Below are 113,557 nucleotides of genomic sequence, written 5' to 3' on the forward strand. Positions count from 1 at the left end.
CTCCCATCATCCCCTGCACATGCGTGCTGCAGCCCCCGCCACCCATTTTGGATCTGGCAAGCCTCCCTGAAGCCTTTCGGGACCAAAAACAGGCTGCGGGGGAGGCACGTACACCCATAATGCAGTGAAGTGCCCCCCCCAGCCCGCCACCGAGAACAAGCCAGTGCAGCTCGCTCCTTTCACCCCTTCTGCCAAGGGAGCGCGCCCACTTCCCGGCCAGCACGTCTCTTATCCTGGCGCCAGACAGACGTTCCTAGGGCACAGACTCCGCTCCTGCGGCAGTGCTGTTTGTTTTTGGTGGCTGGCAAGGGGGGAGGCAGTTCTCAGCATACCGGCGCAAGTGGCAGGTTGAGAAGTGCTGCTCAGCCCTGCCTCCCCAGGAGAGTAGCAGGGGCAGCACTGCTTGTTCTCGGTGGCCACATACCCTCTCGCCCGCCACTGAAAACAAGCAGTTCTGCCCCTAGGCTGGTGGGGCTGCGCAGAGGTTTCCACCCTGCCACTTGCGGCCAGGATTCTGGAGGAGAATCGCTGGGGTCCCGCTCACCCGCTGCTGACAAGCAGCACTGCTGCTGCTGCTCTTCTGGGGCATCCGAGTGTTGTGGTCCACCAGCAGCCTGTGGCCCAGGCAGCAGATTCAGACAGTGAGGAGGCTAGGGAGAACAATGGGCCAGTCCTGGAGTGAGAGGAAGGCCCAGATGAGGGCTCCGCGTTGGAGGCAGAGATGGGGCCAGGGCCATCTGGAAGCGATGCGTGGACTCCAGAGCCTCAAGAGGTGGACAGCAGAAAGGCAGAGGAACAGGAGGAGCCTGTTCCTAGTACAAGCATGCGAAGAGCTACCAGAAGGCAAGAGCAGCTGAAGCAAAAAGGACGCCTCAGAAGTAAAGCCGGAGGATGATTGGCCACTCCCATAAGGCTTAAAAGAGCAGCAACGAGTCATTGGGTTCTTTGTGAAAAAGCAACGTTGATTCCATTGCTTCTTGTCAGCGTCTCTTGAACTTTGTGGGGTTTTTGCCAAGAAAATCCTGCCAGGTGCTCTGGACCGCAGACAAGTGTCACCGTGGGCTGGAGGGCTGGGGCCATGGAAGAAGCCCGCTCAGGCAGGGAGGGAGGGAAACCCCAGCCCGCTGGTCCTGGCTGACAGCTCTGCTCCCCTTGGAATCAACTGTCGGGACCCCGTCTCTGTGTCTTTGGGCACATGAACTGTTCTTTGCACACAGGCATGCCAGAAACAGAAGATCAGGTGGCCAGCACGCATGCTGGAAACTGGAAGATCATCTACCCAGTGTGCACATGCGCACTGGGCGAGTACTCTTTTGGTTTGTGGTGCTTCCGTGTGCATGAAGACCAGCTGGCTGATGCGGTGGAACCTAGAAGAACAACAGGTGATGGCTCCGTGTGCCCAGAGAGATGGCTCTACATACCACTTCCAGCACGAGTGCTATAGATTCGCCATCATGGCTCTAGTGCTTTGCAAGCTACTGGCCATGTGTTTTACACTTGGTGTATCCACTCTAGTAACAAAGGGTTTTGGTTTTTTTTTCCAGAGGTAGCTCATCAATCCCAACAAAGTCCTGGCCCAAGGCTACCTTAAAGGAAGTAAACCCTGTGCTGCTATACACTGAATTATTATATGCCACCTCTGCAAACAGCAGGAGGTCATTCCAATTATCTTGTTGATCATTAATATAGCATCTGAGGTATTGTTCCAGTACTGAATTGGCTCTCTTGCACCTCCCATTCGTTTGGGGGTGATGAGGGTGATGGGAGGAGCTTAAGCCTTGGGCGGTTCCAGTGGTGAAATTCAAAACTTTTCCCTACTGGTTCTGTGGGCATGGCTTGGTGGGGGGTCCTGTGACTGAGTGGGCATGACCAACTTGATGTCACTCACAGCCACACTCAGTCACATGACCCCCCCACCAAGCCATGCCCACAGAGCCCATAGGAAACATTTTTAAATTTCTATTCTACCTACTTTCCCTTGTCACAAGATGCCTGTGGCTGCAGCCTCTTTTTTCAGTGTGCCTGGAGGCGCTTCTTGCGTCGAAAGATGCAGTGGCTGCAGGCTTCTTGCAGCAAAAATTACCGGAACCACTCCACTTCTTGAATGCACCGCCGCCATCACCACCCTGTTCCATGCGCCAGCCGTGCACACGCACACCATTGCCTGCTGCTGATGATGAATGACAAATGAATAAACGATGTGCATGTGCGCAGCCAGTGCATGGAACAGGATGGCAATGGTGGCAGTACATTCAAGAAGTGGAGCGGCTCCAGTAATTTTCACTGCAAGAAGCCTGCAACCGCTGCATCTTTTGTCGCAAGCAGCACCTCCAGGCGCACCAGGAAAAAAAATCTGCAGCTCTAGGCATCTTGCAACATGGGGTGGCGAGACGCAGGCTGGTGGGGAACCCAGCGGTGGGAGGAAGGTAAGGACATGTCATGTGGCAAAGGGAAAGCAGGTAGCGGGTGGCAAGCAGGCGGCAATTCCGGGAAAAGGCCGGAGCCAGGGAATGGCATATTCCCCAACCTGGTTGAGGCTGGCAGCAAGCGGGCAGCTGCTCCGGGGCCTCGTGGAATTGCATGTCCCTGGGCCCCAGCCCCTGACCCAAGGCAAACATATATAGGGCAGAGATGGGTGGGCGGGGCGAGTGGCCGGAAGGGGTGAGCGGTGACCAGGCAGGCATTTGTGGGGCCAATCAGGGGTGATTTTTACTGGTTCAGCAAACCAATTCAAATCATCCCTACCAGTTTGCCCGATCCGGTTGAATTTCACCCCTGGGTGGTTCCAATCAGTTTCAAAAATTTGTGCCACAACTGCAAAGTGAATTGTACCTCCCGGTCTGAGATGATACAATCAGGGATGGCATGAAGCCTATAAACATGCTGCACAAACATTTGGCCAGGATGCAAGCTACAGGATCTTTGGATAAAGAATGAAGTGGACTTGTTTTGAGAATAAGTCTGTAACCACCCAAATCACGGCACTGTTGTGTCTTGCCCGCTCTCACCGCAGCCGGGGTCTGCTTATCTGCTTCCGAACGCTGAAAAATGTCCTCCCGGCCCCAGGCCTGGCTCCATGCCCAGACAAGCTGAGGAGGGGGCATCTCCTGGCCCCAGCCCTGGCTCCATGCCCAAGCAGGCTGCAGAAGAGGGAGCACCCCCTGGCCCCAGCCCTGGCTCCATGCCCAGGCAAACGGAGCAGCTAGACCCCTCCCCCTCCTCCACAGCATGTGAGCCTGAGGAAAGTTTATTTCCAACAGCTGCTGATTGGAGTGACCCTCGCATCAGAAGACTGGATAGGCGGAGGCAACAGAAGGGAGGGGCAGGCCTTAATGAGTGCTGAGTCATGGAGCCACACCCCATGGCCTATATAAAGGATCTGCTTTCTGGCAGTCTCTGAGTCAGGCAAAGTCGAACTTATCTTGCTGAAGTCACTTTCTGGTCTCCTGCCTGCTCTGAGGACTTTGCTGGGACTTTGGGCAGAGCTGCAGAGGCACGCCTGATTCGGATTTCCCTGACCCGGCCGTCAGCGGAGGAGTGGGACACGACAGGCACTCTCAGTTCTACTATAAAGTCCATAGAGATTTCCTTCCAAGGTGCATGGGGGTTCACACTGGTTGTAGTATCCCGTGGACTTCCCTGGCTGTCTTTTTCCCAAGGCACATATTGGGCAGCTGACCACATAGCTCTCAATGTCTTTTTTGAAGGGTGGCCATCAAAATTGCCTCACAGCTTTTGAATCATGGCAAGTTTGTAAAACCATGGTTCGCAGAGGGGCAGGTACATATAATTTTGTCCCTACCCAGGCTAGCCTGGATGCACTGGTCTTTGTGAGCTTTTAACCATTCATCATCTTTTAAGGCAGTTCTCAGTTTGTCTAGCATTTCACAGGAAATGTTTGGCTCGGTTTCCCCCCCGAGAGCTAGTAGTTACTGCTGCCGCCAATTGGTTTGACAGAATAACTGATTGTACTATTTGGGGTCTGGTGCTGTTGCATTGTAGTAGTCTGGACAAGGAATCTGCTAAAAGGTTTTCCCCTACAGCAGTAATGGGTAACCTTTTTGCCGTCCTGTGCCAAAAGTGGGGGAAGCACGAGGGGGTCGTGTGCACACATGCCCACACCCATAATTCAATGCTCCCCGCCCCCCCATGCATACATACGTGATCTTTCCCCCCGCACTCCCCCCACTTTTGACATGTGATGGCATGGTGGGACCAGAAGGCCCCTTTTTCGCCCTCCCCAGGCTCCAGAGGCTTTCTAGGAGCCTAGGGAGGGTGAAAATGGCTTTCTCCAGCCCCACCCCCCTGGAGGCTGGAAACAGCCTGTTTCCTGACTTCCTGTGAGATTGGAAGGCCCAAAAATCAGCTGGCTGGCGTGCGCATGTGCGCTGGAGTGGAGTTAGGACAAAGCTCATGTGCCCACCAATATGACTCTGTGTGCCACCTGTGGCATGCATGCCATAGGTTCGCCATCACACCCCTACAGGATATAGCGCAGGGTAAAATTGAACTGATTGAAATACTGTGCACAGCAGGCTTGCTTAGGAGATAGTTTCTGTGGGGTTTTTAAAGCTTCCAGGTTCTTGTGGTCTGACCACACTTCAAATGGATGTTTAGACCCCTCTAGGAAGTGCTGCCAAGTTAGCAATGCACATATGCAAACTGCATAAGCCTCCTTTTCCTACACTTCCCACGTTCATTCTTTGTCAGTTAGTTTTTTGGAGGTGTGGGCGCAAGGTTGAAAGATTTTCTGGGCATTTTCTTGCAGCAATACAGCCCCCACAGCCACATCTCTAGCGTCTGCTTAAATGACAAAGGGGCCATCCGGATTTGGGTGTCACCATGTCACTTCCATCTCCTGGCTCCCCTGGGTATATGTTACACCGAGAGTTTTCTCCTCTACTTCTTCATCTACTTCATTGAGCGACCACTGGGGTTTCAGGGCTTCATATTCCTCAGCCATCTGAGCTCCTCTTAGAGTGATGCGGTTTGGCAGGGGGTCCTCCGCCAACTCCGGCTTCCTACAAGCCACTTTTGTGACATCATTTTTTGCTCAGTCCCCTCGGGAGACATCGGTCTCCCGGTTGACTGGTACAGCAGAGCTTGCCTACCGTCAGACTGGCTCCAGCTTGTTCCCTAAGAAACAACGACCCTCGACTCCACAGATGTTAGAGAAAAGGTCCTTTTATTAGTTGCTGAATGCAGTGTGAGAGAGTCAAGCACTGAAGAAAAACCACATGAAAATCATATATTGAAAGCAATCCCCAATGTCCAAAACCATCCCCGCCCTGTGACAGTAGTCCAATCAGGTCTTGTTCTGATGTTTTGGGAAAGTGGTGCCTCAGATGCTGTGGTAAATTCATTCTCCAGGGCTGATGTCCTTGAAGGCAGGAAAACAGTTCGGTTTGGTTCCTGTCAGTGTCCATATTCCCCAATTTTCCACAGCATTCTTTCACACCTCCAGCACTCTTCCCCTCCCAAATGTCCCCTCACCCCTGGTTATGGCAGTTCTTAGGTCTGTCATCTGCACCTCTAGAACTGTCTGGTTCGGTTCTGCAACCCAACAAGACAGACACAGACTTCAGAGGATCATTAGAACTGCAGAAAAAACAATTACTACCAACCTGCCTTCCATTGAGGACCTGTATACTGCACGAATCAAAAAGAGGGCTATGAAAATATTTACAGATCCCTCACATCCTGGACATAAACTGTTTCAACTCCTATCCTCAAAATGACGCTACAGAGCACTGCACACCAGAATAACTAGACACAACTAGAGTTTCTTCTTGAACGCCATCACTCTGCTAAACAAATAATTCCCTCAACACTGCCAAACTATTCACTAAGGCTGCATTACTAGTACTATTAGTCTTCTCATTGTTCCTATCGCCCATCTCCTTCCACTTATGACTACATGATTGTAATTTTGTTGCTTGTATCCTTATGATTTATGTGGATACTGATTGTTTCCTGACTTCTTATTTGTACCCTATGATTATCATTGTGTTGTACCTTATGATTCTTGATGAATGTATCTTGTCTTTTTATGTACACTGAGAGCATTTGCACCAAGACAAATTCCTTTTGTGTCCAATCACACTTGGCCAATAAAGAATTATATTCTCTTCTCTTCGGCTTCAAAGCAAGCAAAGATAGGCAGCTGACTCTGTTTGTATCCGATTTTTTTGCCAGTTTTTATGTTATTTTAGAAAATATTTTGGTGTGCAATGCCCTATAGCATTGTCTTGAAGGAAAAAGTTGAAAAAGTTTATGTCCAGGATGTGAGAGGTTTGTAGCTGTTTTCTGTCCTCTTTCTGGCTCCTGCAGTATTCAGGTCCTCAATGGAAGGCAGGCTGGTTGCAATTATTATTATTTATTTATTTATTTATTTATTGTTTGAATTTATATACCGCCCTATCTCCCAAAGGACTCAGGGCGGTTCACAGGCATATAAAAACATCAATATACAAATTAAAACAATCATTAAAAAACTTATTCTACTGCCCAATTAATTAAAAGTAAAAATATAGATATTAAAATCAATTTAAAAACCCCTCTAAATTTAAAATCTAAAAAACTAAGCCAGTCCTGCACAGATGAATAAATGTGTCTTGAGCTCGCGACGGAAGGTTCGAAGGTCCGGAAGTTGACGGAGTCCTGGGGGGAGTTCGTTCCAGAGGGCGGGAGCCCCCACAGAGAAGGCCCTTCCTCTGGGCGCCGCCAGACGACACTGCCTAGCTGACGGCACCCTGAGGAGTCCCTCTCTGTGAGAGCGCACGGGTCGGTGAGAGTTTAGTATTAGTATTGCAGTCCTAACCATCTATACCTTTCCTGTTTGGTTGCTGTGCCATATCAGACAGTTATATATGTCAGCAAATGACAGATTCAATAATTCCTTTGTAGAACTGAATCAGCAGCTCCTTGAGCAGTCTGAGCTTTCAGAGTTGGCAGAGGAAGAATATTCTTTGTTGTGCTTTTTTGAGGATGTTTTTGAAGTTGGGTGTCCATTTTAAGTCCTGAAACATTATAGAATCTATGGAAACTTGAAGGTCTCTACAGTTGATACTGTGCTGTCTAGAATTGTAAGAGTAGTAGAATAACAATGCTTCTCCTAAAATCTACTATCATCTCTACAGTTTTGAAGGCTGATGTCTACAAAAAGGACCCTTGCATAGGTTTTGGAGATTCAAGATGTTGTAAGATGTAATGCAGAGCCATACTGACAGCATCGTCTACTGATCTATTTGCTTGGTAGGCAAATTGCAAGGGGTCTAACAGCAGATCCATGATGATTTTCAGATGGGCCAGCCCTAACCTTTCAAAGGTTTTCATAACTACAGATGTCAGAGCAACTGGTCTGTAATCATTCAGCTCCTTGATGGAGGATTTCTTAGGCACTGGGATGATACAGTGTTTCCCTGAAAATACAATCTACCCAGAAAACAAGCCCTAGCCTCATTTTCACGTCTACGCCTAATATAAGCCCTACCCCAAAACATAAGCCTGTTAAGTCCCAACCCCCATCCAGCTGTACGAGGTGGGATGAGGCACATGCATAAAAATAAAGCTAGGAATAATCCTTTGGGGAGCACCATGAAAGCGATAAATGTGCACCAGAAACATTTTAACCAGCACTTTTGATGTTGGGATTTTCTTGCAGGGTATAAAATGGACCTGCTTGGAGAAAAGGTCCATAACAACCCAAATAACTGTGTTTCCTGCACTTTCTGGCAGTTCCACCATGAAATCCATGGAGATCTCGCTCCAGGGTGCTGAAGGCTCAGCTACAGTCTTTAAGAGTCCCAGGGATTTTCCCTGGCGTCTCTTGGCAGCTGCACAGACAGGGCAACTGGCTATGTAGCTTTCAATGTCTTTCAATGTCTTTCAATGTCTTAAAGTTGCCTTTAAGTAAGCAATTATTTTTGTGGGCTTGGAACCAGTCATCCTTAAGGAGTGTCTCCTTAAATCTCTGAGTTGTCGCATTATCGGTGCGCGGTTCTGCTTTTGCCTGTGCCTGGGTGATTACTTTTGTGGCTAGCTGGGATGTTTGGAGCATAGGTTTAATGATTTCAATCTTCATACTGTTGTATTGGGGTTTTCTGGATAGGGCATTGGCAAAGACATTCCCCACCCCCCAGGAAACATTTAAGTGTAAAGTCAAACCATTTAAAATATTGTGCCCAGCGTACTTGCTTGGGGAAAATTTTGTGGGGTTTTAAGGGCTTCTAGGTTTTTGTGATCAATCCAGACTTTGAATGGGGTTGTATTTCCTTCCAGGAAATGTCTCCAGATGAGGAGCACCCATCATACGCCTCTTTCTCCCAGACAGCCCACCTTTGCTCAGTCTCAGTTAATTTTTTGGAAGTGTATGCACACTGTTGTAACTGGTCGTGTTCATTCTTTTGGAGTAGGACAGCCACTGCTATGTCACTGGCATCCGCTAGGATGACAAAAGGTTCCTCTGGGTCTGGGTGTTTTAGAATTGCCTTGACTGAGAACAACTGTTTGATCTTTTCGAATGCCCTTGGCATTCCACTGTCCAGTTAAGTGATTGTCTTGGTTTTGGTTTGTCCCCCTCTTTCATTTTTAACAGGTTTGTGATGGGAAGGGCAATCTTGGTAAAAGCTGGGATGAATTGGAGGTAAAAATTCGCAAACCCCAAGAAACTTTATAGTTGTTTGCGTGTGCAGGGTGGCTCCCAATTGATAACAGCTTGCACTTTTTGTGAAAATTTCTATCCCCTCATGATATATTCTGTACCCAAGGTAGTCTAACTTCTTTTGGTGGAATTCGCATTTAGACAGTTTTGCGTAGAGTTTGGTGGCTCAGAATTTATTTAGGGCTGCTCAGACTAATTTTATGTGTTCAGCTTTTGTTTCAGTGTAGATTAAAATATCGTTCAAGTAAACCAAGGCCCCTTTGTATAAGTGTTCATGGAGCACTTTGTTAATTAATTGCATAAACACAGTCGGGGCTCCCTGTAGTCCAAAAGGGAGCACTTTAAATTGGTAACACCCCAGTGGGGTGTTAAAAGCAGTTTTCCACTCATCTCCTTCCCTTATTCTAATGCGGTAGTAGGCCTCTCACAAGTCCAGTTTCGAGAAGATTTTTCCCTTAGAGATGTGTGCCAGCATGTCTTTCATAATGGGGAGTGGGTATACATTTTCTACACTGACCATATTTAAATTTCTATAGTCCACACAGAGGCGCAAAGTGCCATCTTTCTTTTCTGGTAATAGTACCAGAGCTGCTATTTTGGTCGGATAGGCTCGATGAATCCCCTCGCTAGGTTCTTGTCAATGAATGCTCTCAGCTCAGCTAGTTCTCGGGAGACATGCAATACATTTTTGGTTTTGGGAGTTTAGTGCCTGGCAAGATTTCAATGGCGCAGTCAGTGGCACAATGGGGCAGGAGTTCATCAGATGCCTCTTCGCTAAATACCTCGGACAAATCCTGGTACTCCTTTGGGATGTCTTGGGTTTTGGCAGGCCAACTGGTCATGGCCGTGTCTATGCCCCCTTTTCCTCCGTATCTTTCCTCCGGGTCATTTGCAAATGTGATGGTTGGAATTTTATGGTTCCTTGTTTCCAATTTATTTTGGAGTTCCACTTCCATAACCACATGAGTCCTAGGACCTGTGGCCACTCCATCCCTGGTGCTACTATAGATGTGAGGGTTTCATCATGGCTCCCTATGTTTACTTGCAAGGGTTTTGTGGCAAAAACTGCAGGCTCCTCCCCCAACACTGTCCCATTCAGTTGGCAGAAAGTGATGGGGTTTTTCATTTTTCTCAGGTGAATTCCCAATTTCCCCACCAGGGTTGCGCTGATTAGGCATTTGGTGCATGCCAAGTCCAGCAAGGCTGATATTTCCTCCCCTTTCCCTCGCTGGAGATAAAAATCTTAGGGGTAGAGTAAGTGGTTCGATCGGGTCGCTTACCAGCGGGTCGTCTTCTGGATCACTTTCAGACTGGCTTAGGTCATCTACTTGGGGTGCCAGAATTCCTTCCCCTGGGGTTGAAGGGGAACGGAACTCCACAACCTCCTGGCTTCTTTCCCCTTTGGGGTGGTTTTTGCAGACTTTCCTCTAGACGGGCAGTCCGACTTTCTGGTGGGAGTTTTCGAATGGCACTCCACTGTGTGGTGCCCCTCTTTTCCGCACTTAAAACAGCTCGATGGTCTCGGCACAAGAGCGGTTTGTGGCTTGAATGGCTCCCTTTTCCCCTGGGGTGGGTATCTTCTCCAGACTCTGCCAGTGCAGTACTGATTGCAGGTCATGTTGATTTCGGCCTCCTCTGCCATTAGGTACCATTCATGCAGGCAGTTAGGGGCCCCGTGGGCCAGCCAGGCAATGTATAGATCATCATTTAGTCCATCTTTGAACCAGCTCACCAATATATCTTCTGGCCAATCCACTCCGCAGGCTAGGTCACGGAATTCCTCAATGTATTCAGCCACCAGCCGGCAGCCTTGCTTTACAACTCTAATGTGATCGCGGGCTTTGTGGTCAGCGAGGGGGTCTTTAAATTGGTGTCTTGGTGCCATCATGAAGCGACTGAAGTTTCATAACTCTGGAGCATCGGCGTTTTGGAGCGTTACCATCCACCTGGCAGCTGCTCTTTCCAAGGCTAGGCTGATAACTTGAACTCATGCCCCCTGGGTTGGGAAGTTTCACCCGTACACCTGCATGTATGTGAGGACTTGGGCTAAGAAGAAACCCAACTTCTGGGCGTCTCCATCAAGTTTCACCCTTGGGGGGGGGGGTTTCCTTTCCAGCTGGGGCCCTCTGGGTTGGCCGGGGATAATCGCCTGTGCAGGGGCAGTGGGTGGTTGGATCCCCAGCGTGGCTACTGCTCTGCCGCCAGTGCCAGCTTGGTCGGCTACAGCTGGGTCCAGGGTGACAGCTGGGGTGCCCTCTGCAGCTGGTGGTTCACCCGCTCTCCTCCATTAGTGGCCTGGCTCGCCTTGGACGTTGAGATTCTCCAAAGCCTCCATCACGAGCCTGTTGATGTGCCATTTCAATCGGTCGTTCCCCAGTGGTTCCTCAATCAGCCCTTCCTGATCGGACAGGGCCTCCAGTTCCATCTTCCACCCCGGTTTTTGGCTATTGTGGGTGAGGGTAACTCCCCTGGTTCTTCCATCCCAGCTGTCCTTTTTCCCCATGCCGATCAACCATTGGGGCTTCGTGGAGCTCTCTAGGACAGCCTCAATGTCCTCAATGGGACATATGGAGCCTGTGTCAGGCTGGGTAGTTGTGGAAGTTTCTTCCCAGCACTCGGCCTCCCCTTGCTCGCTGCTGTGTTCGGACATGGTTTGCAGGGTCCCCTCAGTAGAGTAGAAAGTAAAGAGAAAACTTTTCCTCTCTGGGTTGACCATGTTTGCAGAGCCTGCTTTATGTAAGGCCCAGCCTCTCCCTCTTATTCAAGAAAATAAAGACTCTTGAAACTTGGCATTTCAAAAGGAACCTTTTGTTGAAAAGGGGTGATAGCAAGGCAGATTCAAAGCAGGCTCTGAGGTCCCTCAGGCAATACAACTAGAATAAAAGAGAGACCCTTCTCAACAGTCCGATGTGGATTTAGCCAACCCACAGGTGTGAAGATGTTATTGTACTGGGCGCTCTGAGAAAGAGATAAGAGAACTTTCTCAGGACCATCTTCCAGCGATGCAGCCAACATGGCCTACCCTCCCCTTACATTCCCCAGGAGGTGAGAAACTGCCAGGCAGCTACGGCACCAGGCAACAGTTATAAATCAGGTTAAAGGTCATCCAAGAATGCAGAGCAGGATATGGGATACATATAAAGGAAAAGAAAGTAAATGTACCAAGTATAAAATCCCCCCCCTTCCTCAGAAGAATGGCAGATACACGGATCTGACATAGGGGGTGAGGGGTGAAGCTGCCCACATGACCCACCTGCTTACTTTAGGACCACCGCAGCCAGGCCTCCCACACCCTGACACTTGTCATGTCGCGCTGGACTTCTTATGCAGCGGCTTGCCGCCACTCGCAGCCAGACACCATGTGGTGCATTATGCCTATGCCGCCACCCACACGTGCAATGGCACAACACAACACACAGCCTCCTGCCATGAGCGGCACCGGTGCGATGAGCTACATGGCGTCTGGCCACAGGAATTAGGCGGAGCACAACAGGTATCGTGGCATGGGAGGTCTCGCTACAGCGGTCCTAAGTTAAGCGGGTAAGACATCCCCTCAAAATAAACCTGGTGCTTATTTTGGGTCCCAAAAGAAAATAAGGCCAGGTCTTGTTTTCGGGGAAACTCAGTAGTAGACCATTTGAAGCAAGAAGGAACATAACACATCTCTTGTGATTTATTAAAGATGCGGGTGAAGATGGGGGCCATTTGGTCAGCACAAGCTTTCAAGCAAGAAGGATAAGTTACCTTCTCTGGGCCTGGTGCTTTTCCAGGTTTTTGTCTGTGAAATAGGTCTTGGGGAGAGGAAGGGGCTTGGTGGAACGAAAGGAGGTCCACGCTTAAATTTATCCCATCACAACCAGCCTTTCCTGCCTGGTCACCTGGCAGAACATCTGTAGATTTATTTATTTTTTTGAAAAGGTTATTTAGAAAGTCTGCTTGGACTATCATCATCCTGACAGTATTTATGCGGATCAAAATAAGCTGGGTGATAAAAGGGTCAGTGGAATTAAATTCCAATTGTTCCATATTCTGGGTTTTAACGATGACTACAAAACTACAGGTAGTCCTTGATTTGTTACCATAACTGAGCCTGAAATTTCCATGGCTAAGCAAGAGAGTGAAGAGAGTTTTGTCCCATGTTTGATCATTCATGTAACAATCATTTGAAGTTATAAATCCACTGAAAAAAGTGACCTACAGCCTGTCCTTACACTTATGACCACCGCAGCATCCTTGCAGTCACATGATCAAAACTTGGGCGTTGGCTACGGTCATGTATTTGTGATGGTCGCAGCCTCCCAGGGTCAGATGGTCACCATCTGCAACCTTCCCTGGAACTCAATGGGGGAAGCTGGATTTGCATAATGACCAACTGATTTGCTTTGACAGCAGCGATTCATTTAACAACTGTGCCATTAAACCAGGTATGACTCACAATGACCACATCATTTAGCAACAGACATTCTGGTCCCCATTCTGATTGTAATTCAAGGTCTATAGGAAAGCATCTGTTTATGGAAAAGGCAGCGGGGCAGCCATTCAGGAACCCCTCTGCTCTTGGCTTCCAGGTGCAATTCAAAGTGCTGGCGGTTACCTTGAAAGGCCTTCAAGGGGCCGTGATAGCTCAGGCTGTTAAGAAGCCTGTTATTAAAACACAGCTGCCTGTGTTTTACTGCAGGTTCAAGCCCGGCCCAAGGTTGACTCAACCTTCCATCCTTTATAAGGTAGGTAAAATGAAGACCCAGATTGTTGGGGGGGCAATAAGTTGACTTTGTAAATATACAAATAGAATGAGACTATTGCCTTACACACTGTAAGCGGCCCTGAGTCTTCGGAGAAGGGCGGGGTATAAATGTAAACAAAACCAAAAAAAAGGCTCGGGACCGAAAGGGGCAGATCTGGCAGGAGAGGCAGCGCCAGGGGCCACCTGTAAAAGAGGCCACCTGGCCGGACCCGGGGGGGGGGGGCTTTTCTGCTGTGGCCTCCCTCAGCCTTTGGAACAGCCCCCCCTCCCTCCTCAACCAGCCTTGCCCCAACCCTGCTGGCCTCCGCACCGCATAAAGTGGCTCTTCTGGATTCGGTTGCTGGAGAGGGGTGACTGTTCTCCATGTTGGCTTCTTTTTCGTGGCGGTTTTTTACTCTCTTTTTAGCGTTTAATCGGCAGCCGCCCACGATGCAGCGCCACCGGCCCTTCCCGGGAGCCGATCCTCGCTTCCGACGTCGGGCGATCCGCGGCCAGCCATCCCGGGCGGACCAAGCGGCTCGCGCCACCGGGAATAGCGCCGAATCCTCGGCGGATCGCGCGGGACCCGCCCGGAGAGCCTCGCGGGATCCGGCGAAGGAGCCTCTTTTGCCCGGCGGGGAAGGGCGTCGTCCCCCCCCCCGGGCCGCAGCGTCTCTCGGCGGGACCCTTCGCACTCCCACTCGGCCTCCCGCCTTCGGCCACCCGGGCCTCCCTGGCGCGAGGGAAGGGCGGTCAGGCAAGACAAGCCTCCCCCGGAGTCATCGGGGTGGCGGCCCGCTCCGTTCCCGCCGGACTCTTCTCCCCGCAGGGAGGCGGGGGGCGCTCGGGGGGAAGGCGGCCGCTGGCCGGGCGGGCTGGGCGGGAGGGGAGATGCCGGGGAGCCCCGCCGGGGGGAGTTGCAGGGACCTCCTCCCCCTCCCCTCCCCTCCCCTCCCCTCCCCGCCTTGGCCCGAGCCCCTCCTTCTCGCCCCCGCCCAGCAGCCCGGGCAGGCAGCGCGTGCCGCTCCGGCTCCAGCGGTTGTAAGGAGGCGGCGGCGGAAGATGCGGCAGGAATCGCTGGCGCTCGCTTAGCAGCCGTCGCGATCGTCGGGATATCCCAGCCTTGGTCAGGTAGATCGCGCGGGGCGGCGCAGGCGGCGCTCTCTGGGCTCGGCACAGCGGCCGGGAGGCGTCGCAGTTGGCGGGTGGGCGCATTTCCCCGGGGATGGCCCTGCCGGAGCGCGCGAAAGAGGCAGCGTGCTACAGGATCCGGACTCCAGCCCCCCCCCCCCACCGGGCCTCGGTTGGGGAGCGCGGCTCTCTAGGAGGAGAGGAAACAGCGCAGAGAAGCGGGGCCGCCCTTTGTGGAGGGACGGGAGACCCCCTGACTCCGGCCGAAGGGGCGGGGGCGGCGCCTCGCCAGGTGCCCTTGCCCGAGAGGAAGGGGGGCTCGCTGTCCCCCGGGGACTGCGGGGTGGGGGTGACTTTGCAGAGATCCTTGGGGTGGAAGAAGGCTTGGGGAGATCTGCCGCCCTTCCGCGGGGACTGGGCTACGGCTGCCTGTCCTGGGGGTGGATGGAAAGTTGAACTGGGCGCCGGGAGGAGCAGCGATTCTGCACTGCACACAAAGAGATGCGTGCTAATCTCCCCCACCACCACCAGCAGCGGCGACTCCAGCTGTAATTGGGCTGCCCCCTCCCTGCCCCTGTGCAGCAAAGCCCTGGGAGAGCAGGTGAGGGAGAGTCTCATCGGCTGTGGGCTCCCTGGTGGCTGATGGGGAGAACCCTGGGGGGGGGCATCCACATCTCCCCCCCTGCCGGTGGAATTGGCCAAAGAAGGGGAGTGAGATCCCCCATAGATGCTGCTCTTGCCTGGCCAGGATCAGCAACCACAGCTGGAGCTGGACAGAGATCCTCACCCCACCCCCCTCCCCGCAGGGAGAATGGGGGGGCTGCTGGTGGTACCGGCTCCTGAATGCTCCTGAATCCATCCTTTGCTCCCCACCCTACCCCCAGCATTTCACCCCAGTCCTCTGGAGCTTCAGTTGCTATTTTTATTATAATATCCTCTGCCATTTGTGCCTGGGACATTTTGCAGGGGTGAAAAAGGTAAAACTGGGTTCCTTGCATTTCATGGACAGCTCAAGCAGTTTTCTTGGTAGCTTCAGGGAAACCTTCTTCTGGGATACCCTTTCTGATTTCCTAGCCTGGCCTTCAGCTGCCTCCCCCTCCCCATTTCCTTCTGAGACTAGCCAGGTCTCACCCTTCTCACATCAGCTGTGTCAGCCCCAATTGATTAAATTGACAGCAGGGTCCCCTGCTACAAAAGGCTTACAATCTCTCCTGTTGGCTTTGTTAGTGGTATACCTGATATTTATTTATCAGCTTAATGTGTTCACTATGCAAGAGGTGGAGGGAGACTTCAGCTTGGGTGGACTGGAAAAGAAGTATATACCTTTGTAATTCCTTTATTACATTTGTCTTATTTTTGCCATGGGATTCCCATCCAGTCTATTCTCCCCTGCAAACAGTTCCAGAGGCAGTAATTGTCCTGACAATGACCATGCCACTAAGACATAATGGCCAGGTCCCTCACCCTGAATGACCACTGGCCCAGTTATCTTCAGAGGACCCAGTTGGGTTCTGCAATTGCTGGAATGCAGGCAACCTTTGAGGCTCCTTGGAGAAAGGAGAGAAATGAAATTACCAGTGTGATTGTATCTTGTATATGTCCATTGTGAAAGCACACTGGGATATATGTTGTCCTTGCCTCACACTGGAAAAGGTGTGCAGGAAAAGCCCTCTGGAGCCATTTGCATCTGAGGAAAAAAATGACCCATTTTGGACTTAAGAAAAAGAAAGTTCGGGGTTGGGGGAGGCATTCTAGAGTTTCGCCATGAAATTGACTGGCAGGGAAAATCCAGAACTGACAAAGGATCTCCTTCGCATCATTGGTTTTATTCATGTGCTGCCCCAGGATAGATGGATCAGTCTTTTGTTGGGTGGTTGCAAAATGGATGGCAACCGTTAGCCCCATAGCTGCAGGTACATCCACCCACCCACCCTCCACGGTCATCATCAGCCCTAGGAGTCTACGATCATACAATATTGCATCCTTGGAAAAGACCGGTAGATGGCCACTTCCTCCGTTATTGGCTTTCAACCAGGCTGTGCAACATCTGCTGACTTTGGCTGATCTTGAAGTAGATCCATGGGTGAGAAGGAACTGAAGGCCTTCGATTTCATGCGTGATCTTTTCATGCAGATAAAGCTTCTGGAATGGCATGACCAAAGAATGTTCTTCTGTTCTTCCTTCTGCCTTGGACTTCCTGAAAGGGGGAAAAAAGACATTAGGGAGCAGCTCTTATTTGCATGTTTCATTTGGAGTGAATTCTGCCTGAAATCAACTTCCTTGAATAGGAATGGCTACATGTCGGCGGGTAAAGATTTTGGGAGCAATTTCAAATGGGCTTCAGGGAAAGGACCAGCATCTTGAAGTAACTATTCCCTCAGGTCTTTTCTCCACTCCCAGAGGGTCTGTATTTCTGAAGGAGCAAAGGCTGCCTCCCCATTTCCACCTTTCCAGAAAGGAAAGAACTGCAGTCCAACTTTACTCTAACAGAGGCCCTTTTGCGTTAAGTATGCTTACTCAGGTAAGACAGTGAGACCATTAAAATTTCTTATTTAAAGGATATTCATCCTCATCTTTCTGTCTTCAGTTGGAGAGATGCAGAATTAGGGAAGAAAATAGCTGCACACAGCTGGATCTTTATTTTGGATCCTTTCAGCTCCATTCTAGTGCTGAAGGATGCTTTGGGTGGCCAGAGTTTCTGTTAATCAAGGAGCTGCCTCTGTTTTTCCATAAATTATTACTTTCCATGTCTTGGTTCCAGAAAAGAGTAGAAACACTGCCAGGGATTCGAGGATCTTCAGCTTGTTTATGCTTTCAAGTGCCATAAATATTCATGCCCACTTTCTTAGATGAAGGAGAAATTAAGTCACCACTAAAATTTTAAAAGTCACTCAATGTAGAATCTAGCTATTCTTTCCCCTAGAAATTAAAGTCAGCTTTTCTCCCCAATTTAACCTCAGAGAGTTGGAGAAAAGCAGAACGCAAATTGTTATTGAGAAATTGAGAGAAAGAGCATAAATAATCTGGATACCATTTTCTTAGAAGAACTGAACAAGTTATGAAAGGAAGTTTCTGCAAATTTGAGAGACATACTGTATAAACTAACCTCAGTTTTCCCGTTGCAGTTAAGGAAAGGAGTTGTTTAGAATGTAATAGCTCCAGTTTTGTTGGACTACAACTCCAATCAGCCCCTGCCTGCTTGAAAAAAGTATTGATGTGCACCAGGATCAGTTTTCTGAGTAGGTGTTTCATAAATGTTTCAGACCCAGAAACATTTTAATGGATTTATTTAAACTGCATGAATAAAACATCAGAGATTTGTTTAAAAGAATACAAGAAAGAAAGCGAACAAAAACTAAACAGAAGCTTTAAAAAATCCCTCCATACACCATAATTTCGGAATAAATAAATTACACCTGTACCCCTAAGGCGAGAGGACATTTTATACATGCATGATCAATATTTTGATTCAGAGGAACTATTGTATAGTGGAAATAATCTTTTAGAAATTACTTTGGTGAGGTAACTAAAAAGCCAAGGAGAAGGAGAACATTTTACTGATGTGTACATTTCTGATCGCTATTTTCCACACCCTGGCAAAGAAAAGTGTATTTTAATTGTCCTTTGTTGTGCCAACAGCTAGGGGGCCATTTTGAGTGGGTAGCGTGCCACTGCTCATCCTCGGGAAGGAGAGGAGGTTGTGAGGATGGGCCCAGGCCTGATCCAAGGACTTCCAATTTGTGACTTCCGTCAAAAACCTTCCTGCTCTTGGGGCATCTCCCCTCTTTCACCCTGGGAAAACTCTCAGCATCTGGTAGCACTTTTTTTTTGGCCTGATTTTTGGCTTATTCCCATCCTAAGTGGAGGATGTGCACTTGATGAGGAGGGAAGATATGAGGGGAGCAGATATGGCATATTGCCGCAGTTTCCGGCCACTTGGCATCAGTTCTCACTTTTTGGTGCCCAGATTGCTTCCCTCTAGTTTCTCTTCTGTGGGCGAAGGCTGGAAGAGAGCCAAGTAGGCTGCATCCTAAGGAGGGAGCAACGTGTGTCTTGAACACTGAGGAGGATCAGCTGTGCAGACCCTCCAGGATCAGAGCGGCCGCTTCTGCCTCGCCCTGCCTCCTCTTTGGGGCAGCCGCAATTGGAAATCCAACCCTGCGAAGGGACATAGAGACACGCCCGGAAGGGATGATGTGTTCTGTGAAGACGTGGGCCAGGAGGAGAAGCATCACTGGAACGTTTTAACTAAGGATAAAAGGAAAAGAGCCAAAGAAGCCTTTGCATCAGTCTGCTCCCCCTGGGCTAGGTAGGAGATGTGGGTCTTTGACCAGTGGGGACCAAAGGGGACCATTCTGGATGCGAGGGGTTGGTGCTGAGGCAAGCAAGCAGACACCCCCTCGGACATTCATGGCGCAGCTGGGGAACCGAACTCTGCCTATCTGCCTGGTGAGGGAAACTCCTCTGCCAATATTGGATTCTAGAGCAAAAAGAGTAAACCTTTTGCTAAAAGAGGGAGTCAGGCACCAGGCATGGTGGATGGTTGGGGGAGAGCTGGGATGCCAGGGAATCTGGAACGCCAGGCTGTTCAGAATCACAGCATCCTTCGTTGCACTTTGGATTAACTCCTTGGTCATTTGGACTGCAATTAGAGACAGGCTGCAGAGAGGGGAAGTAAAATATTAATGAAGTAGCAACGCTTCCCCACCCTCCCTCTCTCTACAGCCTTGCCTTTCTTCTGCTGCAAAAACCTTTCTCAAAAGGGAGTTGACCCATTTAACACAAGAACTCCAAACACAAACTGATCATTCTCAGTGCTTTCTTTGAGGGTGAGGCCAATCTGGGCTTCCCCCAAGGACCATTCACCTGCCCTCACGATATAACCCAAACTCCCCCCTTCAAAATGGGTTTAGAAAGCCCAGAATGCGGTCAGCCCAGACTTCTACGGGGTCAGTGGCCTTGGAGAGCCTTCTCCCTTCCAGGGCAACTTTTGGGATGACGGGGGGGGGGGGCTGCTGATTTTCAGAGAGAAGGACTTCCTTTACTTGAGCTGAAAAGCCTCTTGTCAAATTCTGTCACTGAGGTCGCAAAGGTGCTTTTCTCAAGAGGCAGCTGGACTTTCTGGTTTTTCTTTGAAGACGCTTCGCTTCTCATCCAAGGAGCTTTTTCAGCTCTCAGAAGCGAAACATTTTCAAAGAAAAACCAGAAAGTCCAGCTGCCTCTTGAGAAAGGCATCTTTGGGACAACCATGACCTGGATGACTGGGACTCTCCGTAGACCTCTGTCACTGAAGGTTCAGTATCCCATTCTTTTTTCTTCTGACGGTTGGCTCTCTCGCAGTCTCTGGTCAGAGTCTCCAAAGCCAGAAGTCTGACTCTGAACATACCTCATGGTCGCTTAAACTCCAGCCTCACCTGGCTCAGCCTCTGGTCTCCAATGGTGGCCAGTCCTGTGCCTACAGAGGTTCATGGCCAGTGGTTACAGCTGGAGCATCCTTGGGTTTGAGCTTTCAGAAAAATGCCAGCTTGGAGAAGGGAAAGGCCCTTTTGCAACCAGCTGCTGTTGCCTTGCACTTTCTCGGAGTGAAAGAGATGCGTCTTTGGGAAAGTGGTTCCTTCAGGTTCCTTCAGTCTTGGAAATTCTCTGGCTGAAAAAGAGCAGGGAGCAGCTGACAGGAAAGCTGCCTGTTGCCTAGAATGGGGGTCCAGCCACCAGGTCTTCCCCTGGCTGCACCCAGAAATGGGCCTCCTGCAACTGCCTCGGAGGGCCCCAGTTGAGCGTTTGGTGCTGGGCGGTTTCCCCTGTTCAGGGGAGGGAATTCCTATTCTGGGGATCCGTTGTGCTGCTTGTAAACTGAATAGTAGCTGCAGTTGAAATGGGCTCCCAGTGGTTCAGGAGAAGCATCTTTGTGTGGACCGGCCCGAACCCCACAGTCACCCCTTCCCTTTTGCAATTCCTATGTCCAGAATTCCTACGCAGGGATCTTGGGAAGAGTCAAAAAGTCATGGTGGTGGTTGCAGCTTTGTTTTAATGTCCAGCTACCCTCTATGCCTTCTGGTTGGAGCCCACCGTTTCCACCCCCTCAGAAGCCCCCCCCCTCGGGCTTTGCGCAGGTGTCTCCAGTTGCACTCCAAAAGCAGGTCGATCCAGGGGCCCTTATGGGAGGGGGCTTTATAGGGTGAAATGGATGAGTCCCATGAAGCATCCTTCTGATCCTCTCGCTTCTTCTTCACAGCTCCAAAATGCACAGGCTCCCAAAGGTTGCCCCCACCCATTCCCGGGTGCCAAAGGGAGAGGGGCATGCCCTTTGGCCCCCTGCCTTCGGTTGACATTTCAGGTGAAAGTTCCGCCTGTCTTGTTCTCTTCGCTGCTATTTTCAGTCCTTGGCCATCAGGGAGCCCATCTGCTGCCTGGGCGAGGAGGGAGCCGTGCTGCCACCCTTCCCTAAAGCAGGATTTTGCAACAGGGGACGGTCTGGAGGGAGATGCTGCGGAAAGTCTTCCCAAGGAACAGGCCAGAGAAGCCAGAGCTATTTGGGCTTTGCCTCCGATAAGAAATATTGCCTGAGCTCCCAGCCGCTGAACTTTAAAACAGCTTCCAGAATGGGGGGCTTTTGCCACCTCCCCTCAATTGGGCGCCTTCCGTCACTCTCCATTTCCATCTCTTCCGTGGCTCGCATCCAGGATTATCTGCAAGGGATGGTTTTTAAAAAAGCAACATGGTGGATACAATACTGCGATGCAGGCTAAGCTCATTGTTTGTTTGTTTTTTATGTGTGCTGCATGTCTCTTCTGACCATACCTGTGGACGTCCCTGCTAAAATCCCTCGGAGGGGCTCTTGCAACAGAACAAGCAGCAAAGGGCAGCTCCCAGGAATAGATCCTTTATGTGGGACACACTTTATAGCTCCCTCACAAATGAGTTGGGCTGGCAGATGTTACACTGGAATGAGGATACCAATTATTTGGGATGATAAGAGCAACAGCAACAACAAAGAAAGCACCAAATGTTGTAACGGTTATAAAACAGGTCAATCATCCAACTGACCTGATCTTACGTCCTTTTTTGCAGTGAATGCCAGCGCTGTAAAGCAAATGCAGCGGTCGTTAAGCAAGCTAAGGCTTCACTGTAGGGATGGTTTTCTGCTGGTTTTCAGCAAAACTTATAAAATGTGGTCACAGGACAGTGGGACAGTGCAGACGGCCCTAAATGCAGTTGTGTTGCTAAGTGCTCGAAGTCGGACGTGTGATGGTGGAGAGGGCTCTAAATGCCCTTTCTCAGGTTAGTCATAACTTCAGTTGCTAAGCAACTGGTCATAAGTTGTGGATTACCTGTAAACTAGGCAAATAGTTTACAAACTATCAAATGCAGATGATTGTGAGGAAGGGTCAGACAAAAGAAAATGCTGGCAGCTGTATCGTTTGCTTTTCAAAACGGATAACCGGAAGGCAGTGCTCATCCACAGGGTGTGGTCAGAAGGATCCAGATGGTCACTCCCAAGAAAGAAGGAGAGCATTGGCTGCACACCATGGCGACTCTCTTGGCTTTGTTGTGGACACGCCTGCAGAAGAGGGACCTCTGGGAGCCCAGGAGGATAACGCAGGTTTAAAAGCTCGCCCTGGTCAGCATGGAGCATAAAACACAGAACCATAGAGCTGGAAGGGACCTCGGAGGTCTTCTAGGCCAACTCCCTACTCAAGGGGGAGATTTTATACCATCCCAGTTAGATGGCTGTCCAGTCTATTTTGGAAAGCCTCCAGGGATGGAGCACCTACAATCCCAGGAGGGAAGCTGCTCCGTTGATTAATTGTTCTCGCTGTCAGAAAATTTGGTCTTCTAGGTTGGATCTCTCTTTAATAAGCTTCCACTCATTACTTCTTGTCCTGCCCTCAGGTGCTTTGAAGAATAAGTCAATCCGTTCTTCTCTGAGACAGTCCCACAAGGACTGGAAGACAGTTATCATGCCCTCCCCAATCCTTCTCTTTGATAGGCTAGACATAAGTAGCTGCCTCAACTGTTCGTCATAGGACTTAGCCTCCAGCCTTTGTCATCTTTGTTGCTCTTCCTGCAGTCTTTAGAGTTGTATCATGGTGACCAGAACTGTATATAATATTCAGGTATGGCCTCTCCAGTGCAGGGTAAAGTAGGGCTATCACTCGATTCTATCCTTCTGTTGATGCAGCCCAGGATGGCATTGGCTTTTTTGGCAGCTGCAGCACATGACTGGCTCATATTTAAGTGGTTGTCTTCTAGGACTCCTACATTGTGTGTGTGTGAGAGAGAGAGAGGGAGGGAGGGAGTGAACAACCTCACCATTTGCCTGCTGATAAATAAGGTAAAGGTTCCCCTCGCACATATGTGCTAGTCGTTCCTAACTCTAGGAGGCAGTGCTCATTTCCGTTTCAAAGCCGAAGAGCCAGCGCTGTCCAAAGACGTCTCCATGGTCATGAGGCCAGCATGACTAAATGCCAAAGTCACACGGAACACTGTTTGTTACCTTCCCACCAAAGGTGGTCCCTATTTTTCTACTTGCATTTTTTACGTGCTTTCGAACGGCTAGGTTGGCAGAAGCTGGGACAAGTCACAGGAGCTCACTCAGTTACATGGCACTAGGGATTCGAACCGCTGAACTGCCGATCTTTCGATCAACAAGCTCAGTGTCTGATGAAAAAAAAAATCCTCTGATGATCATGCGGCTCAGCTGGGATCATCAGAACCCTTTAAAAGCATTTTTTCTACAACTTCTTCAGCTGAAGAGGTTGTAAAAAATGCTTTTAAAAGCCTCTGATGATCAGGCAACTCAGCTGGGATCATCAGAGGAGCCTTTTAAAAGAATTTTTTCTACAACCTCTTCGGCCAAAGAAGTTGTAGAAAAAATGCTTTTAAAGAGTTCTGATGATCCCAGCTGAGCCGCACGATCATCAGAGGGGGTTGTTGTTGTTGTTTTGTACTTTTAAAAGCATTTTTTTCTCTGAAGAAAAAAATGCTTTTAAAAGTATATTAAAAAAAACCCTCTGATGATTGCGCGGCTCAGCTGGGCATGCGGGGGGGTGGGCAAGAATTTTTCATATCGGTTCTCCAAACCACCACCCACCATCGCTACTGGATCAGGCGATCCGGTCCGAACCGGGAGCATTTCACCCTGCACTGAGCCACTGCGATATATAGATATAGATAAATAGGTATCTATAATTGTCTTGACAGCCATTTTGTGAAAATGTCCACCAGCCATGTGAACAGGCCCTGCTTCCTCCCACCACTGGGCAGAATTGTTCCAGTAATCAGCCGTGGTTTTCACCGTTACACAGATATGATCCAAGCATGGAGGGAGGGGCCCATTTTCTCAGAGGGGAAAAGGCATTAGAGGCCAGGCTAGGATCATCAATGGGGCTTCAAGCCAACTTTTCTTGCTGAGATGAAGTTAACCCTGCCAGGGTGGGAAACCGTTGCCCAGACCGCCTTTGGCCCAAGGTTTCCGTTGTTCAGTGCTTTGCCTCACTTTGGTGGCTAAATTAGGGTCTACCAATGCGCAGCAGGCTTGGATGGTGCCATCTCGGTTCCATTTTCATTTCCTCTTGCCCACATCGACTCTCTGGTGTTTAGCTTTGCTAGAACTATGAAGCTGCAAACTTTTAAAAAAGAAACAAAAGCTAGAAAATGGATTTGACCTAGGATTTCACATAAATTTCTGGTATTCTTTCAGCAACTTTGTTTCCAGATTTATTTCCCTTTGTTCTTCCCTTCTGGTTTGAAGGTAATAAACATACGTGTGGAGGGAATATCAGTTCAAAGGACAGCAGCTGAGTTGGCAGATATCCTGGCACTGGGCTTGGAGTGGAGGCTGTGGGCTTATGAGGAAGAGCCAGTCTGGTCTCTAGTAGTTAAGATTTGTTTATTCATGTCAGAAGCCTCACAATTAAAATAAGGAATACCAGGTGACATAAAATTTAAAATATAAAATACAAGATTAAATTATGTACAGATTAAACAGATCTTGCCCTCATTAGTTAAGTGGTTTAAGATGATGGCCTAGAAACCAGGAGACGGTGAGTTCTAGCCCTGCCATGAGAGTCAAATGGGTGACTTTGGGCCAGGCTCTCAACCCACCTTACACGGTTGTTGGGAGGAGAATAGGAGGAGGAAGGACGATTAGGTAACTGCCTTGAGTTATTTATAAAGTAATAGAGCTGGAGTCAAAATCTAATAAATAAATAACCAGGAATAAATGTAAATAATGTTAAGCATTTTTGCTGCCTCGAGCTATCTCTAGAAAGAATAAAAACGGGATAAAAATAAATAAATAAATTAAATAATCTGGTACACATCTAACATTAATGGTACGGTGTAATCATGTTTCTAAATGCTTTGCACTCTGTGGTCAGAAAGCCAGAAGCTGGGAGAGTGGCACAAAATGTCCTCTGGCTTCTTATCTCCACGGACAGGAGGCTAATTTTTGAAATACCACAAATCCAGAGCAGATTTCCAATCAGTCCGTGACCTCCTTTCAGAAAGCTGAGCCACCAGCAGCAAAATGTTCTCTCCAGTCAGTTCTGCTCTGAGCCTCGCTGGAGGCAAGCAGGAGTTGAGCATTGTGGACACATCCTGCACACATATTTCCCAGAATCCCCTGCTCTAGCGAGTGCTCTAAAGCAGGGCTCTCCAACCTTGGCAACTTTAAGCCTGGTGGACTTCAACTCCCAGAATTCCCCAACCAGCAAAGCGGCCCATTTCCCATTTCTGTTCTGGATGGGTAGCCCCACCACCACCCCACCCCTTCGCATAATCAAAGGCAAATGTTGCCTTTAAAAAGCCCTTTTGTTGAGATCAACATTTGGGGATCAGCATGTGGAGCTAGTTGTGCCGGGCTAGCGCAGCTGAGCTTTTATGAAATACAGTGCAACAGCTGCTAAGAGAAATTGATGGAGAGGAAGTGAATGAGCTGGGAAAGGCTGCGTTTTCTCCCTTCCCAAAAGAATAAAAAATCTGGTCAGCTCAGGAGAAGCAAAGCTTTCCTTCTCTCTCTCTCCCACCCCTATCCTTGGTCTTATGCAACGATTTTGCTGATGAGACAACAACCTGCAAGGACATGGCCGCTTCTCCATTCGGGAATGTGATACGGATTAAGGCAACGAAAGAGCCCTGGCTAACCAAAAACAAGTGACCAGCAGGCTTTTATGTGTGTATGGTGGGGCTCTTCTCCCCCAAATCTGTGCAAAGAGGGGGGTAGAAGGCTCTTGCAGGGACATCCCTTAAGGACCGGCAACCAAATTTGCCAACACCGGAAGGGCAAAATCAGAGAATAGGATCTTGTGTTATCAAGAGTCAGCCTATAGCTTAAAAAATTGAGCGTAGCTACGATAGATGTAGGAAGACATAATAGCTACTTTTGTACTGTGTGGAGATAGAAAAATTGTTTTTTTCCTTTTCCTTTATTCTTTATGCGGTACCACATCATATTTCTGGTTTTATCAGTATTTTATTTCACGTATTTATGAAATTTACAGGCCACCCATCTTACCTCAAGATAACTTTATGGTTGTTTGCTAGTTTCTTATTCATAGATTATATATAATTTTGGTTCAAGTTTTATATTTTTTATTTACAGTACTTATATTAAAAATAATATATTTTTCTTCAAAACAAGCATTTTGTTGGTCTTCTTGCAATCCAGCTCCCAATAAGGTGGATGGGATTTTTTTTAGCGCTTCACTTTCCTGAAGTATGTATATTGTTGAATAGTAATGAATGGATACCAAGACCAGAGAGGAAGTTTAGGAAATTCAAATGTTTCCTGTGTGATTTTCCCCAGCAGATTTGTCAGTGATCCCAACTTGCAAAGTTCTGGTGCAAATTACTCCATGACAAAAAGTACAGCTTGCATAAGGTATTTTTTTTGCAGAAAAAAAATCCACAATATGAAAAAAGATGTTGAGACTCTGGAAAAGAGTGCAAAGAAGAGCAACAAAGAGGATTAGGAGCCTAGAGGCTATAACGTATGAAGAACAATTGCAGAAAGTGGGTATGTCTAGTTTAATGTCTAGTTTAATGAAAAGAAGGAGTCCTGGCAATAGGATAGCAGTGTTCCAATATTTGAGGGGCTGCCATAAAGAAGTGGGAGGGGGGTCAACCTATTTTCCATAACTCCAGAAGGCAGGACAAGAAGCAATAGATGGAAACTAATCAAGGAGAGAACCAGTCTAGAACTAAGGAGAAATTTCCTGACAGCGAGAACAATAAACCAACTTTTGCCTTCAGAAGTTGTGGGTAGTCCATCATTGGAGGCTTTCAAGAAGGGACTGGACAGCCATTTGTTCAGAACGGTCTTGGGTCTCTTGCCTGAGCAGAGGGTTGAACTAGATGGCCTCCGAGGCACCTTCCTATTCTGTAATTCTATGTTCTATGTCCATTCCACCAACCCTTTTAATTAGCTATTGCAAATTGTTTTTCAAGGCAGCGGAGCAGCCTCTGCTATAAATCGGTCCCCTTCCTTGGGAAGAAAGTGTTGTGTCTCGTCCGCTTTCCCCACAGCCGGGGCCTTCTTATCTGCTTCCGAACGCTGAGGAATGCCCTAGTATGCCTCCCAGCCCCAGCCCTGGCTCCATGCCCAGACAGGCCGAGGAGGAAGAAGTACCTCCAGCCCCCAGCTCTGGCTCCATGCCCAGGCAAACGGAACAACTAGACCCCTCCCCCTCCCCCACAGCATGTGAGCCTGAGGGAGGTCAATTACCAACAGCTGGAGCCTGGAGTGACCCTCGCTTCAGAAGAATTGATAGGCGGCGGGCGACAGAAGGAAGGGAGGGGCAGGCCTGGATAAGTGCTGAGTCATGGAGCCACACCCCATGGCCTATATAAAGGATCTGCTTTCTGGCATTCTCTGAGTCAGGCAAAGTCTAACATATCTTGCTGAAGTCACTTTCTGGTCTCCTGCCTGCCTTGAGAACTTTGCTAGGACTTTGGCAGAGCTGCAGAGGCACGCCTGATTCGGATTTCCCTGACCCGGCCGTCAGCGGAGGAGTGGGACACGACAGGAAGAGCTTCTGCCCCTAAAAGAGAGAAAGCTAGCTTCACCCCATCAGAACTTTGCCTGCCTGGCTTAGAGGGAAGAAATTAGGGGACCCTTACCTAAACAATTTGTTAACACCTAATTGGACAGTCAGTGATAACTCTGTGTGTTTGTCTATGTGTTGGCCAGGAACAAGGGAAAGTTGACTATCCCTTATAACCCCTTGCGCGCGAAAAAATCAGATCCATTTTTGCTTCTTCTGTAACCACTTTGGCTTTAGTAAAGTATACTTTTGATTAATCATGGACAGAATGGTTTTAAGTCAAGGGCTACCTGAAAATAAATAATATAATGAGCAATATAGAGAAGTTAAAAGAAATTAAACAACACTGTTGTTCCAAAATAACCTGGCTGTCTATGGAGATTCTCAGTCATCCAGGTCATGGTTGTCCCAAAGGTGCTTTTTCAAGAGGCAACTGGACTTTCTAGTTTTTCTTTGAAGAGCTGAAGAAGCTTCTTGGATGAGAAGCAAAACATCTTCAAAGAAAAACAAGCAAGACCAGTTGCCTCTTGAAAAAGCACCTTTAAGAAATCTGGTTCTTTTCCAAAACTGGGAATAATATTACTTTTCCAGTTTTTTAAAGCAATGTTCTTGGCACTAACCTCTGCCTGATAAAACTGTAATTCGATACAGTCACATTTCAAAGTTTGGGGATATAATTTAGCATAACATTAACATTTCTAATGTTCAGATCTTTATAATAGTTATAGGCCAGTTTAAAGAAGGTGAAGTACAGTAAAAATAAAAATATAAAAAAACCCTATAAAATGCTAGAAGGCATAAAATATACATGAATTAAAAGCTGAAAGTATACAAGAAGTGAGAAGGGATCGGATGACCATGTAAAAAAGGAAATGGCTTCCGTGTCATGTCTGATTCGAGGGAAGGGACGGTGCTTATCTCTGTTTCTTAACCAAGGGAGCCAATGTTGTCCGAAGACATGTGGCCACCATGACTGTATGCCAGAGATGCACGGAATGCTATTGCATTCACACCAAAGTGGTACCTATTTATCTACTCATACTTGCATGCTTTCGAACTGCTAGGTTGGCAGGATCTGGAGCAAGGAATGGGAGCTCACCCCATCACACGGTCTCAAACCTGGGCTGCCCGCTTTTCAACTGACAAGTTCACCTTCTTTAACTGCTGAGCCATTGCAGCTCCCTTGGATTTAGGGGAGCATAAATGGCTGCTATGTGGAAAGCTATCAAGTTACAATGTATTGTAACATGGTGAACTAGGGGCCCATTAAATCCAGTTAATAACACAAATCACCACGCAATCAATTTTGAGCAATGCTGCACAGTACTTGGCAATGTCGTCTGTTATACAGCTAGTCAGGATAGTCATAATGTGGGTCACCCAGATGACCAAGCCAATTTTACGACCTTTTTAGCAGCAGGCATTAAGTGTAAGCAGCGGTCGTAATGTGAAGCCATTGTTCACTATGAGGCATTTTTATCGAGAACCCAAAGTAAATATCAGTTTTTGTCAAAATCGTCAAATTGTGGTCATGTTACTACTGGATGCTGCAAGTGACCATAAATGACGGCCAGTTGTTGAGCTCCCAAAATGCAGTCCCATGACCATGGGGGAGGGGCAATCGTTGGAACTAAGTGGTGAGTAGCCCTGCAGAAGTCCCTCATAACTTTGAACAGTCGCTAACCAAGTGGTCATAAGTCAAGGACCACCTGTAGCAGGGTTAATGACTGAAAAAATGTTAAAATATTTGTCTATAAATGTATATACAGTATATTTCAAAAAGGCGTCAGACTCTCATAAGACCAAATCGGATGAGTCAATGAGTCCCCAAATATCCTGCATCACCAACAAAAAAAATCTGGCATTTCTCTTGCATAAGTTTTAAATTTTAAAAAGAATATAAAACCTATGGATAAAGAAAGAGAGAGAGAAGGAAGGAAGGAAGGAAGGAAGGAAGGAAGGAAGGAAGGAAGGAAGGAAGGAAGGAAGGAAGGAAATGTTCAGAAAGAAGGAATTAAAAAGAAATAGAAGCTTTCAATTTCCTTTGCAGCAAATATAAATACAATTACAAAATTTTCTCTTATTCTATGATTACAAAAAAAAGCTCACTTTTTTCCTATTATCCAGTGTTTTCTTCTAATCAAAACCACAAATCATTAATACATTTTTTCTGTTTCATGCAAAAGGACTCTAAGGGGTTTCCAGTCAGCCATCAACATAGACATCAATGTGTTTTCTCTGATCAAGGTCAACTTAATTATCTCTGGAAGTTCCTCCATCTTCACCAACCATTCCTCCACCATGAGGAGGACTGGACCTTTCCTTTATCATACTTTATGTCACTGCCTTTATCATACATAAAAACAAAGTTCTCTGACTCAACTGAACTTTAAAATCTTCTGAATTAATATATGTATTTGTATCCTTTTTTTTTTTTTGGCATATGACATCTGTCCTTCCAAATGGGTGTTTTGCAAACTCAGCAATTTTAAGAGGTGTGACTTCTGGGAGTTGAAGTTGACGTATCTTAAAACTGCTGAGGCTGAGAAACATGGTTGTAAAGGAATTCTTTGGATCATTCAGCAAACTTGAAATAAAATCTAATATATCCATTTTAGCCATTAAGACTAAATTCCATACAGGATGGATTCACATAGCTGTGGGTGCAGTGGGGAAGCCCAGCCCTCCCCCCAAAACCTGTGGTTGGATCCCCAGGAATCAACAACTTTGAAGGGTTTGGGGCCGGTCCAGGATGTGGTGTTTCTGGTCTACTGCCTCCCGGGGCAGGAAGTGGCCAGGATTGTCAGTTTTGTGGGAGCCGAGCAATCCTGGCCAGGTCAGGCTGCTGGCAAGTATGAATGGGTTCTCTCGAGTATGAAACCAAGACGTCTTTATTATGTAAGCCTGCGATGTGCCTTGCATAAAATATTTCTATTAATTGTGCTGCTTCTGCTTCTGATGCCATGGTGAGAGCTTCCTTCTGGCCATGTCTATTGGACTATATTTTGTTAATCCACACAGATTTCTTTTGCATTCCCAAGTCATGAATCACCTTGAACGCAACGGTGAAAATTCTGAGTAAAACAAACGCAATTCCTTGCAAGAGGGAGAGCTGGGGTGTATTTCGTGGAGGATGCCTTTCTTCTCCAGAATGGGGGAGGAGGTAGAGGTATTTCCTCTGGAGGAAGATGCTGTGTGTTTTTCCTCCAAAGGACCAAAAAGCGACTGAGGAGACTTAGTGGTTTTAGCCTTTCAAAGAGTCGTGAGGTCCCTTTGATAATCTAACAGAAATAGGAACACTCATATTTTGTGGCCTGTCTCTGTTCTGTGTCCTATGACTTCATAGAGCACAGAGCTGAGTTGCTGAACATCCAAATTACATTTTAAAACCCAGAAGCAAGTTTCTAGCACTCAGTGTTGCACACAGAAGTCCGTATAAACAAGCACGCAACGTGCATGAGGTTGCCCCTGGAGAGGCGGCCAGAGAAATGGCCAGGTTTGTGGGCCTAGTCGATGCCAAGGTTCTCTTTGCGCCTTGTGTTTCAGCTCGCAACCTGCTTCAGTCATGGGAAAGCAGAACAGCAAGCTGCGTCCAGAAATGCTCCAAGACCTGCGGGAGAACACCGAATTCTCTGACCTGGAGCTCCAGGAGTGGTACAAGGGCTTCCTGAAAGACTGCCCCACGGGCATCCTCAACGTGGAGGAGTTCAAGAAAATCTACGCCAACTTCTTCCCTTATGGGGACGCCTCCAAGTTCGCCGAGCATGTCTTCCGCACTTTTGACACCAATGGCGACGGCACCATCGACTTCCGAGAGTTCATCATCGCGCTGAGCGTCACCTCCCGGGGGAAACTGGAGCAGAAGCTGATGTGGGCTTTCAGCATGTACGACCTGGATGGCAACGGCTACATCAGCAGGGAAGAGATGCTGGAGATTGTCCAGGTGAGCCACCACCCCTCCCTCCCCCACCCAGCAAAGTCCTGACGCCTCCCAAGAGAAGCCTTTGCTGATCTCCTTTGGCAACCCTGAATAGCGGAGTCTTCATGGGTTGCTAGAGCTGAACTCAGAGGCCCGGACCCATAAGCCGCCCAAGGGAGGCGTCTTTCGACAGCTTTTAGCATAAGGCTCATGGCAAGACACAAACACCCATAGCATGCCAGCCCCCAGAGGATTGCAAACCTGAAATACAGGATTGGGGGGGTGGGTTGCTAGTTTTTAAAAGAGGCATCGTAAAATTTAACATGATATGTGAACTCAACACAGGGCATGAAGGTTTGGTGAACTGGCAGTCATGAAATCATAAATTACATTGTAGGGCTCACCCATTCCCTCTCTCCCTTCCTTCCTTCCTTCCTTCCCCTAACAGCAGTCTCTTCTGCAGTCAGAGGAAAGGATGAACGGTGACAAGAACTGAGGAATTCATAGCCCCTTTTGGCCTAATTTTCGAGTCTTGTCCTTTTGAAACAGCATCTTCCTGACTTCCAGGAACCCCAATATTCTAAATATCTAAATGTCCTTAATTCAACTAAGAAGTCAAAGTAGCTAAAACAGTTCATAAGTGAATGGGCCCTGAAGTTGGCCATCCTGGTTCTTAAAATTTCGTCCCCCCCCATCCCCCCCCCCCAGATCTTCTCCTCCACAATTAATCAACTAAAGCCATGGGTTAATATGCTGAGTGAAGTGATTAAAGCAGGGGACCCTAATTACTGAGTGGGAAAATCCAGTCTGCAAAGGGTAACTAATCTTAAGTGTGCTGTTAATCTAGCAATTAAACTGATTAAAGCTTTTAGCTTTCAGACTGAGCCAGAGCTGGTCAGAAGAGGGCTTGGAGCTGCAGAGGGAGAACTGGGTTTTCCACCAATTTTCCTCTGCCTTTGTTCTCCCTGTCAGCTGTTTTGCATCTGGCTGCTTTCACTGCAGAGGTCCCAGCACTATCCGCTGAGGGGGATGCGGCTCTTCTGCCTTTCCTTCCTTCATGACTTCTGGGGAATGAAAGAAAAGCAGAAGCTGCGTGGGAGAACAGGATGCTCAGCGTGGGAGGCGGCAGAGCCATCTAGAAATTCCCTGGAAAAAAGGTCTTTGGATACCCCTGAGACGGTCTTCATTGGCTCAGAACGAAAGCCCCGCCTCCTTGGCAGGTTGCATTGGGCGGGGTGGGCGAAGGCAGAGCGAAGGGCAGAGGGGAGCAGATTAGAGTAAGGAAATTGAGAGAGAGTAAAGGTTACTTGTGTTCTCGTTCCCCTACCTCAAATGTGTCTTTGCAGACATTAGAGATTCGTTTTATGCACATGCAGAATGGATTAGACTCGCAAAGGGTCCAAGGTTATATTTCTGGGTATTGGCAGCTTCCAGAACTGATTCCCAGGTAGGAACAGAGATGATAGAAACATCACGTTAAGCCGTAATTTGTTTAGGTCTGATTTATTGAATAAAGCACCTTTAGGATCACAGTGTAAACGGTGCCAAAAAATGCAGCTTAATACATTCTGTGAACAACATTGCATCAATGAACCTTCACTTGGTGATATTTTCCAGAAGAAAAACATGTTTTGTTGTTTTCTAAAAACAGTATCTTCTGTGAATATTCCCCCACCTGCCCAGAAGATGAGCAGAGATGCTTTAAAAGTCAAATTCAATTTGTGGATTCTTTTTTTATTCTGCACTGAGATACAGTTTGTTAATTTTGATCACATCTAAGTTAAGGCCGCTACTGGCATTCTGGGGAATGCCAGAAAAAATTCAGATTGCTGAATCTTTTGGACTGTGGGTTGTAACTGAATTTTAATAGTAATAAGATCTCTGAGGAAGAAAAAAAAAGAGCATTGCTGAGAGGGTGCCTTCTTAGTGCATGGAGATGGAAACGGAAGAGCCTTCTGTATCAGATTCTTGTTTTAGAGGTCAAAAGCATTTGAAGGGATGGACACTGCAAAACACACCAAGATGTGGTGTGGAGACCTCTGGGTACTCCAGCCCCTCCTGGGACTGGCACCTCTTTACATCCATATGAAGTCAAAAATGGGGAGGTTTTTTGTGGGGGGAAGTTTGCAGCGTTGGTGTGGGAACCTTGGAAACCTGTAGTTGGGGGTGGCTTGTCCTTCCCATAATGGCTGCCCAAACTGTTTGCAAAGCGTGGATTTGATAGGTCTGCCCTTTCTGATTGCTACCATCTCTGCTTCCCTTTGCCCTTTATCTGGGCACAGTTCCAGAGAATAATAATAATAATAATAATAATAATAATAATAATAATAATAATAATAATAATAATAATAATAATAATACCCATCCTTGCCCATCCTTCCAATTTTCTAAGAAATCTCATGAGGCTCTGTGGGGCATTCCTGGACATGGAGGTCTCCTGGAAGAGACTGGGCACTCGTGGTTTTGCTGATGGCTTCCCAATTCAGACAAGTCCCAAGTTTGGATTATAAGTTTGGGTCAGCCAAGGAAGGACACTGAATGACCAAGAGAATCGTTCAGTGGCCGCATTAATCTGGGAGTTCAATTTAACTGGTCTGAATTTCCACAATCCATCAAACAATAAGCAAATCAAACATGCTGGATTCATACCACACTGAAGTTATCTCTAGCATGCTGGGGGAATGCCTCTGCTGGATCTCTGCCTGGCTAAATATATTTGCGAGTGTCATTAATAAATTTGCCCAGTTCACAATCAGGGCATTGAATTTATTGCCACGGAGTAACCCAGATGCACCTGGCCATTAAAAAGCAGCTGGCAGATAAACTTGCTGCTTTCCTTTCAGCATCCAGCATAGAAGTTCTGGGTTGAGTTCCAGAAGACCAGCCAGGAGGGATGGGTAGGTGGAGATCTTGGTTCTCAATTTCCATCTTACTTTCTTAGTCCTGCCCGTATCTGTAGTGCCCTCTGCTGGAAATTGATCGACATTGCAAGTCCATAACGCAGGCTATCCTCAATGTTGCTGTTTTGGTTCTCACCAGGGATGATTGCAGGATACTGTCCAAAAAGGGCGTTGCACATAAAATGCATTGCATATAAAAATAGGTGCAACTGCAGTCACAGTCACCATCTTAATTTGGCCATTACCCTCTAGAAACTTGTGTTTCTGAAGTGTTCCATTTGGGTTCATTTGAACAAAAGGTTTATTTTTTGCTGACCAGTCTTGTCCTCAGGCTCCTCTGCGGACCGTTGCTTTTCCCAAAGGATCAGCCTGCTTGAGCTGCCATTATGGCTGACTCCCCTTCTATTGTTAACAGCCCAGCTATCAAGTTGTGCATGCGAATTGTCAACGTATTCTGTCACGGTCTGCTGGGAAATAACAGACTGGCTGAATATTACAGGAAAAAAGTGCTTCTGCTCTGCCAGATCTGTCCTGAGCTGCCTGGGGGCCCAGAGACTCAGACTGGCTGGAAAAATGCCTCTTTCTCAACCCCCAGAGCAGAAAAGGAGGGGAGGAAACCCTCTCGGGGCAGGGATAGAGACGAGCGCCAACAGGCTGAGAGCTCCTTTCCTCCTTTGGTCTCCAGAGCTGGGATGACCACATCCCCATAGAATAACAACAACCATGCTGGCTGGGGATGATGGAAAGTCTAGTCATAAGTGTCTTCAAATGAGTCAGTCTGGGGCAGGCTGGTTTAGAAAAGGCCATATAGGGAGGTCTTGACTTATGACTTGTAGCTGTAGCAACCATTCACATTTTGATGGACCTGAGTGGGGCTTACAACCCAGATTCAAAGCTCAGACAGTCAGCCTGTGGTCACATGACTGGACATCGGGTGCTCAGCAATAGGATCACATTTACAGACATTTGCAGGGTCTCCTAATCACGTGACTTTGTTTTACGAAGGTTTTGATGAAAACTGGCAGTTACTTCCGGGTTTTGGCAAAATCGCGCCTAAGGCGAACTATTGGTTCACAACAACCGTGCAGTTTGGTTAACAACTACTACAAAAAGGGTCCTAAAATCAGGTCAATCACATGACCAACCTGCTTTGCAACCATCATGAGTTACAATTGTGATCCCATTACAGTCATAACTCAAGGATTATCATCTATTTGCAGCAGGAATAGCCAAGACCCTAGAGGATAGGCTGAAGAGCCAGATGGATCTTGACAGACTTGAAAATTGGGCCCTATGTAACAAAATGAAATTCAACGTAGAGAAAAGTAAAGTCTTACACTTAGGCAAGAAAAACCAAAAGTACACATATAGACTGGGTGAAACCAGGCTTAATAGCAGTGACTATGAGAGGAATCTTGGAGTCTTAGTGGACAACCAGCTAAATATGAGCCAGCAGTGTGCGGTGGCAGCCAAAAAAGCCAATGCAATCCTAAATTGCATTAACGGAGGGATACAATCAAGATCACGTGAGGTACTAATACCACTCTATAAAGCCTTAGTAAGGCCACACCTACAGTATTGTATCCAGTTTTGGTCACCACACTATAAAAAAAGATGTTGAGACTCTAGAAAAGTGCAAAGAAGAGCGGGCAGGATGATGAGGGGACTGGAGGCTAAAACATACGAAGAACGGTTGCAGGAACTGGGCATGGCTAGTCTAGTGAAGAGAAGGACCAGGGGAGACACGATAGCTGTCTTCCAATGTTTGAGGGGCTGCCACAGAGAGGAGGGGGGTCAAAACTATTTTCGAAGGCATCTGAAGGCCCATAAGGAATAATGGATGGAAACTGACCAAGGAGAGATTCAACCTGGAAATAAGGAGAAATTTTCTGACAGCGAGAACAATTAACCGATGGAACAGAAGTTGCCTTCGGAAGTTGTGGGAGCTTCATCACTGGAGGCTTTCAAGAAGAGATTCGACTGCCATCTGTCAGAAATGGTGGAGGGCAGGGATATCAGAATAGATTTCTTTGAGGGCCTGATCAGCATTGTAGTTCTCCTCTGCAGGGTGGCAGGGAGGGGGTGGGGCGGAGACGGGACGGACACCTCCTGCAGCACCCTGGTGGCCAAAACAGGGCACGTGGATGCCCTCCCCGGCCTCCAGCAGCACTCGGCCAGCCAAAAACGGGTCGTGCAGCCTCTTTTGGCTGGCAGAGGCACCACGGGCCTCTCCTTTGATATTTCCAGGCCAGCTGGATTTAAGCACCCCGAGGGCCGGATCCAGCCCGTGGACCTTGAGTTCGACACCCCTGGTGTAGAATCTCCTGCTTGGGTGGGAGGTTGGACTCTGTCCAACTCTGTTAATCTGTTAATGTGCCAGGCACGATAGGACTGTAACATTCCTACTGAACATTTTATTTTCCAAATTGCACATAGACAATTGAACAGCAACAACTGCAAGAAAAATGTATTTCTGATGCAGGTAGTCTTCAACTTATCATTTAGTGACTGTTCAGAGTTACAACAGCATTGAAAAAAGTGGCTTACAACGGTTTTTCCCATGACCGCTGCAGCATCTCCATGGTCACAGGATTTACATTCGGGTGCTTGACAGCTAACTCATATTTATGACGGTCACAGTGTCCAGGTGTCACGTGCTCACTTACAAGCAAAGTCCATTGGGAAGCCAGATTCACTGTGTTACTTACTTAATAACTGAAGCGATTCACTCAACTGTGACAAAAAAGGTCGTAAAACGGGGCAAAACTCAACTGTCTAACATAAATTTTGGGCTCAATTATGTTCGTAAGTGGAGGATTACCTGTAATACTGAAGAACATTGAACTTTTCTCTTGTTTCCAGTTTCCATACTGGGATAAGCGGTGGCAGTTGCAAACCAATTTGTTGGAAAGGAGAAGCCTGTTGAGTTGGGTTGGTGGGATTAGAGGAGTCTCGATTGCCCATGTCAAGAGCAGAGGCAGACGTTGTAGATCCAAAGTGGGGCTGCCAACTGTCGAGTGGTCACCCCAATAGTCCAGGCTTACCTGTGGGGGTGCAGCAAGGATGCCCCCCTCCAGCCCAGCTGTGCCGGCCTCGTTCAGTGCAAGCCCTGTTTCACATCAGGGGGGCGGGGGGGGTCCTTGGCAGAATCCAAAGCCTCTACAGACTTTGCTCCTGCTCCTCTTCCTTTTCTCCAGGCTATCTACAAAATGGTCTCATCAGTGATGAAGATGCCAGATGATGAATCAACCCCCGAGAAACGGACGGAAAAAATCTTTCGACAGATGGATACCAATAATGATGGTAAATGAGGAGACAGAGAGATTAAGACACAAGCTCATCAGTAATTCCAGAGCTTTTAAGCAAGAAGGCAGGAAAGCTGATTAAATACAGTGACAAGGGGCTGTGGTGGGGAAGGAGGTTGCCCCACAGCTCTGCCAGGCTGGACAAGAGGGAGGCACTGCCGGCCAGTAATTTCTAGTATTTTGCCTTAATGTAGGCCTCCTCCCTCCCTCCTTCCCTTCCTTCCAGCACAAGCATATTACATTTGATGAAGAATAAGAAAAATAAGGTGGTCAGATGCTGCCCTTAAAAAAAGATCTTGCAGGTCATTTTTGCATGACTGCACAGCATATGTTAGGCTTCTTCCAGGAAAACGCTGGTGTGCTCAGAGCAGGGAACTGCTCTGCCCATTAGAGGAAGCCAGCGGGAGAACAGGGCCGCTCAGCGGGCGTTCAGAGTATAAATCCCCCCTTTCTGCAAAAGCAGAAGCGGGGAAGGCTAGCAGAGAATGGCTTTGGGCCTCAGGGCCTCTTTTTCCACCCCATCTTCCAGGCTCAGGGATGGCTGGCCCTCCTGGTTGTGGGCTCTGCCGCTGCCATCATGCTTCAGAAGTCAACATGTCTGCACCTAGGACAGGAAATCCTCGACTCGCATCCATTCATTTAGCAACAGTTCAAAGTTACAACGGTGCTGAAAAAAGTGACACATCCACCGGTCCTCACACAACTGCCTCAGTGTCTCCACGGTCACATGATCACAGTTTGGGTGCCTGGCAACCCAAATGTATTTATGACTGCTGCAGCATCCTGGGCGTGCATTGTTGCCATTTGCAAGCTTCGAACAGACAAAGTCGATGGGAAAGCTAGCGGGAGGGTTACAAGTTGCAGTCACACAATGCTTTGCTTAAAAACCTCTGCAAAAAAGGCCACAAAATAAGGTGGTCGTGCGATGCCTTGCTTAACAACTGCACCACTTAATGATGAATTTTACGTCCTTTTTTGTGGTTGTAAGTCAAGGATACCTGCATAAGAGTTCGGTTTGCTGCACTGTCTCATTCCGTGTAGAGCTCAAAAGGCAGCCATGGGCCCAACAAGTTGTGCCCGCTTGAAAGCAGCAGTGGCATTCCAGCATTAGGAACTTGCCCTCCAGTCCAGCCAGGGAGCTTCTCCACCTAAGGAGTCCTTTGTACCTCCCTGAGAGCTTTGGGGTGAAGTGGCAAGAAATTGGCTGGGCTGAAAGGTTTTTCTGTCAGATTTCCCAATTTTGGAAGAGGCCAAAGATTATAGTTGGGATCTTAAGGTTGCACTGACAAGGCACTCATTTTGCCTAGGAGGCAGTCACAAAAGCCAGGATGGTGGCCCAAACCTGCAATCCAAGCCCCGCCCGTTTTTATGTGAATAGCAAGAGGGTGAAAATAGATTGGAGATTGGATTTTCTTAAGGAGTGCCAAAGATGCTTTTCGGCAGGGGTCCCAAACCTCAGGGCTGCAGCCCACTACTGGGCCACGCCCTATACGAAACTGGGCCGCAGGAGAGACGGGCAAGAGCGTGTGAAGCTCTACTTCTGCAAGCGGCAGGCTTTTGCGTGGGTGGAGGGCACTAGCCCTTGCGTGGGCTCCACTCACATGAGTGGAGGGCACACACACCTGCAACCCACACACCTCCCCCCCCTCACCCTCACGCTGGGCTGGGTTGCCAAGCCGGAAAGGTTGGGGACCGCTGCTTTAGGGCAGTGCAAATCTGGCCCAGCCCTCCTGAACACCCCCTGACCCTGCAAGGAAATCCACGGGGGAGAAGGATCAAAAAGCTCGAGTTGCTACTACCAATGGAAGGGGGCTACAATCTTGATTTTTTTGAGGCATCCCACTCCTCCCTTGTGGACGGCCTTCCGTGGCTAGGACCAGCAGGCCCCCAGCTCTGCCTCCGCAGCTGCTCAAGAGAAACGGATGGACGTTTCAGCCAGCTGAATCTGTTCTGAGATGACTACTCCCCCTCTGCCCGCTGCCCCATTAAAGAGAGACCTAAATGATGGGTGTGACATAGACCAAAAGCAGCTCGCCCCTTCCGCAGGTCAAAAGAATGGCCTCTAAGCAGAAACAGGCCTAAAATAACTGATGGGTAAAAGAAAGCAATTGATTTCACCTCACAACCATTCGTTTAGCGGCCATTCAAGGTTACAGCGGCACTAGAAAAAAGTGACTTACAAGTGCTCCTCCTCACCCTTATGACTGTCTCAGCATCCCCAGGGTCACATGATTGAAACTGACGCACGGCAATGGGCATGCGCCTACGGGGGCCGCAAGATGCTGTGATTGCCAGGCGCCACCTTCTCAGCCAACTTCCGACAAGCAAGGCCAATGGGAGAAGCCAGGTTTGCTTAACAACCATATGATTCACTTAACACTGGCAGTGATTCATTTAACAACCATACCAAGAAAGGGTGTAAAACCAGGCACAACGCACTTAGTGACAGCCTTGCTTAGCAGTGGGAATTCTGGTCCCAATTGGGATTATAAAGCGAGAACTATGGGGACTATTTCTCAACCTTGGCAGATTGAAATGAGTGGACTTCAACTCCCAGAATTCCCTAGCTAGGGGAGGCTGTTCTTGAGCAACACAAAACCTCTGAACTCTACTCGTGGCTGCTAAATATGTTGGAGCAGCAGTTCCCCAACCTTTCCAGCTTGGCAGCCCAGCCTGGGGCAGAGGCGTGTGAATGGCAGGTGCATGTCCACACACAGAGCTCCATTTGTGTGAGTGGTGGGCACGCACGCCCTCCACTTATGCAAACAGAGCTTTGTGCGCAAGCAGAGGCTGCTTGTGTTCACGCACGAAGCTCCACTCGGCAGGGACTTGCACTTGTGTGCGAAGCTCTACTTGTGTGAGCAGAGTGCGCTTGTGCTCATGTCCAAAGCTCTGCACGAGGGAAACTGCCCGTGAGCGCAAATGCCTGCCGCTTGTGTGAGTGGCGCTTCATGCCCTCCACTCACGCGCAGGCTTACCCATCTCTCCCGCAGCCCGGTTTCAAACAGGCTGTGGCTTGGTAGTGGGCTGCAGCCCAGGGGTTGGGGACCCCTGTGTTGAAGTCATTCCCACCAAACGTCCCATCGGTTGAAATTAAGGGGCAGCTTTTCTGGGGTGCAAATCTGCTCCACTCTCTGCCACCAAAGTTTGTGCAACTTAATCAGCCCTTTTCACCTTTTGGATATTTATTCAAAGCATTGATTCTCCTTCAGAGGGACTGAGCTTCACTTCTGGTTTTAGCTAATAGCAGGTTTCATCCAATGAAGCTCCTTCCTTTTCGCAAAGAAATTTCATCCCAGGTGACATGTTGACAGCTTTCCAATGCCAGAGCAGCTGCCCCCCCTGCCCAGGATGCTCACCCACCCTTGGCCAGAAAGTCATGCCGTTAGGGGCCACCAGTAGGGCAAAGGAGTCACAGCAATGGAACTCAATCATCAAAGTCACTCATGTTCAAGTCACCATGGCTGAGAAACACTGGTACGGCAGCTAGTCCTTGACGAATGACCGGTTGCTTAGCAACCATTCAAAGTTGCAACGGACACCCCACTCCCCAACGGTTCTTATGACCTGGTTCCAAAGTTCTGACAGCCAGGCCCCTTCCCTGTCTTGACTTCCCCTTGAACAGCCTTCTCTGTACCTGGAGAGCTCCCTAAGTAAGCACCCATGTTCACCAGAAGCCAAGGTTGCTCCCTCACACACACAAAAACTTCCTGTGTGTCCGGAAGAGCCAAGGCCAGTCTTAAAGGATTAGACCAGTAACTGAAAAACAAGACATCAATATAGTTAGTTTGACATGAAAACCTCACTTGACACATGAGAAGAGGGAAAAGAAATCCTTTGGGGTCCAGGTTAGCTCTGCTGAAGTTTTTCTAAAACCATGATATACCTTTGCAGGAATCCTTTATCAAGAAACAAGGTGGGGCGCAGGTAGATTAACTTGGCACAAGGAGGCCTGGGAACGTCAGATGAGGATGGAGGGCCTGGACGGGGCATTGGGCAGTAGAAAGCTCTCAGGGAAGAAGGAAGCAACCAGGGGTTCCTTCTGGGAATTCTGCTCCATCTGGGACCGGCATTCCCACTTCTTTTGTTGTGCTTGACCCCCCCCCCCCCCGTTTCTCCTTTCCAGGCAAACTGTCCCTGGAGGAGTTCATCAAAGGCGCCAAGAGCGACCCCTCCATCGTGAGGCTGCTGCAGTGCGATCCCAGCAGTGCCTCCCAGTTCTGAGCACCTCCCCACTGCCCAGGAGGCTCTGGAGGAGCCCACCTCCCCAAACAGCACCCAACTTCACCGGGCGTCTCCGAGGAAGTCACCAGCCTCCTCCCGTTCCTGCTTGGACATCAGAGCAAGGAGCACCGGCCAGTCTACTGAATTTTTTTCTGACTCACAGATATTTTTCCTTTCCCTCCTCCCTGAACACTGTAGCTTGGTGTGAATGTGACACGACATGGGATGCAGCTGAGGGGGTGGGTGGCAAAGCTGGAGCCTGAGGACCAGCCGGTCTTCTGTCAGCCCTCCAGGTTAGGGTCAGCCAAAGGGGCCGCTCGTCTGCAGCTGCCTGCTGCCGGCTCATGGCCCGCTCGTATTCCCACTGCAGGGCTCCAAGCGCGAGAGCAGCTTTTGCTGGCGAAAGCGAGGTCTGTAGCCTGAGGCACCGGCTGCAAATGCCAACGAAGCCGAAAGGCCACTGAGAGGAACCCCAGTATATGCCCGGACAACTCCCAGTCGGGCAGCATATAAATTTAATAGATTAGCATAATAAATTATTAAAATGACACTAGGTCAGATCAGTTATGTACAAGAAGTAGAAGTCTCTGCTTTGCATTGTTTAGGAGCAGCCCTGCTGTTTCCAACCAGGGTCTGTGTAATGCTGAGGATCATTTGGATAATAAGCACCCTTAGGGCTATGCACCTGTCAAAAGTGCTTTGGGGGCCCTGTGTTTCTGCACCTCCCTGCTCTCCCTCCCTCCTTTCCTTCCTTCCTTCCCAGGAGCAGAGAAGCACTGGAGGTTCAAAGCATTTCGTTCCTGCCCAGCTTTGATCTACATTCAGTGCCATTTAATGTAAACTACCTTAGCTCCTATGCCGCAGACCCCCTTCAAAGAGTCATGGCCACACACACACACCTTCTGCCCCACCCTCATCGCACCCCCTTGCCATGCGACACAGCACCCCAAAAGGCAGCCGCCCACAGCTTTGGGAGCAGAGGAGAGAGAGAGACCAGCATCCAGAAGCTGCTTGGTGTGAAAAATGTATATGTAGAATTATTTGTTGATTGTCTTACCTGCTTTTCATTATAAAACGATCCCAACGCAGCCACGAAAGAATCACAGCTTGCAGATTTCTTTTGTGCTCAGATGTCCACTCAGTTACTTTCTTCCCAAATTACAGAGCCAAATTCTCTGATTTGTTGCAACTTGCTTTGGGAGTGACCAAAGAAGCCAGGACGTTGCTGGGTGATAACTTCTTGCCCCCCATCCCACGATTAAATGGTTTTGCCCGCCTCCCACCTACTTCTTAGGGAAAGGGGCTGGGTGTGCAGGTGTGAGCTTCCTGCGGTGGTTCTACACATTCATGCAGAGTTTTAGCTTGGCCAGAGCTCTCAATCTGCCTCGTCTCTTGGTTGCAACCTCCCTGCAGGGTGGGCCAAGACTTGAATCAAGGCTGAGGGGTAGCACTTCCGAGAGGAACATCCAGAACCAGGACTAGGGGAGCAGTGGTCCCTCATTCATACTCCAGTCTTCCTGCAGAGACCTCCCATGAGGCAGGGAGGTCAAAAAGTCAAGATGATGACCGCAGCCATGCAGTCAAAGCCTCGCCTCTTTTTACCTGCCCCCCCCCCCAGGCTCAGGTACCCCTGATGGCTACCCAGGAAGCTCTGCTCCTGATGAGAAAAGACCACAGTCCCCTCACAGCACTTGAGGGTGGGGGGGGGACGTAGGGATGGTGCAGAAAGCCAGTGACCCTGCCCAGTTTCCCACCAGCAGCCAAGGCCCCCTGCCCTCCCCTCCCCTTTCAGCCACTGAGCTCCTCCCCATTTCCTGAAGGCAAGGGGGGCAGGCAGAGGACCCAGGACCAAAGCCCAGGGTGGGAGGAGGCCCTGCTCTCTGGATGCTGGCAGGCTCTCTTGCTCCCAAGGGCCCTCCACAGCCATGCATTACCCCACCCCCACCCCCCACCTTGATTGTTGGACTACCAGCGTCATGCTACGGCTGAGAGGATGGGATTTGTAATAGGGAGGGCCACAGTTTGAAGAGAAACAGATTACAGCAATTTATGAAGCCATCTAGAGACGATGTCCCTCTGTGTCCAATGGGAGCCTTGATGAGGAAAGGCGCCTATGGAAGACTAAAACAGCTTCTCCAGGATGCTGGAATTCTAGGCGCTGCAATCCCAGAGGCTGCTCTGCATTTGGGTCCCGGCTCTTCAGGCAGCAGCGTGTAGGACGGTCTGGTTCCCTGTGAATGAACCCCTAGAAGCTAAAATGAGGCAACGGCCTGCAAGCTGCAGAAAGTGTGAAGCTGAGAAGGAACTCGCAAGCCAGCAGGGAAGGAAGAGCCAAGTCTCTGCCAGTTCTTTTAATTGATTTGTTAAGATTTTTTATTCCATCTTTGGTCCAGGAGTTTAAGGCTGAAAACAGTACTCCCATCCTCCTGGCATTCCACACAACAACCCTGTGAGGTAGGTTGGCTGAGAGTATACAGCTGGACCAAGGTCTCCCCAATCTGCCTCCTTTGCAGCTGATTGATCCATTGCCCCCCCACCATCCATTATTTCAGTAGATTTGCATATTTACAGATATAAGCAAAGGGAGGGTGGATTTGCAGTTTTGTCAACAAACCCATCTTCTAAAGGCCATTTTCCATCGTTATCAATGGAAACTATAGTTTTCAGTCCCTGCTTAAGCTGCGATAGCAGAATAGAAACTTCCTGAAAGCAACATGTCAGAGAAAACTCCAGTTGGCCCTTTGTGGTCCCTTCTCTCCCCCGAGTGGTCCTGCTAGAGCCTCTTCCCTGGTCATCAGGCTCCCGTCACACTGGGTGACTTTGCTCCTGAGAACGACCCAGAGCATCATTGGCCCCCCCTGAAGAGAACATCGGGTCCAGATGTTCGAGTCGCCACCTCCGGCCTGCCCATCCTAGAAGAGTCCCACACGAGGGGGGTATGCGCACGTGTGTATCGGAATAAAAAAGGAAGAGCTCACAGTCTCGTTTGAGAAGTCAAAGCTAGAAACATCATCCAGAGCAAGAGTCTCCAACCTTGGCAACTTTAAGCCTTGGCGGACTTCAACTCCCAGAATTCTGTCTGCCAAGGCTTAAAGTTGCCAAGGTTGGAGACCCCTGATCCAGAGGATGAGCAGGAGAAATGCACAAACGCGAGACTATTCATTGCTTGGGAGAAGTCTCAGCCATTTCTCCTGGCAGGCTCCAGCCCTCCCAGCGGTCAGTGAAGTCGGATGGTGACACTGACCAGGGACCGTCGGAAAGGTGCCACAGAAGAGTCTTTGAGGGTTTTGCCTGCGACCCGTTTGGCCTCTACAGCTGCGCAACGTCCAAGCGTTCCATCCTCAGCAGATCCCGTCCTTCGCAGGAGTCTCTGCTCTCGGCGGTGGCGGTGACGAATGAGATCTTTAAAGCAAGGCAGTGCCATCAGTCAAAAGGGAGGCCAACCTCCCCCCTGCCCTTCCCCCTATTGCAGGGCACAAGCATCTAGGGTGGGCTCTGGGGATTGGCTCCGGCCAAGGTACTAGCTCGGACTTGGAGATGACCTGCAGCTGTGCCTCTGCTACCCATTAAATACTCTCGCAGGGCTTGTGAACGGCATCCAGGAGCTGAAATGACAAGAGGATCCAGGGCCCCCCTCTTGCAAATGTTGACATACAAGCACTCCCCAATTTACAATCATTCGCTTGGCGGCTGAAGTTACACCACCATCGAAAAAAGTGACTTACAACCAGCCCTTGCAACTCAACAACTATTGCAGCACCCATACAGCCACGTGATCAGAATTCGGCTACATGGCAACTGGCCTGCATTTCCGATGATCACATGATCACCATTCACGACCTTCCCGATAGGCTCAGCCAATGGGGAGGATGGACTCACTTAAAGACAATGCGATTCACTTAACAACTGCAGCAATTTGCTTAACCGCCATGGCAGAAAGATTGTACAGTCTCGCATGACCCACCTAACATCCACCTTGCTTAGCCACCGAAACTCTGGTGCCAATTGTGGTCATAAGTCAAGGACTACTTGTACCCCTCCCCCACCCCACCCCCATAGACCTCCTTGTATCAAGCCAGCCTCTCCTCATTCGCGTCTTGGTGTTTCAGCTGATGCGTAATTTTAGAAGCCTTTGCTTTCCCTCCTAATCATGAAGGGCCACTCCAGTGCGGACTGGCCCAAGGCCCCGGCCCTTCCTCTGCTGGCCTGCCCAGGCTGCGCTCTTCTAAAGGCAAGTGAGGAGCAGTGGAGCTGCTGCCCTATTTGTTGCAAAAGGTATTTTTGGTAAGACCAGATTTAATGAGATGCAAATTGATGAGTAAGTTACAAACAACCAAATATTTAAATCTGGCCTGATTACTAAGACATGATTCAAAAGCCTCAAAGGCTCAAATCTAAACCAGAATGCCAGATAAATGGATCATCAGATCCTGCAGATTCACAGTCCAGGAGAAACCCAGCATCAGACCTGCCTCCTTCTGGATCACAACGGGAAGTCCCAATCTTTGGCCATAAAAAGAAAGGGGCAATCTGGCCACGTGGTGCGGAGGGGAAGAAGTTGGTGGAACGGGTGAAATGCTCCCAGTTCAGACCGGATCGGCCGATCTGGTAGTGATGGTGGCGGGTGCTTTGGAGATCCGGTAGCAAAAATCCCTGCCTCCCCCACCCATGCCCACCCAATCGCCTGGTCACCCACTTCCCATTTCTTTTAAAAAATACTTTTAAAAGGTTTTTTAAAAAGGCTCAGACAATCACAGCTGAGCCACACAATCATCAGAGCCTTTTTTTTTTTTTACTTTTAAAAGCATTTTTTTACAACCTCTTTGGCCAAATAGGTTGTAAAAAAAATGCTTTTAAAAGTAAAAAAAAAAAAGATTGCGCGCCACAGCTGCTCACCCTCCCCCAAGCACTGTTCTACTTACCCCATGCCTCCTTTTGGCATGCAGTGCACCTTGCATTTGGGGCGTGGTGCGCACTGCGCATGCGTGCACAGCCAGCGAACTGCTAGTAAACTGGTTCCGATTTCACCACTGGGATGGAAGCGTATAATAGGCCTTCCTCCAAAGCACGGAGAAGGACCTGGGCCAGATCCGGTAGGCCCTACGAAGACCTCTCTTCTCTTTCCCCAACTGCCCTCCTCCAACTCTGCAGGGAACAGGGAGAGAGGAAGATTTACCTTTTTCTTGCGCTTCCCCCTGCGACAAAGCTTCAAGTTCAGGATCGTCAGAGTGATAAGAAAGCAACGGATGCTGAAGATGATCTCCACGGAGTCCAAGAGAAAGGAGAGCCCCCAGAGGACCAGGGCAGAACTCTGAGGAGAGAGAAGGGAAGGGAAGGTCAGAAATAGGTCCACCAACTTTCAGAGGTACAAACCACGGCTCAATGGATGGAGCCACCGACCCATGCCAACTTCCAGCCACCAAGGAGGAGCAGTCCTGTCCAGGATGCTGAGCAACCCAATTGCAGTGCAAAAATGACACCCCCAACGTATTGCTGAGCCTTTTCTCCTGGGAGATGAAGCCCCGGGTTCTAGAGAAACCCCTTCCCCACCACAGGCACCTTCTGGTAGCAGGAGTTTCAGGTCCTTTTGGGCCGACTTACATAGATGCGTGTGGGATCGAAGGGGCACTCGTGGGCGATCTGAATGACCTCCATGTCAGCAAAGGTGCACAGGGAGAGAAGGGCATGGCCCTTGTTGGCAAAGGTCAGGCCAATGGCCAGCGCCAGCCCCACCAGGCAGAAGAGCGAGAGGAGGCTGCTGCTGATGCTGAGGGAGAAAACGGCCCATCCCTGTAAAGAGAGAGAACTGGGAAGCTCTGGTGCCAATACTCATTTGGCTAGCAAGACCAAGCACTAAAGTATTATGTTTATTTATTTTATTCTTTACATTGATTTTATAAGCTCCCCGGTCTTCCAGATGTAACTCTGGGAAGTCATCATCCCATTAAAACAACCACAGGAAAAGTATATCACCAGACAAACACATAAACACTCCACAATAACAATCTCATAGGGCATCTAACCTCCAGCCTTTCAGAGGGCAGGGGCTGCCACAAAAGATAGAGGGAGCAGGAGGGTTCAGAAAAGAGGATAAGCCACAGAGCATGGCTTACAAAACACAATGGATGAGGTTCACTCATGGTACAAAAACCTTGATCCTTTCTGGTTCAGTGTTACAATTATTAGCTCAGCCACTTCACAAAATTAATGCAACTTTCCAAATTCATACAACCCACAACATACTACCGGTATGTTAAAATATGGCTTGTTTATTTCAGGTTCAGTTTGTGAAGTGAACATAGAGTGATTCCTAGGTGAAACTGGCAAAATGGCTTTCTATAGACAGAGGTCAAACTCAGAATAATTCAGAAGTCACTTGAACTTTGGGGAAGAGAAGTCAAGTCCACATCATGTGTGAACCCAGCTGAACTGGAATCAAGCAATATTATGAATGCCATTTGAGAATTTCAAAAGATGTTACATGTGATACCACCCAAATTGGGTTCTTGGGTTCTGATTCCAACAGTCCTAGGACTGTAAATGCCAGGAACTGGAGTCCAACACAGATGGAGGGAACGAGACCTGGGAACTGGTATCTAAACCATTTAAAGCAGAGGTCTCCAACCTTGGTCCCTTTAAGACTTATGGACTTCAAATCCCAAAGTTCCTCAGCCAGCTTTGCTGGCTGAAGGACTCTGGGAGTTGAAGTCCACAAGTCTTAAAGGGACCAAGGTTGGAGACCCCTGATTTAAAGCAAAGGTGTTTTTTTTTAATCTTACCCAATTTTTGAGATGTCCCCCATGTTGGCTGAGAAACCCTGATCCAAAGGGCTTCGTGTTCACAGAGTGGAGAAATTCTTCCCCAGCAAACTAAAGTTTTGGGAGCAAGCAGCTATAATACATGTAATTAATCAATCAAGCAATCATCCTGCCAGAAATGGATAATGAAGCCTTTCAGGATGATTTTTGTGCTTCCTGGATTTTGATCTGCATTTTGGATAGTCTAATTAGTGCATTTTTATATAAGTGACACAATTCTGCGCAAAATTTTCCACTACAGCAGCATTTAGAATTTGCATGTTAGGGAAATAATTTGCATAGATGGATGTTAGATAATTGCACATCTTCCATATGACTTCTCTATATTTTAGTTTGTTTTTCTTATTCCATTTGTAGAGGCATTTATATTAAACAGTTTTGTAGTCTGCCTAAAAAACTCTCCTTACTGGATGATTCAAAATAAACTAAGCAGAGCTACATGCAGAGGCCTGCTTATAGTTCCTTCCCAATACACATTGAGAAGGGAACTACTAAAACTTGCCCTCTGTAGCCTGGAAAGCTGTTTACTTAAAGCTCCGTTTTATGGAGTTACAACATGTTCTTGGGTGGGAGTGAAGAAGAGCCTGATGACCTTGAAGATAAGCAGATTATGGGTGTGGTGAAGGAGAAAAAATGAGGCTCAAGGTTAATCCATTCTTTCCTAAGGGAGTGAGCAAGAGCTTCTGCAAACAGTTGGGGGTGTAGCCTATTATGGAATTCTTATCCAGAAACCTAGCTCATTTTCTGACTGGAAGCATGTCTGCTCCAAACTGCCACAGGGACAAGACTGCTTACCAATGGTTTTTGGGATAGGTATCTGGAAAGCACAATGGCTGCTATTCCACAGGATATTGTCTGTAAAGGAAAAACCAGGAAATTACCCCATGCAGAGCAACAGCAGATTACAGTACGGTGATGCAATTCCTCCCTCCAGATGTTGTCTTCAAGATAAAATTCCAGCAAATTGAGAACAGCTGATGGCTTTGCAGGAATTAATTTTGATGATTCCAAGATCTAAAGTGATTGTTCTATTATTCAAAGGAATTTGAAATCTCTGGCAAGGTAATAGCTTTAGAATTATGCTTGCCTTTTGCTACTGCAGAATCATTCCAACTTCAGTCACAACACCACATTTGGCACAATTCCCAACTTTATCATTAAGAGAGAAAGAAGATCAATTATTTTGTGGGTGCCCATCAGAACCAGTAACTGATTTTTACTCTGTTTCTGACTTTAAAATCACGTACGGCAGTTAAAGTGATAATTATTTGCATTCGACTTTTTTGATTGGGGGCTAACTTATCCAGGGGATCCTTCACCATTTGGGCGGAAGAATGAGCTTGCCTTTGGTATGCCCTGCGGGCCAAGCCTGCTTCTGCAAGGCAGCAGAACAGGGAGATGGATTGGTTGGTCTTTCCACCAATTCCCTCCGTATCATATAAACCAGGCTACCTACCAAGATGGCTGAGATGGCTGAAACGATGTTAGAAATGGCATACTGCAACGAAATGGTATCTTGAGGGTTGGCAATGTGGCGCAAGACCGTCCCATTGACCAGGGCTCCCGAAATGAAGTTCAGGTGACCAATGACAATCAGGATGAGTCCTGTTTTCATCAAGAGTTTCTGGGAGCTGCTGGTGTCAATCATATCTGAGAAAGAAACACATTTGTTCCAGTGCACAGTTTTGCATCACAGGAAAGGAGGAGAGAACTAGACATGCCGCACAATGTGAAGTTTTACGTAGCAAACGTTGCCTCTGGGGAAGAGCAGGCCTGCTGAGTCAGGTTCAAGACGCTGATCTCTGATCCTAATGCAAGGACCAATCTTATCCCCCTGGGAAGCATCTTCCCCTGGTGCTCTTCATCACATAATTCTCAAAGCTTTGCTGACTCTCTTCCTTCCTTCCTTCCTTCCTTCCTTCCTTCCTTCCTTCCTTCCTTCCTTCCTTCCTTCCTTCCTTCCTTCCTTCCTCCCTCCCTCCCTCCCTCCCTCCCTCCCTCCCTAACTCTTTTCTGAAGCAACCTCAGAAATCATCTGATGAACATAGTTTACTTGGACTTTGGGACTCCTCTAAGGCTCCTCTATGAATTAACCTTCCTAACAAACAGGAAGCAGCAGGTGAAGCTAAGCAGAATCACATCAGATATCTGTACAATTAGCACAGGGGCCCCCCAAGGCTGTGTGCTCTCCCCACTTCTCTTTGTATACCAATGACTGAATCTCTAACGATCCATCTGTTAAACGACTGAAGTTTGCAGATGACACGTGATTGGTCTCATTTGAGACAATGATGAATCTGCATACAGACAGGAGGTTGAACAACTAGCCTTGTGGTGCAACTGGAACAATCTGGAACTGAACACACTCAAAACCGTAGAAATGGTGGTAGACTTTAGGAGAAACCTTTCCATCCATCTACCTTTCACAATACTAGACAACACAGTATCAACAGTAGAAACCTTCAAATTTCTTTTTTTTTTTCATAAAAAAGTTTTATTTTTACAATCATATCAAACAGCTCATCCAATGTACAGTTATATACAATTAGTCGGGCTTGCCCAGTCACCCCCCCACTTTTTAACACTCTTCCCTCTTCTACCTTCTTCTACTTTCCAGACCTTCCTTTCCTTCTCTTATCTACATCCTCTCCTCCCTCCACCCTACACCTTCCTTCTCTTATCTACATCCTCTCCTCCCTCCACCCTCCACTCCTTCTCCCTCTTCTACCCCTCTTCCTTCCTCTTCTCCTCTTTCCTACCTCCTCTCTCTCCTCTTTTCTCCCTCCCCACCGTTCTAAAATGGTAACTGGGCAGACCCGACCCTACATTAATTATATTTATACATCTTCAATAATCCCTGTACATTAACCATCACTCTATCCTCTACCCTCAACCCCCAATTCCCTCCCCTTACCCCCCACCCCCCACCTTGACTTCCCAGAACAAAATGCAGGGTATCAAAACTAACAATCATAATCCAAAATAATTCCTAAATTATAATCTCTAGTCACCCCACACATAATCACACTCTCAATTCCCTCTCCTTCAGAAATATATCTAATACAAAATTTCTAGGTTCTACCATATCGCTAAATCTAAAATGGACAGCTAACCTCAAAAACGTCATCAAAAAAGCACAACAAAGAATGTTCTTTCTGCGCCAACTCAGAAACTGCCCAAAGAGCTGCTGATCCAGTTCTACAGAGGAATTATTGAGTCTGTCATCTGCATCTCTATAACTGTTTAGTTGGGTTCTGCAACCCAACAAGACAGACACAGACTTCAGAGGATAATTAGAATTGCAGAAAAAACAATGGCTACCAACCTGCCTTCCATTGAGGACCTGTATACTGCACGAGTCAAAAAGAGGGCTGCGAAAATATTTACAGACCCCTCACATCCTGGACATAAACTGTTTCAACTCCTACCCTCAAAACAGCGCCATAGAGCACTGCACACCAGAACAACTAGACACAAGAACAGTTTCTTCCCGAACGCCATCACTCTGCTAAACAAATATTTCCCTCAACACTGTCAAACTATTACTAAATCTGCACTACTATAAATCTCATTGTTCCCATGACCCATTTCCTTCCACTTATGATTGTATGACTGTAATTTTGTTGCTTCTATCCTTATGATTTATATTGATATTGTTTCCTGATTGCTTATTTGTACCCTATGACTATCATTAAGTGTTGCATCATTAAGTGTTAAATTTGTACCCTATGACTATCATTAAGTGTTGTAAGTGTTGTACCTTGTTGAAGGTATCTTTTCTTTTATGTACACTGAGAGCATATGCCCCAAGACAAATTCCTTGTGTGCCCAATCACACTTGGCTGATAAATAAATAAATAAATAAATAAATAAATAAATAAATAAATAAATAAATAAATAAATTCTATTCTATTCCTTTCTTAAGCCAGTCTGGGATATGTGAGGGGGCTTCTGATAAGTCAATAAAGGTGCCGAGAATAGTAATAGTGGGGCACATCTTATAATGGAGTCTGTTCAGATGTTTTTTCCCTAACAATTTATACTAGGACTGCTCTTCTCAGCTTATTTACAAATGATTTGGCCAAATTTCAGGGAACATCAAATGTTTTAGACTGATTAAAGCCAAAAAAAATGCAATTTAAGGTAAGCTTTAAAAAGCAAGCTATGGTAAATGTTCCGATGCAGCCAGATGTGCAGAGAAAAGAAGCTGTTCCCTGACAGAAATATGCAAGAAGCATTATCTAGGGCTAGGCAAAGAAACAATAAAGAATTAAAGAAGTCCTGGGAAGCAAGATAATAGTCAAAAGGTAAATGCCTTCCTGATTTACTGGGTATAAGGAGGAGGGGAGGAGAAGCAGAGTCAAATCTGCAAAAATCTGTTGTGACGATTTACATTACCTTGATCTAGCTTTCCTGTGGAGATAGTTTCTGGTCTGGTCTACCTAGTGCAGGGGTCTCCAACCTTGGTCCCTTTAAGACTTGTGGACTTCAACTCCCACAATTCTTAAACGGACCAAGAGACCCCTGACCTAGTGGGTCTGACACTAGAAACTTGGAATCTAAGCTGCTTCAAACATCCTGATGGAGAAACAATTGCAAGCCCAACCAGGACCAGCACCTCAAGAGGGTGGCCAAGAACTTTTGGACAGCCGTTGCTCAGGTAGGTAAGGTCTGACCCTGTAGAAGCAGCTGACCTGCCGTTCCCATCACCCTGGTCAGTTGGCCAACAGGCAGATATGGAGAGAGATGACATTTAGAACATCCGACGGCAACCGGTTCTCCCACTCCTACACCAGATCAACCCTTCCGTTGAGTCCCTTCCCATGAACCTACCTATCTCTTTATCTTGGTTTACAGTTTTTAATTAACTTCTGTGAGTTTTCACCTGGCTGTTCTTCTCTGGAGAAGGAAGACAGAACTTGGGGGAGGAAGGGGTCTGTGATGCTCTTCTATATGCAGTCCTGGCTGTGTCTCAAGGCAGATACCATGCAGGATCTCTGTCACGACAATACTGGGGATGTAGTGCCATGGGCTCAGCAGGGATGGGCAGTTGCTCCCCCAGCCAATTTATCTCCCACAGGTTGAGCCAGGAGCCATAAGGAAGTCTATAATGTAGTGTTTCCTATGGGAAAGAACCAGGGCCTTCCTTTAAAGATTAACCATTGCTTAAACAGCAGAGTGAATGAGGCCAGAGCTACAAAGTGTGAAGTGGGGGGGGGGAATGGAGGGGGAGAGCAAGAGAGGCTGTTTGGAATGCAACTGACCCTCTTGGGCCATCCTGAGGGGACCCTGCTTCTCCAAAATCTGGTTGGGCAGCTAAATTCCCATCTCTTTTGTTCACCTGACTTTAAATTCCTCCAGGCAAAAATAACTTTATGTGTGTGTGTGAGAGAGAGAGAGAGAGAGAGAGAAGGAAAAAAGGAAAGAAAGAAAGAATAGAAACAACAGATTCAGGACTTTTAGACTACCAAGACAATCTCCATGCAGCGCTGTTTTAGTTTTTGCATGACAGGCATTTCGAAAGCCTCATTAAGGCATATTTTGTACAACATTTGGTACTTTTCATCAGCTTTTAAAATCTTCTAATTATGGAAAGTTTGTCTAGATCATTTTTAGATAATCACATTACTTTTCCATATTTAGTTCAATTTATGTTCTTCCTATGTCTTCAGAGATTCATTTACATTAATGGTTTTGTAGTCTGGCTCCAGAACTCTCATTTTGGATTGAAAAGAATTATACTAAATAAATCAAGCATAGAGCTGCCTGCAAATTCCTTTAAGGGAGAGGTTGTTTGTATCAGAATTGCTCCCAGTAAAGTGTTAAACAAGATAACTACAACAAAAAAAACCATATTTGAAAAAGGCTGTTTGCATTTTTTGCTGTTAACCAAAACAGTAAATAAAGATAATTTTGTTTTGAAAGAGCAAACATTTCCATTTAACGTTAGCTAACCACTTTCTCCCAAAACTCTCCTGGGATTTAACGCATAAGAAAACTACTTTTCATATTAATTGCAACGCTTACATTTGTCCCCCTGCTCTGCATGATCTCCCAATTAAAAATGTAAGACCAGCTAAATGTATCCTGGAAATGCTCAAACTCCTAATGTGCTAAAAGGCAGACGCGCCATGCCCGTTTGTGTACCTTTCGTTGCGTGAATAAACCTAAATCTGATCTCTAATTTCAGCACCCCGGACTTCCGATCCCCCTGAAGCTGAACCCTGGAAGAAGCCCCTCGACTTGGAGCGTGGGTGGCACCCAAAGCCCGGTTGCTATGCAGCCAGCGGGGGGGGGGAGAGAGAAAAGAGGGGTCCGCCCAAGTTTCAACCCCTTTTCTCCCCCACCGGAATGGCTGAGCGCCCGCTTTTTCCGAAGAGCCCGGGGGCCGGGCGGACCCCGCAGGAAAAACCTCTGGAAGGCCGATCGAGGCCATCAAGAACGGCCGCCCACCTCCCGCACCCACCCACCCCGCCTCCCCGGAGCCCCTCGGGGCCGCCACTCACCCAGGCGACACATGGGGGCCGTGCGGAACTCAGCCCATCCCAGCTGGGACGGGCGCCGGCTCAACTCCCGCCTGGCGTGGCAGAAGCACCGAGAGCGGTGCGCCTCTACCGGCCACCTGTCTCGGCTCCGCGGCGCTCCGGTACCTGCTCCTCCCGCTTCCGCCCTTCGTCCGGGCCCCGAACAAAAGGCGCGGCTCCACCTTCGGCCTCCGCGAGCGGGAGACGTGACTCACCTGCCAGCCCCACCCGGCCGAGCCGCTCCCTCCTGCCGCCGCGCTGAGCGCCCCGCGGGCCAGGTGGGCAGGCAACTGCGGGAGGCAGAGGAGGCCGGGCCGGGCGCGGGTTTGGGGTCCAGGCGGGGGAAGCAGCAGCTTTCGGGAAGGAGCCCCGGCAGCTGCCTTCAAAGCAGCCCCTTAGCCGTGGTTGTGTAACCTTGGTTTGCCTCTGGCTGGTTTGGGCTTGGTTTTTGGTCCAATGGGCTGCGGGAACCCAGGCAGCCTCAGCCAGTGTTGCTCAACCGGGGCAACTCTGAAGCTCCCTAGATTGGAGCCTTGCTGCTCTGGGGAATTCTGGGGTTTGACGGCCCCACATCTTAAAGTTGCCACTGGGTTAGATAGGCGGTGTGAAAAAGTCCAGTTTCCTTTCTGCTGATTCTCCACTGCAGCTTTTGGGCCTTTCTGGAACTTGGCTCCTGGTCTTGGACTGACCTGGTGGTATCCCATCCAAATTCTTTCAAGGCCTCACCACGCAGAGCTTTCAGAAGTTAGCCAAGCTTGGTTGATGCCATTTCACCCAAGGAGCCAAAGGCTGGAGAAATCCAGACAGACGCCTCAGCTGTTTGCCAGAAGCCCTTTTCCAGATGCCCCAGCAGCCCCAGGGTCTGTGGAGGGAGGCCCCCTTTGACCTCTAAACAGCCCATTAAGATTGGTTTCAGAACATCTGTTGGCATTTTATGCTGTAGTTACTTCTGTTACTGCTAGTTATTGCTGTTCCTGGTTTTTCTTTCCTATGCCATTGTTTAGGCCTTTTTTTCCAGTGCTGTATGTACTTTTTAATAGATTTTATCAGTATTTATCAGATTTTTTTCATCTATAAAACATATTTTATAATAAAAAAATAAAAAAAAACTCTCTGGTACTTTTAAAAGTAAAATCTCCTTTGAGCTTCAGGGTCATCCCCATGTAATTTTTTTATGTCAACAGCATGCAAGTGGTTTGTTCTCTTCCTCCATTTTTTTTTTTTAATTTAATTTTACAGTGCTGGGATTTCCCAGTAGTGTCTTGTCCAGAAGCAACTGATCTATTTTGAGCCAAAAGGCAAAGGCAGATCTTCCCCCTGAAAGGAAGACGGGGGAAGATATTTAATTACCGTATCCCAGCATCTCTTGGGAGACAAACTTTTTCCAGTTCCTTTGGGGAAATCCATAGCTTCTCTCCCTGAACGCTTTCTTCCTCAGGGCCAGGGAGAAGCAATGGGATGGCATTGGAGGGCTCAATTTGAAGGGACTGTAAAGCCAAGGGCGATCGAACATTCCCCTTGGGGTTCAAGAGCATGGAGCAGTGATGATCTGTCGGCTCCCCTTCCCTGGAGGAGTCCAGATGTTGGGTTCCTGTTCTGAGCAAGGGGTCCACAGCCTTGGGGTCTTCAGGTTCAGAACCAATGACTTGGGATGTGATGGGAGTGAGGGTCCTTGGTGCTCTCTAAGCTTCATTAGTACTGAAGTTACCTAATTTGGGAAATGAAACATCTGCAAGAAAACCACCAAGCTCAGAGTATAAAGGACCTCACAGTTCAAACCAGAGCTATTAATATTCTCCTGTATTGAGATGGGAGTATTAGGTTTTGAAATACCCACCACTACAAACTCCCTGCAGACAGATGCTAGCATACAATTCTTCTTCTTTATAGACAGGAGATTTCCAACATTCAAACTTTGTAATATATGCAAACCTTTCCTTCTGAAAGAATGAACTGCACCGCTTGGTTCCCTTCAACATCTGCGCTTGCCCTTCACAACATCCAAGTGTTCTTGGCCCTCCACATGAAGAAGTGTGGACGAGCAACAATGCCCTCTTATTCCAGGATAAAGAAAAGGGAAGAGAATGGGACCTCAAACAGAGCTTGCTAAAGTGTTGCACCAGCGCTTCATTCTTTGCTCTTTCTAACAAACATTTATTTTATGCTATATGCAGTACCTGGGGGTTAAAAAGCAAAGGGCCTAGTTCTTGCTCCACATTCCTACCCTTTTGGATGGAGCAAAAAGTATTTAAAAAGAAGTGGAAACTCAAAGCAGGTGCTCATTATATGAATCTTCTCCCTTCTTGCATTTCATGTAACATTCCTTTCTGCAGCTGAAAATCAGACACACATGTATTTTAAATATTCATATTACTTATAGCTGAATTCATATAGCTTACGAGGGTGAAATGACGTTAAAACATTTGCAGTTTAGCTTACTGAAAATCCAGCTTTTGTCTTAGAATGTTGTGTGCCTCCCTTTGTGTGCCATCTAAGGTGTTACTGGTTTGGGCGAACACAGGAACAGTTTCAGGGTTAACCTGTTAGGCAATTCCAGTCCCCAAATCTGAAAACAGGGAATCACAGGCAACAGGAATAGGCAATCTGTTGCCCTCTAAGTCCTCCAAACCCTCTAGAGCAGGGGTGTCATCCGGCCCGCCGGTCTGGTCCACATGGCTGCCCTGGAAACAGCAAAGGACCAGCCCGTGGTGCCTCTGCCAGTGAAAACAGAGCTCAGGAGGGCTATGGGCGGCCCTCTTGAGCTCCATTTTCACTGGCAGAGGGTTGAAGGAAGCTGTTGCAGCCAAAAACAGAACTCGGGAGCCTGTTTTTCCAGGCAGAGCGCTTGGGCCACCACAGGCGCCCCTGACATGCCCCCCCCCCAGGTCAAACACAACTCTGATGCATCCATCAATGAAATCGAGGTTGACACCCCTGCTCTGGAGGCCCCAAGGTCACCTGCTCCAACCCAGCCTCAGGAACCTGTTGGATTCCTGTCCAAAGAAGGCATCTGACCACAGGGAGCAAAGTCCTCTAGGGGGCAGCAAATATACGTGCTTTGACTCCAAGGCTTACCGCAGGGTTGTCTGCCTGCCTGGTCAGACTCCCCAGCAGCAGTGCTGGCCAGAGGGCCACCCTGCCTGAGAGGTGGGGTGTGGGGGGTTTCAAGGAATGAGTTTCAGGAGCAGAGAAGTGCCAATCGGAAAATCCAGACAGATTCACTGGGCAAACAGGATCCAATGAGAATGGAACAGGAATATTTTATTAAAGGCATTCTTTAGGTGTGTGTTTGGCAAACATACGATATACACGCACACATTTATGTACACTCTTACAGAACTCACTGAGCATCACCAAGCGCTTAAATCAATAAATAAAAAAAGAAAACAGAGGTTTTATCCTCATGTAAGAAAAGCCATGTACCCAGAGTCCGGATTAGGGCAGTCACCCGGGGAACCAGGAGCAAAAGCCGAGGGGGGGGGCAGGGGGGCTTCACCCTCGGGCCTCAAGGCACTCCAGTGTTCTCTCCTCTGGCCGGTGTCCGTCTGCTTGGGCACAGTGGCCAATGCGGGCACTTGGGCTCCCAGCCCCTCTGGCACTGGGGGGGTGGAGGCAGGCAGCAGTCTGGGGGAAGGGGGAGTCACATTCATCCAGGGTGATGTCCGGCACATCGTCGGATTGGCTGTCTGAGCTCTCCAGGTCACTGCGGATGCTCTCCGGCTGCGCCAGAGTGATGTCCCAGGTTTTGCTGGCCACGCAGTCCTTCTGCTCACAGCTTTGGTGGTTGCATATTTGCTCCTCCTCCTCCTCCTCTTCCTCTTCCTCCTCCTCCTCCTCGTTTTCTGCCATTTGGGTCGGGACATGGAGGGAATCCTCGGTGCTGCTTCCACTAACAAGCTGATAATGGCTGGGTTTGGTCTCTATGTCCACCTGGATTTCCATGTTGTTGCACTCTCTGTGGGAAAAGTGCACCGTGTGAAGCTTTAGGTTACCAACAAGGTTGATAAATTGTAAGATGAACTTGTCTTATCCTGGGACACAGATGCTAATGTGAAGAGAGGAAGGAAGTGGGCAGGACTGAGTGTAGCCCCCCCCCCAAAAAAAGTGTTACGGGAGCAGTGCACATTAACTGCCTCCCTCTAACAAAGCCTCCCATGGAAAGGGCATGGAAAGCTAATTTAGCAGGAACACGTATGGTGGTTTCCCATTCGCCCTGGATATGCACATTTTTCAAGGAAAAGAATTGGGAATACAAAAGGGCCCTTAGTGATGCCCTGCCAAGAACTGCCGAAGCACCCTTTTATCTGCTATCCACAAACACCAGCAAATCCCTCCCTTTCTTACCAGGCTGGATGTTGTGACTCCGGCCCTCGAGCCTGTTCCCATGGAGAAGAGTGACTCGGAAAATGACGGAGAGGAGCCAGCAAGGCCTCCCTCGCCAGGACCTTCCTCGCTGGCACCACCCCAAGTTCCAGCTGCAGGCCAGGAGGAGGAGCTGACAAGGCCTCCCTCTCCCGCACCCTCCTCCTCCTCCCTGGCAACGCCTCAAGTCCCAGCTGCTGACAATCAATCCTGGGTGGATCCGAGGCAGCGACGTAAGGATAAGCGTGCGCAGCAGAGGAAAAGGTGTGGCAGGCCCAGAGATTGCCGAGTCACTGAGCCACACCCCACAGGATATAAAAGTGGGTGGAGCTGCCATGTGGCCCTTGTGACTGACAAAAAAGCTACCAAAGGTGCACTGCAGCTTGGTTGTTGGAGAATTAATAGACTTTTGTCAGTGAGTTTTGGCAACGGATCCTGGATACGAGATAAACAGACTCAGAACTTGGCAGGCCTTTGCATGGTCACTGCCAAATATTTCCTCAATTGAAAAAAATCAGGTCTGTAGCAAATAAAAAGACTGGGAGACACGCATCTTTGCGTTTGCTCCGTGAAGTGGGGAGGGGGACATAACACTGGAGTTATTGGCTGCACTGCATATTCCACCCTTTCAGGCATGGCCACCACACAATGGGGAGGGAGAAAAACCACATGCAGAGTTCACTTCTCCTCTATGCACAGCCTTCCTACTACAAGAAGTCTTGCAGCTGAATGGCTCATTCAAATTAAGCTATTCCTCGTAAGATTTTGCACAAAGGACAGAATAATGAAATATATACCAGAATGTGAACCATCACATACTTTTCGGGAACTTTCTCCCATTTTAACTGACTTGCAGAATTTAGGAATCTTCAAAACACACACCTTAGAATCTGCATTTGTTTTCTAGCCAAACATAGCAAAACCCAGAATGCCTTTTCGACAAAACCAAGTCGTATAAAAGGTCTCTCTAAAGACGACAGATTTTTATTTCCCTAGATTGGCTCACCTGTCCTGGGGATTGTAGGAACTGATGATGGAGCCTGCCATGGCTCGCGTGCTCGCATTGTCACTGATGGCTCCGAGGCTGACCGAATCCTTCGGAAAGATCTCTTTCTGCACATCAGCCTGCACTTCAAGCCTGACCAAGAGAAAGAAAGTGGCGTAAGGATGTTTCCCCAAACCCACCTAACTGAGGTAGAATGTGGTTCCGATCACTTGAAACCCATGAGTGGAGACCTGAATGTCACATGGGTCAGTTTTAAGATTCTTCTGTTCACATTATCCATTTGGATGAACTTTGGCTTTGCTTCTTTCATCCTAAGAAGCACCATCCACTCCCTCTCTCCCCAGCATGCAGCACCACACTTTTCTCAACACTCTATAGGCAATTTCTCCACTGCTCAGTTTTCAGGAGGAGAGTTTGCATTTTACTTGGGGAGCAAAGAAAAAATGGTCATAAACATTTGGCTCAGGACCAGCTCTCTCATCCCTCAACCAATTTAATGGTAAACTGCAAAAGCCTTCTAGTTCTGAGAAAAGTAGCCAATTCAGTGCTATTCATGGCTATTATATCATGGTCTAGTTAAATTGGGTTGTGTACAACAGAATCAAAGTCATATTTGCCACCTATATGTGGTCCCATGTTCCTGCAACACATACATGCCCCCCACCCCCACCCCCTTCGGCAAGCATGAATATTTACCGGCTGTATTTTCCTTTCCCTCCTAAAAGGACTCCACCACTTAGAGTGCCTCCGGAGAGCGCAGCAAAGCTGGCTGTTTCACTGTAGTTGCCCTGCATGACGCTGAGCCCATCGGTGGGGCTTCCACTGGTGCTCAAAACACTCGTCAGCCCTTCAATGCTGCTCTCGCCAATGCTGGGGTTCTTGAGGGCCCTCCAGGCATCTGCCACTAAACAAGAAGATGGTGGTGAAGCAGCACAAAACGGAAGGCAGTTAGGCAGAATCCCCCTTATAGTAAAAGAGGAACCAGCTGGAATTACGCCCCAAGAAGTAAAATACTGGCTTTGTGCTTGAGGCTGGGGCCCAGGGTGGGGGTTAGAGCCTGTTTCCTGGCTCTGTGGATGATGGATTAGATTGGGCCCAGCTGCTGGGTGTTTTTATTTGGGTGTTGTTTTCTTTGTTTTATTGTAAAGCCACCTAGTGTCACATAAAAGCGATTACATAAATCAAGTAAATAAATAAGTACTGGAAAGCTATAATTGGGGAATTTAGAAATATTTAGAAAATGTGGAAGATGCTTTACCTGCATGGTAGGAACTCTCTACTTGTCTTTATAAATTTATTGTGGAAGAATGACCTCACCCATCCACAGCTGCCCATAGAACTCTCCAGTACTGCCCTCCTTGTTCCGAAGTGCCCTCCCCCCAAGATTATGACCGGAGTGGGCTACTTCTTTACCTGTAATTGGCCCATCGTCTTCATCAAACTCAATTTTAACCCCTTTTCCATTGGCTGTGCTGACACCGCAACCTCCTCCTCGGCACAAAGAAATGGGGACTACTCCATACACGTAAGCCAACATGATAGGGACACCAATACCTAGGAACAAAGGCTGCATATCAATAAACAGCAAGAATCCTACAGGAAAGAAAAGGCTTTTCAGTCCAAAGTAGCGCACCTCAGCAGTTGTTACCAATTGTCCACAGAAGGTATTCAGGTAGACTGCAGACTGCAGTTCAGTGTGTAATGTTACAAATGGTTTGCCCTGACGGTGCAAGTACTATATCTTATATGGGAGGGAGGTTTTTGGCTGGTCAATGTGTGTCCGTGTCTGCTTTCCCGCAGAGAGTATCGCCAGACTGTCCTACAGGCTTAAGGTCCTTGAGCTTTTTGCCAGTAGAGATGTGAGCGTAACTGGACTATGAATACCAACGGTGGGAAAGGGGTGGGGTGGAACACCTGCACTGATGGATACTTGACAAACAGCAATAATGTGTCAGTCCCCTGTTCTTTTCACTTGTTTCCTGTCTAAATGGGGTACTCCAACTGGCTGATTAGTAGTGGTAGACTTGGAATACGAGGCTTCTTGCATCACCAAAGCCTTAGAAGTGGCGTCCCCAACCTGTGGGCTGAGGCCTATTCTCAGTCGGGCTGTGTGAGTGACAGGCTGGCACGGGTACACGCGCAGCCCCATTCATGCAAGGGGTGGGTGCGCGTGCCTCCTGCCCCTCGCACAAAACCATCCCCTCTTCCCCCATTTCCACCGCCAGCCCCCCCAAAGCCGGGCTGCCAATCTGGAAAGGTTGGGGAACGCTGCCTTAGAAGACCAACAGAAACAAGAAAGCCTCAAATAGGACACTCCTCAGTATTTACGTATGGAGACCAGATTGTCTTGGAAGTAAGAAGCATGATAGATGTTACTATCCTTGAGAAAAAAAGAACATTGGCTGTTTGCAGACAGAAGGTAAAATCTCAATTTATAAAAAACTGAATTTCACAAAACGCACTCGGTTATGTGATAATGACAGGAGAGTATACTTTTTAAAAAATCCTGGTTAAGGAGAATGCAGGAAACAACCTTAAAGTATAACCTTGTTTATCATAGGCTAGTTTTGAACAACAGCAATAAAAAAGTATGTTAAGTGGTATCACAGATCTTGGCTGTCCAAAGCACATGAAACAAATGATATGGATCAGATTTCAGAGCCTAAAGACCAATGCTTCGTGTGTCTAAGAACACCAAGGCCTCCGTGCAGTGTAGCCTCGCTTACTAAGAAGCATGACTCCAATGAGAAAAAAAATCAGAGCCTACAAATAAATGCAGGACATACGTTTCAAACACTGGATCAAAACTGGGTCCCTTTTGCAGCATAAGACCTCCGTATTTTCTCTACACTCAAAAAACCCTATCGCTTATAACAGGTTTATTTATGGAGCCTCCTGCATTTGGACAGCAAGCTAGCCGCTCAACCCACAAATGACGGCTATGTGCTAGGCATGTAGTCAGGACGGAGCCAGGCAGCTCCACACCACCATTAGCTCAGTTACACAAGAAGTGTGCATTGGTCCCATCAAGAATCATCCAAGTGCCAATAGCATGACTTCATAAATTATATTTATTCTTAATGAAATTATTACTAGAAGAAATCTAGTTACAATTTTAAGGTAGGCAGAATCTGCCACTTTTAAAACAAAAACTGCATTTTAATTCTGAAACTATTAATCGTTACCCACCGTTTGGAAAGAATATTTGGTTAAATAACTTTTATTCTCATATTGTTTTTAAATAATCACAAAAACAACTAAAAATATCCAAAATAAAAACTAAAACAAAATTTACTTTAAAATCAGACGTGCCAACTAACCAGAACCCTGGGCTGCGTCATAAATGCCAGGGGGAATGGGTCTCCATTGGCTCCTGCAAGAAGAGAGCACATTCTCTCGTCTGGAATTGGTTGTGGGGAAGCCTCGAGCTCCCAGCCACAGAAACGGCACCCACTGTTGGTTAGTTTTCATGGCTTTGCAGACCTGCCTGGTGGGGGTGAGGGGTGTGTGTGTGTTACATGGCAAAAATAAAAAGGCTCTGCCACTTAACTGCCTTCCAAGCAGCAATGACTCTGCTGCTTCCTATCGCTGGTACCAACTTCAGACTTCTGATTGGTTCTGGCAACTAGACTTCCTCTTTTGATCATAGCTGCGCCAAGATTTTTTTTTTTCACTTTTGTATTAAGTTTTTAGACTGAATCAACGAGGTTCAAAAGCTGCCACCTCTTCCAGTTCCTACAGTTCCTTCCCTTTTGAATCAGTGAGGCTGGTTTAATTCTACCCACTTCTTTGTTCACAGAAAGGATGACCATGCTATCAAATTGAAAGAGAAACTGAGCTTTAAAATATAACTTTATATCTTATGAAAACAGAAAATAATTATAAATTGCCTCTTTGAAAACTACCTTGGTCGTACAGAAAACAACTGATTATATCAAGACAAAATAATGATGTAGAAAGAAAATCTGCAATGAGTTTTGAGTAGAAGGCTATTGGCAAAGGATGAACATTGCAAAATTCCTCCTTGTCCTATTTCTCAAGGTTGCTCTTCAGGTTTGCCTAGATAAGGAGTGGTGGCCAACCCCAGGCCATGAAGCGCACGCAGTCCCGGAACCTGCTTTTGTTGTTCAAGAAATTACACCGTCAGGCAAAGCCACTGAACAACACACACACACACACACACACACACACACGCACACTTGTCCATTTCTTGGCAGTTCTTTCAAATAAGCTAGGCCTCTTTTTAGACTTAATACGCATCCTCCAGCCATTAGTTTACAATACCCAGTTCTGCCCATTCAGAGAGGTCACCGCTTTGCCCACTGTGGCTCCCTAATATAGTACCTCCCTGGCTGTGGAGAGGTTGCCTGCTCTGTTCTAGACACTGAACCTGCTCAGGACAGCACAGCAGAGCAGTGAGACGCCCAAAGGGCAGGCATGAAAAGCAGCACCGGAAACAGAAAACACTCTCAGCAGGCCCAAAGAAAGGTATCAAAAAAGGGTGAAGCAGAATCAGGAGATGGTGCAGTCGGGGGAAGAGGCCAAAGGGGTCCTGGTTGAATTCCTACTGAAACCTTACAAAAGAGAAGGTGAGTGCTCTCCAAGGCAAAAAGTATGATTTACTAAAATAACTGACAATAGGGGAACCCTTGAGCCCATACTGGTTCCTTTCCTCAAGCAAATACAGTAGCAATTGCACTCATCCTGTACAAAAGAATGGTTAGAAACTAAACAAAAACTAACCTGGAATTAAGAAGAAACTCCCTAACAGTAAGGACAATTAACAGTGGAACAGCTGGCCTTCAACTTCTTGCGGGTACTTCATCACTGGAGATTTTTAAGAAGAGACTGGACACGGTGGACAGTCACCTGTCTGAAATGGTATAGGCTCTCCTGCTTGAGCAGGGGGCTGGAATAGAAGACCTCCAAGGTTCCTTCCAGCTCTATTCTAGTCTAAAACTATTTGGTAGCACTTTAAACATATTCCCTACCAACCAGTGTAATCCCACTATAACTTCTGCCAATTAGACTGAACAGAAGCTATCTGAATTATCAAAAAATGGGGAAAGCTCAACAGGAATGCTCCTCTGACTTGGCTAATGAAATTGTCAGTGAAACAGCCAGATGCCCTGACTAGGAAAGTAGGCACAAACAGGGTAATTATTCCACCAGAAAAATAAGAAAAACCCCTTTAAGCTGTATGAAGTCCCGCAATTGCTCTGCAGAACTTCATCTGAATTTTAAATAGGCTTGTCTGTAATTCAGATCCGGAACTTCTACGCTGGCTCAAGGATCAGCTCCTCTGAAAACAGCTGCCAGAGCAAAGCCCAAGCACCCTAGCACATACTAGAGAAGAGAAATTTATCTTACCAACGCTGACCGCAGCAATGACAGGGGATGCAATCACAGACAAGGTTACTCCACCCGTGATAGCTAAATTCCTCTTATGTTTGGAAGTCTTCTTTCCCTCATATCTGCTGTGAATCTGGTGCATAAATAATCAATAAGAAATAAGAATTAAACTTGGAAAAGATTATCAGTACCGAAATACACTCCTGAAGAACTGACGACACATGCACTGTATCTCTGGAAAAAGGAAAAAGGTTGAAGTACCCAGAAGAGATAAAGATGTCATTATATCCACAGCAGCTCAGTGTAGCAAACCATAGTATCACAAAAACCTGCAGCAATGTTTCCTTTTTAATCATTAATTAAATATGTTAATCAGAAAGGTCGGCAGTTCGGCAGTTCGAATCCCTAGTATAGGTCTCCTGGACTAGTTGGACTACATGACCTCCAAGGTCCCTTCTTCCAATTCTGTTACTGTTATTATTTTTATGTGTATGGAATTAACAGACAGCTCATTCCTGCCCCAGATGTCGAGTTTACATATGGCACATTTTTCTTGAATATCAAGCCTTCTCTATATCTTCGAGGCAAAAGCTGACCTTTTCATTAGATACCCTCCGCAGGGCTTATAAAATGCCCCCTTGGAACTCTGCTCATGCTTACCTTCCTCCCAACGTAAACAGGGATTCCAATGACCATGGCTGGAATAGCAATGCCAGCAATCAGAGAAATCCCTACGGGGGCACCAATCAACGTTCCCAGTTGCCACAGAATCTTCTTCTTACGGCTCCATGGCTTTTTGCCCCAGAAGGTACAACCAGAAGGACTGCAAGAGATTTCACAGAGAATTCAGGTATTCAGAGTCACACATCTGCTACAAGTGTTCAATCAAATCTATTTTCCCAAAGGGCTGAAAGAGTGTTCAGAGGAACCAAGTAGCTCCTCAGTTGGAATTGCTCCCCATTCCAGCATTGTTGTCTCCCAAAGTTTTAATTTCTGGATCAAAGAATACAACCGTTGGGATCCCTTTGCAGTATATAGAACAATGCCAATGGTATGATTTCACAACTGCGGGTTTTGGGGAAACAAAAAGGCATAGGCAAATATTAGCTACCAAAACAAAACAAGAGGGCCCCCCCCCCAACCAAATTACCTGAGGTAATGCAAATCAGAAATTTCCTTCATACACAGCCAACAGAATTCGCAGCCACATACAGCGCAAGTCATATGATTACAGCTGCCATCGTTCATTTTGATAATGTAGGCACTGCAGCGGGGACATGGCTTGATGTCATCGGCTGCGAAAGTGAAAAGAAAACCAGTCAACTTCTTAACTCTGCACATTCAGGAGATTCCAGTAAGGAACCAAAACTTAATCAGCTGTCTTATTTTAAGAAAGAAGAAGTACCTTTTCTTTTTCTGAGCCCCGCCCCCCTCTGAACAGGGAAGTCGAGCTTACATCATCTGAAAGCCCAAAACACTGAACTTAACCGTACTGAGGATCAAGCCTTACTTGTTCAAAGACTATCCTGTGTCTAACAAATTATTCCTCCAGGATGGTTCTGATATATTTGACAAGGCTCAGCAGCCATCCACTTGGGCTCATTAAAAAAGATCAGAGACATCCACCTCTGTGGAAAAACTGTCATAAAAGTCGCCACGTGGAAAACAGAGCATTTGGCCCTCCTCTAAAGCGGCTTCTGCATTTTAAACACCATGAGAACACAAAACTATACTTGACATACATGTTCAATATATTAAGTCTTATTGGAAATCCCCATCTTTTTAAAGATTCAGACCAAGAATAGTTGGAAATACAGGTAGTCCTCAATTTACAACAGTTCATTTAATGACCGTTCAAAGTTACAACGGCACTGAAAAAAGTGACTCATATTTACGACGGTTGCAGTGTCCCTGGGTCATGTGATTCCCTTTTGCGACCTTCTGATGAGCAAAGTCAATGGGGAAGCCACGTTCACCTAACCGTATTACTAACTTAATAATTGCAGTGATTCACTTAACAACTGTGGCAAGAAAATGGGGCAAAATTCACTTAACAAATGTTTCACTTAGCAACAGAAATTTTTGGCTCAATTATCTTCGTAAGTCGAGGACTATCTGTAATATGCTGTTGTAGATTTCCCCTCCTTTGTAGCTCCATCCAGTGAATCGAATATATTATGGAGAAGTACATACTCTATATTATGGAGGAAATCTCCATCCACCCATACAATTATATTGCTGCTATTTATTTATATTGAGGTCAGGACCAGGTAGGTTGGAAACACGCGGAAGAGTCCTTCATCTTGCAGTGGACAGGGCAATGGCTAACATGATGATGAATGATGAAATGGTCACCCAACTCACCAATGTGATCCTGAGATTAATAGAATTTAAAATAGAATATAAACGGAAGGTATATTAAAGATGTATCTACTCCCAGCTAACAAACACAAACATCGCTTTCTAACAGCTTGCAGTTGGTTATTCTCCTGGAACGATGAGAAGAGCCAGGTCTTCAAAGCTTTCCAAAAGGTGAGCAGAGTCGGGGCCAATCAAACCCTGGACAGTAGAGTTTTCCAGAGGGCAGACACAGCAGAAAGGGCTCAGTTCCTGAGTCCAACACCTAACAGATGGATCAAGAGCAGGCTCCTCCTGCCCAATTTAGTGGAACAGGTGGAAACTAGTAATAATTAAAAGATCTGGATTTTTAGAACATCTTTACTGCCCAGATTCATCCTAATGTGCTCCTCAAAAACGCTGGCAAGAGGCATTCGAGGTAGATAGAAACACTTTAGCAAGGGAGCTTCAATCCAGTATTTATTAAAATGTACCTAAAAATAACTTTCTTCCATGGAATTCAGGATAGCATGTTTGATGCCATTCATCAAGAAAAATAATATGTATTAATGCTTCACAAAAGGTTTTGTTTTCACTCTCATTATATCCTGGGAATCCCCTTCAGAAATCTGACTCCGCCCCTGCTCGTAACTGTCAACCAGGAGAACAAAAGAGTGGAAATAAAAACTCAGGAACAGCTAAGCATATGAAAGATCTTGCCTGGAAGATTACACAGCACATGTACATCCTGCCCACTAGTGTTGCTGGAGATGTCTGACTACATCAGGATCTCAGGATCAACTCTCTCATGATCTTCATAGTGACCATACCTGGACCAGACTCCTGTCCGTAACTGAGGCCTGAGGTGTGCTTTGTCCTTACTCGCAGGGTCTGCGCTCTCTGCTGGCGGGCCATGTCGCAGGTTTGGTTGGGGTGCCATATCTGCTTGCAATGATAGCAAAACTCAGTCTGGCAGCCTTCTCTCTCACAAGTCAGTTTAGGGCAGCTGGCACATCCATAGGCAATAACAGCGTAACTAAGAAGCAAGAAGAGTGCAGGTCAGTTAAGAACGAGCAGAATCTTGTGGCGAAGTCATACTGCAATATAGGACAAATATATACAATACAATCCATTTCTCAATTCAACAGTAAGATAGTCTAGTCCACAGTAAGATAGTCTAGTCCAGTAAGATAACAGTAAGATAGTCTAGTCCACCCCACGTTTTGTTTAAGCAAAAGTGCCACACAACTAATTTCCTTAATGACTTAATTATTTATTTCTTACATTTTTATGCTGTCCCTCGCCCCTATAAGGTGACTCTGGCCAGCTTACAAGTTACAAAATAAGTAGAAAAATAATTAAAATATCAAAACTACACAGATTAACATTTTAAAAACTATGCTGAAACCAGATTTAAGAGACAGACGGGATGTGGATAAGGTCGAATACAACGAATACAATTCTGCTAACCTTCCCACCTTATAGAAAAAAAGCCTTGGTTCTTGAGTCTTACTGCAAGTTCAAATGTAAAACATATTTTTACCAGAAATATGCTAATCTTTTGAAAGAGGTGCTATGGAACCTGTAGGACGACAGGAGAAATCACTTCTTTGTGAAGTCCTGAGGGACAGCAGTTGCCAGGCACCCACTAGGACAGTGATGACGAACCTATGGCACACATGCCAGAGGTGGTACGCGGAGCCGTATCTGTGGGTACATGAGCATTGCCCTAGCTCAGCTCCAGCACACATGCACATGCCAGCCAACTGATCTTTAGCCTTCCAGGCCCACCGGAAATGGGCCATTTCCAGCCTTTGGAGGGCCTCCAGGGGGATGGGGAAAGCAGTTTTTGCCCTCCCCAGGTTCCTAGAAAGCCTCTGAAGCCTGGGGAGGGCGAAAAACGGGCTTTCTGGTCCCACCAAAAGTCGGGAAACGGATCGTTTCCGGCCTCTGGAGAACCTCCGGGAGTGGGGGAGGCTGTTTTCACCATCCCCAGGCTCCAAGAAAGCCTCTGGAGCCTGGGTAGCATGAAAAACAGGCCTACCAGGCCCACTGGGCCATCGCATGCCAAAAGCGGGGGGAGCGCGGGGGAGTTGTGCGTGTATGCACAAGGGGGCATTGAATTATGGGTGTGGGCATGCATGTGTGCGATGCACCCCACCCTTATGGCACGTGATGGCAAAAAGGTTAGCCATCACTGGTGTATATGTTCTTAGTGTACAGAATAAAATACATTCATCAAGAATAAAAAGATGCAACACTTAGTGATAGTCAAGGTTACTAATAAGCTATCAAATTGTACTAGGAAACAAATAAAAACAATATAAATTGAAAGATACAAGAAACATGGTTACAGTAATAAGTGGAAAGAGATATGAGACTAGTAAGGAAGAGAATAACAGTAATATAGTCTTAGTAAATTATTTGACAGAGTTGTGGGAATTAATTGTTAAGCAGAGTGATGGCATTCGGGGAAAAACTGTCCTTGTACCCAGTGGTTTTGATGTGCAGTGCCCTATAGTGAGGTTTTGAGGGTAGTTGAAACAATTCATGTCCAGGATGTGAGGGGTCTGTAAATATTTTCATAGCCCTCTTTTTGACTCGTGCACTATACAGGTCCTCAACGGAAGGCAGATTGGTGTCAATTGTTTCTTCTGCAGTTCTAATTCTCCTCTGAAGTCTGTGTCTGTCTTGTTGGGTTGCAGAACCAAACCAGACAGTTATAGAGGTGCAGATGACACTCAATAATTCGTCTGTAGAACTGGATCAGCAGCATTTTAAGAGTCCACTGGCCACATCTGACCCATGGCAGTTGCAACAGGAGGTGGGGCATCAATGTCAAGGATCCGGGCAATGTCATAGTGAGGATAGGGCATCAGCATCAAAGGGCAGAGTGTGGGGCAACATTGGGGTGGGGTGGGGGCAACATGCCACAACTGGGACACCCCAAGTGAAGAGGAATTGTCTCAGACTGCATATAAAATATGCATCATCCTCATCTTAGCTATTGTCTATCCACTGCAGGATGAAGACCCCTTCTGCCTGTTTCCAACCAATGCAGTCCTGAGCTCTCAATACTTGCTGATATTGTATATCCATCTTGTTTTAGGTCCCCATCTTCTTGTGGACACTTTTGATCAAGTGGGATCCATTCTATGATTGCCTTGATCCATCTACCATCCGTTCTTCTTGCTAGGTGACCAGCCCATTTCAATTCTTTGACTCTCTTGATATTGTATATAGTATATTTTTGCCTATAAGACACCCCCATGTTTCATGTAGAGTAAGTAAGCACACTACAAGCCACCACTGTGCAGAAGCCATCTTATTAGAGAGTAGTACAGGAGCAGGAAATGCATCACAGGAACAATAGAGATAAAACCTAGAGTGGCAATGTGATACAGGAAACAACTATAATAGAGAAGAATGATAGAGCTGCATATAAGGTTGAGGTTCGCCCGGCAGATGGGGACAGGGATAGGCCATGCCATGCCTTCCTCTCTCGGCCTGGGTAGAAGACGCACCTCCAATGGTGGGATTCAAATTTTTTTACTACCGGTTCTGTGGGTGTGGCTAGGTGGTCATGTGACTTGTGGGCATGGCTAGGTGACCATGTGACTGGGTGGGCATGGCTAGGTGATCACGATCCCAGTTTCCCCTACGAGGTTCCTGCAAAGGGTCAAAGGAAACCAGATTCCATACAGTTCTGAACCCTTAAGGCAAACCAAATACAAGTGGTCCGTGCTTAATGGCCGGTTGCTTAGCAAGTGTTCTAATTTCCAACTGACCTACTCAGAGCTACTTGACCTGTTCTTGGAGTGTTGACAGCCATGGACACACACACACACTTATGACCAGTTGTAACATCCCAGTCATCCCAGACCTCTAACACAGGTCTGCAACCTTAAACACTCAAAGAGCCATTTTTCTATTTGCTTTTAAACAGGTCTCTCTCTCTCTCTTTTCTCCCTCTCATCTCTTTCTCCCTATTTCTTTCTCATCTCACTCATCTCTCTCTCATTTCTCTGTGTCTCTCGTGTCTCTCTCTTTCCCTCTCTCCCTGCCTCCCTCTCTCTGTGTCCGTCCCGGGGGGGGGGAACCTCTGAACTGGTGCTGGATCTCCATGCTGTGCCGGATTGGCGAGGACACCTTTCCATTAAAGCAGGCCTGGCCAGTCGCTGACCTCCCCCTTCCCGCTGGGCATGCGAGCGCTTCTGGTGAGGAGGAAGAGAAGTGCGGTGGGAGGAGGCTTGGTGGGTGTCAGAGGGGCAGCGAGTGCTTCGTGGCTCCTAAGGGGGGTTTCAAAACTGCCCGCTCACAACATCTTCGCCTGAGGGAATCGCTGGCAGATGCTTCCTGTGATTCAGGAGGTCCGCACTCTTCCCATTGCTCAGCCTCCTCAATATGCGGAGGTAAGAGGAAGAGGTCACGACACTGGTTTCATTCGCTGCCTGCGAGTTCTGGGCGGTGAGAGCACACAGCACCCCAGCACGCTGCCCGCCCACCCAACCCCACCTCGCTAGTCTGGCTGATGATCTCCCGTGCGCTTCCCTTGCAGGCAGGCCAGCTTGGGGAAACACATGGAAAGGGCTCCGGTGCCATGATCTTCCACACGCTTCCCTCCCTCCCCGTGCGCATCGGTTCGCACACCCCTGCCAGTATTACCCCTCCGCCAGCTCACCTGCTGGCCTGATCCCTTCGGCCTTACCTTTGTGAGCAGCAGTGAGAAGTAGTACGCAATAGCTAGATTCTGCAAGGCGGGGAGGGGTGGGTGGGGTGGGCGTGGCCTGCCAGAATTTCTACTACCAGTTTACCCGAACCAGCCAGGACCAGCTGAATCCCACCACTGTGCCCCTCCATTTTCAAGTAAATATTTTAAAGAAAAAGTAGTGTCTTATACATGGAAAAATACGATACTTTGGTTTGTTTTCTAATCCATGTGCCGGTCTTTCTATCTTGTCTTGTGATGCTGAGCATGTATCTTTCCATGGCTCTTTGCACCACTCGTAGCTTTTGTATCGACTGCGAGGTTAGTGTCCATGTTTCATTGGCAAGTTAGAGCAGGTAGCACACACTGATCAAAAACGTTTCTCTTCAGGCATAGGGGGAGGTTGTTCTTGAAAATTACACTTAGTTGGCCGAATACTCACCAACCACATTTAACATGCAGTTTAATTTTCTTTATTGTATCACCTTCCTTTCAGATCCATAGTCCAAGGTATATGTAGTGGTCTACTATGACTACTTCTTCTCCAGATATAAACATTTTTCTTTCTTTGGTGAATTTATTAAACATAATCTGGCTCTTTTTCAGGTTAATTTTTAAGCCAAATGGTTCTCCTGCTTTGAGCAGTTCTTGTGTCTTTGTAGTTCTTCTTGGTCTTGTGAGAAGAGGACATCATCATCTGCAAATCTTAAGTGATCATCTGCAATAAGTGTCATTGATTTTTATTCCATCTTTTGCTCAGTCTAGTTTGTAAAATACTTCTTCAAGGCAGGCTGAGAAAAGGATAGGTGATACTGGATTGCCTTATCATACACCTTGTTCTATGCTGATTTCCACTTTAAGATCATTAAGGCAAATTGCTATCATATATTATATATAAAATATATAATATAGTTAATGTATATACCCTATTTTTCAGTGTATAAGACGCACCTTTTTACCCCCAAATAGAGGGTGAAAATCTGGGTGTGGGTTGGGCTACTCAATGTAGCCCAACCCACCTGCCACCCCCCACCCTTCGGAGGTTGTCAGTCTCTGTGTGTTGCCCAGCCGCGCGTTTTCATGAAAATGGTCTTGCATCTGCTGCGGCACTTCAAAGGGCTGCACTACAGCTGATCAACACTGTAGGCGGCTAGTAGACCGATGCCTCTATTTTTAAAGAAGGCAGACCGGTGCGCTCCCAAAAAAAGGCAATTGGCAGACTGGTGCCTCTGTTTTTAAAGAAGGTAGACCATTGCACTCCCCAAAAAGGCAAGTAAACTGGGTATGGCTCTGCTAGACCGAGGCAAGCCTGGTAGACCGGTATGTTTCCTGATTAGAAAAAAGAAATTTTTTGGTCAAAAGACTCACAGTGACTCTGAAAGAATCGAACAGAAATGGGCTGGAAGCCAGATCTGCTAGAGATGTTTCTCTCAGGTCGACTGAGTCAAAACTGGGCCCAAAAAGAAGGAGGAAGGGGCGTGGTCAAAAAACTATGACTCAATCTCTAGGCAGATCCAGTTGTAGCAACCTATGTCTGACCGATGGCTCAGCTTCACTGGAGAATTGATGGCTTGCTGGGTGCTGCAAAGGAGGTGTAAGGCAAGGCGCTGCCACCCGAAAACTGTTGCCGCAATCTCTGCTGCCTGGAACTGCCCAAAAACGTGATGCTCTTTCTTTGCCTCTGCACACCCCATTTTTGGAACTGGGGAGGCAGCAGAGATCTCCAGGCGGCGGAGATCGCGGCAACAGTGTTTTTGGGTGGCAGCGCCATGCCTTTTGCCCTCTGCACAGCACCTGCTTCGCCAAGCAAGTCCAGACTCCGTGCTTCCCCAGGCCACTCTCTTTATCAAAATCCAAATTGAAGTGAGGACGCTGCTGATCCTGATGCTGGTAGGCAGAGGCAGAATTCTTGTTTTCTTGTTTTCCTCCCCCAAAATTAAGGTGCGTCTTATACTCCGGTGCGACTTATACACCGAAAAATAATGTAAATAACAAACTTCGTTTTAAAAATATTTATTTAAAATATTTAAATATTTTATTGTGAGGCCACATTACTAGCTACCCAAGACTGCATGTGGTCCATGGGCCAAGGATTGGACACACCTGGTCTAGAAGTTAGGGCACTAGGCTAGAAAGTGGGAGACCGTGAGTTCTAGTCCCACCTTAGCCATGAAAGTCAGCTGGGCAATTTTGAGCCAGTCACTCTCCCTCAACCCAACTCTCCTCAGAAGGTTGTTATTACATGGAAAATAGGAAGAGAAGGATTACTATTTTGAGTTATTTTGTAAAATTAATAAAGGCAGGATATGTTAATTGGAATTAGGCACCACAAGCATATTGTATTATACCTGTCCTATAGGCCCCATGCTGGTTACCAATACATTTTATTCCATTTAAAGTAATACTGATTTTAACCTATAAAGTTTTATATTACTTGAATCAATAAGAGAATCTTTAACAAAATTATTTGTAATTCCCCATTACCAAGAAGTTAGGAAAACTGAGGCTAGATTTTTTTCAGTAATTGCTTCTATAATATGGAACAATAATGGCCTTCTCTAAGAAACAAAATTAGCTCTGATGTTATTGCCTATTTAGAAGTAAATTAAACAGAGCCCTTCTACAGAGCTTTTAAAATTTAATTTATTGAGGGAATGCCATATAATTTTGCCTTTAATTCAACCAATCTTATTACCACATTCATCAAACACAGATGCTGGTTTTCCGAAATATCAATTTAGCACATTTTTATGCTAAAATGTTTATGTATTTTATGGCTTGACTTCATTGTTTACATTTCTATCAAAATATTTATAAAAGTTGGATGCATTTGTGAATGTATTGCATTTCCAACTGAGGGATCTATAGAAGCTGATAAACTGGTTAGTTTTAGAAGCTGCCATGAGACTACAGTACCATGGACTTTATTCCCAATAAGATGTACTATGAAATTATAAAAACTAGTAAAACCAAATTTGGTTTTAACAAAATGAGGCAGAAAAAGTATCTCAGCCATTTCAAGAATTAAGGAATGTATCCTAATTAAACATTGCTACTTCTTCAATGTATCTTTCAATAGTGAACATGTGTTGCATTCTGATAGCAGGAGGCATCATGAATTCTACTTATTCGGTTGAAATAAAAAGTACTGTATCCGTCCAGACTCAGAGAAAACATGAAATGCCAGGAAAACCTATTGACACTTCTGAACTTTGGTGTTGGAGAAGACTTCTGAGAATACCATGGACAGCCAAAAGAACAGACAGATCTTTAAGCAAATAACCCAGAGTTCTCACTCAAGGCACAAATGACCCGGCTTATCTTACTCTGGACACACTTGCAAGGCCCAGCTCACTGGTAAAGGCTCTAATGCTGGGAAAGTGGAAGAAAAGAGGAGAACCACCAGCCACAAGTTGAATTATGACTCAGTTATTGTGGCAATGGTGCACCATTGGAAGACCTGAAGGACCAAATCTACTTATGTGATTGCTAAGAACTAACACTGATTTGATCGCACATAATCAATCAGTCTTCTAGAGCAGGGGTCCCCAGCCCCCGGGCGGCAGGCCAATACCAGTCCGTGGCCTGTTTGGAACCGGGCCATGCAAGCGGAGGGTGAGTGACTGAAGCTTCATCTGCACACGCGCTGGATCTAGTTGCATACGAAACCCTCCCCTCCTCCGGTCTATGGGAAAATTGTCTTCTATGAGAAACTGGTCCCTGGTGCCAGAAAGGTTGGGGACCGCTATTCTTGAGGCATTAATCTTCAACTGACACCCTTTAAATGGGACTGCTTGTCACAGGAAAGAAAAAAAACAGCTAAGACCATCCTTTATCGGTTTAAGGTGCTCGGCTATCTAGCGAAAGCATATTGTACTCAGCCTCCCCACATCCCAGTTTAACAATTTCTCTCTATCACACAATATCTGTTACATGTGACTAACACTGAAAAGTAATCAAAAATCTAAACCCATGCAGAATTACTCAGTTATGGAAACATACTACGCAGACTTCGTAAACCTCCACTGGTTATTAATACACTTCTGAATCTAAATCAAGCTGCTGATTAAAATGCTGTGTGCCTTATTTGAAGAACTGCTAATACATGTATAACTGTATCCGTGCGAGAAAACCCAAGACCTCACAGGTGGCACCTTCTTCATTCTTCCGATTGTTAACACTCATGTAATTCCGGTCATACTATGGTTTCTCAGACAAAAGAATACAGACATTTCAAGGGTTCATATGACTCCTATCTTGTTCAAGCAACTGAAACTGCCCCATAGAATCATTAAAGCTAAGCACCAGATATTGACTGTCAAGATGCAAGGCAGATTGGCAAAAAGGCAGAAATGAAGGGCGGCTTAGAATTTCTAATGTGCAAGGAAGCTTAGCACTAATAAAGCATGAGGGCAAAAAGCAAGTTATTAAATGGAATGCCTTCTGATCTTAAGGAACATTCCCAACTCATGTCTGGATATTGCATCCAGGGAGTTCACATCCTAGGTAAGCCATTAGGAGAGAACTAAAGAATTATAAAAGTATGTCAGAAAAACACATTCTGTCCTGGAAAAGATTCTCCAAATTGCGTCAGTAGTAAAGACTGCCAATGATACTTACTTGGTCTTCACCATAAAACGCTTTTCTCCTACCTGAGTCAAAAGGGAAATCCTTGAAACCGCACTAGGAATACAGGGAAACTATTGGCAGTGTGTCTTTTACACATCTTGTTTAAATTCAGGATTCTGGTTTTTTAATTTATCTATCCCATTCCTCAATGAAATAATGTTTTAAAAAAGCTGAATTGTGTAAGCAGTTGTTTGGAATCCAGACTGGCTTCTGTACTGCCTTTCCACAAGTCTCACTACTCTCCCAACAGATACAAACAGACATTTTGATTATCCAGCAGCACAAATACTCCAAACCTTATCACCAGAATCCCTGTTACAGAATTAATTCTCTTCTAGTCATCTCAGACCATTAAGGTATGAAGGACAATGGCTACCTCACAAGTCTTGCATTTCAGAGTTCAATGGACTGCGTGTACTGTCTTGGCAGGGTATTATACAAACAACATACTTTTTAGTTTTTCAGGAATAAAAAACGAATTCTTTAACTGCTCATACCTTGCCTGTGATCAGACGACCCATATTATCATAAGATTTCAACAGCTAAACACATACATAGCCTACATTATACATTTCAGTTGCGCCCCTATCACATCTGTTTCAGATCCATATTGCAGACCTCAATATGGTTTTTTTCTTTTTTATGAACTGCAGGTTTTAGAACAGAATGCACAATTGGGACACAAAATACAGTAATACAAAAAAAGTCTTGTTTAAGAATAGCTAAATAATGAATAAGAAGAGAGTACAAATAAGGTGAGGAGGCACAAATCATTTAGCTCTCAGCAGCACTGAAAGACAACCAGCTTGCTAGCTTAAAGCAATATAAGAGCAATTCTGTATGTTAACAGGGAACTCTTTTTCTGACTGATGTGTAACCAAAATCACATTTGCTCATATTAGAGAGAAATCAGAAGGCATAAAAGAATTTCAAATTTTGCAAAGAAACATATATTCAGAAGACCCCACCCCATCCATATGTGCGTTCCAGTCTCCCATCTAATGTCTATTCTCTCACTCTCCCTAGCAGCTAGCATTCCAGATTGATAAAGGAAACTCAATTCTGCATATTGCCATTCTGGATCCCTGCACATACTGGGAGTGAAGGTTGTTTTCTGAATTTGTGTTCCTTCACAAAGTCTTACGTTTTTTTCAAGCTTTCTGAATAATCTATGCCTCACCACATTCTGCTCTTCTTGTTTAACTGCAATAATGCAGATGTTATTCTGGTGCCCTGAACATTGTCCATATTTCTGGCAGGGAAAACCCAATAAATACTAGGCTGTAACACAAGCTGACCACAAAGAAAAACCTACTTCCAGATTTGTATGCAGATCTCACTGTGCAGCAGAAGACAGCATTGCCATGGAAACACACTCTTGCCATTAGATCTGCAATTTACCTTCCCAGGCAGAATAGCTAAGTCTGCCAATTTATGAAAATGCTTATAGCAAAGATGGAATGCAGAAGCCAACAGTTCGCCCCATACTGTATTTCCTGGGATACGTTTACACTGTAATTCAGGGACAAACTGGTTTCTGAAACGTGGGAACAAAGATTTTGTATAAAATATATAAGCAGAGAAGAAAACCAGATACATTTTCTAAAACCCAGCAAGAACACAAACAGACCTTGAGACTTAAAAGAGCAGAGATCCTGACAATGTACTGTTATCTTCACACATAGGTTACTCTTCAAACTGTACAAATATATGCACACACAACACCAGGCTAACCAGCAGATACTGTTCATGGAACTGGCATGCTATTATATTAGGATTGCTGCCATACATTATTCCAAATCTCTGACTTAAATATGAAAAGTAATGTCTCCATGTATTTTGGACTGCATAAGTATAGGTATGCTTTGGGACTGACATTCTCTTTCAGCCCCAACTATTTCCCAAGGTGATGGCTGTGGAGAAAAGAGGAGGTAGGGGACTTACGTATATACGCTACCTTGAGCTGACCAAAAATGAAGGCAAGATGAACATCTGAATAAAGGAACAAGTGTCATTTCTTCAGAGTACATCTCTGCAACTAGGAGCAGTATTTTTTTACAGTAGCATAGCATGAAATCTATTACCACTATTAAGTAAGAATTTAGTAAAATCCCTCAAATTTTCTATAAAGGAAACAGTGTTCGCGGATATTTCAACATCAATTTCAGGAACACAGAATACAATGATTATTAAATTCCACAGAATTTAACAAGGAAAAACTTCAATACTTTAGAATTATTTAGATATCAAAATTTTTCCAAAAGCAATGTAAATTTTGGGTAATGAACCATAATGCTCACAAAACATGAGTACATTTGAATGTGAATTAATAATTTATATTTAGCAATGTAATTTATTATTTATTACAATAATAACTCCTCATCCTTTCTATTAAGTTGCATAGTTTAAAGGAAACCCCTGAAGAAACCGCAGCTCAAAGAACTTCCTCAATTCTGCATCAGAGAAACTCTAAGGAGGCTGATTTAAAAGAAAACAGAAGTGAAAGCAAAAGTCTCCTTGTTGATTTCATTCTGACAATTTGCCAAGAGTAGGCCATTTCTCACTCTCCAGCTGTGTGACTGACCAAATCACAATGATTCACATTCTGGTCTGCTAGCAGCTTCGCAGCATTTGTTCTATTATGGCTCTATTTATTTAATTGCACTTTTTCACTTTTGACTGCGCATCATGTACTCTTTCGCTTCTAAATCATCAACTTCATACCTTTCTTCACCAGAATTCAAACAAAATCCTCATAAAACCCATTTTTACAGTCAAACTACCCTGTTTCCCCCAAAATAAGACATCCCCTGATAATAAGCCCAATCGGGCTTTTGAGCACATGGCAATAAGGCCAAGCGCTTATTTCAGGGTTCAAAAAAATATAAGACAGGGCCTTATTTGGGGAAACACGGTAATTTGAGCAAGAGCTTGCTGAAAACTAATTCTATACAAGGAAGCACTAAGTTTTACATGAGGGATGGGTGATACTTGGAACCAGAGTCCACAGCCCCCCCTTTTCAGATCCCTTCCTTCTACAGTAATAGGTGCAAATCAATGGCTTCTATCCAGCCATTTTGAAGACGGGCACACCAAATCCATAAATTAAAACAAACTAAGCATAATTTTAAAAGCAAAGCAGGGGAAAAAACATCAACCTTGCCCCAAACAGGACATGCTGACAACCATTTGGCATCTTTACCCTATCCACTGAAATGCTCACATATCTCCCCCTCCCCAAAAAAGGCCGCCCATTCTTATCCACCCCACATAGCATTCATACCCCCTTGAAGACCTAGTCTATCAATTCCTCTAAAATAGGCTTTGCTGTCCAAGATTAAATCATAGAAATATTTGGGACAATGATTAGACAGTATCCCCTGGCACTAGCTACCCCCAGTTCTCCAACCTTTCTCTTAAAACATTATTCCACACCACCTAGTCTGTTAATGGAATCTGTATGTACAGTCTCAGTACTACCATGTAGTCCCCTCAACAACTTAAATCATAGGCGCTGGGATGAAGTAAAATGAGATCTCTTAGGGATTTATCTTACTTAGCAGGAACTATCATCTAGCCAACCTAGGTTGATCTCAGCAACTCTGAAGAGACACTTGATATACTTACCTCTCCTCCAATTAAACACCACCCAAAGGGGCAAACCAGCTTTATATATAAAGCACTACATTTCATGTACATTTCATGAGAAATGTACATTTCACTACATTTCATGTACATTTCATGTACATTTCATGTACATTTCACATTTCATGAGAAAACTTTCAAGTAAACAGAACCCTTTCAAAATTGTAACTATTTTAACTAGGCCGCATTAAAGAGCCTAGAGAATTAGTGACGGATACTGGGGAAAGCCACCCAGAACGAATACACTGACACGTCAATGCTGGACACGATGACGGTCTACAGTACACGCCTCAACAGTAATTCTGTCCTGCAAAAGAAGTAGCAGCAATATCAACACAAATACCGTTTGGCCCAGCCCTTTAAAGAGCTAGAAAGAAAAGCCTGGGATGCCTAAAGAGACACAATAACTGTGTTTAATTGTGTATCCCAGGGGTCTCCAACCTTAGCAACTTTAAGCCTGGAGGACTTCAACTCCCAGAATCCCCCAGCCAGCAAAGCTGGCTGGGGAATTCTGGGAGTTGGAGTCCTCCAGGCTTAAAGTTGCTAAGGTTGGAGACCCCCTGCCTTAAAGAGGAGCTACCACTTTTTTGCACGGAGAGAAAAGAACCACAGTCGCCGTCATAAACCCAATTTTCAGTTCAACTTCTAGGCTGGGAAAGCAGCCGATGCCCCAGAGCAGAGCGTTCAAGAGCAGGAGACGAAGCGGGGCGAGACTACCAGGCAGCTGCTGCTGCTGCTGGTGCAGGCGACCCGTCCCCAGCTTCCCCGGCCCGGCGGCAGCCTCACCCGCAGTCCGGGGCCGGGCACCAGCGGCAGTCCGGGTCGGCGGCCAGGCAGCGGCGGAGCATGAACTCCTCGTACTTGGCCACCAGCTGCGGGGAGTCGCGGAGCAGCAGGCGGATGTCGGCCGGGTTGAGCCGCTCGCTGCACTCGGGGCAGCTGATGTTGACGCGCGACTCGGTGATCTCGATGCGCAGGTACTGCCGGAGGCACGAGCGGCACGAGCGGTGCGGGCAGGAGAGCAGGCGGGGCGCGTTGCCCGCCGGCTGCCGCACCAGGCACAGCGGGCACTCCAGCTCCGACGGCGGCGCCCCCACCGCCTCCTCCTCGGGCCCCGCCGCCCCGGGGTCGCCCTCGCTCTCCGCCGGCGAGGAGGCGGCGGCGGCGGCGGCGGGGCCGGTGGGCGAGGCCGGCGGCGGCGGCGGGGCTGGCGGCGGGAGGCCTTCCTCGGACGCCGACGCCGCCTCGCGCTCCTCCAGCCCCGTCTCGGGCGGAGGCTCCGGCTTGGCTTTGGCGCGGCGGCGGCGGCGGACCCCAGCGCCGGAGGACGAGGCGGCCGAGGCGGCGGCCGAGAAGGCGCTCTGGGAGCTCAGGGGGCGGCGGCGGCGGCGGCCACGGCTGCCTCCGGGCCCCGGGCCGCCCCCGCCGCCGCCCCTGCCGCCCTTCGGGCACTTAGCCGGCGGCGCGGCGGCGTGGAGGGAGGCCGGGCGCGGAGACTCCGAGTCCTTCTCCGAGCCCATCGCGGCGGCGGCGGCTCTCCTGCCCTGAGCGGCGCCGCCTCTGAGGTAAAGGCGAGCCGGGGCGGCGCCTGCGCGGAGGGGCCCTCTCCGGAGCTGCCCGAAGCCCGCTGCGCCTGCGCACCCGGCGCGGCACCGCCCTCCTCCTCCTCCTCCTCCCCCGCCGAGCAGGCTGCTCTTCTCGCCCTGGAGGGGGACACGGGGAGGTTGACCCGCGGGGCGGTTTGCGCATGCGTGTGACGTCGGCCGAAGCCTTCGGTATCTGTCGGTGTCTCTGGGCGGCTTGTGCAGCCGGGAAAGGAAAGGGGGCGTGTCCAGCGCTCGCTGTTGGTTTCGGATGTTTATTTATTTTATTTTATTTATTTGTCACAACAGTATATATAAGCATAAGCCTAAAAATAACTATATAATATATAAGCATATATATGAGCATAAGTATGTGATAACTATATTAATTGGATATAATGGTGCCTACCGTTCCTGTCCTATTGTTTTTTTCTTTTCTTCTTCCTATATATATATTGATGCTTATACTCCTAATATTTACTCATATATATGTTTATATACTATATAATCCTTTTGATATGATGTTGTGACAAAATAAATAAATAAAATAAATAAATAAACAATAGGACAGGAACGGTAGGCACGTTTTGTGCTCTTATGCACGCCCCTTATAGTCCTTTTAGGAACAGGGTGAGGTTAGTAGTAGTTTTTGGTTGAAGCTTTGGGGATTTTGGGAAGAGACCACAGAGTCAGGTAGTGCATTCCAGGCATTAATAACTCTGTTACTGAAGTCATATTTTCTGCAATCAAGATTGGAGTGGTTAATATTAAGCTTAAATCTATCGTTTGCTTTTGTATTGTTGTGATTGAAGCTGAAGTAGTCTTCAACAGGAAGGACGTTGCAATAGATGATTCTATGAGTTAAACTCAGGTCCTGTCGAAGGCAGCGGAATTCTAAGTTTTCTATGCCTAGGATTTCAAGTCTGGTGGGATAGGGTATTTTGTTGTAATCAGAGGAGTGGAGAACTCTTCTTGTAAAATATTTCTGGACACCCTCAATTGTATTGATGTCCGAAATGTGATATGGGTTCCAGACAGACATGTTTTATAAGCTCTGGTTAGCAGTGTAGTGTTTCTGGAGAAGAAGCTTCGTAAGATTAGGTTTACAACTCTTAAAGCCTTTTTTGCGATGTAGTTGCAGTGGGCTTTGGCACTTAGATCATTGGATATGAAAACTCCAAGGTCTTTGACAGGGTGGGGTTCATCTGTAATGTAATGTCCATCGAGTTTGTATTTAGTGTTTAGATTCTTTTTTCCAATGTGTAAGACAGAGCATTTGCTGGTTGAGATTTGGAGTTGCCAAGTTTTTGACCATTCTGACACAAAGTCAAGGTATTTTTGAAGGGTAGCTGTATTGTTGGTAGTGTTAAATAGTTTGACATCATCAGCGAAGAGAACACAATTACTTTTAATATGGTCACAGAGATCATTAATGTATAATATGAAGAGTGTTGGTCCAAGAACACTGCCTGGGGGAATGAATTCCTATTGACAGGAACTGTCGTGTCCCACTCCTCCGCTGACGGCTGGGTCAGGGAAATCCGAATCAGGCTTGCCTCTGCAGCTCTGCCCAAAGTCCTAGCAAAGTCCTCAGAGCAGGCAGGAGACCAGTAAGTGACTTCAGCAAGATAAGTTCGACTTTGCCTGACTCAGAGACTGCCAGAAAGCAGATCCTTTATATAGGCCATGGGGTGTGGCTCCATGACTCAGCACTCATTAAGGCCTGCCCCTCCTTTCCTTCTGTTGCCTCCGCCTATCCAGCCTTCTGATGCGAGGGTCACTCCAATCAGCAGCTGTTGGAAATAAACTTTCCTCAGGCTCACATGCTGTGGAGGAGGGGGAGGGGTCTAGCTGCTCCGTTTGCCTGGGCATGGAGTCAGGGCTGGGGCCGGGAGATGCTCCTTCTTCTGCAGTTTGTGTGGGCATGGAGCCAGGACTTGGGCCGGGAGGCATACATTCCTCTGTGTTCGGGAGCAGGTAAGAAGGCCCCGGCTGCTCTGAGGGCGGGCAAGACACAACAGGAACAGGCTTTGATAGGGCACTGCCTATTTTGACCACTTGTTGTCTGTTTGACAGGAACACTGTTATCCAATTGTGGAGGGGTCCGGAGATGCCGTAGGATTTTAGTTTCCCTGGAACAGGGGTCTCCAACCTTGGTCCCTTTAAGACTTGTGGACTTCAACTCCCAGACTTCAACTCTGGGAGTTGAAGTCCACAAGTCTTAAAGGGACCAAGGTTGGAGACCCCTGCCCTGGAATACCTCTTTTAGGTTCTCCCCAGACAGAGCGTTCCCCTGGCCCCTAATAGGCACAACTCTGCCTCCTTTTGCACTGTACTCAGCGCACTGAACGACAGTGTATGTTTTAGTATAGGATGTTGTGCAAACTCAACTCGTGATTTCTTGAGAATTCGGTGTGTGTGTTCTAATCATCAGACCCAAATGGTTAGATTAGACCTGGGTGAGCTTGCTGTGCAAACATGGCCTTTATCTAAATAGGGCAGCCTAGTCAAATATCTGAAAGAGCAAGATAGTGAAGTTTGCCCACACACACCCTCACACCCCTTCCGTACCATTGGAGAAGAGAGAGGGATTCAGAGGTGTGTGGTTTCCACCCTTCGGACAGAGGTCTTTCCCCTCGCAGCCCTTGTTGATCGTTTTGTCTTGATAGTCATGTTTGCTTTTTAATTATTGTAAGCGCCACAGTCTTTTTTTAGAGCTGGGTGGCTTTAAATTCCAGTACTGTGTGTTATCCACCTATCAAGTCTTTCCCTAGTAACTCTGATGAGCAGATGTTTGATGGTCTTTGTGGGATGTTCCAAGCTGTTCCAGTAAAACTGCCTCTTGCAACTGACGGAGGGGAATTTTGTCAATGCCGAAGGTGTCCAAGCACTGCTCCAGATGTTTCACCAGTCCACCCAAGAGACCCACTACTGTTGCTATCTTTGCTTTCTTATCGTTTGTTGCACAGTCAGCCAGGTGTTTAGTCTGGATTATTAGTAATAATTGCAGAAATAACATCCAGGGCCCTGGTAGAAATGTGTGCAGTTGTTCTCCTAACTGGCTGCAACCAGAGACTGTGAAAGAGGCTGGTTCAGGCAGAATGCCAGTGTGCCCCTAGAAACCACCACCTGCATTCTCTACTCAACTCTCTGGCAGAGGCTACCCTCTGAAAGTTTATCACTCATGTTCCAATGTCTCCTCCTTATTCTATCATTGATTTATTTATATTTCATATTTCTTAACTGTCACAGACACACACCCCTCAAGGTGTTAGACCACCTCTGTTGGTGCAGTGATGCTTCATTCTTGGGCCACGTAGAGAAGAATTTTGAAAACAAAACATTGTAAAATAATTTAAACCATTTGTTTGGCTTAGGGCTCTCTGGCAGTGCATGTGAGGGAATATGCGTGTTTGTTGTTGATAGCTGTTGCATTCATACGTCTGAAAATTCCGACGTTCTGGCTGGAGGGCATTCGAACAGCAAAGCACAGAACAGGAAGTGAGATCGACCAATCGGCACGTAGGATGCGCATCTCCACACAACTCACAGTTGGGATTTGGATTTGTGTTGGCCCATCTGCAGCCATCTGCAATCTACACTTGCCCATCAACCCATTCACAGCATAGATATATGGCAACACCTATGTGCAATTGTGGGCACCTCTAAATCAGCCTTTACACAAGAGTATTCATAAGGAGTCCCATCTCTTCTCTAGGCGATTACTATATACCAATGTTTCTCAAGCTTGACAGGTTTAAGCTGTGTGGACTTCAACTCCCAGGATTCCCCAGCCAGCCATGACAGCTGCCAAGGTTGAGAATAGAATAGAATAGAATAGAATAGAATAGAATAGAATAGAATAGAATAGAATAGAATAGAATAGAATAGAATAGAATAGAATTTTTATTGGCCAAGTGTGATTGGACACACAAGGAATTTGTCTTGGTGCATATGCTCTCAGTGTACATAAAAGAAAAGATACGTTCATCAAGGTACAACATTTACAACACAATTGATGGTCAATATATCAATATAAATCATAAGGATTGCCAGCAACAAAGTTACAATCATACAGTCATAAGTGGGCCTCTGGTAGCTCAACAGCTTAATGCAGCCTGTTATTAACAGCAAGTGCCTGCAATATTGCAGGTTCAAGTCCCACCAAGCCCAAGGTTGACTCAGCCTTCCATCCTTTATAATGAGGACCCAGATTGTTGGGGGGCAATAAGTTGACTTTGTATATAGTATACAAATGGATGAAGACTATTGCCTGACATAGTGTAAGCCGCCCTGAGTCTTCGGAGAAGGGCGGGATATAAATGCCAAAAAAAAAAAAAGATGGGTGATGGGAACTATGAGAAGATTAATAGTAGTGCAGATTTCGTAAATAGTTTGACAGTGTTGAGGGAATTATTTGTTTAGCAGAGTGATGGCGTTCGGGAAAAAGCTGTTCTTGTGTCTAGTTGTTCTGGTGTGCAGTGCTCTATAGCGTCGTTTTGAGGGTAGGAGTTGAAACAGTTTATGTCCAGGATGTGAGGGGTCTGTAAATATCTGTAAAAAGTAAAAAGAAAAAAGATCTGTAAAAAGAAACACTGCTGTGTACATATTTCCACTTCTTTCAATTTCATTTGAGAAGAGAAGTTTTCCAGAAGACTAAACATCTGTCTTCTCTTCCCTTCCAACTTGTCTGCACCCTTCTTGGACCCAACAACTTTCTCTATGAATTCATATTCACGCATAATAAAGTAGAACTATAATTTCTTAGAACGTGAACATTATGATTCCAGTAATACATGCTAAAACTGCAAAATTGCACTGCCTTTTCCCCCCATTCACATCACTTTGCTGATTCCAAGGCCTGAAAAGGCTCATAATAGCTTTTTAAAACTTAGCTGATTTAAAGATAGTATCAGATGTTTAGTTCATGACTCATGTTCAGCTGCTGTCCCAAGCTAAGCATTTCCAAGTGTATAACCTTGAATATTGAATTCTGACTTTTAAAAAGAAATATGCAACCATGCATTGATCTTGGCTAAATTTAAGATTCAGGATGAGTTTTCCATCCTATCACAGTCATTTTGATTTTGATGTCTTTGCTGTCTTCTAAGATATTAGCTGAACCCCTTTGCGAGGTTTTAAATTAGTCAGGTCACCTTGTCCGTGCAAGCATTCAGCGTGCAACTGAGCTGGCTAAAGTCTGGGAGAGAGGGGCCTTTATTCTCTTTCCCGCCATTCATCCCAGTAGGCAACACCTGCAAACTGTACAGATCGTCCTCGACTTACAAATACAGTTGGAACCATAATTTCCATTGCTAAGCAAACAGTTGTTAAGCGAATCACACCTGATTCTACAACCTCTTCAGCATGGTTGTTAAGCAAATCACTGCAGTTGTTAAGTGAATCACTTGGTTTCAATAAATCCAGCTTCCCCCATTGACTTTGCTTGTCCAAAGCCAGCTGAGAAGGTCATAAATGGTGCTAACATGATCCTGAGATGCTTCAAGTATCATAAATACATGCCAGTTGACAAATGCTTGAATTTTAATCACATGACTATGGGAATGCCACAGTGGACATAAGATTCTTCTTCTGCGCATGCGCACGTTATGGCGGCGTTCTGAGTTCTGCGGAGACGGCGGCTGGAAGTCCTTGGGCCGCAATGCCGTTCTGCCAGTCGCCTAGCTGCTTGCTCTCTGGCTCCGGTTTTGCGATCTTCCCGGCCACCGAGAGCGAGGTCTTTGGGCCTCATTGAGCTCTCGGCTGCCGAGTACGGAGCCGGAGTTTGTTTACAAGCAGCGGATGGCGGCGGCCATGTTGGGGGGGGGCACGAGGAGACTCAGCTGTTTTTTCGGCCGTTTTTGGCCGTGGATGTCAACAAAAGCTGAGGAGCGTCCTAAACACCAACGGAGGACATCGATAGTGGTATGGACACCGGGTGTTTGGGTCCCAGTTAACTTTGGTTGCTGGGTTGGGATCTGCACGGGCATGAACATCGCCCCCTCCCCTCCCTTCATGGACTGGAACATCGTTCTCTCCCCACAGCTGACTTTTGCCATGGCCTGCCTAAATACCGCAATTACCATCAGCGGCTTACCTCTCTTTGAGTTGCTCTTTCCATCAGCGACTGAGAGGTGGCTTGGCCTAGACAATTTCAACAGTGGCACAGCGGCACGCTGGGGCCATATTGGGCCCAGAGGTATAATCTGGCGGCTTAGTGGTGGTGGCATGGACGGCGTTGATGGCACTGGCGATGTCGTATCAATTATCGTACTGCACGGGTTTTTGTCCCGTGATGGTGCGCTGCCGGGAATCAGAGGGAGACCTTTTTATCCTTGTGGTCCCACGGACTCCTACGGACTAGGACCCATACGGCTGACTATCTAAGTTTGGGTCTTGGCGATCTACTGATACGATCTCCGACGGCTAAGGATGGACATTCTCTTGCGGTTATAAGGACCATTTCTCCATGAGATACTCGTCTGCCGAACTATTACGACTGCGAGGTTCCCCCGCCTCGCAGAAATGGCCCTCCAAGTTATCGAGGGCTTACCTTAACGAAGGGTCTTGGGACCCAGAGAGGTGGCATGCGGCCAAGAAGAATTTGTGGGGTTTTTCAAATAGATTTTTAAATAAGGATTTTTTAAGGGGGGAGAGGGATTTGACGGGTGGGGGTGAGAACCCGTCGGGGAGGGATCCAGCCCCTGTGCTTGTTCGCGGCACTCCATCTGGTCTGAAGGCAGGGGGGGAGGGCATTGTTCCAGGACTAGAGGGTGGTTCGATCTGTACGGTGAGTGGGAGAGGCAGATATGGCGGGGGGGGGGCGTATCGAGAGTTGGGAGCACGTGTTCGATGTCTGAAAGCGATCACGTGCTCCGGCCCCCCAGTCCCTACCCGTTCCTCGGGCGGCCATGATCCTCAGAGCTTGGATCTTCGGCTGATGTTATGTAATGCCCGGTCCATGTTTAATAAAGCTCCCCTGATTTGCGATCTTATTCAGGGGGAGTCCGCGGACCTTATGGGCATTACGGAGACCTGGTTGGGCCCAGAGGGGGGGGTTCGCCTTGTTGAGCTGTGCCCTCCAGGTTTCCGAGCATTTCATCAGCCGAGGGCCCAAGGTAGGGGTGGGGGGGTGGCGGTTGTCATTAAGGAAGATCTAGAGCCGAGGGAGGCCACTGTTCCTCAGATTGCCGGCTGTGAATCCCTCTATGTGCGGTGGGGCCATAGGAATCAGTTGGGCTTGTTGATCGCGTACCTGGCTCCTTGCTGCGTGACCACAGCCCTGCCTGAGCTGTTGGAGGTACTTGCCGCTGTGGCGGTTGAGACCCCCAGACTTATAGTCATGGGGGATTTCAACCTGCCATCAGCTGGCTTGTTATCGACGGCAGCTCGGGAGTTCCAGGCCTCCATGATGGCCTTGGACTTGATTCGAGTAAATGATGGCCCTACGCACATGGGGGGAGGCACGCTGGATCTGATTTATATCTCTGGACAGTGGTTAAATGATCTGGAATTAGATGATTTAGTAACAGAAGCAATGTCATGGTCCGATCATTTTCTCCTTCGCCTAGACTTCCGTACCACCACTCACCATCGCAGGGAGACGGAACCTATACGTTGGTTCCGTCCCAGGCGCCTGATGGACCCGGAGAGGTTCCTGACGGAGCTTGGGCCATTCCCTGAGGATCTGGCCCACGGCACGACTGAGGAACTAGTCATGGCCTGGGAACAGGCCGCAGCTGGGGCCTTGGACCGTGTCGCGCCTTTGCGGCCTCTGACCTGGCGCAGATCTCGTCCGGCCCCTTGGTTCTCCGAGGGGCTGAGGGAGATGAAACGCCGGAGAAGACGCCTAGAGAGCACCTGGAGGTCCAGTCGCTCCGAAGTTGATCGGACACTAGTTAGGTCCTATTCTAGGACCTACCTAGTGGCAATGAGGGAGGCGAGGCGTTCTTACGCCTCCACCCTCATTGCGTCGGCAGATAACCGCCCGGCCGCCCTGTTTCGGGTGACCCGCTCCCTCCTTCATCAGGAGGTGCGGGATGACCCTTTGCAGGGACGAGCCGAGGAGTTTAGTGGTTATCTATACGATAAAATCGCTCAGCTCCGGGATGGTCTGGACCGAAATTGGGATGATCCAAGCGAGGGAGAGGAGGCACGTCTTGTCGAGTCTGTTTGGGATGAGTTTGACCCTGTGGCTCCCGAGGACGTGGACAGGTTGTTGGGGAGGCTTCACGCCACGACATGTTTACTGGACCCGTGCCCTTCCTGGCTGGTACTGGCCACTCAGGAGGTGACACGAGGCTGGCTCCAGAGGATTATCAACGCTTCTTTGTTGGAAGGGGTTTTCCCTGCCGCCTTGAAAGAGGCGGTGGTGAGACCCCTCCTCAAGAAGCCCTCCCTGGACCCAGCTATTTTGGGTAATTATCGTCCAGTCTCCAACCTTCGCCTTGTTGCGAAGGTTGTAGAGAGTGCTGTGGCGCGACAGCTACCCCAATACCTGGATGAAGATGTCTATCTAGACCCGTTCCAGTCCGGCTTCCGACCCGGATACAGCACGGAGACAGCTTTGGTCGCATTGGTGGATGATCTCTGGAGGGCCAGGGACAGGGGTTATTCCTCTGCCCTGTTTCTGTTAGACCTCTCAGCGGCTTTTGATACCATCGACCATGGTATCTTGCTGCGCCGGTTGGGGGGAGTGGGAGGCACCGTATATCGGTGGTTCTCCTCCTATCTCTCCGACCGGTCGCAGACGGTGTTGACAGGGGGGCAGAGGCCGACCGCGAGGTGCCTCACTTGTGGGGTGCCGCAGGGGTCGATTCTCTCGCCCCTTCTGTTCAACATCTACATGAAGCCGTTGGGTGAGATCATCAGTGGCTTCGGGGTGAGATACCAGCAGTACGCAGATGACACCCAGCTGTACTTTTCCACCCCGGGCCACCCCAATGAAGTTGTTGAAGTGCTGTCCCGGTGTTTGGAAGCCGTACGGGTCTGGATGGGGAGAAACAGGCTCAAGCTTAATCCCTCCAAGACGGAGTGGCTGTGGATGCTGGCATCCCGATTCAGTCAGCTGCAGCCGCAGCTGACTGTTGGAGGCGAGTTACTGGCCCCAAAGGATAGGGTGCGCAACTTAGGTGTCCTCCTGGATGAATGGCTGTCGTTTGAAGATCATTTGACGGCCGTCTCCAGGAGGGCCTTCCACCAGGTTCGCCTGGTCCGGCAGTTGCGCCCCTTCCTTGATCGGGATGCCTTGTGCACAGTCACTCATGCGCTCGTTACCTCTCGCTTGGATTATTGTAATGCTCTCTACATGGGGCTCCCCTTGAAGTGCACTCGGAGGCTTCAGTTAGTCCAGAATGCAGCTGCGCGGGTGATAGAGGGAGCTACTCGTAGCTCCCACGTAACACCGCTCCTGCGCAGACTGCACTGGCTACCTGTGGCCTTTCGAGTGCACTTTAAGTTTTTGGTTACGACCTTTAAAGCACTCCATGGCTTAGGGCCTGGGTACTTACGGGACTGCCTGCTGTTACCACATGCCTCCCACCGACCCGTACGCTCTCATAGAGAGGGACTTCTCAGGGTGCCGTCCGCCAAACAATGTCGGCTTGCGGCCCCCAGGGGAAGGGCCTTCTCTGTGGGGGCTCCCACACTCTGGAACGAGCTTCCCCCGGGTTTACGCCAAATACCTGACCTTCGGACATTCCATCGCGAACTGAAGACACATCTTTTCATTCGCGCGGGGCTGGCTTGAATTGAATTTTATCAATTTTAAATTTCTCTATTAATTAATTTTAAATGGGGTTTTAGTTTTTATATATTTTAACTTTTCAGGCTAGTTTTAAAATAAGTTTTTTAATTTGCATTTTAAATTGTACATTGTATTACCTGTTTTACTTTTGCCTGTACACCGCCCTGAGTCCTTCGGGAGAAGGGCGGTATAAAAATCAAATAAATAAATTAAATAAATAAATAAATAAGTACGAGGACTACCTGTGTCACTTTTTTCAGTGCTGTTGTAACTTCAAACAGTTGCTAAAGTGTTAAGTCGAGGACTACCTGTACTATGACATTTCAACAGAAGCCATTTCAGAACTGCACCGAACCTGAATTGGATGTGCATGTTTCAGCAGCCCTTCCTTCCTAATGTTCTTTTTTTTTTAATCATTTGATAAGGAGCATTTTAATAATCAGAGATCCCTGACTACTCAATGGGAGGGGAAGGCATTCTGTTCATGTTCTGGGACCTTGTCCTTCTACCAAAGACTGGCATTACAACAAGCAGTTAAATGTGCATGGTTAATTTAATATAATTTATTATATTTTTATTTAATCCTACTTATCTGTCTTTCCCCTAGAAGGTTTACAGTGCTCTCAAAAGTTGAACTGCAAACATGACTGTGAATTCACACATTACAGCAAGCCATAGTTGGATGGTTTTTGGTTTAGCCCAGTCTGTTACTGCAGTCACTATGGTCTATCCTATTCTGTGTCACTTAGGACTTAACAAGTAGTGAACCAAATCATTGCCCCTTCATCAAAAAAACCTCTGGTCTTAATTCAGGAAAAATATCAGAACTCAAACAGTGGGTCAAAGCCAGCTGTTTTCCAAGGTTATCCAGTGGTAAGGTGAAAATATACTTTTCAGTCCAATTTCCTATGGTAAAGTCCTCACCTTGATGTCATTATCTTAGCCAAGAAGACCACCTACTTTGTTTAGTAACAGTTTTAATTAACAGGATCTTTTTTTTTATTTTAAAGCTGATTGTTGCACCACTTTGATGCCAGTTATGATCAGAACAATTTAGTGGCGACTTTTGAAAGAACTGTGGAGCTGACTTCTGGCAGTGACGTCATCATGAAAAGGGTGAGGGAACGGGGCACCGTAACCAGAACCCGAAAATTCTCTATCAGGAGCTTTTTTACGCCATTCTCAATCCCGTAGAGATCGGGAAACAAAAGTGGAAGATCTGAAGCCCCCCCGACAACACGCAATCAATCGGGATTGAAATCCCTTTAAATCCAGTGGAGAAATGTCTGCCTGTAAGGCTGACCAGAAGCGATGGCAGCCGTATAGTGTGGAAGCAAAGAGTGGTAACAACAGTTTCGAGTGGCGGATGGAGTGGGCCCATAAGAAGGAGATGAGATGAAAAACAGAGAGGAGGCGTGAAATGATAGAGACGCAGAGGGAACAGACAACACAAGTCCAATAAAGCGATGACAAAATTGATCAGGAGCACGGTGCGAGATAGATGGAAAAGAAGTTTAGTGCGAAAGGTGGAGGATCACAGAGAGTGGAATAACAGACAAAAGGAAGATCTGTGGTGGAGGGAGGACCTCTGGGACAGAGATAAATGGAGAGTGAGACTAAGAAGAAACCTAGAAATCTAAATTTGAAAATACCTAAATTGTGACTGGTGATTGTAAAAACTGAGATATAAAAATTAAAAAAAAAGATGAGAAATGGATAGATTGACTTGAGGGTGGAGCGAAAGATCTGAAAGAGACTGATGCAATAGTACGGCAGAAAACTATAGCCAGAAACTTAACGTGAGAAGAAAAAAGATTGACGAAGAAGTATAAAATAAAAATAAAACATATATCGAGATATAAACATATATATATATAAGCAGATAAGTAAGGAAAATGTATTAAATTTATTACTATATTGTTATTCTAGATTGAAAGATTGAAAGAGTGGAAAGGTATAGAGTATAAAGGATTATTGAATGAATGAATAAGACACTGTGAACTACAGTAATATATAAAGAACAAATAGAAATAGAAGAAAAGTAACTAAATAAATTGCATTGTTTGAATATATTGCAAATTAATAGTTAAAAATACTGTATGAAATTAATTAAGTTGATATACAATTGTTGGTGAATAAGTAAGAATTATAGAAATACGTGTATTTTAAAAAAGGGGAATTAACGATTACTAATTATATGATAGTGTGGCAAAATTTTACACGAGTTTAACAACTATAGCCAAAACAGGGAAAAAACCAACTACAAACCTGATACCTACAGTGGCATCACCATTACATCAGAGAACAATAGACAATATGATAGGAAAAGAAAAGGAAAAAGCAGAAGCAACTGTAAATAGTCTGCAAAACATGTTCCAGATGACTCAAGAGAAAATTGCGGATAATCACGAAGAAATGAAAATATTCCATACAGAAATTAAAAAGGAAATTGGAGAAGAGAGAACATTAAAAATATGAATGATAAAATTGGGGACATCCAGCAAGCAATAACAGAAAATGAACAAAAAATTTAAAAAATGGAAATGAAAGTAGATCAAGTAGAGACAAAGATGGAAACAATGGAGCAGAAATCTTTCCAATTAAATAAAGAATTATCAGACTCCATAGCAATGTTGGAAATTGAGAAAGCCTTGTATTTCTTGCGCTTCCAAAACATAGTAGAAGAGAAAAATGAAGATCTGGGAGAAAAGATGGTAGAAATACTGTCAGAATAGGACAGAAATACTGTCAGAGATAGGACAGAAATAAGAGGACAAATAGACGAAATTTACCGTGTACAAACTAATTATATCAGAAGACATCGATTGGCAAGGGAAGTACATATTAGATTTGCAAAACGGACAATTAGAGACGAAGTATATAAAAAATCACGGGAAGAAACACCTATATGTGTAAAGAAATTATAATTTTAAAACAAATACCACGAAGGATTAGGAACCAATGCCAACAATATCAATTTCTGACGGCTCAACTAATCAGATACAAAGTGATGTTTAGATGGCTGGCACCAGACGGGATTTTGATAACTTGGCAAGGCAAAAAAATACAAAGTAGATTCAATAGAGAAAGCAAGAGAATTTTATAATCTGCATTTTACACAGGAAGAGGAACAGGAAAGTAAAGAAGAAACGGAAAGCAAAAGCCAGGAAGAAGATCAAATAGAAGTAAATGAACGAGAAAGAGAAATAAGAAAGAGTCAGGAAAAAGAACAAGATGAAAGAGAAGAGACGAAAGTAAGAACACGGATGGAGACAAGGAATACAAAAATACAACAACAGTAGACAATGGAAGAGGCAATTAAACTTTCTCAGTAAATATAAATGGACTAAATGCACCAAAGAAGAGAACACAAACATTCACAAAATTACAAAAATTAGAAGCAGACGTGATATGTCTTCAAGAGGTACATATCAAAAGAGGATATCAAAAACCATTAGAGAATCCAAAATTAGGAAAATTATACACACCATTGATACAAAAAAAGAAAGGAGGAGTAGCGGTCTATGTAAAAGAAAGGATAGAATCAAAGCTGATTTATGCAGACGAGGAGGACAGAACTGTAATGGTAGAATTAGAAATGGAAAGAAAAAAATTATTATTAATAGTAATATATGCCCCCAACAAAAAACAACATGAATTCTTTAAAAAAACACATAGCAAAATAATAAGATTTAGAATATGAAAATATTTGTCTAATTGGAGAATATAATGCTATAGTAGACGTTAAAAAAGACTACAAGAGCAACAAGAAAAATAAAAAAGAAATACTACCAAAAGAATTTTTCAAAATGACATCGGAATTAAAATTGAGAGATGTATGGAGGGAAACACATGAAGGAGAAAATCAATATACATTCTACTCATACCCACACCAATTTTGGACCAGAATTGATATGGCTTGGATGACTGCAGAGATTCGGACAGGTTTAGAATCAATAGAGATAGAAGTAAATGAATGGGCAGATCACAACCCAATAATCATAAAATGGAGGGGATAAAAAACATTTAGAAGATGGTCAATGAACCGAAACATATGCAGAGAAAAAGAGTACAAAAATGCTAGAAAAGGAACTGGAATCATTCTTTACAATAAACAAAAAAGAAGACACCTGTCTATAAAATATTTGGGACACGACAAAAGCATATATATGCGGATTGACTATTGCGTATATAGGGAGAAAAAACAAGGAAAGGAGACAGCAGCAAGGAAAACTATATATGAGGAACTAAAGAAAGCAGAATATAAATTACAGGAAGACCCCAAAAACAGAAAAGTAAGAGAGGAATGGAACATAACTAAACATAAAATAAACCTGATAATTCAAAAGGAAGTAGCCCAGAGAATAAAAATGGCAAAACAAAATTATTTTGACTTTGCGAACAAAACCGGTAGATGGCTGGCATACAAACTGAAAAAAGAAAAAGATAAAAGAATGATTTACCAACTCAAAGATGAGAATGGGGTAATGCAGTACAGAAGAGAATCTAAAAAGAAAATTATTCAAGCATTCTTTTCAAACCTATACCACCAGGAAGAAATAGAGGAAGAAAAAATTAAACAATATATAGAAAGATCAGAAATGAATAAAATTACAGAAGAACAAAAAGAAATACTAAATAGATCAATTACTAAACTTGAGTTTGAATTGGCATTGAAAAAACAAAAATAATAAAACGCCTGGTCCAGATGGAATACCGGTGGAAATATATAAAAACTCACAGGAATTATTGGGAAACATCATGCTAAAATTATATAATGATGCCCTGGAAAATGCAAAAATTCTGATAACCTGGACAGAGGTAATAATTACCATTATCCCCAAAGAAGATACGGATCATCATCTAATACAAAATTACAGACCAATTTCTTTACTAAATACCGACTATAAGATATTTGCAGCAATTCTAGCGGAAAGGATCAAAAAAATTCTGGATAACTACATACATCCAGATCAAAATGGATTCTTGCCAGGCCGACAAATCAAAAATAATACAAGAATAATAATAAATATATTAGAATTTTATGAATCACATCCGGAAAAACAAGCCTCACTGGTTTTCCTTGATGCCCAAAAGGCATTTGATAATTTGTATTGGAACTTTCTAAAGGAGCAATTAAAATTTAGGCAATTTGGGATGAAATTTGAAAAAATGATAGGGGAAATTTATACAAAACAAATGGCAAGAGTAATCATGAACAAAGATATTCCAAAAATTTGGAATAACAAAAGAGGTACGACAGGGATGCCCAAACTCTCCACTATTGTATATATTAACGTTGGAGATGCTCTTGAAGAATGTCAGAGAGGAACAGGAAATAATGGGTCTAAGAATTAAGAATGAGGAATACAAGTTTCAGGCCTTTACCCATGACTTGGTGTTTATAGTGTAGGATCCGCTAGAATCGGGACCAAAATTAATCAAGAAATTAGAAGAAGTTGGAGAAGTTGCGGGACTCAAGATTAATAAAAATAAATCAAAATTAATAACCAAAAATCTTACAAAGAAACAGGAAAAAGAATTGGATATCAATACACAAATCCAAGTAACTAAGAAAATAAAATACCTAGGAATCTGGCTAATGGCAAGAAGCTCCTCAATTAAAGAAGATAATTATGACAAAATAGTAAAACAGATTACAAAAGATTTGGATAATTGGAGAAATTTACAGATATAATTATTAGGTAGGATCTCCACCATTAAAATGAATATTTTGCCAAAATTGTTATTTCTATTTCAGATTATACCAATAAAATTTGGGGGGGGGGAATCTTTGAAACACTAAATAAAATAACAGCCAAATTTATTTGGCAGGGGGAATGACCAAGACTAAGACTTAAATTCTTACAGGACACAAAGGATGAGGGATAGCACTTCCAGAATGGGAATTATATTATCAAGCTGCTGGCATAACTTGGCTAAAAGAATGGATAGAACTAAGGGATAAAAGAATATTAGCAATAGAAGGGCATGATTTACAAATGGGGTGGCACACATTTCTTTGGGATGGAAAATATAAAACACAGTTATTTTAAAAGACATATAATAAGAAATGCGCTACTACAAATTTGGTTGAAAATTAAAAAACAGCACTGTATGAAAAATCCAATTTGGCTTTCACCGATAGAAGTATTAAAACATCCAAACTTAACAGAATTAAATAAAATAATAAGATACAGTGACTTAATAGAACAAGGGAAACTGAAATCAAAACAAGAATTGGAATTGGATCTGAACAGAGACATAGACTGGTGGACATAGATACAAATGCAATCGAAATATAAAGAAGATACAAAACAGAACAACACGAATTAGACAAAATTATACTTGGGACAGATGAGAAGCTAATTAGTAAGGTATATAAATTTCTACTGCATTATAAAATGGAAGAGATAGTGAAAGACACAATGATAAATGGGCACAGAAGTTTAATTATACAATAGATTTGGAGAGATGGGAAATAATGTGGCAAGTAAATTCAAAACTAACATTATCCGCGGCATACAAGGAAAACCAGTTGAAGATGTTTTACAGATGGCACCTTCCACCTACAAGACTTGCAAAATGTTCCCAAATAACACCTCAACATGTTAGAAGTGCAAGAAGACTCATGGGACATATTACCATCTATGGTGGATATGTCCGACAGAAAAACATTTTTGGGCAAATATAAAGAAATGGTTAGAAAAAATAACAGATCAAACGATTGAAAGAAAGCCGGAAACATTTTTATTAAGAATATTTACAAAAACATATACCAAAGAAATAAAATATCTGATGCTACATATTATAACAGCTGTGCAAATAACATACGCACAAATTTGGAAACAGGAAAGGACACCAGCAGATGAAGAAGTGATAGGAAAAGTTCTAGAATGTGCCAAGATGGACAAATTAACAAAAGAAATTAAAGAAAAGAGACAGATCATTATATAATTTGGAACAGATGGTATGAATAGCTTGAGATTAGGAATAAAGAACAAAATACGAAGGGGAAAAATGAGAAATGTAAAATGTGTATATAACAAATATATAGAATTGTACAGAAGTAAAGCTATTCGTGTTAGAAAATACAAGGTAAATAAAGAAAAAGGGACAATGAAGAAAAAACAGTAAACGGATACGGGGGAAAGGTATAAAAAGGAAAGAAGACCACTAAGAAACGTTGTTTAAAAAATAGGATATATTTACATCTTGTATGTTGTTTGTCAGATTGTGTGTCATAATAAAATAATAATAATTTTTTTTAAAAAAAGAAAGAACTGTGGAGCTGAGCCAAGAGGTGATAACAGTTGCCAAAAAACTGAATTCCATGTTAAGCTAATAGTTTCCAAATCACAGACAGTAAATGTTCTGCTTTCATTGGCCACACCTGGAATATCACAGCCAGTTGGAGCAGCAAATTTTAAGAAGGTTTCAGGGAAATTGGCAAAGGTCAGAGTAGAGGGATAAGGGAATTTAGGAGCTTCAGATGACAGAATGGGGACTCTCTAATCTTTAAAAAAGATGAATGAGACAGGAAGAGTTTCAAATATTGAAATAGATTTGAATAGTGATTCCCTTTCACTATGATGATACTATGAACTCACAATCACTGGCCCTATCAACAGCACCAATCAATGTAATTCCTTTTACTTGCTTTTTTTCTGGGTCTGGGTCCATCCTAACCCATAGATTTAAAAACAAAACAAAACTATGAGCGTATTAAAGCATAAACCACGATTTATGAACCAAGAGGGTTGAGTTCATGCAACCAACAAAACCAACCCAACCAAACGATGGCTTAATGCAGTGTAGATGTTCACTGCAGGGTAACATTGAGACTATAAACCCACTTAAAAGAATCTTCAATTCCTAGATCAGTGCTTCTCAAAGTGTTCTGTTCCCCCCCCCCACCTCAGTCCGGGAGGCATGAGCGATGACTTAATTAGCCGGCAATTCAGTCCACGGCAGCTATCAGCTCTGGCAGCAAACTAGCGAGCGTCTGCCAAGTTTCTCTGTTGTCTTTTCTTGATGCCGGCGAGTAAACCAGGAACAAACAGTACTTCAGCTCAGGTTCTCTCTAAGCAGTTGATTTGTTCACCACGGAGTAGTATAGCAGCCCCTGCTGCTTTTATACCCTGTGGGGTGTGGCTCCATGACTCAGCACTTCCTAGGCCTGCTCCACCCCTGTTTCTGTTGTTCCCGCCTCTCCTGTCTACGAAACCTAGGGTCCAACCAGGATTGATTGTCCTCAGCTGGATCTGGGAGCATTGGGGGGGGGATACAGGAGACAGAGGCCTCGTTATTTCTTCCACCTGGCCTGCCTCTGCCTCCTGGAGCTGAGCCAGGGAAGCCGGCCCTGCAGAAGGGAGTCCTGACGGCCCTTCCCCCTCACTCTCTGAGTCACTCTCTGGCAGGGGGCAGGCCGGGGATGGGGGACTGGAGCCACAACACAAAGTGTGGACTCGGTCAAAAAAATAAATATTTTTAAATTTCTCATTTTTGATTTCTAATAGAGTAAATAATGATAGACATAATTGACATAAACCAAAGCTCTTTGGGGCCTTCAATCTTTTTTAAGAACGTAAAGGGTTCCTGGTGGTTAAAGCACCAAGCCAGGAATCAGGAGACCAAAAGTTCTAGTTCCACCTTAGACCAAAGCCAGTAGGGATCCTATGCCAGTCACTCTCTATCAGTCCTAGAAAACAGACAACGGCAAATTAGTTCCGAAATCTTGCCAAGAAAACTGCTGGGACTTGTTCAGGCAGTCGCCAGGGGTCACCGGCAACTTGAAGGCACCAAGACAAAAGGGGGAGGAGGGATTGTTTTCAGACAAACATGTTTGAGAAATACCACCCTAGATCAGGGGTCTGCAAGCTTGACTCTTTTAAGACTTGTGGACTTTAACTCCCAGAGTTCCTCAGCCAGCTTTGCTCTGGGAGTTGAAGTCCACAAGTCTTAAAAGAGCCAAGTTTGCAAACCCCTGCCCTAGATAATCTTCCCTTAATTTCTTGTCCTATGGCTTCCCTCATTCACCAAGCTGCCTAAAGGAGGAAGATTAAAGGAGGAAAATTGGAAGCCATTGCCTCCTAGCTGGATTGCGGCAATGCAGGTCCTCTCTGGGGTCCCAGGAATGGCTTTCCCCACTAGCATCCCTGTGCCATTGTCAACCTTTCTGCCTTGACAGGTGTTCACCTTAGTCTGCAATCTAGCAAATGGATCGTGGGTCATCTATTTCCTCCATGGCAACCAACATGGTGGCCCGAAAAGAAGTGGGGCTGCATATGATAGACCAAAACTCTGTTCTTCATCTCCGCAAGGAAAACACTCCTCATCCTTTGCGCCAGGGGTGAAATGTAAAATTTGTTACTACCGGTTCTGTGGGTGTGGCTTGGTGGCGGGGGTGGTGGTGGTAATGTGACTGGGTGGGCTTGGCCAACTTTTTTTTTTTACTTTTAAAAGCATTTTTTCTACAACCTCTTCAGCGAAGAGGTTGTAGAAAAAATGCTTTTAAAAGCCTGTGATGATCAGGCAACTCAGCTGGGATCGCCAGAGGGAAAAAAGGTTTTAAACGGTTCTGACATCCCAGCTGAACCGCGCAATCCTCAGAGGCTTTTTTTTTTTTTTTACTTTTAAAAGCATTTTTTCGGCCGAAGAAAAAATGCTTTTAAAAGTTAAAAAAAACAACCTGATCACGCGGCTCAGCTGGGGTGGGGGTGGGGTCAGGGATTTTTGCTACCAGTTCTCCGAACCACCCGCTGCCATCGCTACCAGATCGGGTGATCCGGTCCGATCCAGGAGCATTTCACCCCTGCTTTGCGCTTCCCGGAAAAATATAAGGCTCTTTCTAGTGAGGTGTGCAGTATTTGCCAAATGCAAGCAGCAACTTGCAGGAGCAAAGAGGGGGGGTCACATTGAATCCTAAGGCCCTCTTTCCCTCCTTGTTTCCTGCCAGAAGGCAGAGGTTGTGGGCCAGAACCTGCCTGGGTATTCAGGGCTCCTTCATGACCCCTTTGTCTTTCCTCCTCGTAGGACAGAAGACAACAAGCTTGCCTGGTGATACATCCCATGTTAAAAATTCAAGGGAGAAGGGCGGTATAAAAATCTAATAAAATAAATTTAAATTTCTGATTGCTCCCTTTGTATGCATAGCAAAGCAATTTCCTCTTTCATCAAGAATGATTTGCAATTAACAGTCTTTCTGTGGGAAGAGCCACATAGCCTTTTGGGTTGCTATGGGCAACTGCAGAATTTTCACTTGAAGCGAGCAAGAGTTGCGAATGTACTTGGGAAAGTAGAGGTTCTAGTCGATTGCAGCCATTCCTTGGAAGTGGGATTGTGCAATATCATGGCCCCATCTTTAACATTAAACGTCTAAAGTATAGATTTTTAGTCCAGGAAAAACGCTGCTGAGACAAAGATGGTTGTTGTACTTCCTAAAATTCCACAGACAGGATCCATTCAAAGCTCTTTTTTGGAGCAGGGAAAACATGGATGAATAGGCAGGACCCGCCCTCTTTCCTTAGAAGTCTTAGATTTAGGTGAGAAGATTGCTTCAAATGACAGTTTTACAGGTTTCATATACCCAAAGCCAATGCTTTGCTTGTGAGATTGTCCTGCTACCAGTTATCTAGAAGCACTACTTAAACAGAGAAGGGCTTATTTCTGTCTAGGGACAAGAGATATCCTAAAGCTGTCAGCAGAAAGCTCTTGTGTGCTGGTATTTGCTAGGATTGTTATGGCCTTCAGGCATCTGTCGTAAAAGAGTATGTAGCAAGTCTCAAAATAAATTTTAATTTTGCCCCCAAAATTGCTCCACATAGTCAAAATTCCAGAAACTGCATGACTCATTTAGCCTCAGAGCCAAACACATAAAATGGACTTTTCAAAATTGAAGTAGGTGGGCAGGAAGCCATATAGATATATATTATGCTAAGCCATGATGTGGTTTGGTTTTGATTTAGGTTTTAGGATGATATGCGAACCTCGTAATTTGATTTGTTAATCATGGTCTGTGCTTAGAGTATTGTGCAAGGCCAGCCAATTATAGTTTTCTCAACACATTCTAAATTAACAAGCCACGATTTAGCATAATGCAAAACCAAACACATCTGGTCAGAGTGTAACTGTCCAGCTTGATTCCTTTTGTAGGCTTCTTCGTTCAAGACAGGTCAGTGCAACTTCTTTAAACTTTACTCACCTACTTGCCAAGCCTGGATGCATTTGGCCTCATCATCAGTTGCAGGATCAAAAGTGGACAATTACTGTAACTGCCAAAGAGTCAGAAATCCTTCAGCTTTGGACATTTTAGGGAAGAGGTTCTATTTACTTATTTTTCTGATGATAATGTGGCAGGAAACTGATGACCTCCTTCGCTTTTGTGTGATTAAAAGCGTAAGAGCAGCTTTGCAGGGTGAAATTAAATCTACTGCAGGTCAGGATTTTGCTGCAGCTGAGAGGAGGTTCTGACAGGCCTGCAAACGCTCCTGCTTGCTTCTCATAAGGCAGAAAGCTGGATGGAGAGAATTGTATAACTAGTTCTGGGCTTGAATAAACGACATTGCAGTGTATTATTAACCCTGCAGGTCAAAGAAGAAGATAAACCGGAGTGGGATTCTTCTTGTACCCCCTCACAAGGCACCTGCCGCTCCTTTCCTTCCTGGCTCGACTCACAGGAGCTTCACATGCACTTGCGGTGGGTCTCAACCTCAGAAATAAATTTTGCACAAGAGAGCCTACAGTAAAATAATGTGCAAAACATAAAGGTCAGGAACATGAAGAAGGGGCTCCTGTAGGTTGTGGCTGCACGAACAAAAGGATCATTTCCCAGCAGCCTTCCAGTTGGATCAGGTAACCTCAGAAGCAGGGACACGAAACTTTAAGAGAGGTTCTGGCATCCTAGAACAGCAGGGCTCAAAACTACTGTAAATCCTACAAAGGGAGTTCAGAGGATAGAGTTCAATTTGAAAAGAGTAAACTGAGGGAGGGCAAAAGCCATTTAATATTAAACAGAAGATCCAGACTTTTATTGTCCCGAAGATCAGGATGCAGAATCATGGATTTAAGACTACAGGCAGAGATGTTCTGGCTGAACATTAAGAATCCCTGATGGCTTGAGCATTTTGGCATTTCATGACCCTGAAATGCAGGAGCTCTTCTTCACTGGATGATGCACTCAATAGAGGTCGGACCGAGGAGGTTCAAAAGAGCCTTCTTGCATTGAGCAGGAAATTGGGCTTGAAGGTCTCTCTCTGGGCCCCTCCAGTTCTGAGCATTTCTGGTTCAAGCCAGTTAACACACACCTGCACCGTGTGCCTGGAGGCATCCCAATCAGGCCTGCGGAGTTGGGGGAAAGTGAATGATTAGCAAGATTGCCTGGAAATTCAGCAGGAACCGGCTACTCATTTGAAGCCAACAGAAGCCGATTAATCTCTTGCATTCAAGGTCAGATTCTTGGATCTCAGCCCTCAATACAGGGACGAGATGGAGCGTGAGCAGAAAATGTCCCTGTGAGAGCATACGGGTTCACAACCACAGAGCCAGGACTCTTTGGCAAGGGCAAACAAGGCGAACTGGGGAAGGTTCCCACTCAAGTAGCTAGATACAGCTGCAGGCAGGCACCTGGCATTGCTAAAAGCCTCCCTCTACCCCAGATTGGCTTAAACCAAGATTGGCTTGGCAGAAGCCTGCTTTAGGCTCTGAATTTAAGAAAATGCAGTGATTTTGCAGGGTTTGGCGAAGAATGCATTCTTCCAATGCAGTTTCTGATAGAATTCTCTTTTGAAACATGACGATTGGTTTTGTTCAGAGAGGTCTCCAAGAGGTGATCAAAGTGACTTATTGCTGCTGAGCCATGACTCCCCCATCAGCAGAACCATCATGACAGAACCAAGCCCTGGAAGGCCGTCATCCCCACCCCAAGACCAAGGAGGCCCCTGGGAGCCAGAAGGCCATTTCTTCTGCATCTCATCTGTAGCTGAGGGAGAGGCTAAACAATGCATGTTTTTGCAAGAGAAGCCAGTATGGGGCCCATAAGCTCTACAGCAGGGGTCTCCAACCTTGGTCCCTTTAAGACTTGTGGACTTCAACTCCCAACTCTGGGAGTTGAAGTCCACAAGTCTTAAAGGAACCAAGGTTGGAGACCCCTGCTCTACAGTACCTCTGGATTTTTCCCTAAGGGCCTGTGTTGAGTTTGGCATGTTTCCCTAACGACAAATGATGCGACACTCCTGATTGGCTGGTTCACGGCGCGGGAGTTTTCCTGGTCTCCCATTGGCTGAGCTGTTCTGACAGCCAATATAAAAGGGCTGTCACCTGTTTTTCGGCTCCGCTTTTTCATTCCAGGGTTGCCTTGTTAGTTGCGGTTATGAATAAAGCATATTGTTAGAAGCCTGGTCGCCTCAGTTATTAACCCCTTCTATCAAAGACAGAACAGCCTGTCTATTCCACCCCATTTAAAAATTAATTAAAACAATATTAAAAAGAAAATGCTGCTTCAGACTTATTCACAGGAAGAGCTTCTAGATTTAATTTGCCTTCTGAGCATCAAGTGTTTATGGCCTGAGGCGGCAGCCATTTTGTAAATGAATCCTACCTGTGCTTTCTCAAGTCCAGATGTGTTCTCCTCCCAAAAAACAAGCTGCCTATTCAATTTTCAACATAGACAAACAAACAAACAACCTCCTCTCCCCTCCTGGCATCAGGGAGAAAGAAAACTAGGAGATTCTTCAGCAAAGGGACCGAGAGGAGCTTTTCTTGACTAAGTCGTCTTGCTAAACAGGCTCTCGGAGAATCACGATTGGAAAACAAAATACTTTCTGATTGAGGGAAATGCTGAACGGACTGGCAGCACCTGTAGTAGGTACCATCTTCCTACGGCTGCCCAGACACCAACACCTGAAGGTAGAGTTGGAGCGCTTTTAGCCATGCCTAATCACAGAATCCTAATCCTTGCTCATTGGACAAACTCAAATTAAAATATTTCTGACAGTTAGTGGACAAGTCTAGAGACAAGTCTAGTGACACTGAGAGCATATGCACCAAGACAAATTCCTTGTTTGTCCAATCACACTTGGCCAATAAAAATTCTATTCTATTCTATTCTATTCTATTCTATTCTATTCTATTCTATTCTATTCTATTCTATTCTATTCTATTCTATTCTATTATCTATTCCACCGGCCCTCCTGTAGGATGTTCTTCAGGCCATTCATAGGCTTCTGCCTCCCTATGAATTAAGACCATTACAGGTAATCCTCCTTTAGCAACTGCCTTGTTTGGCAACCATTTGCAGGTATGGCAGTGCTGAAAAAATAACTTAGAAACAATCCTCGCATTTCTGCAAAGCAAAGGAAAGCTGAAGTCAGATTGTAAGGATTATTGTGGTTTCATTTACCAACTACTTTGATTAACAACCAAGTTTCCAGTCCCAACCGATAAACAGATAAACAAGGACTACTTGTATTTGGTGTCACACTCTACAGCAGATCTTGCCCTTCTGCAGATTCTTTCAGGATTTAAGAGATGACTCTCGCATTCTCCCTCCGCCTTCTCCTTGCTTTGAAAGGACTCAGATTCTGGAGCCTGATTTGTCCTGATGGCCAGTACAGATAGAAGTGATGTCCCACGATTTCAAAATTATACCGTACTTCTGTTGATGTAGCCTAAAAATGTGCTTGCAGCCACTTGATATACTTGACTCATATTCTCTGGAAAGATTACACAGAAACTTTTTTCAAACAAGACTACAGTAAGAAGTCAGCATTTTCTGTCTTTGAAGACAGAAAATATATTCAGAAACCAATTCAGCTTGGAAGCAAAAGTATAATAAGCAATAGGCTACAAACAGGAAAGCACCAGGCACAGGTGATTTCCTCCCAAAAAATACCCACCAATGGTGAAGTTGCACAAACGCATCAGTTAAGGTGCAAACAATTCGGGGTCAACAAATATGAGACTACATTATGTAGCCTAGAGACTGGAAGAAAAGGTTCTGCTTAATGCTATAAAAAGGCAGTTATAAAAGAATGTGTGTGTCAGGCCTGGAAACCATATTAGACTTTAGGTTTCCAGACGCTGCCACATTTTTCCCCTCTGGTGGGAACCTTGACAGTGTGACTTACAGAAATATTGTAGTATTTTTTTTACACAAATAATTTTTGGTCAAGATCCTACAAAGGGTTGATGAATACGTGGAAAGCAATGTTACAAATGAACAGATAGGCTTCAGAAAAGACAGGAGGCTCTGAGATTAGATAGTTATGACAGGTACAATGGATAATGGAAAGAGGAAAATGGAGAATGTGTGGCAGTTTATTTTGCATCATTAACTAGAGCAAGGCCATTGGATGAACCTTGCCAGAATGCAGAACGCAAAGGATTGATATGCAGGCAACAGCACTTCGTTAGCCAAGAATTAGGACAACTTAGAAGAGTTTATTATGAAAGTGAAAATGGAAAATGGAAATCTAGATTAATGTTAACCACTAAGAAATCAACCATTATGCTTTATGAAATACGGGTATAACAGCAAGTTAATGAACATGGTTGTTATGTTCGGGAAGTAACGAGGCTGGAGACCAGGGTAGTGACAACAGCTCTTTAATATATGGTGAACCCAGCAACCAGGCTGGGGAAAAACCTCTCCTTATATACAGTTCAACCGGCGGCTTTAACCAATCAGCAACGTGCTTGTTTCCCGCCAAAACCATTTAAAGATACATTACACTCCTTCCCTCCCAGAAAACACTTTACCCATATTTACATGATATTTACATATTATTTTTCAACGTAATCACGCAAATAGACTGGGCGTCTCCTGACTCTTTCGGACCTGCGCAGTACATTCCCTGGGAGTGGGTCGAGCTGACCGGAGGGGCTGTTTGCTCCTCTCAGCTCCTTCTCTAGGCCATCCGGCCCTGGATTATTAGCAGAGTCGTCCCTGCTGTTTTCTACTGGAACCTGTGGGCGTCGCTGGACCTCCGGAAACTCAGATAAGTCCTGTGGTCTTTCCGGGTTTGAGTCAGCTGTGGAATCAAACATTGTATAGTCAGGGCCCGTTTCGACTAATTCGGCTTGTTCGGCTATGCGTTTTCGTATTTGGTCTATGTGGCGCCTCCATACTCGGCCGTCCTTTAACTCCACCAAGTATGATTTTGGACCTGTTCTGTTTAGAATTTGTCCTGCTATCCAGGTTGGGCCTTCACCATAGTTGTGTGCCCACACTCGGTCTCCTATGTCCATTTCTCTTGTTTTTCCGATTTCCCCCTTGTAACCCTCCGGCGTATAGTTTGGATTTAAACGGTCTAGGGGGCACCTGAGCTTCGCCCATTAATAATTGCTGGGCTTCTGCGGTTGTGACACAGGGGTTCTGTGTTGACGCCAGGAAAACATCGATTTTTGTTTGCCAGTCGCCTGGCTTAAGTCTGGACAATGCCTCTTTTGCGCTCCGGACGGAACGCCTGCAAGGCCATTCGTTGCAGGGTGGAAAGGCGAGAGGGCATGTCGGATGCCCTCTTCTGCCAAGTACTCCTCAAATTGGGTTGCCGTGAATTGCGGGCCGTTATCGGAAACTAGCGTGTCGGGCAACCCATGGGTTACAAATAGGTGCCGTAGGACTGAGATCACGGCCTCGGCTGTCATGGATCTCATGAGAATGATTTCCAGCCATTTGGAGTAGGCATCTACTACTACGAGGAAGGTTTGGCCGTGGAAGGGGCCGGCAAAATCAATGTGTATTCTAGACCAGGGCCCCTGGGGTCTCTCCCATTCCCGAACCGGGGCCGTTGGGGGTAGCGGTCTGGACTCCTGGCAGGCCTGACATTTCCCTACCCTTTCAGCAATTTCTGAGTCCATTAAGGGCCACCACACATAGCTTCTCGCTAAGCCCTTCATCCTTACGATCCCTGGGTGCCCCTCGTGGAGGAGATCCAACACCCTTTTTCTCAATTTCTCTGGGATCACCACTCGATCCCCCCATAGCAGGCACCCCCCTTGAGCCGACAGTTCCCCACGTTTCTTTACAAACTCTTTAAAACGCTCGCCCGGCGCAGCGGGCCACCCTCTTTGTACCCAACCAAGTACAGTTCTCAAAATAATGTCTCGGTATGATGCCCGAGCCACCTCCTTAGACGTGACTGGGCCAGAGTCCAGAGAGTCAATCAACAGTATGGGCGTCCCCGGAGTGGGGTCCTCGATCGCCCCTGGTAGTGGGCATCTGCTTAATGCGTCCGCATGCCCCAACTCTTTTCCCGGTCGATGCCACAGTTTGTAGGAGTAGGCGGCTAAAAAGATGGTCCATCAGGTCAATCGGGGCGAAAGTGCCACGGGCGTTGGGCGGTCCCCCGCCAGTAACCCTAACAGTGGTCTATGGTCTGTAACAATTTCAAAGTCTCTACCAAAAACGTATTCGTGAAACTTTTTTACCCCTGACACTATAGCTAGAGCTTCCTTATCCAACTGACTGTAGTTCCTCTCTGTCGAGGACATCGTTCTGGAATAGAAGGCTATTGGGGCTTCTGTGCCATTTGGAAGCCTGTGGCTGACCACAGCCCCCACCCCGTAAGGGGAAGCATCGCAAACTAATACCAATGGCATTGTGCTATGATACTGTATGAGTAAACTATCGCTTGATAGTAGATGTTTTACTGCTTCGAAAGCCCTAGCTTCTGTCTTTCCCCAAGACCAAGCAGTATTCTTTCCCAGTAACTTATGTAGCGGCTCGGCAACGGTTGCCTTATTTTTCAAAAAGACCGCGTAAAAGTTCACTAGACCCAGGAATGCCTGTAGCTCTGCTTTGTTTTTAGGCGCTGGAGCCTTTCTTATTGCCTTGACCTCGCTTTCAGTGGGGTGGATTCCTTCCTTGTCTATTCTGTAGCCTAAGAACTCTACAGATTCTACCCCTATTTGGCATTTATTCACTTTAACCTTTAGACCGGCTGACCGGAAAATGCCCAGAACTTTTCTCAAACGTTCCCCCAATTCTTCTAAATTTTCGGCTGATACTAATACATCATCGAAATAGGGGACTACCCCCGGGAGCCCTTGCAGAAGTCGCTCCATTAAATTTTGAAATAGACCAGGAGCCACACTCACCCCAAACTGTAACCGGGTACACTTGAAAGCACCTCTGTGAGTCACAATTGTCTGGGCTTCAGCACCCAGCGAGTGCAGCAAGTGTTGCACCACGGGGACCGGGTAAGCGCTTTTTTGCAAGGCTTTGTTTAACGTCGCCTTGTAGTCAGCGCAGATTCTAACTGACCCATCTGGTTTCACTGGGGTGACAATTGGCGTTTCCCACTTTGCGTGATCGACTGGCACCAGAATCCCCTGACTGATGAGCTTGTCTATCTCCTTGTCAATCTTGGGTTTAAGGGCAAAAGGGACTCTCCTTGCCTTTAACCGAATGGGGGCTACCTGGGGGTCTAAATTGAAGGAAATAGGGGTCCCCTTGTACTTGCCCAGGCAGTCCTTGAAGACATCTTCGAACTCGTTCATGAGCGTGTCTTTTAGGTTACAGTCACTTCTGTAGATGCCAGTCACTCCCATGCCCAATGCACGGAACCAGTCTAGTCCCAACAAACTTGGCAGGGTCCCTTCGACTATCGTGATGGGCAGGGTCTTCTTGTGTGGTCCGTACTCGACGCGGACGGAGGTGGTCCCTCGAACAGGGATGCGATTCCCTTGGTAGTCGTGAACTCGTAGCCGCTGTGTTTGCAGTTTGCGTTTGGCGATTCTCGGCAAAGCTCTCGCAAAAGTGTCCCAGGACATGATTGTGATCGCTGACCCGGTGTCCACTTCTAGTCGGCACGGCACTCCTTCGATTTTCTGTTTAGTGAAGATTTTCTTCTCGACGCAGGTTGCTGCACGGCCTATGATCACGGTCGTTCGATTTGAATTCGCGCCCTTTTTGTTTTGACCAATCGCGGGTCGCCTTGCCGATCCCGTGCTCTGATTGGTTGGTTTGAATTTTCGGCGGGAAGGTTGGGGTGCTCGACAGACTTGAGCCAGGTGCCCCTTCTTCTCGCACCGCCGACATGTAGCGTCCTTGAACTTGCAGCGTTGACGCTGGTGTTGCCCTCCGCAACTTCCGCATTCATCCCGGTCTTCTTTGCCCCTTCTCTCGGTGAGGCAAACTCCTTCCTCATCCTCGCCGTCTGATTCGGTCTGGATTTCTTCGTTGTGGACCGGGGTTGATTTGGTGCTCACTGTTGGCGTGAGTGGCTTTTGTAGGGTTTCCGCCGCTTGGGTGGACATCTCATGAGCTCTGGCTTCGTCCAGGCGTTTGCCAGCGTTAGATTGCTTTTTGATAGCAGCCGCCTCCATAACGAATGTCTCTGACCCCACGGATGAGTTGCTCTAACAGCTCCTCATCCAAGTCTCGGTACCCACAATCCTTGGAGGCTTTTCTCAGGGCGGCCATGTAATCGCTGATGGATTCGCCCTCTTGCTGCCTGCGCTCTCCAAATTCAAAACGCCGTACGTATTTAGACGGTGTTGGCGCGAAATGGTTCTTCAATAGATTTTGCAGAGTTTGCCACGATACCGATTGTACCGGCGTTGGCTCTGCCAGGGCTTCCGCGATGTCGATGACCTCGGGACCGCAGTGGCTCAGGAAATATGCCCTTTTGCGGTTGTCTGGAACTCCTTGCAGTTCGTTAGCCTCGAGGAAACTCTCGAAACGGGTCATGTACGTTCCCCATTTCTCCCTGGATGGGTCAAACGGCGCGGGCGGAGTGTAGCTGGCCATCTCTGCGTTTCTGCCCTGAGTTTGCTGGGTTCGGTTCTTCCGTGCGTTCAGCTCTTGCCTGGTGCTCTTTAGCCTCGAGATCCCACCTTCGTCGCCAGTGTTATGTTCGGGAAGTAACGAGGCTGAAGACCAGGGTAGTGACAACAGCTCTTTAATATATGGTGAACCCAGCAACCAGGCTGGGGAAAAACCTCTCCTTATATACAGTTCAACCGGCGGCTTTAACCAATCAGCAACATGCTTGTTTCCCGCCAAAACCATTTAAAGATACATTACAATGGTAGGTTGTTTTCTATCTTGGGCTTAAGAATACATAAGAGGGATAGCTAGTTGAAAAAGAGGAAGAAGGCAGTGACAGACAAGAACACAAATAAGGACATTTCAATAACAAAGATCAGAAGAGCTGAAGCAATGCTTTTCCAATGGTAAAGTATGGTTGGAAAAACTAAGCATTTAGACAACAAGCAAAATAAGTTTTTAGATTTATGATTATTAATGATAACTAATAGCAACTGCAGATAGACAGAATTGATTTGAAATAAAGGCTGACCAAGTTCTTGAGGTGAAGATCAGCAAGCAGAAACTCACAAACTCTGGGCATGTGACGTGAAATGAATATGCTTGGCAAGGTTGAGAAGTATAACTGCCAACACAAAAACACAACTGATGTTGATGAATGGGATCAAAGACATTATTAGAATCACCTTGGAAGAGCTATCAATTATAACTGAGGTCATGATTGTAAGCATTCTTCCATGCCCAACTCTGTAGCACTGGGATTTTTTTCAGAAGTATTGACAAGCCATATATCTCCGATCCTGTATTTTGCATTTGTTTCTTGAATAAAGCACTTTAGTTTGCTTCCACTAAGTTTCAATGTTATTTCAGTTATTTCTGTATCTTATCTAGATGATTTTGAATTTTGTTTCCTAGTCTATTACCTGTCCCACCCAGTTTTGTGCCAGATGCATACAGAATTTAAAAAAATATTTTTTTCACCACTGAACCTAGTGGCATACAACACAATACAATTCTTTATTGGCCAAGTGTGATTGGACACATAAGGAATTCGTCTTTGGTGCATATGCTCTCAATATACATAAAAAGAAATAATACATTCGTTAAGAATCATAAGGTACAACACTTAATGATAGTCATAGGGAACAAATAAGCAATCAAATCATACTA

The 113,557-nt window shown here is 46.2% G+C and overlaps 3 protein-coding genes across 4 annotated transcripts; 1 reads left to right on the forward strand and 2 right to left on the reverse strand.

The window, feature by feature from the left end:
* The first annotated feature begins 14,423 nt into the window (after positions 1-14,423).
* Positions 14,424-42,989, forward strand: HPCA (hippocalcin). The gene is made up of 4 exons (XM_058195151.1): positions 14,424-14,516; positions 31,109-31,505; positions 37,579-37,684; positions 41,813-42,989. The coding sequence occupies exons 2-4, from the start codon at positions 31,128-31,130 to the stop codon at positions 41,908-41,910; spliced, it is 582 nt and encodes a 193-aa protein (XP_058051134.1). The 5' UTR covers positions 14,424-14,516; positions 31,109-31,127; the 3' UTR covers positions 41,911-42,989.
* A 1,267-nt stretch (positions 42,990-44,256) lies between these two features.
* TMEM54 (transmembrane protein 54) lies at positions 44,257-55,612 on the reverse strand. Of its 2 annotated transcripts, none has more exons than XM_058195150.1 (6): positions 55,468-55,612; positions 50,185-50,378; positions 49,524-49,583; positions 47,512-47,700; positions 47,087-47,221; positions 44,257-45,312 (listed from the first exon to the last, which is right to left on the reverse strand). In XM_058195150.1, exons 2-6 carry the CDS (start codon positions 50,374-50,376, stop codon positions 45,220-45,222), a joined length of 669 nt encoding a protein of 222 aa, XP_058051133.1. In that variant the 5' UTR covers positions 50,377-50,378; positions 55,468-55,612; the 3' UTR covers positions 44,257-45,219. The 2 variants fall into 2 exon arrangements, with proteins under 2 accessions (XP_058051133.1, XP_058051132.1); XM_058195149.1 differs by lacking the exon at positions 55,468-55,612 and adding an exon at positions 55,235-55,426.
* Positions 55,613-58,496: 2,884 nt separating this feature from the next.
* RNF19B (ring finger protein 19B) lies at positions 58,497-82,913 on the reverse strand. The gene is made up of 9 exons (XM_058195148.1): positions 82,078-82,913; positions 69,140-69,345; positions 67,123-67,267; positions 66,633-66,795; positions 65,991-66,105; positions 62,034-62,174; positions 61,317-61,524; positions 60,621-60,752; positions 58,497-59,207 (listed from the first exon to the last, which is right to left on the reverse strand). The coding sequence occupies exons 1-9, from the start codon at positions 82,809-82,811 to the stop codon at positions 58,745-58,747; spliced, it is 2,307 nt and encodes a 768-aa protein (XP_058051131.1). The 5' UTR covers positions 82,812-82,913; the 3' UTR covers positions 58,497-58,744.
* Between the last annotated feature and the right edge of the window lie 30,644 nt (positions 82,914-113,557).

This window comes from Ahaetulla prasina, chromosome 10 (assembly GCF_028640845.1).
Source record: "Ahaetulla prasina isolate Xishuangbanna chromosome 10, ASM2864084v1, whole genome shotgun sequence".
Classification (NCBI taxonomy): Eukaryota; Metazoa; Chordata; class Lepidosauria; order Squamata; family Colubridae; genus Ahaetulla; species Ahaetulla prasina.

Bases quoted from the DNA above. Each gene is read 5' to 3' on its own strand.
- TMEM54 (XM_058195149.1), bottom strand. The intron at 47,222-47,511 runs GTAAGTCGGCCC...CTCTCTCCTCAG, and splicing joins TCGATCCCACACGCATCTAT to AGTTCTGCCCTGGTCCTCTG. The intron at 45,313-47,086 runs GTAAATCTTCCT...CTTGCTTTAAAG, and splicing joins GGGGGAAGCGCAAGAAAAAG to ATCTCATTCGTCACCGCCAC.
- RNF19B (XM_058195148.1), bottom strand. From the start codon at position 82,811: ATGGGCTCGGAGAAGGACTCGGAGTCTCCGCGCCCGGCCTCCCTCCAC. The intron at 66,106-66,632 runs GTAAGCATGAGC...TTTATGCACCAG, and splicing joins CTGTTTACGTTGGGAGGAAG to ATTCACAGCAGATATGAGGG. The intron at 62,175-65,990 runs GTAAGATAAATT...CTTTGTTCCTAG, and splicing joins CATTGCTGCGGTCAGCGTTG to GTATTGGTGTCCCTATCATG.
- HPCA (XM_058195151.1), top strand. From the start codon at position 31,128: ATGGGAAAGCAGAACAGCAAGCTGCGTCCAGAAATGCTCCAAGACCTG. The intron at 31,506-37,578 runs GTGAGCCACCAC...CCTTTTCTCCAG, and splicing joins AGATGCTGGAGATTGTCCAG to GCTATCTACAAAATGGTCTC. The intron at 37,685-41,812 runs GTAAATGAGGAG...TCTCCTTTCCAG, and splicing joins GATGGATACCAATAATGATG to GCAAACTGTCCCTGGAGGAG.